General features: G+C 35.2%; 2 pseudogenes; one reads left to right on the forward strand and one right to left on the reverse strand.

Moving 5' to 3' along the window:
• Window positions 1-6,014: 6,014 nt before the first annotated feature.
• On the reverse strand, window positions 6,015-97,885 carry LOC122148124 (annotated as a pseudogene).
• Window positions 97,133-104,029, forward strand: LOC122148125 (annotated as a pseudogene).
• Window positions 104,030-133,102: the final 29,073 nt, after the last annotated feature.

Raw genomic sequence — 133,102 nt, forward strand, 5'->3', positions numbered from 1 at the left:
TTTGAATAAATGCAGTTTCTTTTTAAAAACCTTTTATTCATCAAATATATTAGACAGCAGAACTGTTTCCAACACTCATAAATAAATCAGAATATTAGAATGATTTCTAAATGATCATGTGATAGACTGGATGTTACATGTGACACTGAAGGTGGAGTAATGATGCTGAAAATTCAGCTTTGCATCACAGGAATAACCATTATTTTTTTTAACGTATATTCAATAGAAAACTATTATTTTAAGTTGTAATATTATTTTCACAATATTCTGTTTTTTCTGTATTTTTTGATCAAATCAAAATGCAGGCTTGATGAGCAGAAGAGACTTCTTTCAAAAACATTAAAATAGTAATGTTTCCAAACTTTTGGTCTCAGTACTGTATATATATATCTATATATATATATATATCATAATATATATATATATTATATATATATATAGATAGATAGATAGATAGATAGATAGATAATAATATTTATATTTAAATTGTAGGATTGCAAATAAACAAAAACCTTTAAATGAAAATCAAGGTCAATAATTTACAATAATTTTTAAATGATTTGATAGATAGATAAATAAATAAAAAGATAATAATAAATACATAGACACACACACACACACCCACACATATATATATATATATATATAATATAGAGAGAGAGAGAGAGAGAAAGAGAAAGAGAGAGATTAATATATGCAAAAATTGTAGGAATTCATTTCAAATAGCTGAGACAGAATCAAGTTTAGATGAAAATCAAGGTCAATAATTAAGAATAATTAATAAACAAATTAATTAATACACACACATAAAGAAAGAAACAAATAAATAAACATACATACATTCATACATACATGCACATGCATATACATATGTGCTATGAGACTGACCCTAGTTCACAAACACTTTTCAGTTAAAGTCAAGGTCTCTGTTGGTTAAGCTTAGTTTGGGAATCCCTGATCCAAGTCATGCCACAGTCAGTAAACGAGAGGCAAGGCTTCATAAACCCAACTGATCTTGATATGTTTATTTTCTCTGGAAATGCCCAATGAGGGGTTTGCTGTAAACAGCACTATTATAATCAGAATCTGATCTCTGTCCTCAAGCCTGAACTGAAGAAAATGCTAAAAAGCGGCGTGATTTAGAGTAAAGTGGCACCTTCGAGAGTTCTGGCTAAAGGATTAGAGTTGTTATTGTGCTGCGGAGCCCCGTTATTTGGGGAGTCGAAACACAGCCAGATCCAGCGCACTCCAGCGGGGAAAGTGCATCCCCCCAGAACTTCGACTTATGGGCCGTACTGTACCACTCACCTCGCTGTGAAGTGGGATTTGGGGGTCAGTCATGTGGAAAAAACCCACCGTAAATCAATAGCATCTGAAACAGCCAGGAGGGATCGCAGGCAGCGCTCGGCGCTCTCGAAGCCTGGAAGATGAGACTTTATTCAAAAATAATAAGCCAGTCTGTTTACTGCGCCACGAGATGGATTACAATGGCACTGAAATAAATACTTCCAGATGCGGCTCGACAGAAATTATACTGAAGAAGAGGGGGGAGAAAAAAAACGACTCCAATAATCTAGAGAGAGAAAAACGGCTAAGCGTTTTCTGGCAACCGACAAACGCTCGTGCTTCTAATGGCATAGTTATTTTTCATATCAATGCTTCAACAAACAAAGAAAAGATAGGCTGCCATTGCCAACACTTTGGCGTAAAATAAAAACAAACCCAGCTCTTTGTGCTCAAAATCCAGGAAGTTGCTGTTCTTTCTCCGATAAACTTATTTCAAAGACAAATATTACGCTTTACTTCAAATGGCGCCAGTACTCGGCCTGTATTTCTGCACTGGGAGGTTTCAATATCATTTTGATAAAATATTGCCTCTTTGGAAGACTACCGTATGTCGTTTTCCCGTTCCAGCTGACCCACTTCTGTACGGCGCTGCCAGTCCGACCGTTTGCTTGACATCCAGAAAGCAATTTCATGGAGTAAATAACAAGCTATTTAAACCACAGGGGAAGATGGTCTCTACTTGTAAATGGGTAATTGTTAAGGAAGGTTTCGCAGGAACTGCCGTCCGATTGCCACCCACGAGGGGATGCGACTGGCATTCAGGGATATAAAACTGCTGCAATGGGCGGTTTATAGTGCAGTGTTTATGAGGCATTGAAAAGGACACAGAAACAGAGAGTCCTGTGGATGTCAGCAGCCTGGGCAAGGAGCGTCCTTCCTTAGATACGGAGACGATGGAGCAATAAACGAGAGAGAGGAGACACATCACTCCCTCCCTTTGTTGTCTTTAGCCCAACGTCTTACGTAACGTGAGAGCGGGGGAAACGCAAGTAAGGTACAAAAATATTGCTGTCACAGCAACTTCTAAACATGCGTAAGGGCCAGTGAAATTTAAACAGGTCTAGTAAAGATGAAAAAGTATCTCTAGATCTTTAAGACACACTTTTGTGCTTATCTGAGGTGTTAGTGTAGGCAAGATTGACTATTTATATCGCTAACAGCTTAGTATAGCAACATATTAAACCACTTAGTAACCATCTACCAATCGAAATACCTTAGCAATGTCATAGCAACAGCCTTACAACCAGTCAGTACTCCCTAGAAATCACATAGCAATGCACTAAAAAACTCGGGGTGCGATGATAAATCGATTTGTGGATGCATTCTAAGTTATTAACAATGCTAAAGAGTTTGATTCTCATGCTAAACATGGCCAAAGTAAAAAAAAAAAAAAAAAAAAAAGAGTTGGACGTATGACGGAGTATTTCTGCGCCAAAGACACTCCTTCAGGGTTTGTATTTTTTTGAGTATGGCTCTGTATGACATCATAATGGGCGGAATTCTTTTTTAAGGGCACCCCTCTCGGAAGAGTGTGCACACATCAACAAGAGCGAGAGCAAGAGCAGTCCATCAACGTGCTGCTTCATTTGTGTTACAGACGTCGTCGGGATCTGATTCTGGATCGAATATATAAGTCTGGATCTCAGCCATAGTTCATTTAAGTCAATTAAGTTTTGTCCTGGTTTTATTTATGTCGATGTCACAGCTTGCAGACGATCGCTACACAAAAGCTTCACATGCTCGTGACTCTTTAGCTCCGCCCACAGCATGCCTCCAGGAGCTCAAATGTTTTCGGAGCGAACCAGTACAGCTGTATCTGTCTTTTATAAATCTGATAAAATTAAAGACTCTTCGAAGATATGAAGGATGCAATACTACTCTACAGGTACTCAAGATTAACATGAGATTGGCATAAACTGTGTTGTGTCCCCCTTTAAATCACCATAGCAAATGGCATAGCAACTCTAGCATCATGGCATGAGTTTCACATGGTTTCTCACAGTGCTTACCATCTTACCATCACACTGTATACGTTTCATTTCAAAATCTCAACATCTGTAGTCAGGTGAATTTTAGATGTGCACCAAAAATAAATCAGGATATTACATTTAAACTCAGTGCTGGGAAGGTTACTTTGGAAATGTAATAGTTTACAGATTACAAGTTACCCTATTTAAAATGTAATAAGTAATGTATCTATTTCAATTACTTTATTAAAGTAATGCAGCCGATTACATATGACTACGTTTCTAAATTCTAACAAATGTTAATAATTATTATTTTCATTTCAACCTGACAGTAGTACTCAACACTGATTACTCTCAGACTTTCCAAATCCTTCATCACTTGAAAATTAAGATTCTAATAATTTAATTTTAAAGCACAGCACTGAAACATTCTTTTAAAGCACTGAGAACCAATCAAAAGCATCGAAAAACAGCATCTCTTTACTAAAACCGCCTTTAAATGGTAGGAAGCACCATGCACATCAAAAAACAGGCAAGGCAACAAATTTATATTATTCAACATATCCTAGCTTTTTTTTTTTTTTTTTAAATCTAAAAATCTGTAACAGATTACAATTACATTTATTTTGTAATTAAATTACGTAATTCCGTTACATGTAACCAACACTGTTTAGACTGCATGTATTCACAACACTAGAAAGCACCAGAAAGTTCTCCTCACATTAGCAGGTCAAATTAAGCACCAGAGAAGGATGTTTTCGCCAGGCATCTACAAAACTGGCAGAAACAAACACAAAAAGAAAAACAATTCCATCTGATGAGCCGCTTTTCCACAACAGCAGACTCTGGAATCAAATAAAAGTATACTTCTTCTTGGCCGGTGACTTGCTGTCCTTGCGGACGGGGGAGGTAATTGCGTTGCCCTGTGCGTGAGTGTAATCTAATGGTCTCCGAATGATTGTAGGTCTTGCGTTACCCTCTTAATTCAATTTCAAAGTTAATAATCTCACAATGACTTGATTTTGGTAATTTGAGGCCGATAAAGCCTCCAACAACAGTCACTGGGGCAGACATTTAAATTACATAATGCTATACATCCACAACGGTGAAACTTGAGTGAAAGCGAACCGTTTCCAGATTGGCTATTTCTCTTCGTTTCAATCTGGGGGGTGTTGAGAATCTCACATGCATTTGAAGTTAATATGTCGACTTAACTGCTGGCTCAAATGTACAACGTGACCACGTCATTGAACACAGCAACAGATAACTGTCCACGTTCATGAGAAAATGCCTCGCCGTCTGTCAGCGACTCCACATACGCTAGACCTTCCAAAACAATGGCTTAATTCTACCTTTAGGGTTTTTTTTAAAGACCAGAATGAAAAGTGCTTTATTGGTGCAATTAATCATGGGTTTAAACTGGCTCCAGTCGCAATAAAACCCAGCCAATTACATGATAACTCGGTTCTGACGGCACTCACTCAGTCACTCGCATCCCCCCCCATCTAATTATTCTTGTGCCATTCCCAGTAAGGAGCCGAGATTTACTCATCAAAGGCGAACACAAGTGGCACTAGAGAACATCTGGAAGTCTTCACTCAGCATCATACCCTGGAAAACCATGTAACACCTGTTTTATATATTAAACAATACACCACGTCCCTGCGCAACTCCCAGTTTCCTACATGCTGGGCTCATGTTTATGCTATGGGAAAACCAGTCACATTTGTCCTGGGTTGCTTGGCGACAATGAAATTGTAGGACTTTTAAGTTCATTTAGAGATGTAATAAGAACGTTTTCCATCATGCTTTGGTTTGCAAAGACAAAGCAGTTCGTACTGAACATTTGGAACCAACAACATGCAAAAGATGGGACTGAAATATCTCAGGATGCCGTGCATTTCCAGGGAGATCCTTTTGTAAAAGAAGATAAATCTGGTGTAAAATAAATTCAAACAGTGATTTAGTGCTTTGCTAGCTGATAATTGAATGATGTCACAGTGAAAAGTAAAATAAAATCATAAACAGCCATGCAAAACAATTATTTAACAACCAGTTAGAACACCCTAGCATAGCAACATAATAAAAAACACCAATAGCACCTAAGCAACCACCCTAGCGACCACCCAGAACCCCTTAGGAACTGAATATCGCAATGCCTCTAGAAAACTACATAGAACCTATAGAGGCGGTTGCACCCCGGACGAGAAGTGCAGCGAAGAAGAAGCAACTGCATAAAAAACATGCAAAACACCTTAGCAACCGCACAGCAACACCCTAGCAGCGACACAGTAACGTGCCAAAAAACTACTCAAAACAGCCCTTAGCAACAGCATAGCTCAACACCTCTGCATCATGGCATGAGTTTCACACTGATTTTCTCAATTTCTTAAGAAAATGCTTATGCTTACCCATGTTTTATATTGTTCACCAGACTATATAAGAAGTATTTCTGTGAGTCTAGAAGTGATCTAGTGCCTTGTTAGTTGATAACTGAATTACATCACAATGAAAAGTAAAAAACACATATCAGTATTTTAAAACAAAAACAGCCATGCAAAACCAACATTGCCAGATTTTCTGGCAGCCGTTGGCTTGGGAGCCATCAAGTAGGCCATCATTGGTAAATTGCTCATTACCTGTGAATTGCAGATTGACCACAATAGCAAAAGCCTCAAAACTGGCTGTGAGAAAACCCCCTCCAAAAGCCATTTCTCAAACGCAGGCTAGCACTTAAGACACCCACACTTCTGCGCCTGATGGAAAATTATAACTTGCAGTCGGCGAGCTGCAAGTCGCATACGTAAGCGTGCGAAATAAGCAGCTGTAAACAGAAATTACGGAAAACAAAACAAAATTAAATCTCCTTTGTATTTCCAAAAAGGATCGGAAATTCCGCTTATTTAATTCTCCAGTAGAGTTATGTGACTTTTATGAGGAAAATTACACTAACCACAAATTGCGCTAAACAATTCCAATACTTCAGGGCTTGACCACTTTAAAATGGGGCTGCGCTGCGATTATAAATATAACTCTTTTACGGCTCTGTTATTACGTACTGAGAAGGGGGAGAGCGGGCCGATCTTGTGGCTGTAGCGCCTGATGGCTTCTCTGATGTGGGCTGGTTGGATGGCACTGCTCTGAGCCTCCGCGCCACAGGCCGCCGCGCTCTGCAACAGAGAAGACAGAGAAAATACAGCACACATTATTGCTAATGCAAAAACACGGTGGGAGTCCTGCAGTGTAGCGCACAAACACAGCCCGGCGAGGACACGGTGCACACAAACACACACTTTTGGGAATCAAAATCGGCCGGCGCATCACCTCAGGAGAGATATAAATGCTATGTGTCATCTGATGCTTTATGAACTCGCAGCGCAGGCTGATTCTGATATACAGAGGCCTGACAGTAAACGTTAGTGCTGCGTGTGATTGGCTGTAATTGCAGTGTCTCTGAAGTCATTGGAGGGAAGGGAACAATTTCAACTCGGTATCTCTTAGCAGACAAGGGAAAAACAACTTCCCTATTTGGATGTTTGCAATAAAGATCAGAGACACTGGAGTCGAGTGGGAAAATACTGAGTCTTATTTCTTGCTAATGTTTCCATTGCATATGAAGAAGCTGGAATCTATGATAAAACCTAAGTAGAATAAACAGAATTAGGTTGTTTATTTGGTTCCTGAGTGGCCCATTGGTGTGAGTTTAGGGCGGGATTATCTGTCTGTTTGACCAATGGCAGACGGGAGATATTTGGAGTAATAGATTGAACCGCCTTCAAATATAACATAAGAGTTAAGAATCTAGTGTAGACAAATTGTCACCCACTAGTCATTTGTTCACACTGAACTTGGACTTGTACAATAAAATGTATGATTTCCTTAAAGGTTTTGTAAATTATGTAAAATTATATATTTTAAAAGTATATTTTAGCTGAGAATTATATATAATAATAATAATAATAATAATGATATTATTATTATTATCAAAAAATAATTTCATTATTTGTTAAAACTTATTATTAATAGTACATTGTTTGAGAATGTTATCATCATATACAGTGCATACATTCATGCTTACATCCTATAATAATAATTTTTATTATTATTAATCAACATTTATGCATTCAGCAGATGCTTTTATCCAAAGTGACAAAAGCTATTTGTCAGAGCCAACAATATTTGTAATATACAATGTCCCATAAATATTTATAATATAAATTTAATTTATTTTAGAAATAAATAACATGTATTATTATGATTATTTCTACTAATATTATTATTGTCTTATGATGATTAAATTCTCAAGCAATGTATTATTAATAATACATTTCAATAAAATTAATTAAAAATGACTATTTATTTATTAAAATTATGATTTAATATAATAATAATGAATAATAATACTACTAATAAAATTATTATTCTATATAATATATATTTCTCAGCTAAAAAAAAATACATTAAAAATATATCACTTTATATAATTTACAAAGCCTTTAAGGAAATCATAAATGTGAACAAATGATTAGTAGTGCCAAAACGACACACTTCACCTTATGATATATAACATAAATATTCCTGGTTCACCATTACTTAAAGGTAAAGCATGTTATTTCCTGGAGAAACAGGTAGCTCCGCCCACAACTCACCCCATTGGTTAAGCCTGTTGTTATGTCTGGCCCAGTCGGGTTTTGTCAAATAAACAGACTGCAATTCCATTAAACAAACACTACTGGTGCAGTGATCACACTCATCTGTAATGTACTGGAAGCTAGCTCTCAACATAGTATTGATGATCAGTCAATATTTGTGTACCCTTCTTCCTCTTCCTCTGTTTGATCTTACTGCTGCCATCTTGGTTGGGCCCACCGTTGCCCTGGGCCATGGAGTGCATCTTTCCCTGGTGTCCCGTCAGAGGGCCGCTGGGAGTGGGACGGCGGTGTGTTTTCCGGAGAGTCCGTCTCCTTTTGGTGGTGCTTACAGCCTAACGATACGACAGAAAAATCACACGCGCGAGCACAAATTCATTATTATTTTTCCAAGATTGACGAATGCTACACATACAAAATCACAATGTACCTGCCCTTCTCATACACAACACTCGCTTTAAGGCAACTCATGACGTAAAAAGGTCACAGCTACACAACACGACCCTAAAAAAACACCAGCTGCAGTCTTACGACACGTCTCGGTCCTATCACTCAAACCACAGGGTCATTCTGTCACTCTCGCCACATGGGAACGCGACCGACCCCCCAAGGTTTAGGAGAAAAACAATACTGGAATTCAGGCTAAAAAATACCATGTGCTCTTCCAGACCCGGAGTGGCCTTGGCCGAGTCCGAAAAAAAGGGGAGAGAGAGAGAGACAGAAGAGGTTTTTGTGGTTTCAGTGACACAGAAGTCCATCCATGGAACGGATCCTGCAGCTCAAAACCACCTTGGACAAACTTGGCGGTCTTACTTGGCGAGGGGTCAAACCCGCGGAGCAGGACGCTCTTTTTTGGTTTTCTTGCTCGGAGAAGGCTGCTGACATGACCGTTATCACCAGTAAAGTCATTTGAACTATTCTATAGCATCACCAAACAGCAACTAACATGATGAAATCATATTTTAATAGTGGATTAGAACATAAGAACGCATAATGTAGATGCTTCTCTGTGAAGAATGTGATGGACCTTAACGCAGCTTAAACCAAACAAACAACACATTAGTGGCCAAATAACTTCCTTCTGAGAATTAGAAAACAAGGATTGACTTATAAATAGTTCATCTAAAAAAAAAAAACAATTCACAATTCATATTCATTATATTCTGCTTCTGAGGGAACTATGCATCTGACAAGTTTATATTTTCCAAATAAAAAGTAAACAGTGCTTAGTTAATGAAAATGATTTCTCATAGTTTTTAATAGTCATTTAGTTAACAACAACAACACTGATTAGCAACAAGTAAACTAAAAAGTGTTTTGTTTACCTCAGCCGAGGAGTTGCAGTACTGGATGAAAGTTGCTGATATGGCGTGTTGAAACGGATCGCCTGTTTTGGGAGTCTATCTTGTTTAACCAATAGGGCAAGGTCAACCACCTAAAATATAAAACCATATCAGCTTATGAGTAAGGGCACTTGATATGAAGAAAACAAGATGACAATATTTTTCCCAGGAAACATCATATTGAACGCTCAAAGCACTGGAACGCTTCAGGGGTCTGATTTCAGGGTTTATTGCACTGAGAAAGGGACTGAGCGAGTAAAGTGGCACTTTAGCAAAAGTCAGAGTGATTTCCTGAAATGAGACAGTGTGTCGTTTTAGTTCATCTGAAGCACACTGTGATTTCATGCTCCTCGTTTGGCTGGGTCTGACAGCAGCTCACCTGGGCCACCGTCTCGTAGGCCAGATAGGACAGGATCTCCATGGACATGGCATTGGGTTTCACATCCAGACTGCTGCAGTCCAGCCACTCACGGAATTTTGAGGCCTTCTTAGCTAAAACAGAGCAGACAGTTTGAGTGAGAACATGATGTTATTCTTCCTCCCTTTGCTGATGCACACTATAAAAATGATTGTAATTTTCACGATAAAAGACTCTAAAGGTGTTAAAGGATTCGTTCACTTTCCTGATTAATTTACTCTCAACCCGTGTCATCCAAGATGTTTGTCTTTCTTTCTTCAGTCGAAAATAAATTAAGGTTTTTGAAAGAAAACATTTCAGGATTTTCTCCATATAATGGGACTTCAATGGGGATCAACGGACTTAAGGTCCAAAAATGCAGTTTCAGTGCAGCTTTAAGGGCTCTACACGATCCAGCTAAGGAATAAGGCTCTTATCTAGTGAAACAATGTCATTTTCTAAAAAAGAAATAAAAATGCATTTACTTTTAACCACTAATGCTCGTCTTGCATTGACTCTGCGATGCACATCTAAGACTTCACGCATGACATAATCATGTTGGAAAGATCACACGCGGTCAGCTCTTCGTCTGTGTAATCCGGTTCAGAAAGGTAGGGTAGGGTGAAAAACTCCATCTCATTTTCTCCTCCAACTTCAAAATCGTCCGACATTTACCTTTTATTGTAAAGGGCTTTTGACTTTCTTTTTTTTGTTGTTTTTTTTGAAGATGGGTCGGTGCTTCCTCCTACGTCATGCATGACCTTTTAAACGTGACTACGTAATGCTTGAAGTCCAGCTAGTCCAAGACAAGCATTTGTGGTTAAAAAGTATTTATTTATTTTATTTCTTTTTTTTAAGAAAATGATGGGATGGTTTCGCTAGATTAAGACCCTTATTTCTCGGGGGGATCGTGCAGAGCCCTTTGAAGCTGCACTGAAACTGTAATTTGGACCCTTCAGTCCATTGGTTCCCATTGAAGTCCATTATATGGAGAAAAATACTGGAATGCTTTCCTCAAAAACCTTAATTTCTTTGCAACTGAAGAAAGAAAGACATGAACATCTTGGATGACACGGGGGAGAGTAAATTATCAGGAAATACAGGTCTTCCAAGATGTAGATGTGTTTGTTCCATCATCATAGCAGATTTGGAGAAATATAGCATTCCATCACTTGCTCACCAAAGGATCCTCTTCAGTGAATGGGTGCCGTCAGAATGAGAGTCCAAACAGCTGATAAAAGCATCACAATAATCCAAACCACTCCAGTCCATCAGTTAATGTATTGTGCAGTGAAAAGCTGCATGTTTGTAAGAAACAAATCCATCATTAAGGTGTTTTTAACTTCAAACCGTCACTTCTGGTCAAAATATGAGTCCATAATCCATAATAACGCTTCTTTCAGTGAAAAAGTCCATCCCCTATTTACCTCTCACATCAAAATCCACCCACATATTTGTTTAGAACAGTTTTAGAATTTTTTTTTTTTTTTTTTTTTTTTTTTACTCAGATGAGTATGAGACGACTTTTTCATAGGAGAAAGCAATATTAGAGGATTTAAAGTTTACAATGATTTAAAATGTAAAAACATCTTAATGATGGATTAGTTTCTTACAAACATGCAGCTTTTGGCTTCTCAAGACATTAACTGATGGACTGGAAAGGTGTGGATTACTTGTGGATTATTGTGATGTTTTTATCAGCTGTTTGGACTCTCATTCTGACGGCACCCATTCACTACAGAGGGTCCATGGTGAGTAAGTGATGCAATGCATTTCTCCAAATCTGTTCTGATAAAGAAACAAATGCATCTTGATGGCTTGATGGTTTTTATGTTTTATTTTTATGGTTATAATGTTACTTTAAACATGCATGCAATGTGACAGCAATCTAGCATACTACCTAGACTGTTTGAAATACCCTATTTAACCACAAATGGTTTGTTTCCGCCCCGTGACGTGTTTTCGGTCAGATTTTGTGTTTACTCAGCATAGTGTTGTGTAACAGGGTTATTGAGGCACATTTACTGTGCTGTTGTCCCGACCTGCAGCTCGATGCCAGTAAGACATCACAGTTACTGGAGCGGCACTAAGCCAGTGAACATGTTATTAGTGCTGAAATGTGGCCTTCAAAAGCCAGCAGTGGTGTGTTCACAATCCCTCAGATGCGTTCTTACAAGCCCTCGGGTGCAGAACTGCCAACCGAACAACTCATCAGAGACGATATCTGACGCACTGCAACTGACACGAGGAGTGCCGCGCTCTACACTGATACTACAAACCATACCGGACATGTTCATGTAGCAACAAAACAGTCGCATTTATCAATGCATATGCACTGAATCCTAGAGAAAAGCATTCCTGAACGCTGGCAACACCAAGGCCATGGGTTTGATTCCCAAGGAATGTATAAAGTGATAAAATGCACACCTTTAATGCAATGTAAGTCACTTTGAATAAAAATGGATACATGAAACAAAATGATTCATGCATGAGTGCAAATACTCACAGAAACTCAGCTGCCGACTTTCACAGAAATCACTGTACTGACTAGAATCCATGTTTCTGGTCATCTTCTCAATTCTCTGTATAAAAATGAAAAGCTGAATATTATTATCCTCAATATCATGTGTCAACATCATAAAACACATCTCAAGAAAATATGAGCAATGCAGGTCCACTATTGTTTTTGAAAGGTCTCTTCCGCTCCCCAAGACTGCATTTATATGATCAAAAATACTGTCTTGTGAAATATTATTACAATTTAAAATAATTGTTTTCTATTTGAATATATTTTAAAAAGTCATTTATTTCTGTGATGTAAAGCTGAATTTCCAGCATCATTACTCCAGTCTTCAGTGTCACATGATCCTTCAGAAGTCATTCTAATATGCTGATTTGCTAATCATGAAACAATTCTGATTATTATTAATTTTAAAAACAGTTGTGCTGCTTCATATTTTTATGGTAACCGTGATAATATACATTACTAAATTTGGTAATAGTCATGTCATTTTTTGGACCCATAATACTCTCTTCAATAAATATACTGCTGCATCTTCAGAGCTCCTGTGTGACAAAATGGTTTAAACCACAGTTTTATCAGCTACTCTAAGGATTCATGAAGACAGTCATCATTATTTCCTCGTTTTACTCCATGAAATGAAATGGCATAACATAACATAAGAGAAGGACTGTCTGTGTAAACTTTAAGAGAGCCGTGCGCAGTAATGAACCCTCTTAATAGCAACCCAACAGGTCTGACTTGGATTTACAGCAGAGAGTGTTAAGTTGCAGGTCAGAACCTATAATTAGACGTTTCCTCATCCTGGACCAATTTCATACCTTCACATAACAGTCAATTTGAGCTCTCCACCAGGCCGTGTGTCATAAAACATAAAGGCTCAAGGTTTACGACTGCTTTTTTTCCTCCTCGTGCCGCACAGGGTCTACAGAGAGCCGAGTCTCCGAGAAGCGCCGGGTTCGAGGCTGAGGACAGTCTGACATGACGCTTGGGGCTCTGGGCCCGACGCGAGGCAGCCTGGATCGCTTTCAGGCCACCCAAAACAACCGGAGTCTTTTTATTTAGTTAGCTGGCAGTCATTGGAAATTCCATCTTTGAAAATACATATTAATGATGCCGAGCGCCTGCTCGTTACCAGCGCTGGAACTGCGATTTCTATTAGCGTCGTTAAGAGCTGAACGGAGGTCTCGGTTTTGCACTTGGAGGGGGAATTCACAGCAGTCTCGGTGTCTGGGTCCCGCTCCAAATTGGGCCGCGAGCGATACGAGACTGGAGCGCTGCACTTTTAAATAACTCTTGTCAAGCGGCTGGCCTGAGACAGGAGAAATGTTTTGACTGTGGCTTATTGACTGAAAAGAGCAGCGGGGGGATTCGATGTTTCAATACTATGTTTAGCCGCTGATTAAATCAAAACGTTGACTGCCACCTGCTAATAGCCAAATTATACCCACAACTGACGCGGCCGCTGTATAGGAGGACGTTGGCAAATATTTGATTTGGCCGCTGGTGACTTTCATTTCGTGCCAGTTGTCTGTGGTCTGGATAAAGGGAATCTCAATTTGTACCACTGCTAGCGATGAGATTTCCATAGGCTGAGGCCCAAGATATATTTTGGATATCTAGTGTAGTACTGTATATTTCACTGAGCGTCACTCTGTGATTAACAGCCCGAGGCAGGCTAGAATTAAATTTGTGGGGGATTTCATTCAGACGCACGGCTAAGTGTAGACGATCAAACGCGGATGAATTTAAAGCGCCTCTGTTTTTGCGTGAAAGAGAGTCAGTGTTGTAGATACGAGGCCTTGGAAGAGATGTAAATGAGCCGTAACATCCCTCTCATGTTGAAGAGACTCAATGAGACAGCTGATGACACTCACACCTTGAACTTCAGTTATTATTGAAAGAGCTAACGAGAAAACAAATCCACTTCCTGAACCTATTAAAGGTCATAATCACTATGATAAAACGTGTAGTTCATGTCCTGCAAAGAGTTCTTCTAATGCAAAACACAAACTTTAGTGGAGTTCATTTTGTAATTCATGGCATACTTTTGGCTTAAATGTGAACGCTCTGAACTTGAAGCATTTCAGCTCAGGCATTGTGAACGCAAAATGCTTCACTTTCATTTCACATGCATGTAATTCCCATAATTTTTGACCATTACATGCAACCATGCATAAATGATGATGGTAACATGCAACGATACAAAGTTATTTCTATGGGGGGAAAAACATCATGTATACAAAAAGAAAATCAATGTTTTTTAACCAGACCAAAGTGGAAATATTACAAATGAAATAGGTTAGGAACTATATTACCATTAAGATAATATAGTATAGTATTACAACAGCATTGTATATGGTAAAAATAATATTGTAGAAGAGGTCTTGGATAATAAAATAAATAAGAAAGAAAGAGATCCACTTTCAAATGCATGGACATTGTGAATTCATGCAAAAAAATATAGTTTTATAATAATAAAATATAATAAAATAAATAAATAAATAAATAATAATAATAAAGAAATAATAATAATAATAATAATAATTTGTCATTCAGACTCAAAAACTTCCAGTATATTAAGTTCACATGACTGTTCTTTCAAAGAAAAAATATGAAAGTGAAAAAAAAAAAAAAAAAAAAAAAAAAACAAGAACTACCCAAAGTCATGTGAAAACCCAAGGCAAGTGCAAGAGTTTACATGGCCCGTTTCAGCATTTACGATTTCCTTGGGAATTTGCAAAGTACAGATCACCAGTGTCCCAGAATAGACATCGTCCGCTGTCATCATGGCATTAAGGCAAAACAATGTGGATCCCACACATCATGACAAAAACACTTTTAAACATTGCCATCTGAACGCGGGCCGGGAAAATAACAGATTGTCAAAAGATCTTAAAGGGTCCTTGGGAAGATGGAGATCTGCCGGAGGAAATACAATCCACACACCGCTGACACAAGAGAGGCCATCGCAGGCTGATCAAGTGTAGCAGTGCGCGGGTGAATTATACCCTCATCCGAGGCGATCGCAGCTGCCCTGGACTGGACATCTGACAGATGTTTGACCCGCGAGCTGCGGCTTTGGAAATCCTATGAAATAATGGCCTGAGTATTTACACAAGTGCTGTAGTTTATTCAGAGCAGTGAGAAAATCTGGAGAGTAAATGGGCGATGCAAATGAGGGCTTTGAAAAGGTCTCGGTAATAAAAGTGCTAAGAGTAGTAATACACTCATGTACTGACTAAACCAATGAATCAGAACATATTTGGCTTTTTTGGCAAATGGACTTCTGTAAACATCTCATGGTTTTCAAACACAATTTGATTAGTGACCAAAAAAATGCAGAATCTTAAAAATGTCTTCATCATTTGTAAAATATGTAAATTATAAAATAATAAACAATTTAATAATACATAATTTATATTAATACATATATATTATATGAAGACATACATGTAGAAAATCATTTATATATTACAGAAAATTATATAAATTATGTATTTAAATGTTTATTTTGTGTTTTATATATATATATATATATATATATGATATTATATTCTATTCTAGTTTGTGTTAATATTTGGAATTAGATTTTATTTATTTGGTTTTCATTTTAATTTTAGTTAAAGTTTTAGTAATTGTGTTGTGTTTTTGTCATTTGTATTATTTTATGTCTACATACATTAATTATACAAATAAATAAATAAATACAAATAAAAAATAATACAAATTATATAGAGAGGGAGAGAGAGAGGAAATTATATATATATTCCAAATGTTTATTATTTTGTAATTTTTATTTTATACACACACGTAACAAAATAATTACAAAATAAAACATTTAAATACAAATAATATTTAAAAATTAATTTTACACATATGCAAGATTATAAAGAATATATTATATATTTAATATAATGATAAATGTTAAAGAATATTTTATATAATAAAACTATATAAATGATTATTAAATTATATGTGTTTATATATAATATATACAATACATTTATATAATAATACAAATATAATTTTAGATAATATATAATTATATATAAATCTGAAAAATAAATAGCATTTTATACTGAATAATTATAAACATTTAAAAATGTAAAATTGATAAGCAAAACCAAGAAGAAGAAAAAAGTACAGATGCTTCTGCACTGGCTATTGAAAAACCCATATTAGCAAGCAAGCAAGCAAGCAAGCAAGCAAGCAAGCAAGCAACTAACTAACTAACTAACTAACTAACTAACTAACTAACTAACTAACTAACTAACTAACTAACTAACTTTACTAACTCTGAACTAACTAACTAAATAAACTATCTACTAGCTAGCTAGCTAGCTAGCTAGCTAGCTAGCTAGCTAGATAGATAGATAGATATATAGATAGATTAGCTAGCTAGTAGATAGTCACCAAAAGAGCTGGTTAAGGAAGACAAGGGGGCAGCGGGTGAACGGAGCACTAGATAAAGCAGCACAGTGCCGTGTGGTTAAAGCATAAAGCTCCTCTCTCCAGGACTTCAGGAGTGTGGCAATGTGGGAGGCCCAGAAGATATGGTTCCTTATTCTCAAAAGGTTGTCCTGATAGCTAAAACATACCCATTAAAAACCCTCAGTAGGAACAAAGTTTTGGGGGAAACCGCAGATCCAGAACTGACTGGGGCTCAGTTTTAATTGAGACGGGACGTATAAAGTCTCATGGTAATACCCCCTTGTCCACGGTTCTTGCATTCAAGACCTTTAATTACATCTTTCAGATGTACCATTTATTTCACTTGGCACAGCGAGAACAAAAGGATAGAGTTCGTTCATATCGCAGGGATTCAGTGCGTTTAATCATGTATCAGTGTCCAATTTGGACAGATAAAGTATCGCATCACCACAACTTTCCTAGATTGGACCGAAAACGCTCCTGTTGGCGTTTCACTCATTTGCATGTCTGTCTGTTGTGCACAGAGGAAAATATCACAATGGAAACTCAGATGGAGATGTTAAGACTTTAGTGGAGGACGGATGAAACCCTACTGACAGCAGTCGGAGCCTTGCTTTCTTGTCTTTTATGGAGCACGAGTATCAAAACCACATGTTTCAGTGTCGTCTCAATATCAGGTGCTTCTGTGGTTCGTGACTGTGTGTTGAAAACACCTTGTTTGGGGCAAATTTCTTTTTCCACAATGCTTTACAGGAATAAAGTGCACTTGTTCACGGGTGCATTTAAGGGCACACTGCTGTCTGAGCGTGTTTGAGCACTTGATTCACTAAGAAATTATATTGGAAATCACTGATTGATTATAGTATTTGCACAGATAACTGCAATCTAGACAGAATAATTTGGCAAACAATGTTAAAAAAAAAAAAAAAATCAAAAATGGTTTTACTTAGGCTGCAGTCACTGCTGCCACAAGCACAAAAATTAATAATGACATAATAAGGTGAAGAAAGCTGAAGTACATAATTGGAGGTACAAAAAAAAAAAAAAAAAAAAAAATAAAAAAAAAGTATATATAGATATGGTACATATATAAAAAAAGAAAAAAAAAAAATAAAAGGGTACAAATATGGTATATTACATATATATAATGTAAAAAAAAAAAAAAAAATAATATATAGACTATATATCTATATATATATATATATATATATATATATTTTTTTTTTTTATAATATATAAAAAGTGGCCCCATTGTTTAAAATAAGTAATATATATATAAAAAATAAAATACAAAAAAATGGGCAGTGTGAATGGAAACTGGATAAAATGAACTAAAATGACTAAAAAAGAGACAAGTCTACTTCTAATTCAAATCCAGGGGCATTGTGAATTAATGTAAAACAAACAAACATAAAATCATTTTAAATTACATTTCACTCAATTACAAAAAATATATATATTTTTTCAATACCTTTTATAATTAAATACCTATTATAATTAAATATGTTATGGTATATTGTAAAACTAAAATGTTATGAATATAATTTGGAAAAAATTGCCTTGGTAGATAAATAAATAATAATTCAACAATTAATTAAATTTCACATTGTGATTTCTCACATTCCCCGTTTAATGGACTGCATGTAAAATTAAATATGGATTTGTATAATAAACTGATTTTTGATAGATAATGTATGTTTATCTGCCTGTAAAAACACTTCAAATCTTAATTTAAATGTGCATGACAATAGTGGTTCATGAATAAGACGCAGGTTTTTAGTGAATTTGGCCAATCTTTATCTCCTTCTCTTTTCTGTGACCGCAGGACCATCCCTCCCCCTCCGATTTCTCCCACAATCCTGAGTCTCGCTGCAGATCCACCCTCCTGCATGGCATTACCGGCTGGAAGCACGCCACATTTCTGCTCTTCGTCGCCTCCTACTCACCTCCAGCCGGCTCCTGCTTGACTTCATCCACGTCTCCTCTTTCCTCCACCAGCATCAGGAATATCCAGCCCGTCTGGTCGATGGAGCTCATGAAGTCGCTGTGGCAGCAGACGCTGCTCTTGTTGACAGCTGCTGCTGCTGCTTGCTGCTGCTGTATTCTCTGTGAGAGGACAGAACCGTCAGAGCACATCTTGCAGGCCAAGCTGAGATCCAGCGGCCACTTGACTCCGTCACCTGAGTCATGAAGACCCAGAGCTCAGACACACACACACTTATATCTGTCATAAACATGCCCACAGAACAAAAGTATTCACATTAATAAAAGAGGGACCTATGGGATGCTGTTTAGTCTCTGAAGGTGAAATCATGGATCTGAATAATCTATAAAGTGTTTTATGAGAGATGGAAAATGTTCTTGCAAGAGAACTAAATGGTTTTAATCTTTGCCATAATCACAGTGACAAATGAGCTTAATCTTAAAACTAGTAACAATATTATTCAATACTGACTGATAAATAACCACTATCAAAATATGATGATATATATTGTGCATCCTCAGTTAAATGCCTGAAATTAGTTTTGTATACAAATATAAATTATGCATTTATATAAAAGTATTTTTTTTTTCAAAACTATTTATGGATGCTTTTCCTTCACCTACAAAAAATATTAGATAATATAATAATAATAATATACTAGATAATAATATATAACAGTATATATACATGTATTAATTTTTAATGTGTTAAAAATATATATAATATTAATAATGTTCACTTAACAAATTACTAGACCAAAATTACTAATATTTACCAATAATATTACATGATAACATTACTGGAGTGGAAAAGCCTCATATCAAATAATCATTATTATTAACATATTTAATATACTATATAATATATAATATAATTCATTTATTAGTTTTAATGCATGTTTAAATAGAAAAAGGTAATATGTGTGTGGGGTGTGGTGGGTGGTGTGTGTGTGTATATATATATATATTATATATATATATATATAGATATATATATATAGATATATATAATATAAATATATATATATATATATATCTCGGCCTTAAAAAATATATATTTGCAATGTATTTTCATGTACATGAGATAACCTTACATTAACATCATAAATTAATAATCAATAAATAAATACAATCTTATTGTTAAAGAATAATAATATATTAGTTGAAGTGGAAAAGCATCAAGTATCCATCAAACATTTTCCTTCTTCACTAGTGTTTAAAAACATCCCATGATGCATCCATGAAGTTTGTTTAATTGATTGTCCAGCAAGCTGGAATCCAGACTAAGCGAAGAAGCTCAATTATGAGAGATTTTATATCTGGTCAAGGTTTTGTTCACTATGTACATTAATTCCCACAGCAGGATAAAACCACGCTCTACCACAGGCAACTGATTTTCAATTTTTCCAGCATGTTCATGCATTTGAGCGTCAGCGGGCATTACGGGTCTAAAGCTCCAGGGTGGGAAAATGAAAAAAAAAAATAGAGAAAATGTTAATTAAATGAAAGGAAATACACTGATTAAACACACTTCTGTGAAGTAATGTCTTTGTGTATGACAGAAATAGCCCCAGAAAATGTTTAATCAAGGTTACTGAATTTATGACACCTAAATAACACCTCAATTTATGGGCTTCAGGTTCGTTGGGACTGGCACAGCACAGCCTTGAACAGACTGTATTATGGACTCTCCTCTGTAAACGGTGCAATTACAATCAAACGGTAAAAACGTCAGTTTTGCATGAAAAACTCACTTTTAATGATACAAATACGTTTGATGTACATAATTGTAGTGTATTTCTGGCTTTAAAGATCCTTAATTTGACATCTGATACAATATTTGGATGAATAAAAGGCCTTGGAAAATCCTGGTTTGGATGAAGAGTTAAATAATAACGATTAATATGGGCTTTAAAATATACCTATATACATGCTAGTAAAAAGATCTTTGATCTGATGAATTCATTCTTTAAAATCAAGAGTCAAGTACAAACAATAGCATTTTAAATGTGCCTGTGTAACAGAAGTGCTTTGCAACACAGCAACATTAAAACACATTAATATCACACACATATTTTTTTCTAGACTTACTGTACCTGTCCTTAATTTAAAAACTGAGCGTATGTTTTACAGAAACAATATGTGTCTAAATGTATAAACACGAACAACCAAGAGTGCTTGCCACCAATTTATGTCCGTTACTACCTTGTATTTCCAACGAGAAACATGTGAGATCTTGATTTTATAACATTTAGAATTGACAAACATGGTGAAAATGTGTATGTGTGAAAAACTGGACGAATACTTAATCTTAATAATGAAATGTTTTACATTAAAACCTGACTAAATAAAAACTTAGTAACAACATCTTTGACCTAGTGAATTCATGCTTCAGAATTAAGAACTACAAGTCAATAAAAAAAAAAAAAAAAAAAAAAAAATCTAATTTTAAATGAAGCTAAATGTAACAGGATGTTTAGAAGTGCTTTGAACAGCAAATAAAAACATAAAACTGCATAAAAATACATTAAACACCTTTGATCTAATGAATTCATCCAACAACTACAAGTAAAACATTTTTAATTCGCCATGTAAGGGTACAGAAGTGCGACATTTTTAATTAGATTGTTAAAGGAATTTGAATACAGAATACTTAAATGTTTTTGTGCATAAAAATACATACTAGGACTTACCTACCATAAGTTAAAGAGCCTATTTTAACCAAAAGGACAACAGGAAAGAAGTAACAAATCGCATATATGTTCAACACAATTTACTTCTGTAACTACTTGTATTTCCAAATGAAACAGGATATTCAACATGGAAAAAAAAAAAAAAAAAAAAAAAAAACTGGGGAAATTTTTTTAACACGTGAAAATAAATTGTCTTCATGTCATATAGTCGCATATAATCGAACTGGCATGAAGATATTAAGATACTATTAACATTATGATTTCATGTAAATTTGACATGACTAACGGGATTGATGATTGTTCACACTAAAAGGAACATTCTTTCAGAAGCGAAGTGAGTTTGATGAATCACTCAGAATACGAGCATGTAGGAACACGTAGTAAGAAAATAAACAGCACTTAACAATTACAATCTCCTGCTTAGCTACATCTGACACAAAATCTGCTGAGCAACCTAAAAAAAAGGCAATGGCGGGTTGAACAGAAGTTCCTCATTTGCATTTAGTGTTTGTTTTAGGGGTGCACTGCACGAACACTGCATGGAAAAGAAATCAGAACCCATGTTCTCGCTCTATGTTACCCTCTTTTGCAACCTTTCGAATGCACCCACACCAGAGAAAAAACCACCTCCTAAACATGGGCCGGCTCTCCACCACAAGCCTCCGAGGACAGAAAGAGGCTGTTCTGTCCTCACACTGAAACAATTCCGTCTTAGAGTTTTATATACAATAATCTCCCGGTTTCAGCGCTTCTTTGGGGTCAGGAAACTTTCAGAAGAGCAACACATTAAGCAGACAGCAAGCCATGGAAAAGCTTCTGCGTTCAGACATGGAGACTCCGCATTTCAATGTTCTTTCCATCTCTCAAAGTTACACTCTAGATGAGGAGCAAGAGTCCCTATATGACACTCCGAATGACATTCCGCTGACTTCTGCGGATGGTTGTCCTCGCTCACGCTCATTTCTCAGTGATATTGATGAGGGAGGGCTACTCAAAGCAGATTCATGCCAAAGCTTCTGTCTGCATTTTGGAGAATGGCTCTCACTGATTGACTGTGGCGTACAAAATTAACCCTCGACTCCGCTCATTATGCGCGCTCGTCATTTAAGAAAACAGCTCTCATAAATGGTAAAATGCTGTTGATGGGGAAAATGTTTTGAATATCTTATGAACCAAAATCCATTCATGTGGGGAAAACATGCCAAGCGGCAAATATTTGAAAGTACAAGACATTACTAGGGTTGGGAATAAGAGCAGGCTTCCTCTTAGAGGTTCCATTTTTTAAATGCATTTTCATGAGGTGCCGATCCCATTAACGGTTCTAAAAGATTCAAATTTTTGAATTTGAATTCAAAAAAAATATAGTTTGTTGTCATGGCGATCAACATGCATTCTTATTTTCTGTCAGCAATGCATGTAGTCAAGCAATAAACGAAGCACTTGATTCATGTATTCTCGACTTCTGAAGCAGTGGCAGACCATAAAACGGGATGACTGTGGTGGGAAATATACTACAACATATCGTACCTGAATCCAGCACATATCTTCATCTTCGATGGTTTTGAGGGGAACTCTGGATTTTGTGTCTCTGAACTGCATGTAACCGACTGAGTCGCCGTTAATTTTTTCTGACAGGACAAAATAAACAAGTTTAGCACTTCAAAACTAAAACAATCTCCAGGCATCTATCCATCCCACAAAATTATCTTTTAGTTTCAGACAGTTTAGTGTCTTTCTAGAGCTGGCGGTGTGTTCATAAATACTGAACGAACATTGTAAATAATGAAATATTGCACAACCACAATATTGTCCCTAACTAAACAGGTGCTCGTCCCTCCGGGGGGTCCATCTTTGCATCTCACAAAATTATCTTTTATTTTGAGTCTCTCCACAACATTAAACAAAATGATATCCTTTCTAACAGCTGGCTGATGCATTCAGAATAATTTTGCTGCGGACACTGAATTAAGCCAGCATTATGAATATTGCAAAAATGAATACTGTCTCTTTTTAAACGTTTAAGGAGAAAAAAAATAGACCTTAAAAGGGATAATTCCACCCAGAAATGAAACTCATCCCTCTAGCCATCGTAGGTGTGTATGACGTGTTTCTGTTACGAACACATACAATCACGAGTTACATTAAAAAACGTCCTGGCTCTTCCAAGCTTGTATAATGGCAGTGAATGGGGGTCAAGATTTTGAAACCCAAAAAAGTGCATTCATCCATCATAAAAAGTGCTCCACATGGCTCCGAGGGGTTAATAAAGGCCTTCTGAGGCTAAGCTATGCGTCATCTGCCTATGTCCTATGGCAGATGACTTAGGACATAGGCATTGCAAAAATAATTTCAGTGAACCGATTCAAAACTCTTGGACCAGTCTGTTTGCATCATCACTCAACGTGTCATCTCCAAGAACTAAAATGTTTTTGTAAACAATATGTAGAGAAGATGTGTGGAAGACCTTTATTTTATTCATTGACTATATTCCCAAAGGTTTATTGTGTTTTAGTCCTTGCGTTAATCTACTTACCCATCTTAAAGTAATCACATAAATATCTCATTTAACATCTCCATCCATCTTTGTATCCTACAAAATGATCGTTTAGTTTTGGTTTCTTCAAAACATGCAAAAAAAAATCGCTGGTGATACTGAATTAAGCAGCATTATGAACTGATTGCAAATGCTAATATATTTAGTGCAATATATATATAATATATATATATATTATATATATATATATAGAGATGAGAGGAGAGATGGAGAAAGAGAGAGGAGAGAGAGAGAGAATGAGCGAGGAGAGGTGAGGGCGAGAGAGAGAGAAGAGAGACGAGGAGTGGAGAGGAGGAGTGAGAGAGAGGGCGAGACGGAGTGTTAAACGGTTAGTAAGAATTGATTAACTGGATTCAGGAAAAAAATTCTAGAAAATTGTGTGGAAAACTTTTTTTATTTTGAATGATTAGTTTTTATAGACGTTTATTGTGTTTCAGTTTCTTGCATTAAACTATATTTCATCTACTTTACCCTCTTCATGTGAAAATCACATAAGTATCATTGAAAAAAAAAAAAAAAATCATCAAAAAGAACTAAATAAGGTTTTATTGCATCACCCACCCAGCCCTGATTTCTTGCTTGTAAACCAGTGAGGGTGCGAAAAGCAACCAACAGAACTACAAAACAATTAAAACTACTCAATAACCCAAAGCGATAGTAGCAATAAAATACGAGGGATTAGTCCCTAAATACGAAAAGGCTAAAAGATATGTGCGGTAACTGTCTCATACTGGTGTGCTTTTACCTTGTTCTTTCCTCATTAGAAAGATGATATCCTCTGGTGGTGGAAACTTGAAAGGCTCCCCACCTGGCCCCTCTCAGGAGGGCCACCTCAGCGGCCTGATGGAGCTGCAGGAGCGCCCAGGAAGAAAGGCCAGCAGCTCAGACCAGGAAAGCTTAGTGTAGCTAGGTGACAATGCAGCGCTTGGTAACATCAGAAGCAAAAGGACCGAACAGAAAGAAAAGAAAAGAGAAAAGATGTAAGAAAGGAGGAAAGGCAACCAAAAGAAAGAAAAACGAAAAGACGAAAAGAAAGGCAATCAATCAGAACAGGAAGGAAAGAGGGAGAGGAGTAGGAGGAGTATGGGAGGAAAGGAGTGGAGTAGTATCGTAGTAGGAGTAGAGAGGAGTAAGTAGTAGTAGCGGGAGAGTGTTTAAGGAGTAGTGGAACGTAAGGAGTATTAGAGGAGAGGAGTGGTGAGTAGTCCAGGATAGGAGAGTATGTTGTAAACAATCAGAGCTTGGGTAAACATCAAACCCCCAAAGATGTTTTTAAAATCAGCACTTTGTGAGTGGAGTGTAACTACGCAATTGCATCTACAGCACAGCATGAAGGGACCTCATTGAGGGAGGGAGGAGGGAGGAAAGGGAGGGAAATCCGGCTAAGGGGTTTTATTCTGAGAGCGGAGCGAGGCTTTGAGTCAACTTTGGCGGGGGACTTGTCTTGGGCAAGAAAAAAAAAAGAAAAGAAAAGAAACAAAACACGATCTGCTTTTCTCTTTGGCTCAAACCAGGTCAGGCAAAATCAGGAAAAAATGTCTCCTTTGTCTTGAGTGCACGGCAAAACAGGAGAAGGAGAAATGATTCTATATCAAAACAACAGATAAAGATGAACCTGCTTTGGACGCAAAATGTGACCTGGTGCCTATATGGATACAATGAACTGAACTGAAGCAAACCAGCAACTAATGATATCTGTGACGTATATAATAACAAACACAACCAAAAAGATGAAAGATCTGATGACTTGTCCGAGCTGGTAGTCTCTAGGTGAAAATATTGACCTTTATCAGCCAGTGTTGAGGGTTTTTGCACAGGTGATATGAAAACAGACAAATACAAACTCTGAAAATATTAAACATAAATCGAGAAGCGAAAAACAAAAATAAAAGACAGACATTAGGATATTAAAAATATGTCTCTGGTGGTGTGTGAAGCGTATTTAACAAAGCCTCTATCATTTAAGAGTTTTTGCCATTAAAAGATCAAATAATTGCTTATCTTTAGATGATTTTTAAGCGGTATTAATTTAGCTGATTCACTTTTAACTGGTATATAATAAAAATTTATATCCCATGTAAATCACAAATATAGAATTATGGCAAAACAGTTAACAATAAAAATCCATAAAATGTAAGTAATTGTTTTAATATATTTTACTGATTTTTATTTTCAGTTGACATTACATTTTGTTCAGTTTAATGAAAAATATTTATAGGGGTTTAGTGGTAAGTGAACGCTTAATAACTGTCAAACAAACACGATTTCTTAATAAAACTGCTTTCGAAAAAAACAATGTTTTTGTTATTTTATTTGGTTTTTATTCTTCTTTTACTGAAGCAAACCAAAATAAGTTATAATGGTGCTCTAGTTTGCAAGGTAATTTATGATGACATCAGTCAGATAAAAGAATTTGATTTGGTTTCAGTAATTACTTTTTAAAGGTTTTAGTTTTTGTAGTTAACAATAATAAAGCTGGTAAATAGCCAATAAAAGGCAGATGAATTGAATTTAACTCAAAGGAATATAGTTTATTTCTTTTTTTTGCTATACTTGTATATTTGAAACCGACTTGTTTTTTTGAAAAACATGTTAAAACAAAGATACGATTTAAACAATCTGATTGGAAATAGATTAAGGCAGAGGTTCAACGTGTGCCTTTTGTCTAGTGACGCAGAAATGTTGTCCTGTGAAAAGATATGTTAGGAAATGATGTGGTAAAAACCTATTAAGAGACGTGCTTCATTTGCAAAAAAAAAGATCAAAAAACATCTGATAAATTTGAAAAGATTTATAAGGCTTGTTATAATTTTAGATATATTAGCTTTTAACGAGTAGGTAAAAAGTTTTATTATGGTAAATCACAAATATATATATAAATACATTAAAATAAAAATGTAAAAATGTAAGTAATTGTTGTTTAAGATATTGAATGTAAAATGTAAGTAATTTTTTTAATATATTTTGTTTTTTATTTAAGTTTTTTATGTTCTTTATTTTGATTTATTTATGTGTATAGTTTAAGGTGATATTTTTTTTTTTTTTATTTATGTATTTTTTAATGTTTGAAAAAATAAAGTGAATAATAACATTGAGTCATTTGCCAATAATTTTTTTTTTAAAGAAATAAAAACCAAAATAAGCAGTCATAGAAAGGCACCATTTTAATTTTCACAAAATATAGTTTATTTCTTTTTTTTCTTCTTTTTTTTTTAATTTGATTTTTTTTTTTTTGTTTGTATTTAAATGAATCGATGACAAAACTCTGATTGAATCGCATAATTTAAGCAGAGGTTTCAACGTTGTGCCCATGTTTCAAAGTAAACTAAATGTTTTTGTAAAAAAATATTTAGGAAATGGATGTTTAAACCTATCTGTCTTACTTCATAAGAAAAATGAGGCAAAAATCTGTTAAAAAAAAAAAAAATATACTTATATAATGAGTAATATATATATATATATATATAGAAATAGCATTGGGGTATTGATACTTGTGCTTAATTGTCCATTACAATAAATTAAGAATGAAAAAAAAATTTAATGTCCTAAAAATAAGGTGGAATTTTGTGATGAGGGGCGTATGGACCTAACTTTTAATTTTTTTTTTTAATGGTTTACATTTTTCATTTGGCACTGGAAAAACAAAGAGACAACCTTTCAGCAATGGTTAGATCCTCGATTTTTTATTAAAAGATAGCTCTTGTTGGTAAAACCACTGAGGGGCCCTTTTCTCTCCCTTCGACTCTGAAAAAATGTGAAAATATCCTGACTTGGAGTGAGTGCGTGCCTGCGAAACTCGTCCAAAAAAGCAAAGATATTATTTCATGAAGAGGCACCAAACCCAAGTCCACCTTGAGTCGCTGGGAAATATACCACAAGCAGTTCTCAGCGTCTGTAAACATAGTGCTGATCATAAATATATTTGCTCAGGGAGGGACGTACATGGGAAGTTAATGCGAAGGCCGGACGGACCTCCCACATGCACACAAGCGCGGAAGATCGGAACAGCGAATAGGCATGTACCACAAAGCCAACAGACTTTAATATAGATCTCTCTGGCCTGGCATCACACCAGGTCGCACACATACCGACCTTCGCCATGGTTGCAATCACCGTTTCACCGCGGAATGGCTTTTAATAGACACAAATGGCTGGTATAGTAATGCCCCATTTCATCACCCGATCTCCACACGCACGTCTACCAAAAGACCCGTACTATTGCAGGTATCTCTACGCCAGGTGGCTGAGCCACCTCTACTATTTATAACCGCTATATTCTGATGTACCCTTGCTACATTAGAATGTTATGACCCATTTCAACTGGGCCTTGAACGGAGACGTAGAACGCAAAGCGTAAAATAAAGGACTATGGGTTAATTTATTTATTTCCCCACTCTTGATTCTAAAAATTCTGTCGCTTGTTTAATCATCATGCGTTGTCTTGGATTCTCGCCCCGGTTGTTAATTTCTTGTATTTTAATTTTAGAACCGCTCTGTATTTCTTGCTTGGACACAAAATAAAAAATATTTTACCATTAAATAAAAATAAACTATTAAAGGCTGCATGTAAAATACGAGCAGCCAGTAAAATCAGAGAGCAGTACCCTCGCCTCGGAATAAAATAAAATTAAAACCGACGACTTACCCTAAAAATAAAATTAAATCACCTCCCCTTAACCATAATGTCCCCCTAAAAAACCCCTCAAAAGTCCACTCCCCTGACAGCCGTACCAGACCCATAAAAACTCCCAGACACTCACTACAATCAGTGGATAGGTCTCAGCGAACTAATATCAACCACTAACCTCACCCACGACCCTATATCAAATAATATGTGTAATGGGTCCCCCCTGAACCCGATTACCCGAATGCCATTCACAAAATGAGAGGACCACAAGATTAATTTTGGGCACGCTAACCCAAGGCTCGTTCTACGTCCTCTTCCTTGCCCTGTTTCCCCACCACATATATACTATAATTTACCCCCCCTGCGACCGAGAAAACAGGCCCAGAAATTTTGGACAGTGTGTTTTAAAATCTAAGATAAAACCTGGGCTAGTAGATCCAACTACGTCAATGCGGAGCGTGTATCAACAGAGCATGATTTGTATCCCGCAAATTTTTACAAGCATAATGTCAGGGATTAAGTTGGAACCCTAAGAATGTATACTCGATGTGAGTAACATAACCCATTATAATATCTTTTTGAACTATATTTATATTATTATATTAAAAATTAACACATTTTAACAAATTCTCAAAAACAAAAAAACACCAAAAAAAAAAAAAAGAGGAACCCCTACACTTACCAAACCAAGAAGGATAGTAAATCAAACTTAGAAAGCGAGAAACAAAGATCCACAAAGCAAAAAAAAAAAGAGGAAAATAGAATTTGCAGAGGAAGAAGGCAAGGAGGCCTAGGAATAAAAGGACGAAAAAAAAAAAAAAAAAAGGGAGGGAAGAATACTATAGGAAAAAAAGAAAAATGATTATATTATGATTATAAAACGATTAACAGAAAAAAAAATTTTTGAAAAACCAAATAGAAAAAACAAAAACATAGAAAAGAAAAAAGGAAACGGAAAGAAGAGAAAAACCAAAGAAGAGCTCATAAACTACTTATAAATTACTTTTTTAATGAAACAATATCTTTTTTTTTCTCCAAGTTGCAATAGCATGTTTTCCTCTGTGGTGAGGTAGTCCGTAGGGTGGTAAGTGTAAGTTTTGTGGCAAATTGCGGAAACAGTACCTAGCATTTTCCGGGAAAAGAAGAAAAAAAAAATTAAAATCCTCTCACAACATCAGGGGGTTTAAAATGCATAAAACCCCAATTTTTTGTTTTTGTTAAAGGAAACTTTGATTGAATTTGGCTCCAAAAGGGGGGAAAAAACATGACCCTGTAAAAGTCTCACAGTAACGGGCTCTTTCCAGACTTGACGGAAGGTTTTGTCCGTACCATGCATATAAGCCCTGGCTCGCAAAACTGTCTCTGCAAATATATCAGATTAATTGTCCCTTGTAATGGCTCTAATTCTAACAGGTTGATCCCAGCGTAAATGATAAGTCGGGCCGGTAATTTTCATTCACGTCATGGAACACTGGGTCACTCTGTGGTCTTTCGTTTCCCCCGCGAGGCTGTGGACAGTTTATTCTGAGAGGCGAGGCACGGTTTTATCCTTTCTGCGAGTACATTCCTGATCCGACTCGGTCTATGTTGACTACAGTGTGTATTCATAAGATTTGAGGGTGTTTTTACCCATCCTACATATTTATCGGTTGTTTGGTTTTGACCTGAAGAAAAAAAAAAAAAAAAAAAAAAAAAAAAAAAAGAAAGAACAAAATTCAAAAAGAAAGAAAACAGGAGATCTAATATCGCGGAAAAGTAAACACAGACGTGGAGGTAGGGGCGTGATGAATGGTTTGAGTGACAGCTGGTCCTCTAGGAAGAAAAACTGGCCCTTCCTTGTTTTATTTTAAAAGAACCACTGAACACGACTAAGAAAAATCAAATCCTTGTTAGCAAAATCGTCTGTTCTGGCATTATTACGTCACCCTCTGTCTGTACGACCGTAAGCTAAAATATAATGCTTGTTATTGTATTGACAGTAATGGAAAATAAACCACTGGACTAGCATCAAAAGTTGCAAAAAAACAAAAAAAAACAAACCAAAAAAAAAAGCATCCAAAATAGGATTGCAGTAATGAGAATCCCTGAGGGGATAACGTGCTGTAAAAGTCAGGAAAATGTCACAAATGCAACTATCAAATAATCATTTAACTTCCACTATTATATAGAAGTTTATAATAAAGTTAGGCTCACTTACATAAAAATCAGTACTTAGTCATGATGTTATGTTCTTGTCCTCATATTTTGATATACTATTCTAGTTTTTGTTAAATTTGGAATTAGATTTTATTTGGATATTGTCTGAGTTCCTGTTAATTCCAGACTTAAGTTTTAGCAAAACTGTATTGTTTTAGTTCAACTGTTAATAGTTTTATGTCTACATAAATTTATTATAAAGAAACAAATAAATAAAAAACACTATACATACTATATATAGATATACATTATATATATATAACAGATTTATATATATATATATATTATATATAATATAATATATAATTAGTATGGTATATTATATTAGTAAACTAATTACATGGTCTAAAAAAACATGTAATTTTAGTTTAAACTGTTGATTTTTCCAAATTGGGGTTTGCAATGTGAATCTGGATAGTTTTTCCGTGTATTTATACAATTATCAAACAAACCCTTCAATGTGGGTCTAACAAATAAATAAAATAACTAGTTTTGATATGAGTTTTAGTTTATTAAAAATATTATTTCAACTTAAAGTAAACTACATTTTGAAAATCAGAATATTTAGCCCACAACTCGCTAAACTTTTATAAAATGTTAACATTTATTTTGTTTTCAAGTAATGAAAATATATATTTTTATGGTTTAGCTTTAGTTAACACTAGTGAACAAACAACTCCAAGTAACATGTTGCTTGTCAGGGACATTTGAGATCTTAAATTTTATCATGAGCACAATAGACGTTTCAGCTGGTTCTGATAAACATCTTTTTGCAATTTGACACGGCTTTGAGAGTTGAGCAAATAGAAGACCCGTTCCGACATATGACTGCATCACGACGATGCGTGTAACAAAAAGTCATGTTTGCATATGAGAGACTGAAATGATGGTCAACACGACTGTCAGTAACACAGATTCCATGGCCTCATGAATGGATGGAGGGGGGAAAGCACCAACAGGTTCTTTTTATCCCTTAATTAGCCAAATCCAGTTTTGAGAAACAAAAAAAAGATTACAACAGCAGATTTCAAAGCGACACTGGGGCCTCTGCTTTCACTGTCACCGTTTACAGTGCTTCTTGGAGCGTTCTCCAGCAACAGCAACGGCATGAAAAGTCAATATAAAAAGGCGCCTTGCTGAAGTCATTGTAATTTTCCTCTCCTCTGCTACGGCAAGTGTGCGCATCTGAAAACCAAATCCATTATTTGGATTACACTAGAAAACGGTAACAGGAAAGAGATCGGTGGAGAATCACTCACAGTCTGTCCTTGTAAAGATCAATTTACACCATTTCCTCTGAAAGACGACCAAAATAAAAACATGCGGCGTATTTTTCAGGTAGAACTCACCAGAACTAGCCATAACAGACAGATTGTCACGTTCCTTAAGCAGAGATCACATTCACCTGAAAGAATCTAATGTGGAGGCTGGAAATAATCTGCATTAGAGCGTTTCAAACACAACGCTTGAGGGCCACATGGTTACGGTGCAGAGCTTGGAAGGAGTTTGGCAATGTTTGAAAAAGTAAGGGACGTGGATAAATCGCACAAAACCTGTCAAGAACACTCCTGGATCCAAAACTGAAAAGGGTTAAATAAGTGAAATATTCTGCATGAGACGAAAGGGTAAGAAATAAGCACATTGACTATATTCATTAAAAAATTTATTTTTTTTTTGTGGGTGTGTCAAGGCCGAATAAATGTGAAGAAGAATAATTAATTTACATGCGTGACCTAAATTCATTTAAAACATGTTAATTCAAGGCAGAAATAAATGATAAAAGATAGATCATCTGATAGATAGATGTAGATAGATAGATAGATAGATATTTAATGCATATAGACATTATTTAATGCTGATTTAGATAGATAGATAGATGTAGAGAGATAGGTGTTAGATAGATAGATAGATAGATAGATAGATAGATAGGAATGATGTGCTATCACATAGATTGGTTCATGTCAATGCTGATTTTAATATTGATGGAATAAAAATAAGAAGTGGTATTGTATACGTTGTGTGTTATCACATTTGTCAATGTCAATGCAAACAAAATTATTGCATTATATGTAGAAAATAGCAATGTTATATTAGTAATCATAGATGTGTGTTTACTTTTAAATTAATATATTCTCTTTAATATTTTTCCTGTTTTTCAGATCATTTTAAGTTTTAGTATATTTTGTTTGTGTTAGGGATTTTTATTAGTTATTTTCCTGCAGTTTACATGATATTATTAATTTTTATCCATATTAGTTTTAGGCTTATTTAGTTGTAATTATTTTTAGTAATTGTATTTAAACTCAATCAAAAATTGCCTTGTCAAGCAGAAGAGAATAAAATGAGTCTTTTTATATTTGATTTTTTGTAGTTCACGTTTTAATAACAATTGTGTTTTTTGTTTCAATGTAATGAAGACTATTTTTAAATGGCTTTAGTGTTTAGCTTTAGTTATCAACCGCTGGTAAATGGCCCGCAAATTGAAATCCTAAAAGGTCGTAAGGTATTTACTCAACAATATAAGTGTCACCTGGTACATGGGTTTTGGTGTGATTTATCAAATCATGAGAAACAACCCTATGTACACTGGTCTCCAAAGATCGCCGTCGTCTGAGACTGCTTTTGGTGCTCGAACACCGAGAAATCAGAGGGAAACACATTAGTCCAACAACAATTTAGTGATAACCACTAACTCGCCAGAGCACAAACTCGTACACGGCTCGCACATGACAGAAATGTTTGTTGCTTGTGTTTATGCGGTTGTTTAATGGTGATGTTGGGGAAGGGAACGTTTATGAATGTTATGCCGAATCTCCCGAGTCCTGTGAGTCCCACGGGCAGTTGCGGATATGAGGGCTTTCCCCATTTACATCAAAAACAGTTTGCTGTGGTCTTTAGCATACCGGCTCGGGTCCTTCAGTGTAGGTTATGTGGGAATTTTACCTGAACCCAAAAAGCTATTTTTGAAGACAATGTTAGTTAGCCACACAGTTTTCCTGTATGCCATTGACTTCTACTATCGTATGGGAAAAAATACTATGGAAGTCACAAGGGCTACCGGCAACTGGTTGGTTTAACATTCTTTGAAATAGCTTCTTTTGTGTCCATCATAAAAGTTTGGAACACTTTAGAGGTGGAGTTAATAAGGATGACAAAAAGGTTTCATTTAAAGGGTGAACTACTACCCCCTTTAATTAAGAATCATGGTTTGCGGCGCATGGTCCCGATGACATTAAGCAAGCTTCATCATGCAGAAGCTGAACCCTTATGGATTATAAAAACGACATCACGCCCGGACTGAAACTCAATAAATATACCACATTCCACACTCCTGCGCCAGCCGGGAGTCTCAGCTTGTGCTGGTTTGGCGATGGTCTGTGAATAATTAAACGTGTTGTCAAACGACGATGCTCAAACGCCTTATTTGCTAAGACCGATGAGACCACACCTGCCTAACAAGCCTCGCTCCCCATGGACAAACTGCCCCCAGTGCCGATTTGTTTAACAAAACACTTTGCCCCAATTTGGTCCTCATGCTCCACCCCAGAGAAGCTAATTGATACGCGACAACACCGACGCCTTTCTGATCATATGGTCAGCGTGAGCACCTGGACTGTAAGGGTCGAGCCGTACTTCCCACATCCCAACCCCTTTCACCCCAAACATCCGGCCGGGGCGTTCCCTCAAAACCGAGCTGGCTGCAGCGTCTGAGGCTCCGCGACGGGTTGAGTCTGGCTCTCTGGCCGACGTCTTTTAACCAGTCGGTGTGCCGATGAAAATCTGACGTCTCTTGACATTAAAACACAGCTCCGAGCGCTGGACTACTGATTTGGCTTTCGGGTGAATGGATAAATATAAATAGCTATATCTGAACTCATGTATTGAATAGTATACCACCTATCACAGAGGCAGCATGCACAGTCCCGCAAAGCAAAACAGGTTTCAAACAAAAATGCAATAAACATGGTTAAACATGGATTGGGACAAGGCGCGTCACCCGAAGTAGGAAAAGCTATACTAAATAAGGTTTGTCCTGGGTAGTCTTTATCTCACTCAGGGTTTTCCTTGCAGACACAGAAAAACACGGATGCGTAGGTAAGGATCCGTCTTGTCCTGGACCGTCTCATGGTTGCCCGCTTCTGTACCATGAAAAAAAAACACAGTTTTCACGACATGCTAGATGCTGATGGCTGTAGACAGCATTGCTATTGATGAAAGAAAATTCATTTTTACTTGTTAAGAGAGCATGGACTGTTAGGCTTTCAGTCTTTATTTAAATCCTCCTAACAACGGGAGAAATCTCACCTGCCAATTTTCACCCAAAAATCCAACAAAGATACTTAATATTTTTGCCTAATATTCAGAACAAACATTGATTACCCCCCCCCATTCATGCTACAATTTCTCAATTAATATTGACTACAATAATATAAAAAAACAACTGTAGTATACTCAATATTTAGATTAATTCATATAAACGAGTAGTTTTATTTTATGGTTATTTATTTTTTTTATTTTTTGTGATATTTTATTATATATTTATTTATTTTAGTTATTTTTTTATTTTATTTTATTTTTATTTTATTTTTTTTTTTTTTTTTATTGGATTTTTATATGTTTTTTATATAATTTTTGTTTTATTTTATTTTATTTGTTTATTATTTTTTTTTTTTTTTTTGTATATATTTGTTAATTTATATATATTTTGTTTGATTTGTTTATTGTTATTTTATTATTTATATTGTTATTTATTTTTAATCATTTTTTTTTGTATTATTATATTACATTTGTTTTATATTTTTATTTGTTCTTATTAATTTTATTTGTTGAGTTAATTTTTTTATTTATTAATATTAATTATTTGTATTTTTTTTTTATGCAAAATATTATTTTGTTTTATTTTTATTATTTATGTTATTTTTTTATTTTTTTTATATTTTTATTAGGTTTATTATTTTTTTTATGTATATTTTATTTTATAATTTTTTTTGGTATTTTATTATTATTTTTTTATTTATTTACATTATTTTATTAATTTTTTTAATTATGTCGAGAGATTTTTTTATTATTTTTATTTAATATTTTTCTTTTTAGTTATTTTTTTTTATTTTTATATTTTATTGATTTTTTTATTTTATTTTGTTTTTTTTTTTTGTAATTTTTTTATTTTTTTTTTTTATTATTTACAACGGTGTTTGTTATTTATTTTTTATTGTTATATTTTTTTACTTATTTCGTGTGCGTATAATTATAATATTTTTAATTTTTTTAGTTATATTTTATTTATTTTTTTTTATTAGTTTTTTTTGTTTTTTTTATGTTTTATTTTTTTTTTTTTATTTTTTATTGTTGATTTTTTTTTATTATTTTTTATTTTTTTATATATTATTGTTTATTTATTTTTTTATATGTAATTTTAATTTTATTTTTTTAATTATTCTTAATTTTTTTTATCAAATTATTGTAGGATCTTTTATTTTATTTTTTTTTATATTCTATTTTTTTTTTAAATGTATTTTTTTCTATATCCTCATTATGCTTAATATTGGTTATTTTATTTATTTATTCGTTTTATTTGTGTTTGTTTTTTTTTGTTTTTTTGTATGCATTGTAGTCATATTTTTATCATTTTTATTTATTTCTATTATAATTATTTTTATATTATTTATTTTATTTTTATTTTATATTTTTTATTTTGATATGTTTTTTGTTTGTTTTATTTTATTTTTATTTTATTTTTTAAAGTATATTTTTACATTTTGTGTGGTTATTTTTACTTTTTTTTTTTTTTTTTTTTTAAGAATATTTTTTTTTTTTTTAATTATTTAATATAATATTTATGTATTTTATTTATTATTTTGTTTTTGTTAATTTTTAATATTATTTTTGATATTTATATTTTTATCTCATTTTTTAAATTATTTTTATTTGTAACTATCGCTTTAAATTTTGTTACATTTTATTATTATTTTTTTATTTTTTTTTTATATAATTTAATTTTTTATTCCATAGGTTTTTTTTTTTTTTTTAGTTATACAGCATGGATGGCGAGCACCTAGAGGCTCACTGTAGGATCTATAAACTTCTGCGTGTATTGCACACCCAATGGAGCGATGCTACTGTTCTTAATTCCTTCAGGTCCGTGTCATTGATTTCACTCAAAGAGAGACCCTGAAACGATCTGCTTTCACTTAACTACTGCATACTACGTCTGAATCTGAATGAGATCTTTCTGGCTTTCTCTTCACACTATATGCGAGACTGTGACTACAACAACAAGCCCAATGGTTTGCTGAGTCACACGACACTCAGACCAAGTCCGTGCTCCAACTCAAGCTGCTGGCGGGGAGATCTTGGTTTGATCAAGCATCTGGTTTTTGCTCCCCTCAACACACAGGTTTTTAGATTAGACCAAAATGTTAAGAAATACTAAAAACTGTTTTTTTTTATGCAAAAAGGGCATTTTGATGGTTTTAAGTTCTCAACAGCCAAGATTGATTGCAAAAGAAAAGCAAACTGTGTTTTGAGAGGTTTGTTTGATCACGACATATTTACATCATCAGAAGATATAATTATATAGTTTCCTCTTTGCTTTATAAACGTAGATTACATTTTGTTTGAACTGTCATTTGATCTTTTAATTTAGAATTGCTTGTTTCATACTACCAGGATCTTCGGCAAAAACAAAAGATATTTTTAGGAGTTTCCAAACAACACTGGGCACCGCCTGAAATTTTAAGTGGAACTAGAGAAAAGTTAAGTTACAGTTTGAAATTAGACAGTTTTCTTCTCCTTTTTCTAAAGCCCATATATATATATCTACAGCTATATTGTTTTTTATAGTTGAAGACTAGACTATTTTTATTTAGCATTTGCGTTATTCATTTTCCACCCAGGGAACAAACTAACAGCAAACCAGTTGAACCCACAGATTTAGAGGATAATGCAATTGCCGAAGGTGATTTTTTTTTATGGGTGATTTTTATGCAATTTTATTTGTAACTTAATAAAAAATTAATAAAAAAATTCTGGTCATCATTTTCCTCACCCACCTCATGTCATTCCAAACCGTGTATGTTTTTTTTTTTGCATTTATATTTGCAGATGCATGAGAAGTTAAATTTGGATTAAATGTGTGGGTTCCCAAACAAAAACATTGGACTCCGTTTTTTCATTATACACACAAAAAACAAAGCAATTTTTCAAAAGAGTTCTTTCAGAATTTTGTCATGCCGAAAGAATTCATATTGTTTTGGAATCAAATGAGTAAATTGATGAACATAACTAATAACTTTTAACTATCCTTCATTAGTTGTATGTTAATTGTCAGCAATAATTTTCAATTGATATTTTAATCGACACCAGATGACCTCGACATCATCAGCAAAAAGACTAGAGAAGGTGTTTATACCTCCCGCTCATAAAAGCAGACATTTATATACTTGTAGAACAGTACTTTTAATGTCTTATATAAAATGACAGTTTACACATGATTACAGTTAATTGGCATTTGATTGTTGTTCAATTAGCAGTGCTGTTTTTTTGATGACCAGAAACAAACAAAACCAACACAACCAGGTGGAAGAACCAAAGATTTCAGAATATTAATTTTTTCTTTTTCCGCCCCTAGAATGCAATGCCAAGATAATGTATTTATGCCTGGATTTCATGCCATAAAATACTTTAAATGCAAAAATCACTATTTGAATTTTTATATTACTAAATTGTTATGTTTTTACCTAATGACTAATGTGTCAGATACTTTTGCTCCATAGCAATATGCATAGGCAGTCCACAGTTATACACACACCAACACACCAACACACAACTACAACACCCACACAGATACCACATTTTATATACACGCAAAAACAATGCCAGCATTCACGACTACCAAACCATTCAGTTTCTAACCGTAATTTACAGGCAGGCAAGGGAGGCTGAACATAGACACCCTAAAGTCAATGAGGCAGTACGTGACAGACACCCAAGAGAGTATGTGAGGTGTTAAAAATGTAACTTCATCCTAGTCTTCTGTTTCTCTGTCCACACCACACCTACACACACTGAAAGCACGGCAGGAAACAAGTGTGAAATTATGTTGCAGGCCAATCTGGGGAAGTATTTATGTTGCAATTTGGGTAGTATTACCGAGCTGTGGTCCTTCGGCGAACTAAGTAGCTCGCTCACAAGTAACAGTCCGAGCGAGCCGCTACCCCCTGGCTTCTCGAACAATAACCCATCCACGACGTAGGGATGAAAACCCAAAATTAAATGGAAAGGTTTCGCCATCAAGCCCTGTATTAGTGTCGGTCACTGGCTGAGACGAGCATATAGTTATTTGATAGCCCTGCGAAAATAACACGAAATATACCGTAATGCCAGACAGAACGGTGTCATTCTGGAATCAACCAAAATGACGAAAAACACAAGGAGATCGGCCACAAAATGAAAGTCGAGGAATTTACAAGGTGCTTAAAGACAGGTAAAAGTGGCATTGGCGACGTCGGCTATACAAGGAAGCTCACCAGGGCTGGCCATCTGAAATCTCATGCCATGCCTTATTTTGAGTTTATTATACAGTTTAAATGTTGCTGTATATTACATGTTGTTATATATGCGAGAATACATTATTTTAACCAGAGTTTTTATAGTGATCTGATTGGGCAGCGACTCTTAACTAGTAATCTCCCTTACGCCAGGATTCGAGAAACACATTAAAGAGTATTTTAGAAATCAATATTTTACCTTCTTTTTTTCAGAAGTACTAGAGACACCATGCGGTTTGTACAACCTACCCTGTCAATATTTGGAGTGTTGGGATATGAATTTCAGTTTAAATAGGCAGATGTCTAAAAGTTTAATAGCATTTGCCAGCCTTATAGTATAGCAAGAATTGATACGAAATCAAATACTGATTAGATTAACGAACCATTATGTTGATTGGCAGCCGGTCTTGAATTCCATAAGAAATTAGTAAATCACGTCTTAATAAACTTTTGTTTTTACCATCTGATAATACTCATTATATACTAGTTGAAGCATTACTTTATTTATTTAAATTATATAAAAATAGAAAGGTGAGGCCAATTGTAGATAATGGAACCATATTTTTTCCGCCATATTTTGCATTAATTATTATTTGGATTTATTTTTTCATGATATAATTTTAATCATTGTGAAAGTTTTTTATTATTTTAGTGATCATATATCGCATAGACATGACAAGACCAAATAAACATGAGCTTACATATAGAGAATATTGACCATCTTTGTATTCATCTATTTACATGCATTAATTTTTATTAATTATGTATTTTATTTTATAATATATATAAATTATTTTTATTTTATACAGATAGAATTAGGGCCAAATTTCTATAACGTTTACGTCTTTTTATTATTTTTTTTTGCCTATATTTTATTATGTTTTTATTTATATAATTATATATTTATAGCATATCAAATTTATTTATTTTTTTAGACAGAGACAATACAGACAGGACAGGTAAACAGATAGAGTATTATTATTGTATTATTATTTTATTTATGTTTATAGCTCTGGTCCTTCTCAAAAAAGTATCATATGTATAAAAGTTTCATATTTTTACATAATGTCATGATAAAAATTAACTTTATGATTTTATTACATATACTGAAATATTTCAGGTCTTTTATTGTTTTTTAATACTGATGATTTTGGCATACAGCTCCATGAACCGCAAAATTCCTATCTCAAAAAATTTGCAAGTTCATCCGACCAATAAAAGAAAATGTTTTTAATACAAAAAAACGTCAACCTTCAAATAATTATGTTGCAGTTATGCACCTCAATACTTGGGCGGGAATCCTTTTTGCAAAATTACTGCTTCATGCGGCGGTGGCATGGGGCAATCAGCCTGTGGCACTGCTGAGGTGTTATGGAGCCAGTGATGCTTCGATGGCGGCCTTAAAGCTCATCCAGAGTGTTGGGTCTTGCGATCTCTCAAGTTTCTCTTTCACAAATATCCCACAGATTTTCCTATGGGGTTCAGGTCAGGAGGAGTGGCAGGGCCCAATTGAGCACAGTAATACCATGGTCAGGAAAACCATTTACCAGTGTTTTGGCACGGTGATCAGGTGCCCAGGTCGTGCTGAAAACGAACTCTTGTCATCTCAAAACGTTTCAAGCAGATGGAAGCATGGAATCTCCAAATCTCCCTGATAGCTATGCTGCATTGACCCTGCCCTTGATAAAACACAGTGGACGCACACCACGCTGACATGGCACACCCCAACCATCACTGACCTGTGGTACTTGCACTGACTTCAGGCGATTTTGGAATTTCCTTCCTCCCCAGGGTCTTCCTCCAGACTCTGGCCATTGATTTCCGATGACATGCAAAATTTGCTTTCATCCGAAAAAAGTACTTTGAACCACTGAGGCAACAGTCCAGTGCTCTGCTTCTCTGTATCCCAGTCGGCGCTTCTGCCCGCGTTTCTGGTTCAAATAGCCACGCCTAGTGCACGTTGGCTCTTGATGTGTCTACTCCAGAAACTCAGTCCACTGCTTCCGCAAGTCCCCCAAGGTCTGAATTCGTCCTTGCTCCAACAAAACAATCTTCCTCAGGTCGGGCGGTCACCTCTTCTCGTTGGTGGCATGACTTTTTGACACTTTTTCCTTCCCAAGACTTCCCCTGAGGTGGCCTTGATACGCACTCTGGCACAGCCTATTCGTTCAGAAAATTTCTTTTTGTGTCTTAACCCCTCGCTTGAGGGTGTCAATGCTGGCCTTCTGGACCAGCAGCAGCGTCGGCCAGTCTTACTGATTGCGGTTTTGAGTAAGTGAACCAGGCTGGGACATTTTTAAAGCTCAGGACATATCTCTTTGCAGGTGTTTAGAGTAATTAGTTTGATTTTAGATGATTATTTCTAGCTCGTTAGAGACTTTTTCATGAATGCTAATTTTTGAATAGGAATTTTGGGTTTTCATGAGCTGTATGGCCAAAATCATCATTATTAAAACATAACAACCTGACTTATTTCAGTTGGTGTGCACTGAAAAAAATCTTAAAATATGATGAAAGTTAAATTTTTATCATTACATGTGCTGGAAAATATGCAACTTTTTCACAATATGCTAATTTATTTAAGAAGGACCTGTATATATGAAAATGTGATGTATATATTTTTTTTACATTACTACAATATGAAAAAATTTTATTAGTGTGCGAGATCAAATTGTTTTTATCAGCTCCAAAATAAAAGTTTGTTTTTCCCGCAAATATTTATAATTACTGCTATATATTTATCTATGTAGTATATAAACACACACACATAAATGTATATATTTAAGAACTATATTTTATAGTTTATATATATTGTGAGGTGTGGTAAAGTTAGAATTAAAGGTGTGCAAATGACACTGGGACGGAAAAAAGGAGGCAACATAAATGCATAAATCGTGGGAGGCCTGATATCTTAAGTGGTGTGTGGGGCTGGACGCTTCCTCTGATGCGCAGCTGGCACCGCCTCCATGCGGGTCTGAGAACAGATGAGGGGTATCACAGGCTTTAAAACAGGACTTCATTGATCTTCTCAATAAAGAAAGCGTGTGCTCTGCACAAACTACAAGACCCCAGAGCCACGTCAAAGAAAAGCGAGGAGTTTTGACATCCTGTAAGGAATAATAGGGTGTACTTAAATCTGTTGCTTCCCTTAAGAGTACAGCCAGCGGGCGTGCCACAAATGTAGGAGTTTAGTTAGGCTTGTGTTAGCATGTATATTCTGCTTCCTATATGGACAGATTCATCCACACGTGAGGGAGTTTGGCTCCCTTTTGGTGGGGGATAAGGTGAGAAACAAAAAATACACCAACCTGAATCTGAGTGTGTAAAACTAAAGGACAGGCTGTTGAAACAAGCCTGATAGAAAGACGCTTCAAGTATTCGACAGGCCTAAACGGTTACAACACAATGGTAAATGTTAAGAGCTCGGTTACATCCTTTTTTGCAGCGATGGGTTGTTTGGTTATTTTTGCAGCTGACGTGTTGGAGTTTTATATGTGACGTGTGGTGTATGATTTTTCTCAGGTGGCCTCTGAGAGATAATTCTCCCAGCCAGCTTCCAAACTCCAGGCGCCCTCTGAGTGCCAGTAAACTCGGCAGCCGCTTCCAGTTGATAGTTTGCTGGGGCTCCGTTTCAAGGGTATTCTGCTCCGGGTACACTCCAGTGTTTTTGCTATGTAGTAACAGCATGACAAGGTGTAAGCCAGGGAAGGACTCTGTTTATCCCAGCAGTACAAAGCAACTGGCCATCGTAAGCGCAGTTATTTACTTAACTCGGTGCAATTCTCATATCACATTTACCGAAGGCGGTCATCCGTTTTCAGAAAGGCTGGAAAGAAGCCAGAAGCATTTGATAGAGTAGGTAGTTCCCATTTGGGCCGCCTCTGATGATGCTATTTATACTTAATTACAGATTGCTGTAAAACCCTTTTCCAGATGCAAATGTCTCGAGCTGAACATGTGCACCAGGGTGTCATGATAGATACCCTAAACTCTTATCAGCGCATACACTTGAACCCAAATGACCTTTGATCATTATTATTGCCATTAATACATGCAGTAATTGGCTGTTATAGCGCTATTATTAAAATTTATATAGAAATTAAGAATGTGAAAATTAAATACAATCACTTTTTTATTGTCACTTCAGAAATTAAGAATGTGATTGTGCCACTTATAGTTTTTTCCTTTAAAAGAACATAAAATATTATACTAGATATATATATATTTTTTTTTAGTGGTTTTATTGTGATATTATTTTTTTGATGATATTATAATGGATATTCTTTTTTTAATAATTTTATTATTTTACAGTAATTATTTTGGTTAAATTTTAATGGTCTTGTTGTGTACATTTTTTCCACTTTAAAATAAATAACATACACTACATTCAAAAATATAACATAAATTAATTTAAATTATAAAAATTAATTTTTATAAATTTGTAAAATTTTTTAAAAATATATAAAATATATAAATTAATCAAAATTTTTCCCTTCCTCTTAAACAACTTTTTTGCTGACTCAACCAAGGCCATGCAGCAGGAAAAAGTAATAATATAGACAGCAATATTAAAAGTCACTTAATGGTCTTTAACTTTTTCACTATCATATTTTTAATTTAATTTGAATTTAACTTTAATTTTAATTTAATTTACTATTTACTTTTACATTTAATTATTTCATTTGTTTTTTATAGAAATAGAATAAGTAAAAATAAAAAATAACATAAAATAAATAAAATTCAAACAAATAATCCAACTAAATAAATAGAATACTTAAACTAAAATAAAATAAAATAACATACACAAATATAACAATAAGAATAAAAATTTCAACATAAAATAAAAAAAAATACAAAAAAATAGCAGGGAATCATCTCTTTCGCCGGCGACATTGCTCATAGCGTGCAGGTATTTTCTATGCGACCTCACGAGGTTGATGGGGGGGAGCTGGGTGTGCACATATGTCCTCCCATCACCAGGGCGGCGTCCCTCGGTGCAGCGGGTCCTGGCGAGCGTCAACCAAGACCGCAAACCTGTCAAGAACAAATACACACAGGCTTTTAAAAAGCACTAAGCAGTAGGTCTTTAAGCTCCTTGAACCAACATGTTTCCACGATCCACCATGTTGAATCCCACAACCCATATTTCAGTTGATATAAATAATCTAAAATGGATTCTCATATTAATGCTTGCCATCAACTGTGAGTCAAATGTTCATAAATTGTTGCAATTACACACACAGTAAAGCCCCCTCCGGTTGGGTAATATAAAAGGCATTTCGCCATTCATAGCAATAGCTGAACATTCATTTATATGATGGCTTGAGTATCCACCAAGAGCTACTTTACAAAATCTGAAGGCTTTTATCTTCTCTAGTTTTTGTCCCACACTACAGCTGCCAAAGCTTCCCACATCGCAGTGTGCTTAATATCGACAGCCAAAGCTTCCCATCGCAATAGCGAGCACAAACTCCCGGACGGCCACAGACTCTCTAGCTTTAAAACATGAGAAGATGGAACTTCCTGAGAGGAGCCTCCACTGCTTTTGGACGGGGGATAGAGGGCTTCATCAAGCCACATGTCTGGCTAAATACTACTGCGAGTGTTCACACAAGAACCCAATGCAACAAATGATTTTACACTTAGTTCAATATAGTGTCGAAAAAGAAGCGCACTTTCTGTCTTCATAGAAAGCTGAACATAATCCTGGGCGAACACTCACACAAGTTATGTCTAACAGAGTTTGCATTTTTGAGAAGAGTTTTTTAATCAATAAGAGATATTTATATGTTGGGGCCTTGCTTGTGAGCCCTGCCCCTCTTCCAAACTACCACAAAGCTAATTACTATCTCGGATATGAGATATAGTTCAAACCGCCTTCACTCCCAACCACACCCCCCCCTCACAAAAAAAAGAAAAGGAAAATCCTAAAACTAGTGATCCTAATTGCACGTATCGTAGCGGTTTACTTCATAATGGTTTCAAACGACATCATAAAGCCGCTTATGATAATCACCTAGGTCTCAATCACGCCTGCTCCGGTGCATCATGCGTTACTGGAACGTCGTTCAACTGTGTGCACTATCATCATTTATACCTTCATCAATTAACTTTTATTGTGTTCCTGTTTTTTTCTACTTCTTTCACTTAAATCCATTTGAATCCAAACACGTCCCAGAGGAAAAACCATAATTTACTCCAGTGTTGTAACTTATTCCACTTGTTTAGTTACAAAGCATTCAGCTCAGATAAAGAATAAATAAAATTAAATAAAAATAAATAATAAAAAATTAAATAAAATTAAATAGTTTCTTATATGCCACTTGTTTGCCATTTCAGCTCATACCAGGAGTAGCAAGATAACACAGAGCCTTAAAAAAAATAAATAAATAAATAAATAAATAAATAAATAAATAAATAAATAAAATAAATAAAAAATAATAAAAATTTGTTTTTTTTGTATGTTTGGTCAGGGAAGGTAGTTTGTATGAAAAGAGATTTAATAATAATAATAAAATAATAAATAATAAAAAAAAAAAAATAAAAAAAAAAATAACAAAACAAAACAAAGCGTAGATGCTTTGGACTGAACTGCAATCAGTAGAGGACCATTTCTGCCATCCCGATGTCTTCTTGCAATGACATTAGTGGACATGCAAATGGATTTTGACATCACATAAAGTATATTTATCATGCATCTCTCTGGAATATTCGATTCTGATCATTATTCTGATTTATTACAATTTTTATTTTTTAAATATTCCTGTTCAGATTGATACGAGACTCATGTTGGGTTCCTGTGCATCCTGTCGGTTTACTTCACAATAATGAACCTGTACATTACTTATTAAACAATTTGGCTTATAATCTGTCTTCAACAGTATGATATATTTTATAGAAATGCTAACATCACTCAATAGCTCCAAAATAAGGTCCACAATCATGCTGCTGGATTTGAATGAATCCTCCCTCTTCAAACGACTTTGACCAGCTAAAGCGAGCTCAGCGTCATGATTAGAATTGCATATTTTCTCTTTCTAGCATCTAAGCGGGCAGCGGGCAGACAGCATCATCCGTTTGCAAAAATCAGCTGAATGTTTGTATAGAGATGTTGGGTTGTGAGCACTCCTGCGGTGTGCTGTCGGCCTCCTCCGCCTCTTTCCATCTCGCCAGCTGCCCATATTTGCTTAGAAACAGAGAGATCAATGTGACTGATGTAAACACATTGATTTGACAGTCCTGATTCCAGAAAACAATCAGTGTTTAACTACAGTGCAGAGATCAGAGATGCTTACAGTAAACATCTCATCCACAGGGACCCGGGGCCAGACGACCAGCACCATACAGTACAGCTTCAGAGACTGAGAGACTAGCTAGAAGGAGTTTAAAGAAAAAATAATATTTAAAATGAACATGAACCAGTTTACATTTTCATTACACAATCCTGGTCTTAATTTAAACGATTCTTCATACGCACGATATTCTACAGAAAAAAAAAAATAAAGTCTTCATAATCTTTCATCAAAGTGCATTAAGTTGCTGCTCCTCTGAAACGACGTTGCTTGCAGCTTGAGGTAAACTAGGACACAACCTACTGATTAAAGGTTTTTTTCTTTTTTTTTCTTTTTTTTTAAGAGATTCCTTTAGACTATATTTAAATATATTAATTTAGTAAAATTAATGCTGCAAGTAATGGTTAACTAGATTTTCTATATTTTTTTTATTTTTTTTTATTTCAGCAAATAAAATAAAAATGAAACAATAAAATAACAATAAAAAATATAAAATTATCAATAATATTTATATAACAAATATATTATTATAAATAAAAGTTATATATATATTTTTTTTTAAAATAAAAGTTATATATATATATATATTATATTAAGTTATATATATATATATATATATATATATATATATAGATATATATATATATATATATATATATATATATATATATTATAAATAAAAGTTTATATATATTACATAAATGTATTATTTATGCACACACAAAAAAAATATTATTATAATACATTTATGTAATATTATATTATTATTATTTTCTTCAGTGGTCTGGACCTATACATATCACTAAATCTTGTACAAAAAATATAAATAAATGACAGTGATGCTTGGTATTTGGTTTTACTCACTTCATGGTGGCATCAGGTTTACATGTAATGATTCTAAATTTTAAACATCACAAAATCCACAAAGTTATTGTTACATGGTTAACCGACGCAATTATGATTGTGAATTAATTCAGCAGACGGCTGGTGAAATCTAATTAGGGTTGTAACCAAAGTACAATGTGTTTTATATGAAAACATTTTGTGCTTTCTTTGTTGCATGTACTCAGCCCTCGGGCCGCACACACTGCCTTCACTAATGTGGGCAGGGTTTAAGGATAATATTTTCATTTCACAATGCTAGCGTATGTCTTGCTTAGGTAGATAAAGAGAGCCGCTTTATCCCCGTTCAATCAGCAACTACTGCTATCCGAACCAAAGCACTGAATCAAGTCAATGAGGCAGTTTTAAGCCCAAGATAAACTGCAGAACAGCAAATGCTGTTTATATTTCAGACGCTCTCGTGGGCCGAAGAGTCAAGCGTAAGATCCACACAGAGAGAGGAAGGGAGAAACTGAGGATGGAGGAAGTTTCTAGACTGTAACGTGCCGTCCTTAAACACCGTCATGCAGTCTGACCGACCTCACCTGGGATCTGACATCACAACACTGAGAGAAAACATCCGCGTATCCTGGAAACAACTACAGAACTAAAAATAATACACCTTTATAGATGTCCAGACCATTGACTCAAGCTAACCAAAGTCTTATGCCTCAGAACACTTCAAAAAATAACTTAATAAATCAAATAATACCACTTAATAAATAAATAAATATGCAATTATTCAAATATAATTATAAAATAATAAAATAACTATTATACAATTAAAAACATTAAAATAACCAAATTCTTACTCTTAAGAACACTTAAAAAATGTACACATTTAACAAATAGTTAATAAATAATCTAATAATCAAATAAATAAAATAACACGTATTAATATATAATTACAAATAAAATAATAATGGTACAATTAAAAATTTAATGATGATAAGAATAATAATATCATTATTATATAATTAAAAAGAAAAAAACAATAATAATAATAATTATTATTATTATTTTAATTAGTCATCAGGAGTAAACTAATTACTTTAACTTATTTAAATAATATATTATTGTTGCATTACTGTAATAAGAATTTGCCAAAAAAGACGAATTAATTCAGTATTCGTGTAACACAAAATATAATTTCATGGGTTTTTTGAATTAATAAGAACCTTTTTTATACTGAAAATGTCACATTGCAAAAAATCTGCTTAAAAATAATCTCTCGGGGGTGTTTTTGTTTGTTTTTGTTTTTTTTCTCCCAAGGGTAACAAGTGACCTAGACATGTACTGAGACTCACTCATAAGAAATCTGTTTAAATTCATCTAGATTTTGACTACCAACCAATAAAAGCCCTGACAGTCTGAGCAGGATCTGTGATTTTCATCAATGACTTCAGCACTGGGTGGCTTTCGCCTGAGATCACAGCACAAGGAAAGCATCTAAATATTGTGGGTCACTTTAAAGACACAGAATGAGAAAAAAGCCAGTGTTTAGCTACAGTATAAACCGGAAAATCTGAATATTTCCTGTGTATCTAATTTCGGCCTTAGAAACCTTTTAGTCCTTCTCCGGACCGTTCCTTAACACTTTATCCAGGATTTTTCCACATTGAGCTGTATTTAGAGCGTGCGTGTGCGTGTGTGTGTGTGTGTGTGTGTGTAGTTTTCCAGGCTCAGAGGCGTTTATAGTGATAGGGTGGGGTTGAGCTGGACCTGGGCTATTTTCAGACAGCGGGGAGATGGAGAAACAGACGTGAAGTTTGATACGAGGGACAGACATTAGTGAATATTCAGAGCTCTGAAGTACTTCAATGAGAAAGTCCAGATTATAAAACACACGCCAAATCTGTAAGAAATGTAAAGGGTCACACTTTAAAATCAACAGGAAGACAAAATCAATGATCCTGATCTTACTGTAAACGATCCATCAGTGCACGCTATTCTATTTTTCAATTCTACTGGATTCAATTTCAGTCTTGCCCTCCTTTTTTCCATAATGAACATTCAGAAAACCATCCAATTACAGAAATAAAATGAGCTAAAATATTCATTTACTCAAAACATGCAAAGTCATTTTGGATATGTAAGCAAGTATGTGCAACAGGATATGATGTCATGCTCTTAGGCTTCTGTTTTTGTTTAAATAAACAACAAATAACTAAAATATGACACAAAACATCTGCTGTATGCATATGCTTAGATCTGCATGCATGAATGAAGCACAAAGACTAGTGTAACCAATAGATGTGAACTTTCCTGTCTTGTCTTAAGTGAACATTAAACCTCAATGACTGCTTCTTTATGAGCACGCGCACACACACACACACACACACACACACACACACACACACACACACACACACACACACACACACACACACACACAGTGCTCTGTTTCCACCCGTCAAACGACACAAAAGCTCTGAATGTGTGTTTAAAAATCTGTAAAGTTACTGGCAGACACTGTCTGCTAAAATAAACAGTTGTGGCAGCTCCAGCTGTAAGTGAAAGCTCAGTTTGTTATTTTGTTCAATGCATTGGCAAGCGTTATCGAGACCTTCAACACTTATTACCCACCGCTTATTTGACTTCGTCCAACCAAACACAGCCATTTCACGTACGATTGAGGAGCACGTTTCTGAAATATTCACAGTGGACATGTTTCAACACAGCTCAAACAGACAAGAATAGGATTAAATATTCTCTCAAGACGCTAATTTAGATTATTTATGAGCTATCAAACAAGCTTAATAACAGAGAAAACAGAATACACAGGAGGTCAAAAGTTCATTAAGATGCTTTTGAAGAATCAATCAGATTTTTTAGTGTTTTTGAATGAAGACTCTTCTGTTCACCAAGGCTGTATTTTTTTGATCAGGGAAAACGGTAATATTGAGAAATATAATTGTGATTTAAAATAACTGCTTTCCATTTGACTATATTTTAAAATGTAATATATAAGCTAAATTTTCAACTGTTTTCAGCACTGCTTATTTATAATTAATTACAGATTCAAATGATCTATTACTCTTAGGAGTACAATAAAAAAAGTTATTTTCGCTCTAACCAGGAATCAGTCGCCAACAATTAATTAATTTTACAATATATTACAATATATTCATGCAGAAAACAGTTATTTTAAATTTTAATAATATTTCACAATATTGTATTTTTGATCAAATAAATACAGCCTTTGTGAGCAGAAAAGACTTTTAAAAAACTTTAAAAAAAAAACTCAAATATTTATTATTCCGAAATAGATGTTTTGTTAGAAAAACAGAATGAAAGCATCACAAAGTTTGAGCACGAAAATAAATCTGTTTCTTTTAAATCATTTTTAATAATGTAGAAGCTGATGGATAATACATTTGGTCAGACACTACAAAAAAATTAAATGCCCTTTTGTACACTGGATATTGATATCATTTAGTATATTTTGTATTGTTAAATTCAATTCTGCAGACTCAATTTGATTCAACATGCTCTAGAAAACACAAAACAGCAGAAATGGCAGTCTGTGACTCCTGCACTGAGGTCTGATTGAACAAGAACACAGATCATTCATTCTAATAAACCCAAGGCCAAAGAAACTGGCAGGACACTTTCATTTGAGGTAAAAGTTGCTGAAAAGCACCTGGGTCTGAGTGCGGGACAACATGTGAACCCCGCTGCACCCGGCCCAAAGCCCCGGAGACTTCCCAAATCACAAACACATGCCACCCGCAAATCACAGCTTCTGCTGCCAGCGCCTAATGAAGAGAAGTGAGTGATTACTGACGTGCTCCTCATCACATCCAAACCTCACATGTCTGTGGAGAGATAAGGGAGCAGCAGTCTGAGCAGCTGAAACGGGTTTGTGCTAAAACTGAGAGAGTGTCCCATAGACTCGGTTACTCTAGAGAGATGCTCAGTGTAACGGCTTCATTTCTGAATAACTAAAAACTATTTACTAAATAAATTCATTTAAAAAAATTAATGAATTAATAATTAAATAAATAAACACATTAAAAATTAATGAATGAATAAAAAGTAAAAAAAGAATGAAAAAATACATATACTAAAAAATTAATGAATGATTGAATGAACAAACGGATAAATAAATAATAAGTGAATAAATAGAAAAATGACTGAATGAATGAATTAAATCAATAAAAAAGAAAAAAGTGAATAAATTAAGAAATAATAACATGAATGAATGAACAGATAAATAAATAAACAAATAAAAAATAACTGAATAAATATATTATTTAAATGAATAAAAGGAAACAAAAAACAATGAATGAATTAATGAAATAAAAACTGAATGATTTAATAAATCAATACATTAAAAATGAATGATTAGATGAATAAATACATGTATAAAAATACATAATAAGCGAATAAATTAATATACTAAAAATTAATTAATGATTGAATGAACGATAAATAACTAATAAATAAACGAATAAAAATGAAAAAAATGAATGAATGAATGAATGAATGAACAAACATATTAACATAATGAATGAATGAAAAGAAAAATAAATTAATAAATAAACTCAAGCATTTATCAAACATTGAATTCAATCAAAAACATACAAAGTGAGAGTGATCAGCATGTCAACTTTTTTTATTCTCCTATAAGAACCACGGTATGTCACTGCAACGCCAAGGTCATGGGTTCAGTTTCAGTGAATGCATAAACTGATGAAATGTATACAAGCGTATGCCATACACATAAATGTAAGCTTGATTTGATTACATAATTTGCAGTGCATCATGGGATGAGTAGTTTATTCCCTTTTAAAACACTTTCAGTACACAATCTTTTACTTTTGTTCCCCCCCCCCTTAATTTTCAAAGTTTAACACGTTTATTTTACAGATAGCAAACCTGACATATGATCATGAGTTTCCATTGGCTGGGAGTATTTGTGGCTCCTAAAACGTGATGTGTTTGTTTTCCGACATGTCAAAAAGCTAACCTTCATTGTATGCAATGCCAATTAAACAAACAGGATCATATCTAGCATTGGAGCATGTCAGAGAGCTGGATCTGATGTGTTTGCTTACATTCTGGTGCAGTGATGTCAACACGGCACTGTAAACCAATATTTGCAATATAATTCAGATGCACTGCTGACTGAACTACTGTAAATAGCGAGCGGAGACACTGACACATCACTCACATTAACTCAGTGACAGGAGTGTCTGGAGATCAGACCAATAACTCAACAGCAGACAGACAGACAGACAGACAGAAGAGATCATGACGAAGGCCCACATGCAGAAGACAAGAGAACAAGAGAGTTTAACAAGCAACAACAAGAGAATAACAATACAGCCCTAAAATCAGCTGAGGAGAGTACAAAGTTCTAAACAATTGCCTTAATATGAGTTACTCTGGCTCAAAATGTAATGAAAATAATTTATAAATTAAAGGTGAAGTACCTGTGACACCAGAAATGAAAAAGTAATGACCTTTTTAAACTGGTTTCCCAAACACTGCCATTGGTCAGCCAAACAGAAAGACCCACCCAAAACGCACACCATGGTTCAGTCAGTATCAAATTACAGAACACCTGAGATCCCTTTTTTTCTATGTTCTTTTGTTCTTTAATTTGTTACCTTTGGCTTGATTTATTTATTTATTTATTTTTTTTATTTTTTTATTTTTTGCTATTAACATTGTTGCTGCTTAGTTCTTATTCCTTTGCTTTGTATATTATGTTAAAAACCTGAAATATATTTTCAAAAAACACACCAAAAATTTGGACACAATCACTGAATGTTTCATAAAAAAAAAAAAAATAATCCTTCTGATATGCTTGTGTTTAAATGCTATATAATATAAAACATATATAATATATACAATATATACAGTACACACACACACATATATCATTGATTTTAGATATTTTTTTTATTATATATCTAAAATCAAAAGCATAACATAAAAAATGTGTATATTTACTCAATACGTTTGAAATGTAACACACACACACACACACACACACACACACACACACACACACACACACACACACACACACATATATATATATATATATATATATATATATATATATATATATATATATATATATATATATATATATATATATATATATATATATATATATATTCACACACACACAGTTAAAAAAAAAAAAAGTGCCACAAATTTAAAAATAGTAATAAAATGTGTTGTTTTTTGGCCATATAGTGGGAATGTCCAAAGTGAGCAGAGCTGAAATCTAGAAAGTCAATCAATCTGTGAATCAAACGAAGGCCCTGGACAGAGTCAACAAGCCAGTCTTCAGCTGCATTCTATTTTGCTCTTGGCACGCACGACGTCTTGGCTCTTTCCGGATGGTCAGACTGCTGGTTGTGAATCAACATTTACATTAGAGCATCTGGGCATAGCTGTCTCAGATGTGATGTGCATTTTGTGTGCGGAAAAGGGCCAGGAACTGCACGACGTGCCTGCAGGGTGCTGGGCTATTAAAAAAAGAAAAAACACATCGAATCCAAACCGTTATTTATGCAAAATTACACCAACAAAAGACCGCAGCAAATGGTAAAATTAGGGTTCGGGCCACACCCACTCAACCGCAATGTCAAAAATACAATCCCACTAATAGGGTGACACAGTGGTGTGTTGTGTTCGAACGCGTCCAGTCATGCTTTGAGAATGACCAGAGGAAATCTGTGTGTTACTCATATCAGTCACAATGTAATAAAGATACCAGTGCTTCAATAACAGGATATGGTTAGTATTGGTAATTTAGAAATACAGAAAAACAACACTTAAAAATCCACCACAGCTTCTGTTTTCGAGGGCTCGTTTCAAACCGCCCACCTCGTGGGGAATTCGCTGCTTGTTTAACTATATTTTCCTGTTATGAAGCTTGGGTTGCTTAAAATTTAACTTGTAAATCTCAAGAATGTGCTTAGGTAAATGAATGGATCTAGTAAATGCGCAAAAAGGCCATATAAAACAATTTCACATGAAAATGTCCCCAGCTACAGCGACACTGCAAGTGCGTCTGCGTTCACCACGGTCATTAGAGCTTTAACAAGTGAATTAAAAACACGGTAACACAACCACACCCTGGCAAAGCCAAACATACTGCAAACATCTGTTGGACACAGCAATCTGTGTGAAATCTAGGAGAAAACTAAAAGAATAATCATTTGGTGAGAGAATTGGTAAGTGAATACCAATGCCAATTCATTTCCAGCCCTAAAAAACTGACATACAACACCAGTTTACCCATTTAAACACACATCAGTTGAATTTGATAAGAAACTGAGCAGTTTCAACACCAATGTGTCAATGTTGAACTAAGCTTATACACTGAAATTGAAAATTTGTATAGGATTTATTCAACAATTTTCACACAGAATTTGCTATTAAATTTCACTAATAATTACAAAGAAACAGCAAGTAACTCAATGAATTAAACAACATTTTGAAGTAGCATAACATTTATTTTATAAAAAAAATAAAATAATAATAATAATAAGGATAGCCTAATAGCCCAAAAGACTTTTTAAAGGGTTAGTTCACCGAAAAATTAAAATTATGTCATTAATAACTCACCCTCATGTCGTTCCAAACCCGTAAGACCTCCGTTCATCTTCGGAAAAAGATATTTTTTATTTTGTGTGAGAGATTTTTGTGTCTCTATTTTGAATGTGTGTGTGGTGTATTGTGTACGTGTAGAGAGGTGATAAAAACATCATCAAAGTAGTCCATGTGACATCAGAGGGTCCGTTAGAATTTATTGAAGCATCGAAAATACATTTTGCTCCAAAAATAACAAAAATTACGACTTTATTCAGCATTGTCTTCTCTTCCGGGTTTGTTGTGAGCGTGTTCACGACTCTGAAGATAACACGTCAGCAGCGTCGTACGTCAACCGTCACAGCAGTCGCACTCACAACAGACCCGGAAGAGAAGACAATGCTGAATAAAAGTAGTCATTTTTGTTATTTTCATGTCATTAATGACATAATTTTCATTTTTCGGTGAACTAACCCTTTAAGCCTTGCTAATTAAAAAATTCAGGTGATTTTAAAGCATTCAAGCAGGACGCGTAAGCACACTGTTTACAGCACACTCGCAGAGAGACGTGTCTTTGACAACGCGCGAGCCCCGAGTTGAGTTTTTTCTGCATCTTTTTGAGATTTAACGGACAAGTACATGCAAAAGTATGTCAGAATACCCATCTAAGCGCCACCTGCTGGTGAGAGTGAATTTGCATCTCATTCAGCCGTCTGCTGTTTCTGTTTCGTGCAGCTATTTTCTATGTAGCATTTCTCAAAGCTCACAACCATTCTGTTTTTGCTTCAGATTTTGAAATTATACAATCTAATTCTAAAAATCTAAAAACAGCATAATACATGTGTGCTCTTTTATTTATTTATTTTTATATTTTGGATCAATTCGTGATTGCCTCTAATTTCATATGGCTAAAGATTGTTTGGCTTGTAATTGAGCTAATAAATATTATCAGGCAATCGGAATTGGTAATGAAAAATCAAGATTGTTGCATCACTGAGTGAAGTATATGCAATAATATTTTACATGTGTATCTATGTTATATGTTTAATTATGCTATTGCTTGTAATTTGTTCATTTGTTCTTATTTACTGACTGTTCACTTGTCTTTAATAATGATTGAACCTTATATTTGTTAACCTTTGTATTTTTTGTTAAACTGTCAAATTTAAATCTAAAATTTAATTTTGGTACCTAAATGGTATTTTCAAAATTTAATTTATTATTATTATTATTATTATTATTTCAGTAATGAGAAAGAGCTTCTTTACAAAAGCTAATGACAATGCAGTTTAAAATACTTAAATGTAATAAAAATAAATGGTCACAAACCAAAACATTTTAACACTGGCTAGAATTAGGGTTCTTTTTTTTTCAATACATTTTTATATTCATTTAATATTAAGAAGCATTGTGCTTCACAGTGAGTCTAAGCCCCTTAATTATAGAAAAATCACTATAATGTATCGCCTGACCGGGATCTTGTCAATTTATTTTCCATTACTTGGAAACAAAGGTTTATGATTGTCCAGTATTCCATCAAACCAGTGAGATCAATTATGATACGCAGTCTAATAATAAGAATATAAGAACATATGAATGTGAATCACTGTGACAATGACATGGGAAAAAACTTACAACAATGTACATGAGACAAAGTGACTTACAGAGCTATTGATGAGAGGAACTGTCCAAAGTCAAACAGCAACAACACAATACGAGCTTCCTGTGCCATAGGCCACCTGTCTCTCTTGTTTAGAACAATCGCTTCGGCAAAAGCCACATCCTAAGCCACAGATACCCAAAGCACCTGCTGCTGCGTCCGCTCACAGACCATTAGGTCGCATGCCATTTCATTTGAGTACTGGATTTTCACTAACAAACATGGGGTCAGATAGGAAAACAAACAGCACGCGATAGTCCCAATACAACCAGAGCTTGCGCTTTCAAAACGCAGGACTCCACCTCAGTAAGCATCTTAAATATTTGTGTGCTATATTCCAGATATTCCAGATTTTTGAATGAATCAACTCACAAAGTTCACAAACGATTCATTCATTGATTCAGCTCACTGATTCAATCATCTGGAATGGTTAACTGACCAGCAGATTAACAATGATAGCGAGTACAATTTCAATCTGTTCCTCACTCAAAGGTATCATATGACTTGGATATAGAACAGTTGCATAGACTATTTTTATGATTTATGGTGCTTTTGTGTGTTTTTTGAGGCTTGAAAATACTATTCACTGTAATTACAAAGAGCAACCATGACATTATTCAAACTCAAACTCCTTTTGTGCTTCATGTAAGAAAGTCATATGGGTTTATAAAGACACGAGTGCCACTAAATGATGACAGTATGTTTACTTTCAGGTCAAATATCACAAAATAAGTATCAACATTTTTTTTTATAATTTATATACAATTAAACTATATATATATTATTATTATAGCACTGTAAATAAAAGAATACACTTAAGTTTTTAAGTGTTTTCAATTTGGAAACACGCTTCTAAAATTAATTTTGTTTTGCATGTTTATTTCTTCAGCAGAAATAAAATCTGACACAAATGAGTCAATTGTTGAGCTATAAAATCGGAATAGCAGCTCAGATCATTAAGTTTTTTCTCTGAAAGTCATTCTTTGCCTTTGTCTTTAATCTTTATGGTTTCTATGAGAAATACCTGAAAAGTGAAAAAAGCAATCTTATTCAGGTAAATCTATGAGAATTACTTTTAAATAATACCATTTTATATACACATTGCGTATGCGTATTTGCTTAATGCTGACGTCAAACGAGAAAGTATTATAATGTTTGCCTTTCTATTACTAATAATATAAAAGCAATCGTTATAATACTTTTTGTATACATTAAATCCTTTGTTTAGCAGTTCTATCAGATTATTAGACAGACTTCTATCCATATTAGACAGAACTGTTAACAACGACAGTAAACAAGAGGGAGAATGTGAGCACTGTGTGCTCAGGTGCTGCCGCTCTCAGCGACATCAAAATAAAAGTCCCACCTCGAAAGTATAGGTTGAGCAGATAGGCTTATCGGAAGATGTTGTTGTTTAAAAAATGCCAAATATCGGCCGATATATCGGTTTTTGCGATATATCGGTCGACTACTACATTTTTTATTTTTATAGCACACTTTATATCCCTCTGTCTGTGGAACATGACCACAGCAGAAAGCCGAAACCATCTCTATCTACGATCTCTAATACATTCTTAGTTCTGTTCATAGAAGCTTCTGTCTAAGACTGCTGGTCTTGAGTGTTTGAGTCCTCAGAGTGTTTCCATATGTGTGATGCCCACATGATTTACTCCAATCACATTCCCACCAAAGTGGCTTCTGTTCCCCCGCTCTAACGACTCAAACATATTACATGTCTTGTACATTACACAGCGCTCACAGTCAACTCCAAACTGCTACGGACAGGCGTCTCTTCTGGCCGGGACACACATTAATTCCCAGTTTAGAGGATGAGGCAGGAGAGAATCTTTAAAGGAGTAGTTCACCCAAAACTGAAAATGTATTTACCCGCAGGTCATCCAAGATATAGATGAGTTTGTTTCTTCATCAGATTTGGAGAAATGTATCATTCCATCACTTGCTTACCAATGGAGTCCAAACAGCTGATAAAAACATCAAAATAATGTGTGTATTACTTGTGATGTTTTAGCTGTTTGGACGGCATTCTGACGCCACCCATTCACTGCAGAAGATCCATTGGTGAGCAAGTGATGGAATGATACATTTCACCAAATCTGATGAAGACACAAACTCATCTATATCTTGGATGACCTGAGGATGAGTACATTTCCAGCAAATATTCCTTTAAGCGGAAGTTTTCTGTTGAGCCGAGTGTGTCATTCATGCTCTGTTTGATCATTGCATTTTTTAGCATGAGGCATCTGGTATATAATTTCATTATTTGCCCTTATAGAGTCTTTCAGATTAGCTCCAAAAAGAAACCTGTAATTATGTCGAAACAGGAACTTCAGGGTACTGTGTGAAAATGCAGAGCCCGACATCTTCACAAAACCTCCAAAAAAGTCCCTCAGTGCCTAAAAGCATATCTAAAAATACTAGGGCACAGCTGGTTGAAATTTATTTTCTGGGCCATAGCAACAATGTTTGGTTGTTTCCAATTTCTAAAAACCGCAGATAGTAAAACGCACGGCGAATAAGGCAGATGTAAATAGCACATGCATGCTTCAGCACTTTTAAGGGCCGTGTGGGGGCAGAAAGCGAAATGTTTGTCAAAGGTAAATTCACGAGCCGTCTCACAATCATAATATAGTAAAACAGCCAGGGAAGTTTCCAATCATGAGGAATGGAGAACCCTAGGAACTGTAAGGGGAATCAATCTGATGAGTCAAAACCAGCTACTGATATTCTGCACTTCTGTTGGTCATGAAATGTAAACTGCTATTATAATGAAAGAAATCTGGACTAATTTGTGGGAGTGAAAGTTTTATACTTCAGGTTATGGCTTTGTTTAAATCACTAACTCTATGAGCAATAGTAATAGTAATGCTTGACTTGGCAAACAGCACTAAAATATGTCTGTCTCAGGTGACTGTTTTATACCAGCATTCATTTCACCAACACATCATAGTTAATCTCAACGTAAGAATGTTTGGGGACAGAAGCTGACATAGTGACTACTAGTTAAGATTTCGAAGCAGCTTTAACATACAGTTCTCAGTCACAATGAATTGAGTCTGCTAATATTTAAACAAACGATAAGGCCAGAAAGATTGCTAAAGGCTTAATCAGTGTAAAAGTATTCGGTTGCACAAAACAAATATGAGAACTTTTAATTTACATCACATTCTAATAAAGCGGCAACATGATTTAATTTAAGATTTTTGGGGTTGGTAAGGTTTTTAATGTTTGTAGAAGTCTCTTCTGCTCACCAAGGCAGGTTTTTACAATTTAAAACATTTTTTTCCTATGCGAATCTATTGAAAAATGTAATTTATTTCTGTGATGTGCAGCTGAATTTTCAGCATCATTACTCCAGTCTTCAGTGTCGCATGATCCTTCAGAAATCATTCTAATATGCTGATTTACTGTTCAAGAATCATTTCTGATTATACAGATACTGAAAACAGTTGTGCCACTTCATGTTTTTTATGGAAAAATTATACATTTTTATACTTTTTTTTTCTTCATTTGTTGTATAAAATTAATTTAATGGACTGTTTGCATGTCTTTACTCACATACAGAAAACACAACCCAAATCCAGCAACTAAACGCTGATTAAATCTTAGGTTGTTGGATATTAACAAGGTTTCATCTGGTGGATCTTACCAATAAATCCAGGAGCTTAACTTCATTATTTGGTAAATCCAGTCCATTGAACATTGTCTGGCATGAATCCACTATGGATTTTCAATGCCCATTCCCTAAATAATTAGTAATTCATATGAAATTATTCCTGGTGAGCCATGCTTCTGTTACGGTCGCTGCACATGTGTTTCAGCATGTGTTTCAGGCTGGGCTGCAGAGAAGCACAGCTCAAGTCCACCGCTGATGAAAAGAACCAATCGAGTCCTCGTGCCCCTAAAGACATTGGCTAATTGCACTTATACTGCAGAAGCAGAGCTTTAGGAAATGAAGATGCCGTCTTGCTGCTGAAAGCCGGCACGCTTCTCTGGCCAGTTCTGTGGGCTTGTGGTTTTCTCTGATCTTCTTGAGTAAATCTCCCCCCCGTTAACCCCACAACGGTCACAGAACTGTCGGATTATCTCCTGAAGCACGCTTCTGCCATCAGGTTCTGTGGTTTTTGCCTCTCTGGAGCTGCAAATGATTATAAAGGTTGATATTAAATGAAATTAATCTCTCTGATGTCCAATTTTTTTTTTTTCAGAACCATGTTTCCTGGTAGAAAACACTTAAAAACGACAGCACATTTTCTAATTTAAACACAACCAACTGTTTATAAGCTACTTACCTGCAGCCTGCTTGTTTGTCTTTTTAAAGACAACATTAAATCAAAACTGACCTTATTTAATGTATCAATAAAAAAAGTAAATATATAGTAAATAAAAAGCATATATATATATATAAACATTACACTTTATTTGGGGTGTAATCTTTGGGTAGACAGCAAACTGATTTGATTAACAGGTAACAGATCATAGGCTTGTAATTTGATTCAGTAGTGGTTTTGTAAAAATTCAGAACATTAGGATGTTTAATGTTTAAAGACTAGCATGACATTGCAAAATATATATATTAAAAATATATATATATATATATATATATATATATATATTTTTTTTTTTTTTTTTTTTTTTTTAATCAATTTACAGAAAACATTACATTTAAAATTAAATAACCTTGAATATTTTTAATATATATATTATATATATATTATATTTGATAATATATTAATATTAGGGATGCACGATAAATATCATGATTAATGCGCATCTCAGTAAAGCCGGTTCTGTAATCAGTGGTAAATCTCTACACTTGCGTGCTTTCACGTGGAGCAGCATTTACTACACAGAGCCGTTGTTCACTGACAAGCTGCGCCAAACCACGATTATATTTTTCGCAGCTTGTCAGTGAACAACAGCTCTGTGTAGTAAATGCTGCTCCATGTGAAAGCACGCAAGTGTAGAGATTTACCACTGATTACAGAACCGGCTTTACTAACAAGATGCGCATTAAATGCCGATATTTATCGTGCATCCCTAATTAATATAGTAATATATTACTTGATGTTCCTTCCTTATTGTGCATGATTAAGTTAAATAATTAAATTATTAAATAATAACACACATATCAAATTCACACACACACACACACAAATAAAAATATATAAAAAATTATTTATATAATTTATAAAAAAAAATACATTAAAGTAATAATAATAATTATAATAAAAATAACACAAAAAAAAGTTTGATGATCCTGATGATCCATTTGTGCTTTTTGTACAATAAAAAAAAAATCCCCAAAACATTGATGAAGTTTATAAGTGAGTTTATAAGTGAGTGCGGATCCAGCTTTTTTTTTTTTTTTTCCATTTGAAATACAAATAACACAGAAATAACTAGAAAACCCTAGCAATCGCATTCCAACGCCCTGAAAACCACTCAGAACACTCTAGAATCACAGGTAACTTTTGCATGGTCAAACACCAGTCACACTTTCCTCAAAAACAAAAAATATATAGTTCATATTGACAGTTCATCAGAATAATGTGCAAATGTCTTCATTACATCAACAGAACTCAGTGCTCCATATTAGATATTGCAGCTCACACTCCACTGAGACACGGATAACAACTCCATCGCTCACACACCCAAAGAACCCCAAGTGCGCGTCTGATTAATCTGATAAAACTGGATATTACTGGACACAAACTGTCTTTTTGAGCAGGCAAGAGGGCCGTGTTCTTGTACAGCAGCCAAACAGGACTGAATATACTCATAAAAACAGTGATTAGAGATCTAACGCTCAGGAAAACAGGAACACCTCGCTGGACACACAGAGGTGATATCAAAACTAAATAGCAAATGTTTCCATAAAACATCAGAGAGCATTAAGTCACTGAACTCAAACAAGAGATCAGTCCAGATATAACACTGATGTAAAAAACATCGAGCCATCAGATACGCAGCAGAAGGAGTCCCATCGCATGCACCGTGTTTTTAGTGCTTCACACGCTCGAGTACGAAATTATCTCTCTTCAATCAGACACATTCTCTAACGTCCGTCCTTTCCGGAACATGAGTGATCCTGGAAAACATATGCATGATGGCGAGGGCTTTCATCTGATTCATTTTACACTGCTGGAAATCAGCAAAGAGACCAAAATCCATTAGCGTCTGCCAGCAGCTCCCAAACATTCAGCACTGGCCCTCTCTCATTATTCCAAATCAGATACAGTCCCCGTTTTGTCTTTTGACATTTGATACATGTTTAAGTAACTGTACAGTCATATTTATTATGGTTACTGAGAGCTTTAATCGTAACATCAATATGTTTCATAAGTATGTTTGGAAACATCAAAGACAATAACCTTCATTGTGCATTTAGTTCAAACCCAATCAATTCAGTTGTGAAGATCATTTATCTTGTCACTGTTCAGTCTTAACAGCAGCGTTGTGTTTCAGCCCATTTGAATGCTGGTCTGAATACAATTCATACTGAATTTTGGCCCGAGCGATGACCAGTTGCACCACTGATTTGAATTCTGTTAACCACTCGCAATATGCAAATATGACTAGCGAGGAAACTCATGAACTTACACACCCTGCCTGCCCAGATTTTGACCAAAGTCACACCGGGCAGTTTGGCCTTTGCATCTGTAAGTACGGATACACTGATGTGGAAGTTTTGTCCGATACAATATGGTCAATAACCGATATTATAGCTGATAGTGTAAATCTATATTGCATGTTTTTTGTTGTTGATTTGAATTCATATTCAAAGTTTGAAACTAGAATCTTATCTATTAAAAGAAAAATCTGACAGAAATAAGATGAAAATATTTATGATTTTTAAATTAACATTAAATTAAAATGTTATTAATAATTTAAAAAAATGGGAAAACACAAAACTTGATATTATCTGCTTGCCGACATCGACCTAACCAAAAGATAAGATCTATTTCAAATAGAAATCCTTTGCAACAATATACACTACAGTTCAAAAGTATATTTTTTGGGAAGACATTAATACATTTATTCAGCAAGGATGAGCTAAATTTATAAAAAATGATAGTGAAGACTTAAATTGCTTGAAAAGACTTATATTTTGAAAAAATGCTTTCTTTTCAACTTTTTATTTATCAAAGAATCCTAAAAAAAAGTATCACAGGTTACAAAAAATATTAAGCAGTGCAAACTTTTTCCACCACTGATACTAAATCAAACTGATAATAAAGCATATCAGAATGATTTCTAGATGAGTTCTGAAAGATCAAATGACACTAAAAACTGGAGTAATGATGCTGAAAATTCAGCTTTGCGTCAAAGGAATAAATTATATTTTAAAGTACATTAAAAAAAGAAAACACTTACTTTAAATTGTAATAATATTTCACAATATTACTGTTTTTTCTGTATTTTTGATCAAATGAAGAAGAGACTTATTTCAAAAACATCAAAATGTGTTTGTATATGTGTATATATATATATATTCCAAGTCATAAGTAAATAAAAATATATAAGGGGAAAAACAGGCATTTTATTATTATTTGCTTTAAAAAAAAAAAAAAAAAAGAATAAAAAAATATATAAAAAGCTTTTAGGTCACTGAACGATTCCTAATTTATAGAAATATAATCATAATTTTTTGAATTGCTGTAAAAAGCAGGACATAAGCAAGGCTAAAGTGGAAATATAAAAATGTATTTTTAACTTCCAATACAAAAGTAAACCTAACCTTAATACAAAACCTCCAAAAAGAGCCCACAGTGACTCCATATGAGTGGCAGTACCTGACTGTCCAGTGTTTAGCCACTATCTGCAAAGGCCACTATCCACTCTCATTTAGAAATGAATGTTTTTGGCATCACACACATGAGGAAGAGCTGCCAGAAACACGGTCTCTGAAAATGATGAGAGACCAGCCAGAAACCTTGAAGTGCTCCCAGACCCTGCTGTAAGAGGAAGGGAGAGCTGAATTACACTGAAGTGTGGTCCCTCTGAACGCTACCACATGTTAACACAAGCCTCTGTATCATGTATTAGCTCAAACCGCTGCTACAGAGACACAGCAAATAGAGCAGATCTACTGTACTCCAGAGCGCAGCGGCACATGGGCTCGCTAAATAATCATCTTACTGGATTCGCCTAAAGCAGTGGCATGAACTCTTTGGCATGAGTTTAAGACAAAAAAAAAAGATCATTATAAGGACAGAATTTTATTGCAATTCATTATAAAGAAGAAAGTACATCTAGGTCTATATACAGTTCTATGTCTACAGTCCTGATGGCAATATCTGTTTAAATTTTGCATGAAACCAAAATTAACCACATTTAGTTTATTATACATAATTTTGCTCTTACTGTGGATGACTCAGTGCATGTTATAGTTCAATAAACTAAAAGAAAAGAAAAAGCAAAAAATGTACATTTTTTATTTCACAATACATAATCTTACTGTACTGTGTAAACCTCATATTGTGAATGATTAATCAGTGTTAATAAAATACAAATAATAACATCCTGACTTTAAAAGAACATTTCAAATGAAAAAGTTTGACCTCTTTTTCTTTTTCTTTTTCCCATTGAATATCACATTTACTTTTTTCATTTACCCTGGAGCACAAAAACAGTCTTAAGTGCAAATTTTTCCGAAATTGAGATTTATACATCATCTGAAAGCTGAATAAATAAGCTTTCCATTGATGTATGGTTTATTAGGATCAGACAATATTTGTCTGAGATACAACTATTTGAAAATCTGGAATCTGAGGATGCAGAAAAAATCAAAATACTGAGAAAATCGCCTTTAAAGTTGTTCAAATGAAGTTCTTAGCAATGCATATTACTAATCAAAAAATAAGTTTTGATATATTTACAGTAGGAAATTTACAAAATATCTTCATGGAACATGATCTTTACTTAATATCCTAATGATTTTTGGCATAAAAGAAAATTTGATAATTTTGACCCATACAATGTATTTTTGGTAATTGCTACACATATACCCCAGCGACTTAAGACTGCTTTTGTGCTCCAGGGTCACATATGTAATAAAACCCTGACTTTAAAAGATCTTTAAAAGACTTTCCAAATGAAAAAGTTTGATATTTTTCTTCACTGAATGTCCTGTTACTTTTGGTAATAGCCACATCACAAAAGTAAAATGGGTTACAAACAGCGCTTCGTGTGACCTCAAACTTCCAGTCACTTCGTAGCATGAAAGTACAATCTGAACGTCAAACTGAAGTACAGTCTAACTAGTAGACAGAAACAGAATGTCGTGCACTACAGTCTAATCCAGTGAGCTTCTCTCTGTCAAGTCTGATTTGCAAAAACGCTTTGAGTTGAAACATTTCTCTCAGAGGAATAAACTCTTCTACCATGACCAGTCTTTATTTGCGGTTGCGTTTCATGACCTTACAGGAGCGCACGGGGGAAAACACTGCAATAATGTCATCACACTTCACAAAGACACAACACACCAGCCGGCACCAGCTTCAAGAACGCAAACAGCAGCAGAGGTGTCAAAATAACACTAAACCTAAAAATAACCCAGACTCCCAGACTGATATTAGACTACACAAACGGTTTCATAAGGAAATCAAAATGATGAAGAAACAAAAGCAAACCTGAAAGACTTCTTCTTTATGTGAGAAAATCAACCATTCAATTCGTTCAACTATTCAGGAAATCTTCATGCAATTAAAATGATTCACAAGCTCAGGATATTGCACAACAAAGCAATGCTTGACGGAAGTTGTGAAGAAATTGTTTATCAAACTAAAATCAGCGCTAAAACAGACACACGGCACCAGACAGCAACAGCAAACCCAGGGATCGAATTCAGATATAAACAGCCTGAAGACTGTAATGCTTTCTTAAATATTTTTGGAGGCTGATGTGATTGGCACCATTTCCTTACATCCTTTTTAAGCTCATTACCACAACTGAGCACAGGAAACATTTGGAAGCTCATTAGACATCAAAAACACTGTTTTATTTGTGTTAAACATGCATTTGTCTCAAAGATCATTTCTAAATGCGCAATGAAGGAAAAAGTGGTTTTATACTTAAGAGAGACATTAATGATAAGTACTTTAAGATTTTCAAAAGGTTCAGAATTAAACTAATGCATGCTTGATACAAATGACAATAAACTGAGCTTGTGAAGCTGCAAAAAGCAAACAATAGACAAACAAATGAATAAAAACAATGCATGCCTAAGCTCTAAGATGTAATCTTTGACTAACTTCTTTTCACATTTTCTAGAATTTTTTCATCTCTGTATTTTAAAATCCAATTTATCAAAATGCATCTGCAGCTTTTTGAGTATTTTATGGGTTTTCCTGTCTGAAAACAGACAATAGCAGCACAAAACCACATTAATAAAGTTTTGTCTATGAGCCACGTGTGTCTATACACAGAAAATTTTGTTAATGTATAGCAAAAGCTCAAAACTAAATGTAAAAATAAAGCCCACATATGCTCCTGTCTCAATGTTAAATATTGCATATATTTATATATATAATATATAAATAATATTGTATATATAAAATATATTTATCTAACAGCAGCAAAAATAAATAAATAAATAAAAAGATAGATTTCTGTTATTTGTGGTGGATTGTGTGTCTAAATTGTGTGAATAAAATGACTAGTTGTCAAATGAAGGCTGAAATGACAGTGTGACGTGTTCTGCCACATGTGACGTCATGTTAGACAGCGTGCATGTGTGACAGTGATGAGTCACGGCCTCTTCAAACGTCACTCAGCGCTCAAAGTGCCAATTCACCAGGCAAGCAGACTTGTGATAATTGTTAGAAATAACAGGTTCTTCTCCTTTAATTGCCATTCTCACGTTGTGCCCATGCCGCAAGAGAAAGCCACTGGGGTTGGTCAGACCTGCCAAGCGTGATCTTGTCGTGTCCCAGAGTCCTGCGATGTGCTGAATGCGTAAGCAGCAGTTCAGATCACACTGCGGTAACTCATCCTGACCTTTGGCAACATGAATCCACAGTGTTTCACATCACCAGATCAATTCAGCCGTCAACACTCACAAAAACATCCTAGGAACCGTAAATTATGGAATTATATTTTGTGAGAATGCAAAAGATGTCTGTGCACTAAAAAAAACAAACTGCTTGGGTTGCAAAAAAGATTAAAAATCAAAGACATCATGCATCATGAGCACTATTTACCATTTGATTGAATACTCCTCATCTTATTCTGCAAAATTAATAATAAAAAAAAAAAATATAGACAACTGAGATTTGCATAAAGCAACGAATAAATGAATGAAAGAAAGAATAAATAAATAAGAAATTAAATACTATTAAATCATTACAGTTATTTTCAAGCCAATTTGGGGTCAATTGCGATTTTTTTGCTTTATAATAAATACATTAAATAAATGAATTAATTAAATAAATAAAACAAAAATATTTCTCTCCCTGAAATGACTTTTCTGCTGATGTAACCAAGACAAAACAGGAAAGGAAAAAAAGCAACCGATAATATCATAAAAATAGATTATATCATAACCTCACAATCGAATTGCAATGGATCCAATGAAGTCATTTTTCCATATCTGATTACAAACTGTCAAAAAATACAATTTGCATTCATAAAATAAATTACTACTATTTAAATGCTTAAATAAAAATATATACTTTAATGGCAAATAAAACACAGAAATAAAATAAAGCTTCTTAAAAATCTATTTTAAATTTAAGTTTGACATCTAGATTCTGTTTTAACCTGTTTGGCTTAAAAAAAAAATTAAAAAAAATTATATATTAAACATTTTGGAGATTCAATTCCTTGTGACAGAAAATAACAAGATGAAAAGTTTGGGGGGAAAAGAGGTTATTGCAAAAAACACATTGTATTGTACAATGTGTTCACTTGTGATGAGAAAACCTGTAGGACAGTGTCCGATTGACAATTTTAAACCCAACTGACGCCACTGATTGAATTTAAACTAACAAATGTAACCTCTAACATCATTTAATTCTGTCTATAGAGCATGGCTTTCAACGGTAAACTCATAACCGCTCTAATTTATGAATGTGTGAAATGGTGCAGGGGTGTAACGTCTCCTGGAAGCATTAGTGCGCACTTCCTCCGGCAGCCAGGAATAATGTTCTAGCATCTAATGCCCTGTTTATGCCTGTGTGGTCCGAAATGAAGCGGGCCAAGCTAAAGCCGGGCCTAAGAAGGGCACACACACACACACACAAGGACCACAGTGAAGCCATGCTTGCAGAAGACCACCAGCGCTCGGCCGACAAAGAGCAGATATTCGCAGCGACGCTGACGTGTTCAGAGACAGCAGCAACTCAGCGGCATGAATGAAAATACAGTCTGTCTCGTGAGTGGTTATAATTAGCAGAATGTGCAGTCAGGAGTTTCTCGTTTGACCTTCCAGTGTGAAAAATCTAACTAAACTAAATTCTGAGGTGGAAAATGAGAAATGGCAATACATTGATGATTGCATTTATTTGCACATGCTGTCTGTGTTGTTTCAGCATCTGAATTACTAAAGGAACTACACAGATCACGTTAACTTTCTTAATTCAATTCATCAGTGCATGGTAGTAAAGTAACTTTCTTAATAAATCCTGCCTTTAAAACAAGTTGTGCAAATTAAATTTTTTTGACATTTTTCGCTTCACCGAATACCCTCTGTACTTTCTTATCACATAAAATAAACTAAAATAAAAGTTTGAAATTTTTTTCTTACTGAATATCCCGTTTCTTTTGGTAATAGCATATTACAGAGATAAAACGTGTTACAAATCATGCACTTATTAATGTGAACAATTAATTGGTGCATGGTACTTCAATAAAATATAAATATAATCAGCCTATAAAACAAAAAATAATCAAATTAAATTAACTGAAAATCCTATTCATCCTATCCTTGTTTAAAAAACATTTTTGCTCATACTGCAAAAGATTAATCAATGTATGGTTTTCATATAAAATTAAATTAAAATAAAACAAAAAATTAAATTAAATTAATAAAACAAAATTAAAATAATAAATTAAACATCTTTTCAAATGAAAATCCAATGGAGTCACAAGTAACATTTTTCTGTGTCTAATTACAAACGGCCAAAAAAAGAAAATTTGCATGAATAAAATATATTACTATCAAATCAATCATTAAGAGTTGTGAATGTCATTATCATTAAGAAAAATACACACACTACATTAAAAAACCCCAGATTTATGTGGGTGGTAATAGCACAATGTAAATGGTTAATGGACTCATTAATGCACAAAAGAATGACAATGAATCAATTAAAATTTAAATATGAATGACGCAATGCTATACCAGCACAGGCTCACCCTTATGTTATTCCAAACCTGTACGAGTTTCTTTCTTCTGTTTGACGGTAGCCATTGACTTCTATAGTATTTTTTTTCCTTACTATGGACGTTACCAACATTCCTCAAAGTATCTCCTTTCATGATTAACAGAAGAAAGAAACTACAGTTTGAGGCTGAGTAAATGATGACAGAATTTCATCTCTTTAAATAATGCAGTACGTCTGTTGATATGAAAATTGTATGGCTACATGTTTCTGGGTTAACTTACTAAGTGCAATAAAGCGCATGTCTGATCAGACGTTCTCAGACGTTTAGGGAATGAACGGTCTGCTCTGCTGTGGGCAAAACATTTCCTGTCAAGACCACAACACATCCTCTGAGCTGAGATTTTCATTATTTTCATACGCACCACCATCCCATAATATAAGCAGTCTAGGAGAAACATCAGGAGATCTTTACAGTTTCTGAAGAACAGACAAGTGCAAACTTCCCACCATGATACTAAGCTTTTATAAATGGATGCTAGGGTATTGTTGGTGGTTGCTAGGCTGTTCTAAGCAGTTGTTAGGGTTTTCTAAGTGGTTCATAGGCTGATCTTAATGTTTTTTAGAATGTGGTTCCTAAACTGATGGTCGATATGCTGTTCTGAGTGGATTCAATTGAGTTGTGGGTGGCTGATAGGTTGTTCTGAGTGGTTGCTAGGGTGTTCTAAGTGGTTTTTCGCTGATCTGAATGGTTGCTAGGTTGTTTTGAGTCATTGTTAGGGTGTGATAAATGGTTGCTAGGCTGTTCTAAATGGTTGCCATGGTGTTCTAAGTGGTTGTAGGGCTTTTTGGTTTTTTTTTAGTTGGTTTTTTGGTTTTCTGGATTGGTTTATTTTGTTTTTTTGGTTGTTCTAAGTGGTTGTTGGGCTTTCTGGAGTGGAAGTGGGTGTAGGGCTGGTTGTGGAGTTGCCATGGTGTTCTAAGTGGTTGTTGGTTTTTTTTGAGTGGCTATTATGATTTTCTGAATAGTTGCTATGTTGGTCTAAATGGTTGTTGGACTTTGTCATGGTGTGTCCTGAGTGGTTGATAAGCTGTTTTAAGGTTGCTAAGCTGTTCTAATGTTGCCAGGCTGACTGTTCTGAGAAGGTTTTAGGCTGTTGTAAGTTGCGTTCTAATGTTGCCAGCCTGTTTGTTCTGAGTGGTTGCTAGGCTGTTGTAAGTTTTTCGTTCTAATGTTGCCGGGGTGTCTGTTTTGAGTGGTTGCTAGGCTGTTCTAAGTTGCAGTTCTAAAGTTGCTAGGCTGTTCTAAGGTTGCCAGGCTGACTGTTCTGCGTGGTTGCTAGGCTGTTGTAAGTTTTTCGTTCTAATGTTGCCAGGGTGTCTGTTTTGAGTGGTTGCTAGGCTGTTCTAAGTTGCAGTTCTGAGCTGTTCTAATGTGCCTACTTACTGGTCCAAATCAAAAGCGATCACTCTCAAGTGATATTCTGGTCTGTGGCTTAGCCCCTCCTTTAACTTAAGTGTTGGTCTAAATACTAGGAAGTGTAATTTTGATTTTAAAGTCACATGAACACACACAAAATTCAGAGTAGCACCTAACATGACACTGAAACAGGAGAGAGAGAGAGAGAGAGAGAGAGAGAGAGAGAGAGAGAGAGAGAGAGAGAGAGAGAGAGCTGCAGAAGCACATGTTTTTCTGCGCTTACAAAAACACCTGAAGTGACCACGTGCCAAAATCCAAACCTGTGAGCCGCGCAAAACACACGGATGAATCACAGCCGCTAATGCGCTTGTTAACGTGCCATGGTGCGTCACAAGAGCCAGATGTGATCCAAGAGCCAACGCAGCGACTGTCATTTCTCAAAGAGCAGATTATGCAACTTACGCTGAGACACACCTGGAGTCTAAACAGCACCCGCGTGGGACGAAACGCACCGCAGAGAGTTAACAAACACAGGAATGAGACCGGGGATGTGGAGAGGTTGAGACAGACAGAAACGGAGTTGCCTGAAAATCCCAGCCCCTTCCTTTCGGACTGACAGGAGCTGAGGTTGCATCCCGCTGGATGTGAGTAGGAAACGCAGGACCACTGACAAGAGGGCTGAACCCTCTCCACTGCTCTGATGTCACCAAACACATGACCCAGCCTCTCCAGTAACAGCCCATCAGGAGGGGAAAAAAAGTGTGTTTTAAAGCTTACACGTTTTTGGATTGCGAGAATGTCTCATTCCCCTCACAAACAACCACAGAACCACAAGTGCGGTGCACAAGATTTCCCCAGGACGACAGGAGGGAGCCACTGGGGCGTAAATGGTTAATCAGAGTGGGTCAACCCCAGTCACAGAGACCCAACAAGTCAGTAAGTACGCTCTAACCACACTCGTATATGCCGTTGAAATCTGTGCCTGAACGTTTTGGGAAACACGCAGCCGTGCGCCTGCTGCTTTTGTTTGTTTGCCGCCGCTTGCATTCTGATGCCTTGATATGATTTGTGCTCCCAGTTTAGGACTTCAAGGGTCACCACGACCTCCAGAGGAGGAGAGAGCCGAGGAGATCTACGTGTGGCTATGGCGTCTAACAGTCTTTTCAGCTCGGTGACTCCGTGTCAGCAGAACTTTTTCTGGGGTGAGTGCTGTGAAAAATTATTTTCATTTCACTGCGGTTCAGCGGCGGGTCACACAGAAGTCGAGCGTGTTGATAACCGATGGCGCACGCGCACAGGAACGTTGAAAGTCGGCGTGTTTGGGATCGCGTGCATGCGATATGCTGACTTGTTTGTGTAAAAACACATATGTGGGACGACGAGGCAAAGACAGAGAAAAACCCTTCTGGATGTATAAACATTCACTCTGCTTCACACTCTAATTCATAGAGCTACATTGGAACAAGATGTGGAAATCTTGCAATAATGCAGGGTTTGCAGTGGTTAATTCTAATTGATAAATGGTGAACTTGGGATCTTATATTTATTTTTATGAATGAAAAGCACTTTAACAAACATACAATGCTTTTTATTTGTGTTCAGCTTAGTTGAGTCTTTTTCAAACATGCAAAAGGAAATAAAATGGAGCTTTTTAACAAAGTCTGACATTGAGCAAAACTGGGAGTGTAAATTGAGTCCAGCATTATACAGCACACAAAAAAACCACATGTAAAACACAATGTATGCAAAACCTATTTGAATACCTCAGCTATTCAAAATATACTAACATGTAAAAGCCAAACAAATCTTGATCTTATCACACGGCACGTATGGAAATAAAAATACAAAACGCTGTTGACAGAGCGATCAGAGATTGTACTTACAGTATTTTCCTCATCAAGTTTCTCATGTCGACGTAATCGGAGGCCCTTCTAGACAAACATATGGAGGCAGGATATTGAGTCGGAGCCAGACAGCATGCGCTACATGGTTTTGTCATCACTGTCGATGCACATCAAGGCGTTCGAGGTGGTATCTCTAAAACAAGAGGCTGCAGGGGCGCATTATACCTCACACACCCCAAAAGCATTAGAATATACTGCTTGGTATTATTGCATACTAACTTATTCAGGAAAACACACACAGTGTGCTTACATAGCTTCAAAATCAGGAAGCATCCATTTCAAATGTCTTGCTTTGATTTAAAGCACAAACTGGCACTAGACATCAAAATGGAAAAAAAAGAAAAAAAAAACATTTAATTTCTTGATTCCCTATAAGGTAAAAGGAACTTAAACCAACATGCAAACCCTTTAATTTTCCTTTTTATTTGTGTTCAGCTTAGTCTAGGCTTTTCAAACATGCAAAAGGAAATAAAATGCCAATTCGATGGAGATTTTATTTTCAAAATGCACTGCAGAAGGGGACTATTAAAGTTGTTGAGTTCCTGTTGTTCCAGCAATAAAAACAAAAAATCCATTTATTGATTCCCAATCAATTAAAAAGCAGTTCAACATGCAAACACTTTAAATGTCTTTGTTATTTGTGTTCAGCTTAGTTTCGGCTTTTTGAAAGATGCAAAAAAAAAAAAAAAAAAAAATTAAACAGAGATTTTTAACAAAATGAGGGGCTCAAAAGTTTTTGACATCCAATATAACATACTGTTGTTTTATCATCAAATCTGAAAAACCATTTAATTTCTTTATTCATATAAGTTAAAAAGCAATTAAAAAACATGCATAATTGAAAGATAGTTTTACTATTTATTTGTTTTCATCATTCAAGGCTTTTTCAACCATGCAAAAGGAAATAAAATGCAATATTAAGTTAATTCAATTCAATTAATTCAATAGAGAGTTTTACCAAAATACCCTGCATAAGGGGTCTATAAAGGGTTTTGAGGTCTGACATAACATACTTATGTTTTAGTATCAAAATAGAAAAATCACGTTATTAATTCTCTATAAGCTAAAAAGCATTTAAATATGCAAACCTTTTGATTTTCCTCTCTATTTGCGTTCATCCTAGTTTAGTTTTTTTTCAAACACGCAAAAAGAAATAAAATTGCAATTGACTGGAGCTTTTTTTTTACTGCAGAAATGGGTTTCTAAAAGTTTTTGAGGTCCAACATAACCTATTGTTGTTCAAGAATCAAAATGAAAAAAAAAAAAGTTAAAGAAATATCTCGAAATGCGAAAGCAATCTTATTTCTACAGATTTTAAATGTCATGTCATGGGAATGGGATACGTAGCCAGCAATATTCAAATTAAAGACTAGATTTTAATTATAGTTTACATTCATAATTGCATATTACATTCGGTTTAGGACAGGGTTAATAGTTAAACAGGATTAACTGTTTAGAATGAGAATAAACCCTTAAAATTAAAGCAGGATACACGAATAATGATGCTTGCACTAAGTGGTGGTCTAGATACTAAAATGCTGAAATACGTCCTACAGTTTATATTTAGATTCACATTACAAGTCAAAATTCAACACAGCACCAAACATGAAATATGAGAGCGTACTGCAGCAGCACAAACATCTTGTCACACTCCCGTTTACACAAACTCAAACATTATTAATGATGCTCAGACTTCTTCAGGTGACGAACGGCCGTCACATGCAACACTAACAGATGTTAAACAAGCTCTTGGCAAATTTCGTAGAGCGTCACTAATCAATTAGCAGCATGTTGCTGGGCTCAGAGGTGACATGTGCTTCTCATTTAGAGCCAGTGCTGATATCCTGGCCTGGATTGAGCGGCTTCATTCAGCTAATTGATAATCACATCTCTCGTTTACGCTAGAAAAACAACATTAATGGACGAAACGCGACCTGGGCAACCAAACCTCACAGTGAGCAGTCAGAGCCGTCCAGCTTATTTAAAAGAAAGTTAAATGATAATGAAACACAATATCTATAGCCAGGTGGAGTGCTTGTTTTTTTTTTTTAAATGGGAAATTTAAATCCTCTATTTTATAGTCAAAATAGTCTAAAATTGAAAGTAATCAGTCGATCTAATAATATGCATTGAGAGACAAATGAAATGAGAGATTTATGCTCTTTGCTTTCTTATCTGGATTGTTTTATATAATCAAAACGTAATTTGTGAGGAAAAAAAGTTAGCATTTATCTTGGCTTCAATATCAAGGAAATCTAGGCATTTTTATAGCGCTGTATTGGCTGCAGAGGGCTTGAAATCATTTACGCCATGTGTGACACGTTAGAACCAAATCACTGCATCTCTCAGACCATGTGCATTTCCTTAACGCGAGTTTGTCACTAACGTAATGCGTGCGATAATCTGTCTCAAAATCTATAATTACCCGTTCACGACCGGACGGCTTCAAGAGACCAACATCAATGATAACGGACAGTGTGTCAGAAAAAAAAAAAAAAAGACATGAACAAGAAAAGGAAACATAATTAGACAGAATACAGACTGAACGGTAAAGAAAAATGAGCTTTGATTCCTCAGAGGACGAGGCTGTAATGTGATATGAGACACACGGATGCAGAAGTTCATTTCTGCTGGAGCTGCTCAAAGCAAACAGAGAAACCAGAGGAGAACAAATCATAGCGGTGTTCGCTTTTCCTCAAAAAGTCTCAGACCACATCTTGAGATTTTGAACATTTCAAAACGTAATAATGTACAATGAAAAATCTGCACTATTTCTAGGTGACAAATTTGACTAAATCGGATTATGTGATTCTACTGAAGCTTAGGGTGCACTTTAAAACATCTGAATTCAAGCTGGAGAACATGATCACCAGGTTGTGTACATTCAAATCTAAATTGTGCATTTTTACGAGTTAATTAAAATAGATATATATACACATACACACAGTACAGGTCAAAAGTTTGGAAACATTACTATTTTTAATGTTTTTGAAAGAAGTTTCTTCTGCTCATCAAGCCTGCATTTATTTGATCAAAAATACAGAAAAAAATGTAGTATTGTGATATATTATTACAATTTAAAATAATTGTTTTTAAATTTATTATACTTTAAATTATCATTTATTTCTGTGATGCAAAGCTGAATTTTTAGGATCATTATCACATGATCCTTTAGAAATCATTCTAATATGATGATTCATTATCAAAGTTGTAAACAGTTCTGCTGCTTAATATTTTTTCAGAACATGTGATACTTTTTTAGGATACTTTTGATGAATAAAAAAAATAAAAAAAAATAAAAAAAAAGAAGTTATGTTTTTAAAATATAAATATTTTGTAATAACAATATACACTACTGGTCAGTAATTTGGGGTCAGTATTTTTTTTTTTTCTTTCTTTTTTTTAAATAAAATCAATAATTTTATTCAGCAAGGATGTGTTAAATTGATAAAAAGTGATAGTAAAGAAAATATATTATTAGAATATATATTATTAGATTTTTTTTTTTTTTTTTTTTGAATAAATGCAGTTCTTTTTAACCTTTTATTCATCAAATATATTAGACAGCAGAACTGTTTCCAACACTCATAATAAATCAGAATATTAGAATGATTTCTAAATGATCATGTGATAGACTGGATGTTACATGTGACACTGAAGGCTGGAGTAATGATGCTGAAAATTCAGCTTTGCATCACAGGAATAAATTATTTTTTTAAAGTATATTCAAATAGTAAACTATTATTTTAAGTTGTAATAATATTTCACAATATTACTGTTTTTTCTGTATTTTGATCAAATAAATGCAGGCTTGATGAGCAGAAGAGACTTCTTTCAAAAACATTAAAAATAGTAATGTTTCCAAACTTTTGGTCTGTACTGTATATGTACATTTAATTGTATTCATTTTTTGATTTTTTTGGTTTATATGTATTGCATTTCTATTAAGTATAATGATTTTTTTGTACTTTAAATTAACTAATTAAATTTGACATCGAATGCCATCAAAATGCCATAATCTGCTAGACAGGACACCAAGGATGACATTTACATTCTAACAAAAAGAGCCACTTCGCTCATGGAGATCCTGCGCCACACACCGTATCCAATGTGCTTCAAAGAGGGGCATTAATGTCTCATACAAACTTGGAGGGAGCTTCTTAAGAAAATAATCAAACACTTAACCATGGAGTCTCACACAGCCAAACAAAACATTCAAAGTGGGAAACAATAAATAGTCCCATAACACGAAGAGACCCGACTTCTGTAACGTGGAAACCCAGTCAACAAACCATCAGAGTGGCCACAAACCATCTTTGAAATCATAGCCAGCCAACCCAGCGCCTCTGATATATCACCGTTTGAAGCAGCCACTGATGGAAATGTACATGAAAATACTGAATTCATAGGCAGTGGATTGGGTACGAGGGACGGAGCCAATGGTTGATGTAAGTGTATTTAAAGAGGAGGATTACAGAGCTGGAGTCCAGACAAACAGCTCTGATAATGAATGGCCCCCTCATACCACGAGCTTGAGACATCTTTCAGAACATCTCAGCAATGAAAAGGAGGAACAATATTGAGATTTCTGATTTAGAGAACAGTACTTTACAAATACATATTTAAAGTTATAATAAGAAAGAAATAACACTTGTTAAATGCTTCCGTTTTGCATCTTTTCTGATTTAACAATACTTTCTTTACTAACAGAGTTTCTTTAGGTTTTAAGTAATTAAGTAAACTGAAATTCATTTAATACATCAATATGGTCTCTAATGTAAATGTTTTGTATTAGCAATGCTTCAAAGTTTAACAGAGTGATTAAAACAAGAACATGTATCAGAAAAATCTACTTAATTCAAAGGGAAAACAAGTCTTCATTCTCCATTGACAGATTTTTGTTCTTGTTTTAAGCATAAACTCACTTAATTTTATTCAATTTCTCACAAAACAAGACATAATTTCTTCAATTTGTATCTCAAGTAAATGTATCTTGATTTAAGGATGTTTAGATATTTGTATTGGAAAACAAAACAAAAATACTGAGGAAGAGGTTCCTTTTTTAAGTAGCTGCACTTACATGACTTTATGAATATAAGTTTTTCTGCTCTGATTTAAGACCTTTTTAGGGCCTTTATTTGGGGAAGGATGAAATAAGACTTATTAGGAAAGCAACGCTGTAATTTTTATTTTATTTTTGCATGACAATTTACAAGGAAAGATGAGCTGGAATGTACAGAACCAGCATGATTTGAGACCTTTTGCGTAAAAAAAAAAAAACTAATTTACTTACATTTGATGAATCACCTAGAAAGAGCACTGAATCTTAAATACTTCTTATTTAAACTTTGCTTGAAAATTTCCATTTCTTAAAAAAAAAAAAAAAAAGATAGTGGTTTCAGTCCACTATATATATTTATATTTAGGCTACATTTGCTGAATTAGCTTCTTGGCTTCCTTTGGCACAAATTTGGTGCTACGTTCATTCATTCATTCATTCATTCATTCATTCATTCATTCATGTGAAATTCAAGTTTAGCAGGACTAAACATAAGGTAAATTCTGATGCATCACAAAATATCAATTAATAACACCAAAGTGACATTCAACTACAACGTTTGCATCAGAAACACTCATTCACTTGCAGACACTGGGACATTTTGATAAGTTTCCTATTTTCTTCTTTGAGCAATTGGCAAATAGAGAAATAGTACTGCTACAGAAAAAGTACACTGTACAACAGACCACTGACAATCCAAAGCAGCCTTTTCTTTCAAAAAGAAATCATGCTCTAATATTGCTAAATTTACCAGGCGATTCATGCGACCCGCTTTCTGCAGTCGAAGCCTGAGGGGGTTTCAAGGGTAAAATATGAAATGTTCAGAGTTTTTATTGTGCCGTAATGAAGTGATTCCAGCAACTGCATTTAACAAGGCTCTACCTGTTCGCCACAGCCGTATTGATTTAACCTCGACAGGAATGCAGAACTTTCTCAAGCCAGAACATTACTTAAAAATATTTAGAATATGATATGCACAAGAGCTATAAGGGAAAACAGAATGTAAAAATGCCCGGAATGAGACTCAGGAAAACTGGACGCGCTGCATTGGCGTTCCTCCTCAGCCTTGGCTTCCTTTTCCAACTGTGGCTCCGCTGCTCACCGCAGGGGAAATGGAGTGTTTTCAAATAGGCCCTTGTAATGCTTTATTTCCCCCAAAAATGTACATTTTTGATATGTAAACAATAAGTGAAGAGCTGGGAGACGAACTGTCTGGCTCCGAAAATGCTGGAAAAACACATACGTGTTCAAAATGTGATTTGTGATTGCGGATTTAAACATTCAAATTCGAGTTAACTGATCTAAACAAGTCCACAAAAGCGCAGAGAGATGTTCAAACAACAATTATACCACAGGAGAGCGTGATGGCGAAAAACCGGGATGAAATGACGTCATGCACCTGCCAATCAACACACCCGTGCTCTCGTGAAAGGGAACGTGTCAGGGGTAATTACGGAAGCCGGCGCATGAGTGTGAGCAGCGTGCTGAACGTGCAAGCCGCAACGCATGCCGCAACGCACGCCGCAACGCACGCCGCAACGCACGCTGAAATCTAAACATTAGCCTTAAAGGACAAAATAGCCATCTCTAACTGGCACGGTAATCTGACCACAGCAATCACTCGCTACAGAAACCTATGACACACCTGCACATATCAGATATCCGTTCGGGGAGCCACACAGCGGCTCTTTACATGAAGGATTTGATTCTATAGTATCCAGTTCTCGTCTTCGGTTACAAGTGTTTTGAAACCACAAAAGAAACACTTTGTCATCTCACAGATTTTAAAGGTCTTTAGGCCATGTCCACTGCACTTACAGATATTACTCAGGGTTCCTGCAGGGTTTATGAAGGTAAACTTAAGACTTTAAGACCTTTCTGAAACCAAATAAACTGAAAGAAACACTAAATGTTCTCTTAATGTTAATGTCTTTATTACTCCAACCAAATACCTTCTGAACACATTGCAAAAAAAAAAGTGATGTTCCTCCTCAGTATTTTTGTCTTGTTTTCCAATGAAAATGTTTAAAGATTCTTAAAATCAAGATACATTTACTTGAGAAGCAAAATGACTTAAGATCAGAAGTCTTGTTTTCTGTGATACTGATCAAAATGAAGTGAGTTTATCATTAAAACAAGAACAAATATCTACCAGAGGGCATAGAAAAATCAACTGAATTCCAAAGGAAAACTATTTTTCGTACCCCACTGAGATCTTGTTTGAAGCATAAGCTCACTCGTGTTCAATTTTTCAAGAATTCAGATTTGCATCTCAAGTAAATGTGTTTTGATTTAACAATGCTTACATTGTTGCATTGGAAAGCAAAAACACTGAAAATAGATCCAATTTTTGCAGTGCATGCAACATTTAATGCCACAACTTTGTGAATTTAAGACTTTCTGCTCTGATTTAAGATTTTTTTAAATAGTGGAAGGGTGAATTAAGACTTTTTAAGACCTGCAGAAACCGGCTGCTGTGTGGAACATCTTGAGCTGTTTGGAATTACAGAATTGGGAATTCAACCTATTTAGAACACTTCTAAAGCACAGAATTCCTGTGAATCCATATGAATCTTGCATTTTGAAATAAACATGCAATATTGGAATCTGGACCCTCCAAATATAAAGAGTTTACTTATTTTCTCATGTAATTGTATTACTTATAATCTGAAGAACATAAGAACACACTGATCAGAACGGAATCACCATGTGCCATTAGGACTAAATCAATAATGTGGGTCAACTGGTTTTGCTTCAGCACCCAGATTTTACATTGGACATCAAGTCGTGATCACAAATGTTTATCATGCAAAAGTAACAAAAATCTCAAAAGTTATAAATATTAAAATTGACTGCATATGCCTTTAATATGAAGGGATTTACATGCTTGAAATATAAACCAAACACTGGAATAATGTTGTATTAGTATACAATCAAATTTGCACCAAAAAATGTAGAGCAGCATCAAAATAAGCCTATTTATTTTTCTATCCTAATTATGCATAATTTTATGGTTAGTTGCATTGGATTATTTGCATTCAGCAATCCATACGAACAGACCTGAGATCCACCAAGTTAAATGGATGCATTTCAAGTAGCTTTATGCTGAAATCAATTAGCGATTATCAACGTGCCGAGAACGATTTTTGGAGAAACTGAGACTCCAAATAAGAGGTACGTTAAAGCTCACAGGAGAAAAACAGTCATTAAGAATTAACCCCACATTCGAGTGCGTTGTCAACAACACTGTTTTTCTGATTGGATAGGCTGTTGACTCATCCTCTGACGGCATTCGGCAGGCTGCTATAGTTACTCAACTAGACATCACGGCTCCTGTTTCATTGTCTCGTGTGTTCACTGCGAGCATAAAACTACTTGTAAAGGTGTTTCGGTATATCACTGAATCCTTTGGGGAAATAACAGCCACTCAGTGGAGTATAAAGGCCAGGCCTTATGTAAAATTAATCAGAAGGACTCCCTCACTGAGGTTGACACTGTCTATTAAAATCTTCCTCCTCACTGTTAAATATGCATTAGACGTCCAAAGGCAAAACTCCATTGTAGTTGTTTTCCATTGAAAAAAGAGGTTTGAAAGCAACTGAGCTTTCCGTGGACTTCAGAGTGCATTTCGCTGACAAAGACAACAATAGACATTCTGACGACGTCTAAATATTAACAAGGCTTCTTATTAATAAACATGATCGCAATGAGGGTAAATGGCGCTGCGATTAATGTGAGAGGAAACGTCTAAATGCACGAACAATTCTCGGCTAAGGTAATTTGAAGATGCTTAAATATTGATGGGCGTCGAGTGAAGAGTTTCTCCGTTTATATCAAAACAAGGTTGGAGTCTCGTCCTAGTTTGAATGCATCGTAAATCAATTCAAAAGTTCTTTCTATAGAAAGCATGCAGATCCTCAATGTATGCTTTTAATAAGAAGGTTGCAAAACATTCTACTTGGATTTTTGTTTTGCGCACATCAAGCCATCGATCATTACCGCTCGAGCAGTCTGGCATTCATAAAACCTCAAGCAAGAAGAACACAGAGAATCTATAGCACCTACTTATTCTGTTTCGACTTTTTCATGTTTCATGTGTGCAGGAATCTCTCTATTGTTCTGAGCCTTTTCCCAGAAGTATTGCGAGATGCAATGGGCGAGACTGCAGTTGGCTTACTGGCATTGTTTTGTAGGGAGTTCATTATGAAGTAAATGAAAGGCTTCCAGAGCATATTGTTCTTTAATTTACTGCTGTCAGCTGCTACAAAAGATGTTAAAAATATGCCCCATCAGACCTAGAAGTCAAATATCAAATACAAAGTCTTGTTTGTTGATATTACCGTCATGTTACACTATTTGAACTGAAGAATCAGAACAAATTCACCGGCTCTGTTCCAAAACAAAGTGAGTTGCCTACACAGGCAGCATTTTAAGACATCCTAGAAAGGAAGCATAGTTATTAGAATGTCTGTAGTGTTATTCTTGTTCTCTGTGAAAGAAAAATGCAATGTTGCCTTAATTTGGCTGAAAAAAAAAAAGTTATGTTAATTAATCAGATTTAAAAAAATAGAATAATATATATTTAAAATAAAATGTAACAAAAAAAAAATAATATATATATATATATATATATATATATATATAATTATATATATATATATATACACACACACACACAATAAAACTTTTAATGTTTTTTAAAGAAGTCTCTTATGCTCACCAAGACTTTATTTGATTAAAAAAAATACAGTAATATTGTGAAGTATTACTGCAATTTAAAATAATAAAATTAATAAAATGTATTTCTGTGATGTTTGATTAAAAGTTTAAAAAAAATATATATATAAAACCCTTTGTAACTTTATAAACATTTACGATCGATTAAATGCATCCTTGGTAATTAAAAAATAATCATTTATTTTAAAAAAAATCTTACTAACCTCAGACTATTTAGAAAGAATACTTGGAATTCATTCAGAACCAAAAAGGGTTGATAAACTGTCCAACTGAATGAAAAAAAATATATAAATTTTGCACACTATTTGAGTGTGCCACGTTTTTAACCCTTAAAGTATCATTCGTTTAGCAACATTTAATGCCAAACTTGAGTCTCTAGGGTGCTCTGTACAAAGAGTTGCTCCCTACAGTATGGAGAATGTTCTAAATCGATCACTTAAAATATTCCGTTTCGGTTAGAATGCTGCCTTTAAATGTAGGCTATGCAGACAAGAGGGCTCACTATATTTTAGAATTAGAGTTTACTTTTTTTTTGAAAAGAGTGTCTGATAGGAAATCTATATATGACTATATGGTCATTCCACGTCCAGTACAATCAGATCAGAACAGCAACAGTTAAAGCATTTTCAGAAAGAGGCTCTGTGCAGAAACACTAGAGTTAAACTGTGGTAAACAAATACTCAATAGTGATGAGAGGTTCTTTTCAGTCCCCAAATTACAGTCTGGTTAACCAGAGAGTATGTGTGCCAGCTCATTACTGATGTTTGCTTCCAATGCGACTCGTCTCCATCCAAGTTTACGAAAACATTCGAGGGGCCTTGAAAGCAAAGAGGGTTTTATACAGGCTGTAGCCCAGGAGACAGAAGCCCGAATTAGACAAATGCCTACAGGTTGCTAGTCAACGGCTCTTGGTTTCACCCAGGTCCTGTAGTGGATCTCTGTAAATGCGGTTAGACGGCTGAAAGCAATGCTGCAAGAGGACAGTGGGCCGTCCCGCCTGGGAATGCCACTCGACGCTTCCCGACAACTCTGAATCTTAATGCCGTATTTAATTACAGTAAGTGGCTGACGTTCACCTAACTGTTGGGAGTAAATTAAAGTGCTACATTCACTCAGTCTCATTACGTTCCCACAAAGACACATAAATGGCTTTTCCATCAGCAACTTTTTCCTGAATATAAAATATGATTGTGTTTTGCTCCCAGATATTATATGACCCTTTCAATGAAGATTTATTTCACAATGGTCGTTACATAAATGAAAGAACATTGTGGGAAAAAATCCTGCTGCAAACTCAAAAATAAAAAGAGAGAATGTCAGCCGTGTTAGTATCAGCTCATGTCATGGTACAAATGGTAATACCATGGTGCTTTATAAGTATTTCAGAGTATAAAGTATTCAATATACTCCAAAAACTTCCAAGAATACCATAGTGCTAGCATTGCCTATGTCCAAAAAATATGGAAAAACAGTCTTTGATACACACTACCATTCAAATGTTTGGGGTCAGTAAATTTTTTAATTCTCTTACATTTTTATTATTATTTGATTTTTTATTTTTATAAGATATAAAATGCTCACAAAGGCTGCATTTATTTGATCAAAAATACAGTATAATCAATAATATTGTGAAATATTATTAACATTTTTATATAGCAATATTTCTTCAAATTAAATTTATTCATGTGATGCCAAACTGAATTTTCAGCATCATTACGCCAGTCTTCAGTGTCATGTGACAATAAAGAAATCATTCTAATATGCAGATTTTATGCTCAAAAAAATCTGTAATTATTATCAATGCTGAAAACAGTTTTATACATTTTTCCATATTTTTGTGGAAACCATGCATTGTTTTTTTTTAGGATTCTTTTATGAATATGAAGTTCAAAAAACAGCATTTATTTGAATTAGAATCTTTTGTAACATTTTAAATGTCTTTACTGTCACTTTCGAACAATTGAATGCATCCTCACTAAATAAATGTATTAATTTCAAACTTTGTTTTGCTGTTGTCAAGAGTACTGACTTCTGAAACACAATATTAACTTGCTAACCATCAAGTAAACAAGAAAAACATGTCAGAAATAACAACAGTTACAGCAACAGCTTGTGCATGTATGTGAGTTTGTACAATAGCACAAAAGCAATTACACAGTGTGTCATAATAAAGGGACTGACATTACAAACAGCTCACGGCTGTACGGTTCTCTGCTCATGGCCACTAATTACAGATAGTAAGGCAAAAACACAAAATACGTCACACTTAATTAACAATACGTCTCTCAAAAACAGCGTATAGACATGCAACGGGTTTCAGAGGCATTATAAGTCTCACTTACGCATTTACATCATTAATTCTATATTGTAAAAAAATTATTTTCAAATTAGTGGTTGTAAAACAGCAGTCAGGAAATTTCCCTCAATGCAGCCCAAGCAATATAAAAGCCACCGTTCGCCATTTCCATATTTCAGCAATGCATTTCAAATCTGGAGCTTTTCTAGCTCATACTGCAGCGTTCTTGAAACTGCAGTATGAAAGAAAAAACAGGCAGGACTTGCAAGCCACAAAAATGCTGGTGTGGGGTGTCTGAGTAAAGTAGTACTAACACCGTGCCACAAATAATTGTGGCAAAATAAAATAGGTGCTAAAATTCATAATGCAAAATGGACTGAAACTGAATGATGACTTCAGGTATTTTTAAACCCTCTTGCCAACATGGTAATATGGACTGAAACTGAATGATGCCGCAAAAATGTGATTTCAAATCACTTCAATAGAAATATGTAATGCAGTTGGCAGTGATGAACCCTGGAGTTCACAGAGGACTGGCTTAAAAACCCACTTTGATCAGGTTACAACCACAGGCCATGATACACTTGAAGTCAGCAGCAGTTAAAGGGAAGCAGTCGGAGAGCATCGCCTTGCACCGTGATAAACCCACAGTGAATATGAGCTCAGACTGAAGCATCGCAGTGGAGATAGACAAATCTGTCCCGAATGGATCCCACCAGTAGCATATGATTTGTGTTTGGCTTGTTTGTTTAATTTCCCATTCATGTTTATTTGTTTGATTGAAGCTGACAGTGAATTAGAATTTGATGGCGATGGACTGCATTGCACAAAGTAAACGTGCAATAAATAAAGCTATTTTTCTAAATATTCAGTGGGAAATAATGAAGGGTGGGACATTATCCACTGGAATTCGATTGTTTAATATTATTTTCCCCCACCCACACTTAATAATAAACGTAATAATGACGTTTTAGTCTACTTTTCAGATTCTAGACGGGTGAAGCTCAGCTCTGGTGTTCGGTGTCTGATCCTTTCTCGTTTTCTGGCTATAAAATCATCCATCATTAGAGACACTGCTTACCTTAGTGCAGTACAATAAATGTGTTTTAATTGGCCGGGGCTTTCAGAGAGGAGGATGAAGGCTGGACAAATCCACAGAGAGGCGAATAGCAGGACGTTGGCCATATTAAACCGTCTGTATTATCTTTAGCACCTTATTCATGTATCATGGAAACCAAAGCAAGTACTCTTTCTAACACGACTGAACGATTGGAAGCATATTAAAAAATGAATTTCATCAAATAATGCTTCAGACTGCATGCAGAAGTCATTTATGCCCTCTTTTGCTGTCAAACAGCAAATTAGCAACATGTCAGAGCACTAAAAACACCTCTGCGGTCACCACTGTTTTTGTAACGAGATGCTTTCACAAAAACAATCCCAGCGAAGGTGTAATTTAGCGTGCACTGCTGTAGACATCACCTTTACCTGACCACACTATAATCATGGTCATGTTGTCACTTCAAAAAGATCTGCTCATAGAATGACAGAGGATGACAAAACAACAGTTAAATGTGTTCATAACAGACAGTCAAGGAAAGTATAGGCAAAGTCATTTAAATGATAATATTAACTTGGCCAATACTTTCAGCCGATTAAGTGATTTGACAAGGAATTTCCAAGTGAAAATTGTTTTTACACCAAACTGTTTTCAGTACAGTGACAGACTGTCAAGAAATTTATTGGAAAGTCTAATTATCTTATGAAAAAAGAAAAAATCGTTCGGCCAAGTGGTTATGGATTAAGTGATATTTAATCAAATGCTTAGCAAACTGATGATGGAGTTTTTTTCTCCTTTTATATGTTCCTTTAAATTTGCAATTAATTTACAAAATGTGCAACCCCACATTGCTCTGAATTACAGTAATGAGAAGGCAATTTCTCTGCATTATAGTGATAAGAAAATTCAGAATGAAAGTGTGCTTAATTGTCATAAAATGACAGACTGTCAAGACATGTAAGGCTAATTAATCTACAATATTATCTTATGAGTTAATACAAATATTAATTACCCAAGTGGGCATAGCCACCTGGCCAATTAAGTGATATTTTGCTATTTTAACACTTACAAAATAGAAATCAAATTAATTAATTTAAATTGATTTCTTTTCCATTATGTTTGTGAACTTTTTATTGTTTTGATTTTATTAAGAATGTTTTTTGTAAGTTTTAAATGTGGATTTGTTAATTTAGAGAAATGCATTTAGCTTATTAAGAAATCTAAATGGTAACCTTATTTAATTTTAAGAGGCGAAGCAACATTTCTCATTTTCATTTAGTTAAACTCGAGAGTACTAAAATAACTACAATTAAAAAATAAAACAATAATTAAAATTGACAAAAATACAAAAAAAAACACTACAGCAAAATAAAATGAAAATGAAAACTAAATATAAAAATATAAACCAATTCAAAACATTAATAAAAACTAGTAATGATACTAAAAGAGAAAACAGTTTTCTGCATTGTAGTAATAAGAAAATTCAGGATGAAAATGTGCTTAATTGTCATAACAGACTGTCGAGGAATGTATAATCTACAATATTATCTTATTAGCCAATAAAAATATTAAACGGCCAAATGGGCATAACAGCTTAGCCAACTAAATGATATTTTGCCATTTTAACACTTCCAACGCACGAATATGCACTTTTTTTTCAAGTTTTTATTTACATTTGCAATTCTGTGTGCTTCATTAAAATGCTTTATGTAACTTTCAGTACAATAATGCCACCCAGCCTGCTCTTTAGACATCAGGATCTGCCACTGAAAACCCCATATTGGTCTGCCACTATTAAAACTACTCTATTAAGATGAAAAAGCAGAAAAATGCCTCAGGAGAGACGCATTTAGCTGATTAAGAAAGTTAAACGGTAGCGTCGTTTTAATTTTAAGAGGCACACACTACGCTTCTAATGCTCCTCTCATTGAACCACAAAACTTCCTACCATTTATAAGTACAAGTGATCTCAATTAGAGACCTCCGTGAAGGCACGGGGCGGCAGACAGTCACGGCAAGAGGCGGCAGAGGAAACTGTCTTTACATTTTCCTCCCTCACTTTTCCAGACAGCCGGCGTGCCCAGAGCAGACAGAGTCAAAAACAGAGTCTGTTTTATAGTACGCATTCACAGATGCCCGACTGACTTTATTCAAACTTTTTTTTTTTCTTCTTCGTAAGAGGCGTCTGCGATTTTTACACCTCAATTTCAGCTGCAAATCACTAAAGCACGTCGTTGACAACAAGCGTGCAGTTTGACACAGATGAATGCAACAGATTGTTAGACGCTGGAATATAATATCTCCATATCATCACTCAGCGCGGCGCCTGCCAAAGAAGGAAGAAAATCTTTGCAATTGGAGGCCATTTAGTCTCCATCAAAAATGCCTTTGACTGCAAGCTATAATTAAATGTCTTTCGAAAATATAAGACTGCAACCCGGAGCCCTTTTTGGAGTTGCAGGGTCTCATGATCATCTTTTTCGACCAAAAGAACACGAGTGTGTGCAATTAAAGATATGAGATTCAACAGGCACGGAGCATTTCGTATTTATGATTCAAAACAACAACAACAACAAAAAAATTAATCAGCCCATGGCAGATATAAGAGAGATGCGCCATCATTTTAGGCTGCTGTACAGGCCAAATAAGCTGTTAAAAACAAGAGATATTCCTTACAGTAATATTTGTAAAGCAGCAAAACATACATTCATAAAAACCTCTACTGACCAGCTGGTTTTGAGTAGAGGAGTGACTTTTATGCGTCCATTTCAGGCTAAACAAAAAGAGGAGCCTTTTATTTTTCTACAAAAGCTGGCGTGTATTTCAGTATCATCACAACACACGAGGTAAACACACAGGTAAACAGTGTTGTAGTGATTTGCATGAGTTTGAAGGTCTCCTCAGGTGGGATTCAAAGCAGAACGACATGATGAATTTCACTGTGGCTTTCCTAAAGAATATCTCTCACTAGGTCAAACCGCAAACGCTCAGTTGGAGGGAAGTCAATGGATCGGCATGTAAATGTACTTTATGACTCCTTTGTGCTTTCGGTGAAGCAGTTTTGTAGACCTGGATGCTCGCTTTATAGATTGAGCTCAATATTATTCATTCCAAGATCAACTACACTTAACGGTTTTGACGGAAAAACAGGGTTTCTGACAAAAATACGGTCGTGTGCCGAAGTACATCAACAGAACCGCAATCACTGACGCGCTTTCCATTGAGCAAACCCTCCTTATTTCTGAAAGATGAAATAATAAGTGATACTTTAGCAAATTATAAAGTGGTCTCCAGCTGATGATGGCAAATCCAGACCTGCATCGCCGGCGCTTTAGAAAATGATTAATGCTACATGAAGGTTTGTAGCGATAACTTGAGTAGGGCTGTATGTTTTAATGGTTCAAATAAATTTTAGTGCTCAAATAGCATGTCTTATTAAACGAGATCATAAAAAATAATCAACTAAACAAATATTTATTAAAATTGGAACAAAAAAAGACATTTTTGGGCCCTATTAAGTGTTTTTTGCTCCTTTTTTTATTCTTTAACTTTCCATTTTCCATTCATTAAATTCCATTTTTCACATTGATATTTTTTCTGTCCAGTTTCTGGACTATATTTGTTAATTATTTATTTGTTAAATTTTAATAATCAAAAAAGAAGTCTTATTAAATAAAATCATGAAACTTACACAAATTAACAACATTTTATTAAAGTTAAAAAAAATATTAGGGCTCTATGAAATATGTTTAATTTATTCTGAAATTCCATTTTACTTTTTTAATTCTCTGTCTTCTGTTTTCGTTTTCCGGATTCCATTTTAATGTTTTAAATAAATTTAAATAATCAAAAACCATGTCTAATCAATTGAAACTTTAAAACTTTAACAACTTAATTTATTAATTGTTTTACAATAATAGGACCCTTTGAAATTGTTTTTTGTTTTCCAGAAATTTTGTGTTGCATATTTTACCTTTTTCTGAATTGATGATTTAATAGAAATGAATAATCAAAAACAGTAATAATTTGCATATTTTACTTTTTATGAATTGATGATTTGATATAAATGAGGTTTACAGTTAAAATTAAAACATGTAGGAAAAATTGTGTGATATCCTTAAAGTTTTATTAATAATTATTATTATGACTTCGGGAAGTACATTCTACTGTACAGCTGTAATGTATTTCTGTGACAATTTCTTCACGTTAAACCGAACTCTTATTTTGTTGGGTTGTCGTGAAGTTTCTGTGGGGATCATATGATGATATTTTTTATCAACAGAAATTTGCAGAGATCATATTTTACAATTGCCTTTTTGCGGTTTAATATTCAGACACTAGACAATATCACAATTTGATTAAGTGTACAGTCCTACTTTTGATTTTTTCACCAACATTCCGTGACATTACACGTTTTATACAGTAAATTCCATTTTTATGACTGAATTTCGCGATTTCGTCTGCTTTCTCCTCACTGTGGAAATCATACTTGAGACATGAGTGTTTAAATGTGTTAACAGATGGAAAGTCAATTGTTTTAGACCAATTCTTCTCTGAATTACCTTAGAGCAATATGTAAATGACATATGAACATGTTAATCAGTTATTACCAACAGTACTTGCTGTTAGTGCTGGAACACATCAGAGTTTTCTGAATGACTTTAGACACTTACATCATGCTCTGGAGCTCAGGGATGAAGCTGGTGGTCTTTCCGGATGTGCGTCCGGCCGCGGTGCTGCTGCTGCTGGCTGCCATTGGGCTCGCAGCACTGTTGCTCATCTGTAACACACACACAACACACACTCAAAGCCTAAGCAATTAGAAAGCCACTTCACACGCAAAACGCTTCCTGATGCGTCCAGCGACAGGACGGGAAACACGCCACATGTTCAGAGCCGGACACGTTCAACCGGAATCAATGACAAACGCCGCTCAGAGAGAGAGAGGTTTAGCTTTTTTAACATGCGAGACTGAATTATTTTTAATGACCAAAGCAAGGCTGGATAACTACTGTAAGCAATGCCTGATAAATGATTTTTTAGTTCAAAGGGAACAGCAGACGAGTTTAAAGTCTGTGTTTGTCTAGTATTTACCAAATGTTTGATCTTACCAGCACTACATGGCATGATAAAACAGTACATATATTAACGTTTAGCACTGATTCTGAAAAAAAATAAAAATAAAATAAAAGTTTAGCACTGATTCTGAACTCAAAATGCACCAATAACTTATTAAAATGCATTTATATACATTTACATATAAGGGTCAATATATAAAATTACCCACTAAAAGCATTACAGTAATAGTCGACCAATATGTATTTCAAAGGGATACTCCACCCCAAAAAGGAAATTTTGTCATTAATCACTTACCCCATGTTGTTCCAAACCCGAAAAAGCTTTGTTCGTATTCTAAACACAATTTAAGATATTTTGGATGAAAACCGGGAGGCCTGTGACTATCCCATAAACTGCCAAATAAATAACAGTGTCAAGGTCACGGACACAGAAGAGCGTAAGCTGCCTGCATTCAGCTCATATTCTCCAAAATTTAGCTTCGGTGATGCGGAGAGACACAGAGGAGACAAACTGTTGAATAAAGTTGTTATTTTTGTTTTCTTTGCATACAAAAAGTATTCTCGTCACTTTAAAACATTACGGTCGAACCACTGATGGCAAATGGACTATTCTGATGATGCTTCTCATACTTTTCTGGACCTTGACACTGTTATTTATTTGGCAGTCTATGGGACAGTCACAAGCCTCCCGGTTTTCATCCAAATATCTTAAATTGTGTTCCGAAGACGAACATAGCTTTTACAGATTTGTAACGACATGGGGGTAAGTGATTAATGACAAAATTTCCTTTTTGGGGTGGAGTATTCCTTTAAAATGCTGAAGCCATTTTAGTTGAAAACTGATTAGCTACAAATATTTATAATATGTCCAAAATTCATAGTTTTTTTAAATCTTAAAACTTTATCCTACCATTTTTAAGTTTAAACGTAACTTTGAATCCCATATTTCCAATGTGGACTCAAACTTATATATTAAAAATAAATAAAATAAAAATAATTTAATAATAATAATATTAAATGTGTATACATTTTGTGAATTTTCAGTATAAATAAATTATATAATTTATACTCATAATTTACAAAATATAATAATATATTTTTTTATAAAATAATAATTATATATTTATATCCACATATTACACAAAAATAAATAATAATAATAATAATAATAATAATAATAAAATACCCAATAATTATTCTTTGTGTTCATTTTCTGTAAAAAAAAATGAGTATACAGCTTACTCACAAAAAATATATATATTATAATAATAAATAAATAACAGTAATAATAATATTTGAAAACCAAAATCTGATCTATCCATTGATCAGACTGTTTGTAGAAACTTGGAGATCGGGTTGATTAATCAGCTAATATATTGCCATTATGAGACTCAGCATATATATTTCATATATTACCCTATTATTTGCTCATCATCTGACTTTATCTGAACTATCTGAGCATGTTGCCGAGCAGTTAACACATTCATCACACAGCTATCTGCACAGTTTGCAGTTAGACTTAGGCCTACTCCAACACAAAGAAAACAAATTAACAGGATGCTGACACAAACAGAAATGGAGCTTGTCAAATTCAAATGTGTGCAGAGATTTCCATTTGGAATCACGGGCAGGTGAGTCGTCACGGACCACCAGCTTTATTTGAACAAACCCTTGGTCTGTTTGAACCTGAAGCTGGCGTGAGAGACTCAGAAACCACAGCCTTCCGACGGCATCAGACTATCAAATCTCACAGGAGGACGGTCCTTTTCTCACGTAGATGAGACGTAATCCCTATCAAGCCCTACTTCTGAGCACTGATCATTAAAGAGAGAGTTCATCATCGTTTGCTCAACCTCACTACAAACCAGAATGAAATTTAAGCTGTTACTCACAGATGAACCTCTGCTGCAGCTCTCAAATCTCATTCACGCTCATATTCAATTAAATAAAATCGATGTTAAACCAAAGTGACACCAGTTTGAATACGCAGAATTAAAAATCTAAGATAACACACAAAAGATTTTAGGCTTGTCATACAGCTTTAGAAGACTCAAAATACAGTACAAATCATATTAACATTTTTAATATCAAATGTGTATACGTTTTGTGCATTATTAGTATAAATTGCATGTACAATGGCCACTCATTATAAAAAAAAATAATAATAATATTAAATATTCATACTGAATTTTTAGAATTACATAAAATTTACACTCATAATTCACAAAAGAAATAACATGAAAAAGTAATACTTTCTGTAAAACTCTCATATTATTTAATTCAGTTTAAACATTATACACACAATGTCTAAAAGTACAGATATATTATATTATTATTTAAAATAATATAATATCAAATATTTAAACTTTTTATGTACTTTATGTTTTTTGTATAAATTGCATGTAAAATTTACACTCATAATTCAAATCAATAACAATACAGATAATACCAAATATTTGTACTTTCAAAAAAATGACATTATTTAAAATAATAATAATAATAATTAGTATTACTATTATACTTTTTAGTATAATTTAATAAACAATCAATTTATACTCAATTCACAATAATAATAATATTAAATAAATTGTAGTATATAATTTATTACCAGTTCATAAAAATGAATACAGCTCTCGAATCTCAATAATGCTCATGTTGTAATGTTGAATATGGAGAATGAGATTTCAAAGCTACAGCAATGCAGATTTTAGTCTTGTCATACGGCTTCAGAAGACTCGAAATACAGAACAAATCATACGGACCACCTTTCATCATTTTGGAGTTTGACATCATACGTCCCAAATGGCTTCAAAGAGCACCCAGGAAATTTTTCAAAATTTATTTTTTCACGTCCCACAAGAATAACAACAGCATTTGGGTTTGGAACGACATGAAGGTTAATAAACGAAGGCCGAACTGTCATTTTTCAGCGAAGCTCTCCTTTAATCAGAGCCAATATAAATCTTAATTCTGTCCCGGAGCGACATGAGACTAAATGTTCCAAAGTGTCACCAAAGCAAAAGCAGGGCCCTTTTCTTCAATAAACACATCCCGGCGTAAAATTTCCTTCTGTTTTCGCCCACTCTGTTGGATGAAAGATAAAGCTTTTGCTTTGACTCGTGAAGGCAGATGGTCGCCATACAGGGCAAAACGAATTCAGATGTGGCAAATGAATCAAGATTACTTCAACATGCAAAAGGCTTTGAAAGAACAGAAAAGGGAGCCTTTCTATTTATTGCATTTTCCTCTGTGTAATTAAATAGTCAGGACTTTTATGTAGCTTCCACGTCTTTTTTTTGCTGTTTCTACAGACGCCTAGTTAATTTACTCATTTAGTCGCGGGCACGAGATTTGTGTCTTGTGCGATTCTGCCAAGAGCAGTAGTCCTACAGCGTGTAAATACGGATGAATCTCAGTGACATAAAATTATTTGAGGAAGGAGTCTTTTACTACAGCCCACAAATATCAGCATTCAAAGACCTCCAACATATTTATTTCTTCTTTATCCAAGACATCCAACTCCGACCTTCCGCCACATGCTGTTTCAATATATATTCAGCTATATTTTTCATTAATTACAATTACCCCAACTCAGCTGTCTCATAAATTTACAGACCATCATCATAACCGGGGGAAAATCAGAAACATATTTGGCGCTCGCAGTCACCGAAGAAGGAAATGTAACTTAATAGTGCGTCTTTCTCGAGGCCCTAATGAAGTGGCAAATGCGATTCAGAGCCATTGGATGTTTTATTTCCCTCCTACATCCTCGCCACACACGGCAGCGCCTGCCTGCGTCTGCACAAGACCTGCACTCATGCGAAATCCATTTCTCTCACACCGAAACGTGCAGATTAAAGGCTCTTGGACGTGTCCTTGGACAGGAAGGAGGAGAAATGGCTCACACGTTCAAATCTCCATCATCTGTGTGTGTGTGTGTGTGTGTGTGTGTGTGTGTGTGTGTGTGTGTGTGTGTGTAAGTTTCCACAGACTCAGACTTCATGTCCAGTGCTGACATCACTCTTCCTACAGTCTTTCAAACAGCCAAGGTTTTACAAACAATACACATGAGGGAAAGTCAGGCTAGACACAAGAGTTGGAGAGGAGATGTGATTTTTCCTTTTTTTGCCCCAGAATAAAACACAGAATTGTCTGTGGAGGAAGAAAAGAGCATGAAACCTCAGCTAATGCAGGCACACGGGACTTAAGAATAAGAAATCTGCGATTTTTCCATCTAATTGTGATTTTGAACAAACAATTTAATGAGCTAACAGCTAGCTAATTTGGCTTAGCGTGCTGTTATAACGTTACATTACAGTCTAATACGCTGTCAAAAACTATTTACTATAACTAACAACTTCATTTCAAAGATTCCAAACAGTTCAAATTATTTCAAAAAAGATGTTTCAACATTATAAAGGCATAATGGTGTTGTTTATAACACACTTTATGAAATGTAAACAACAGTGACCTGGAATGAACAAACAGAAGCTTTCAAATCTCGCTTTCGGTTGACGTTCAGACTGAATAAACAAATGGCCAGAACTGAATTTTAACCTCAAACGTTCAAGTACGTTAACTGAACATTTTTACCTTATGTTATGAATTATTCAATCCATCCACATTTGCTCTTTCAAACTGCGAGGCACTTGTCTCTGATGTAAACACACCGGCCAGCGCGTGTCTATTTGGCGTCACGCGGGTCTGCCAAGGATTGTGGGTAATGGAGTTTTTAACGGTTATATAACGCTATAGCCTGCGGTGGCAAGCGAGCACTGCTGTAGTTCTGCGTTTGCCCGCGTCGCATAATAAAAGACGCATTTAAACGTTAAAGAGCGCCACCAAAAGAGCTTTTGAGATTCATACGGTAAAAACAAAACGTAAAAATATTTATAATAATATAAAACATTACTACACTCTAAAAATATTAACATAACTTAATTGGGTATTAGCTACATTTTCAAAAAAAAAACTAGAAAATATGAGTATGACTTAAATTATGATTTTGTACTTTATTAGTTGTATTAATATTATTATCGTTTTTCATCGTGCTATTGCCTGACTTTCTATAGAGGATCATAATTTAGAAGGGTCAATAAAGGGTCATAATTTAGTTCTATGTACTTGAATGCTGTTGTCGTGACTTCTGTGCTGTTGTTGTTGTCTGATCTTGTATAATATTAACTTGAGCTCGGACTCTTTATCTGTCTTTAGAAATAGGAAATGAGTCACTTCTCTTCTCTTCGCTTGTTTGCTTTCTGTCTGGTTTGAATGAGTTGTGTTTATGTCTCTTTAGGAGCCTTTATGTCTCTCAGTATTATATTAAGGGTGAAGTGAAAGTAGGCTTGGCTTTGTTGTGTTGATATAGTATATTGTTTTGTTTTTTGTTTGGTTTATTTTTTGAGTTGGTCTTTTATATCCTCATTGAACTTGGAACGTATTTGCTTGATCTCGACATTTTAAGATAGCCTATTCAGTCACAAATGTGCATAGTGTCTCTGTGTATATTTGCTGCATTGCTTTGGTAAGAGAAGAAAATATCAAAAAACCACTGAACTGCTCATTTATTTTGATGCCATGAAATGGTGCTTGGAGACATGACGTGCTCAAGACTCATCAGCATAATAATCCTCCTGCTTCTGCATTTATATATAAACCACAAAAAACCTGAGCTCACCCAAGTCCCTGCCTCCTAAGGCAAACCACACAACGAGACAAAACACTGCGGCTTTCCAGCGCCTTCATCTTTCTAACCACAACCTTTGGAATCACCTTTTTAACCCTTCACAAAGACTCTGTATGGAGAAAGAAAGGTCTTAAGGACTTTTGCAAACTTCTTAACTTTCTTTTTTTTTTCACTTCTTATATGGTGGCATGTTTTAAGGAGCACGCTGAAGTGAACTCTCCGAGCGAGTGCCATGCGTAATGCGAAGTGACTAGCTTTTATTCCGGATTTTGACGTTTGTTACTGCAAAGGAGAAGCAAGATCGCCTCGTAAATCATGTCGGTGGTTCTTCAGAGCATAACCAGGAGCTCCCGCGCGTTTATTTTCACGAGATTCACCTGTAGAGCTCGCGCGTAAAGCCTTATCCTTATCCAACCTTCTGGAAAGCGCCTAACGGACTTTCTATACTAGACCCCATCTGTTTGTTTTTAATCGAAAACTCTGACTTTGGTGCTGGTTTGAAGTGCCCTTACCTTTGCTGACATTGTTGTGATGCGCATTCCGGTAGATCCGAGCACCAGCGCGCAGGTTCAGTCCGCCGTCCAGCAGCCTTCAGCCGGTGGCGGGGAAGATGAGCGATGCGCAGCAGGAGCCGAACGCGGCGCTGCCGAGACTCCGACAGCACGACAAAACCGGACGATGGTGGAGATCATCGCGGACCACCCCGCCGAGCTCGTGCGGACGGACAGCCCCAACTTTCTGTGCTCAGTGCTGCCGTCTCACTGGAGGTGCAACAAAACTCTCCCGGTGGCGTTCAAGGTTAGAAAGACGGTTTAATAAGATGTGATTATTATTATTATTATTATTATTTTTTTTTTTTTTTTTACAAACATCATATGATTTTTAACAGACCAGCATTTGCATATGGTTAAACTTTATATGAGGGAGTTCTGGCTATTTGCATGCACAATAACTAGTGATCTATTCATTTCTTGACATGTAGATCATACACCTTTTTCGTTCATATACGAATTAATTTTTTATTATTAATTTTAAACCAGGGAATTATTGGTCCCAATCAGATTTGAATCTCTTTTACGAGACCTTGACAAGATCCAGACAGCATTAAAAATGCACTACATTACATAAAACACACTTTAATATGAGTAGGAAAGAAAACACAATCATCAGTTTGTAAGTATAGCCTATATATATATATATATATATATATATATATATATATATATATATATATAAAAGGTTTATTTAGATCTCATATGTAATCAAACTTTTATCACGTTCAACTACTTTTAACACTTTTAACAAAAAAAAATAAATAAATAAAAAAATAAAAAAATATATAATAATTAATAATGATAATAAGTTTTTTGGTTTTTTATTTTGTTATGATTTTTTATTTTTTATGTTTTTTTTTGTTTTCTTTTTGGTTTTTTGGTTTTATTTTTTATCATTATTATTATATGTTCAGATCAGATGTTAATTTATGGGAGTTACAGATGTTTGAAATGAGGAATCCTGCAGTGCTGGAGAGAGAGAAGTGAAATCTGAGAGATTTGAAGCTATTCATAGATACAAACACATGCATGTTTAATCACACCGCCTCAATTACACACAACTATTAATACTTTCACTAAAGATAGAGTGTTTCATACGAACAGACAGCAGATAGTATCTGTAGCAGGAATCATTTCGCTCGGGCTTATTCTGTTAACATTTTTGTTCGTTTATTTGAGCTTGTAAATCTGAGCCCTCCTGCTCACACTGAGCATCAAAACATTCCCCTGAATTAAACCTCATTTTTGCAAGTTGGTGTTTTTCTCAAAAAAGATTTAGCTGCTTGTATAATTTTCACTTTATAGCAAAATCCCAGTTTTGAAAAAGAAAAAAAAAGTGGCACATTAACCTTTGTGCATTTTAGAAAGAAAACAAAAGTAGGCCTATAATGTTAACAGAATTAAAGTATTGGTGTGTTTTAGTTATGCTGACTTCACCAGATGTTTCTGACCAATTAAAGTGGAATTTCTTACATACACAATTTTAAAGGTCACATTAAAATCTGTGTAGTGATATATTTTCAGGTTTTAATAGATTTATGGTGTTATTAACCCTCTGAGGCCAGCAGTCTCACTTCATAATGTCCCTTCTAATCAGGATCACAGGCCTGTTTTCATCAGAATATGAATAAACAGTCAGACTGCAGTGAAATGCAGGGTAAATTACAGAGAGACAGTCACAGTGTGTCCGTTTCTGTTCAGGTTGTCGCTCTGGGAGATGTTTCTGACGGGACGGTGGTGACAGTTATGGCAGGAAATGACGAGAACTACTCGGCAGAGCTGCGAAACGCCTCAGCTGTCATGAAGAATCAGGTGGCGCGTTTCAACGACCTGAGATTTGTTGGCAGGAGTGGAAGAGGTTGGTACTTCCACTTTAATTTTATTTATTCTTCACTGGCTGCTTCGTTTGCTTTGGCTGAATCATAAAAAAGTGTAAAATCACGCAAGACATTTCATTTAAAATAAATGACATGTTGGAAATAACATTTCGGCATGCGGTGCACAGTCCAAATGGACTGAAAGTCAAGTTTTACTGCAAACAGTCCGATAAAATGGATTGATGCAGTGCATAGATTGCTTCTGTGTAGCCTTTAAAAAAATTATGCAAATTATGCACTGCATGTTTTACATGAACACAATAGGACACTTTCCAAGATTCCTCACTTAAAGAAATATTAAAAAGAGCTGCAGAATTGGAATGGAACCACAAAAAGGCATTATTATTTTCCACCAGCATCCAACAGTTTGAGTACTTCCATGTTGAGAATAAGGATGCTTTCCAAAAAAGACTGTCCTTTAAGTATTCCCAAAGCCTAATGCACAAAAAAAGAGTAGTAGGCTGTAACCGTTGCAAAATAAAAACTGTAAAGTGCTTCCAATTCATTCACTGGCATTTCCTATCTAATACTTTTGTGTTACATCCACCCTACGCACCCGAAAAAAAAAAAAATCTTTAAGACGGGAACGCAGGCTCAAAGTGCTCACAGACTGCTTATGTGTGGATGAATGCTGCTTTTGATATGCTTGCAATTATTGTCAAAGACAAAATCCCACTCTTGTGATCCTGTCGGAAGAAGGCATTGAGAGCGCAGGCCTTTGAAGTGTCCCGGGACAGGCAGTGAGATCAGAGGAGCGGTCTGTCTGCCGCTGGAGGCTGCGTATACTCGGGCGTGCGGTCTAGACTTGCCCTACTAATCCACACGGGCACTTAATGTGAGGCACGGACGTGTGCAGCAGGGAATCCCTCGCACAGCACCCACAAACGAACACTCGAAAACAGCTCCAGGTGTTTGGGGAAGTGCGGTCGACCTATGGGCTGTTCTATGTGTGTTATAGTGTGTGTATTTTTGTTAAAATTAATTTTTTTTTGTTTTTGGTTATTTTCAGGTTTATCAGTATATACAGAAGTGGTCATTCTGCCAGTGTTAATTCCAAAATCTGAAAAGATATAAATATATAATAATAATGCATTCTGAGTAAATAAAGTGTAAAACAGTGTTAATTTTAATTCAACATTTTTTTATGCATTGTATTTTCTATCATTATTATATACATTTATTAAACTGCATTGGACAATTCAATTTGTAATATTAGATAGATAGATAGATAGATAGATAGATAGATAGATAGATAGATAGATAGATAGATAGATAGATAGATAGATAGATAGATAGATAGATAGATAGATAGATAGATAGATAGATAGATAGATAGATAAAACTATCAAAATATTGTAATAATGAATTAAGTAAATATTGTGTAATGTAAAAGTGTTAGCTTTAATTAATTACAATTATTAATGAGACACATGCAATATTTATATATATATATATATATATATATATATATATATATATATATATATATGATATGTTAAATAATACATTCTAGATATTAATTTAGAATTTTATACATGTTTATTTATTTATATAGATTTATATTACATTGGTCATCAGCCATCAAGATATTGTTATATTGCTATGAGCTTTGGACAATAAAAAGAAACAAAAATCAGTTAACCACTACTTCACACAACATTTACACTAAATGCATGAAATATATTTGATAAAAAGAGATTTTTTACTGCTGATAGATTTTGGAACAAATATGGGGAAAAAAAAACTGTTAAATCGGCCTTGTGGACATGAATTTGCCAATAATTTGGTCCATAAATCATGTAGATTGCAACTCTGTGGTTTCATTTGCTGATGTATCTGTTATGAGTCCGAGTGGACATTGGCCGTGTATGCGGTGGTTTCTTGGTCTCAGCGCATTCCTGCACCAATGCATGTCCTCACACACCCTCAACACGCTATCAGTGTGCGTGTGTGTGCATCCGTGTTATCTCCTCACAGCTGTCACAGTCAACAGGGCCTTGGCCCGCATGGAGACCCACACCTTCACAGGCTTAGGTTTCTTCTATCTGGAAGAGGAAGTCAGGGAGGAGATAGCACAGCATAAGGAAATTAGATATGGAAAACGATACGAGGCGCAATGTGGAAGATTAGAATAAGATCGACCACAATCAAACAAATGACAGCAGAAAGAATAACCCGCCTCAAATTACTAAAAACAACTGCATTTTCTGAGACAAAACCCTTGATTTATGCGGAAACACTTTTGTGTTTTCAGAAGTACTGCGGCATTATTTATGAATGGATTTGGATTCTATAACTGGTTCGGTTAGGACAGGACGGGATGTTTGTTGTTGATCAGGACTTTATGCATTTCAGATGCAGTCTGTCTCGTTCTGTTTAGGAAATCATTTCGAAAAGAAAACCCCTTCTGAATGAGCCAGCATTTAGGTTATTTTTAGTTGCTGGACACCAACCGTTGGATGGATGGCAGATGCCAGGGTTGGTTAGAAGCTGGGCAGGACCACGCAGCCGCGTGTGTTTGGTATCAGCTCGCTGGGACGGGCTCGGGTGGGTCTGTGAACGTGCTTTTGAGGGCTTATGGACGGATTCCTGTGGGAGAAAAGAAAACTAATTACTTCAGCAAAAACTTATTGCATAGCATATACAAAGAATATCAGGAAATCAAAAATGTGGGAGTGTTATACTATAAAATGGTATTTAATTAATTCTATGTGTCAATTTATGTTAGAAAAGAGCTTTAGAAAGATTTTATTGCATAATGTTAACAAGAATGTGGTAAATCAAAAATGGTGCAGTTCTAGAAAACACATATGCACATGAGAAATGCAATAGCTAATGAAGCCAAAAACTCAAGGAGTTAGAGTTAGTCAATTATCCCCAGTTCAGCCTGATGGATAATCTACAGTAAGAAGCCTAAGCCAAGTGTAGCTGCCTGTCGTATTGTGTCAGTCCTTTCCACCCACTTCTTCCTGTCTTATAGCAGATCGCGCTCTGGAATGTGTCATGCCTGGGACTTCACAGCATGCTTTGCCACATTACTGCTGAGTTTGCCTAATTAGAAGTATCTTTAGTATTTCCTGTGTGCTACTGACAGAAAGCGTCACCTCTTTAGTGTAACAATATCTCGTGTTGAAGTTAATTGGAAGTTTTAAAAAACACTACGAGGTGCGCAAACATTTATGAACTTTTCATCTGAAAAATGTTAGTCAGTAAAAAAGGTCACATAAGATGAAAAAAAACAATCACTGTGACCGCAGGACCCCACCTTCACACCCAACCCTCTAATGTTCACACATAAAAGAATAACGACTTATAACAGCACAGCTGCGGGGACTGTATATTCTGGGCTGCATTTAAAAAAAGGAAACCAAAAATGCCAGTTGCATGAAAAGTACTGTTGCTTTATAATATTATTTATATATGTAATGTTAATGTATAATCTATTACAGTTAGTTTGTTAGTAGTTAGTGCTCCAAAAGTAAACTTTTAATTTAAAAAATCCTGAAGAGAGATCCACCAATAATAGTGTATGCATTACTTTTTTAGCAGTATAAAATCTCTTAAATATCAATAGATGATACATATGAATAAAAATATTAAATTTATAAAAAAAATATATTATATATATATAGTGTATGCATTAAAAAAATTCTTCAATGAAAATACATTTAAATATATTTACAAAACATTAAAAAAATATTTTCATGATTCCACATATGCTTTAATATTTACATAATAATATTATTTATAACTAATGTTATAAAGTCACTGTTGTATGGTTTATTCCACTTGGATGAATGCTTTATGAATTCTAACATGGTCTGTTTTATGCATTTTTGATTTGTCATGTCCAACAACTGATAATTACAAATTCAATGCTCAGCAAGGGTCACTTTCCAAACTAATTCCATTATTCTGTTGCGCCCAGGCCTTTTCAATCGGCCAAGTTCCTCGCAGTTAAAATCCCACCGTCACCAGCAGAGAAATGCAAATGACGGGTGTGGCCTGAATGCCACACATTGGTCCGGTGGATTAATCGGGTTTGAACCTTTTTGTGTTTTGCAGGAAAGAGCTTTTCACGCTGACAATCACAGTATTCACCGAAAAACCCACCGCAAGTGGACTACTTACCACCGAGCCATAAAGGTCACAGTGGACGGACCCGCGGGGAGCCGCGAAGTGAGAGTACCACCCCAAATATCACACATCATGTGACTAGCACACGCAAAACGAGATGAATGATGTTGTGCAGCGTTGTGGCACAGCGCCCTGTCCGTGCAGCCTGATACATGAATTGATGCATAGATTGTGTTACATTACTGTTTTAAAAATGTATTCTGCACGCCTCAATGCACAAAGACGGCCTTTGACCGGAGCCAGCAGGCAGGCGTGTTCAGCGGGAGAGGCAAAATACAAAACAGCGTGCTGTTGAGGCCACTCGACTTGTGAAAATGTTTACTGTATTGGCCTCTTGTGTCTGTGGTCAACGTGCCTCTTTAAGAGCGAGCGCCTGTACAAAACCCCTCGACACTCTGAGCCTGCACTCTGGCTGTTGTTGTCAATAGAATATGCTAGCGTACTGCATACTGTGCTGTGGACATTAACCCGCTTCAATTTGATGAAGAAAACATGAATAATGTTTAGCGACTATTAGCGTAATAGCTCGTAACATTTTGTGGGGGGTAGACTATACCCATTTTTACTGTGTGCTTTGATCACACACACCAACAAAAATGTAAATTAGAAAAAAAAATTGCACTCAGGAATTGCTTGTTAAATTTCCACAACACAAAGTACAAAAGAAACAGCAAGTAACACATTGAATTAAACGTAAGTATTTTGTTTTGGAGTAGATGAAATTAGTTTGTTTATTTATTTATTGGAATTGGAAAATTTTTAACCCAACATTCTGAATGAAAACAAGTTGAAATACACTAGTTTAAAATTATTATGGCAAGATGCATACTATCTTCTTACTTTTTTTTAAATAGTTTAAATAGTATAGTGCATTATTTCATGAGACACATTTTAAACTGTATTTTACGTCACATGACCTGATTATGTTAATATTCATTCAGAATGTGCCGCCTGTTGTAAGTAAAACAAAGATTATTGGAATATGTTTTACAAGAAAATACTTCTTCAATTTTTTCTACTTCTAAATTTCATGTTCAGTTCAATGCATTACTTGCTGTTTATTTGTAATTATTTGTGGAATTAACTTAATAGTGTCTGTGCAGTCAAGTCAGCTATGTTGCCAGAAATGGTGTCCCCAACTAAGCAAGCCAAAGGTGACAGCAGCAAGGAACCAAAACTCTGATGGGTGACAGAACAATGGAGGGAAAAAAATCTTGGGGAGGGCTCAGTTGGGGGCCAGTTCTCCTCTGACCAGATAGATGTGAAACACCAGCATGGGTTTGCTTTTTAATTCAACAGGCTGCAACACAGGTCGCAGATTGTGCAGAGGACTTGTCTGGTTCCCATGGTTTTTGCTGCTGTGTCGTGTGAGGGTGGCTGGAGGTTCTGGCAGGGGGGATCTGTCTCTGGGACGCCATCTAGGTTGGAACATGGTCTCTGCTGACATTCGGGGCTGTTGTCAGAGGTCTCTCTTACGTACTGATCCACCATCCTGGGAACTGGACTTTCTGGTGGCTCACAGTGGACCATCTATATGGGTCACAGGACTGGCTCTGGTGGCTCCAGTGAACTACGAAATTTAAAGAATGGGAACACAAAAGGTGGGGGGACTACTATTAGCGTAGACTGTCCATTCTTTTAACGGATTTTTGTGTTAGCCAAGTACATTGTTGGTGTGATGGGAAGGGTTTCCCGGTTTAGAGACCTCTAATGAATTGGGTGCGCCTAACAATCCTTTTAGGGCGCAATGACTGTGGCCTAACCGCCGTTTAAGGTGAAGGGAAGGAAATTGGGGACTTGTAACCAGAAGGTCGGCAGGTTTCCAGTCTCGTCTGCTGGCGGCCTAGGGAGTTGATAGGTGGGAGGGAGGGAAGTGAATGAAACCACGCGCTCCGCTACACCTTAATCCCCATGGGCTGGAAGTGTCGCACCTTGAGCAAAGGCACTGAACCCCCCAGTTTGCACGCACTGGGCGCTGGGATTATTTTAGCTGCCCACACTGGCTCTGGGTGTGTGTTCACTACTCCATGCTGTGGGGTGTGCACTTGGATGGGTTAAATTGCCAGAAGCACCCAATTCCGAGTATGGGTTACCATACTTTGACAAACCCCCCCCTCGGTCACGGGGGAATCTTTCCACTTCCCCCCCCCCCCCCACTTTTCACTTTAACAGATTTTGAACATATTTGAAAAAAAAAATGTGTGTAGTTAGGTGTTAAATGTGTAAGCCAGGGTTAAAGTTTGGTTGGATTTGGGGTTGACATAAATTTAAAGAAAAAGGATTCTGCTGCCACGTCAGTTTGATTTTGATATTTAGGTATTTCAAAAATTGTTCACAGGAGTTTTGAGGGAGATCGCAGTGGACGTGAAGGACAATAAGTCGGCTATTATTGAGCTCGACTCAAGTATTGAGGAGCTAAACACTATTTCAGGGGTCTTTTATAAGTAATTTAGAAAGATTGTTACAGAAAGTATTCGTGTTCAATAGCAGAGTCATCAGTGTAGTGCACCAGTGGGAACAGGAACCGGGGTGCCTAACTATGCTCATACACTTCCTGGTTCTAGTTTGGATTCAGCTGGAGTTGTTTTATTAAGCATGCCAAGAACAACCACCCAAGAAAAGCTTACCAATACTCTACACCCCGAGGTTCATGAACGCATGAATGAAAAATTCTCTGGCATTTGACATTAGGGACCTATTTTTAGGATAGCTTTCTCTAATATGGGACAATGTGTGGTTTTGACAAATGCTAGAAACACAGTGTTTTCAACGGGGAAAGATTGCTATCAAATACAGCAACCCCTAGGGGTTCCTAACTGATGGGGACAAAGCCAATTGACACATTCTGCAGCCATGCAAGGTGTTACCGTGTTCTAGTATTTCCAACAGTATCTCCATGATATTCCATGCCCATACAGGAAAACTTCAACATACTGTGACACATTAAGGGGGGATATGTATGCTAGTATTATATTTTTGATGTACAGCCACACGTCTCTTTGGTGCTTTGTACATTACGCCCCGTTGAAGGGGAATAAATTTTTCCCAAATCCTATGGTTGGATTACAAAGGAATTCAGGGATATATTTCCAGATCAAAAATCCATTTTGTAACACGACAGTTATTGGGACCAAATTATGGTGATCAGCTCGGATTTTTATAAAAAACACACACTGACTTCCAGATATTTCTTCAGAACAAAAAAAGAAAAGCTTTAAAAGTTTTTTTACCGATAACATTGAACAGAGGACCTTGTCACGGGAAAAAAAGAGAACAACAGGCCCAGTGTTTTCTCTCTTCAGAGGGAACATGATCTGGCAAAAAAAGATCTCCAGTTATCACTTCAATTATGGAAAAAAAGTGCGTTCATTTTGAGTTGGATGTCTGGACTTGTAAGTCCTGCGCACCATTTGCTTCAACTTCTCAGTTGCTCTTCACTACCTGAAAAAAACAAAAAGGACTGTTAGACGACGCTGCCAATTTCAGTGTCACGGCGCCCCAGGACCAGTCACTACACCCAAGCTGTCAGAATTACGTTCCATGTGGCACGAGAATCGAAAACCAGGCGCACGCCGTGCTTGACTCGTCTTTAGTACGGTTTATCATCAAGTCTGTTGCAGTCTGACCTTAGGACCAAGTTCTTCTAAAAAGACAACCTTTTGTGGCTGGGAGAATCTAAAAAGTACATCACATTCGTCAGCTGTTTCTGGTGACTGACAGATGTTTCTTTACATAGGTTTTATGCAAACCGTTTTGCTTTCGGTGGTGAAATTACTCAAAGCTTTCGTGATATGACAGCAGGCTTTAAATATGCTGTTAGTGTACGTTTCTAAATGATTGCGCACAGAAAAAAAAAAAAAAATCAGATTAACTTTCAAGGAGGGACCAGAATATCACAAAAACTGACTTGTGCTGGTAAGCACAACTCACATGTTAACGCGTGCCCACTTTTCACGTGGCATTGGTTTCAGAAGTTTTTTTTTTTTTTTATTCATTTTTCTATTGTGGATTATTTTAAAAAGCCATTAACCAAACCATCCAGCTACAAGGAGAATCACATTACAAACTTTGATTTGATTCAAAATAATATTTGACAAAAAGACAGTACAAGACTCTGCAATTTGAACAGCTTTAATGAGGGAAAGAACTACAATCCCATGAAAGCATTTGAGATGACATAAAAAGTATGATGGAATTTAAAAGCTGAGCTCACCGCAGCTCTCTCTGATTGGAGGAATTTAAAAGCAGAGCTCGCTGCTATTCTTGTGATTGGTGGAATTTTCTTCACAGAATCAATGGTAATAGTAGTTTTACCCACAAATTCCACAGTCCAACATGATTATTCTTTAAAAAATAAGTTGAAATAATAGCTTCGAAAATAGCAAATATGAACCAATTAACAATCTCTGACATTACCAGTGTTTTTGTCTTCTAAGCACTTTGGCAAATCCTTTAACAAATCTTTTGACTCATTCTTTTTGTCAACTTGTTTTCTTTGAGTTAGCACAATTTTGTAGTTTTGAAACAGATTGGTCGTAGGCCTCACTGAACTGAGCTTACGCACCTCAGTTTTTTATGATAGAAGAAAATATTTGTGGATAATTTTGACAATGTTCACCAAAACCTGAGATGTTTTAAACTACATAATACAAAACCTGTAATGTTAACGCCAAAGAAAACAAGTTGATGAAAATATTAAATCCAGGTTTTGCATTATGTGAAATTTATAAGCAATATTTTGACCGGAACACCACGAAGTTGGAAAAATACCCCGAAAAGAACTAAAATTATAAGTTTTTTGGGGAAGTTTGTTTATACCCTACTGCTCAGTGCTCACTAGCATTTTTTGACTGCAATGAACCCAATGTGAGAGTTAAAGGGTTATCACTAAAAATCTATTTCAAAAAGGAGAACTTGAATGGATTTTTATTTTTTTATTTTTATGGAACCTGACTGTAACACTGTATCCCTCAGGACACCTTAGCAACCGCATAGCAACACCCTGGTTACCACCCAGACCACTGCAGCATCAGTATTCTGTGTGATTACTTACCTCTCACATCGTCTCACACTGTCATACGCAGAGACATTGAGTCTGATGAGTGCTGCTGTAGATCCAGCTCTGGCGTGTTTGTAATGGTTACCACTCATGCCTACCTATTATATTATATTTATATATATTGATGAGTGCTGCTGTAGATCCAGCTCTGGCGTGTTTGTAAGATAATCTTCTTGTTTTCTTCCCCTCTCTCCTCCTCGTCTTAATTAACACATCTGGTTTTGGAGGCACTTGTGATCTTCATTCATTACGGATTAATAAGACCCTCAGGCATCTCTGATGTGACGGCCTTTCATCTCACACAGCTCATTCATCTTCAGTTTTTCTGTCTGACTTTGTGTGTATGCATTTATCAAGGAAAATAACAGTCATGACTACCAAACATTGCTTCTGTTGCTGTAAACACAAACGTTTTAGCATATTGTCTGGTTCATTTCTTTCAGAGGTTGTGGAATTATAGAATTAAATAGTTGGTGTAAGTACTTTTTATTTCAATAATTAGTATCATTTAAGAAGTATATAATATTGGGGTTATTATGTAAACTAACACTAAATAATTTTTTATTATGTGAAATAAACATTAACTGAAATAAAATATAACTTATTTCTGCTAGTTGCCAAGGCAACATTTCACATTTTTGTTTATGAATTTAAGTAGCTAAAATAACTACAACAAAAAAATTAAAAGTTAATAGAAACTATACAGACATTTAAAAAAAGGAACTAATAAAAAATTACAACATAAAATCAAAATTACTAAACTTCAACTAAAAAAAAAAAAAAAAAAATCTAAAAAATCTAATTCAAACTATTAGCAAAAATATAGAATTGTACACTGTAAAAAATAAATAAATAAAATCCCATAAAATCCCATGTAATTTTTTTTTTTACATTATTGTATATTAACGATACTAAAATAACACTGGTAGCAAACATATAAATTCAACTAAAATTTACTCAAAAATATATTCGGCCAATCCATATCTTCGCTCACCTTTTTTTTTTTTTTATTTTTTATGTGTTTCTCAAAAGAAAATATTATTGTTTTTCCCATATAATGGAAGTATATGGGGTCTAAAAAAAGGCCAACCTGTATGAGAGAAATAAGAGTGACATCATCTGAAAAGGAAAATCATTTCAGAGACAGAGCAAGATTACAAACTATTTTCCCTTTGAATAACATGCAACAATGAATCTCAATGAGACCAGGAAAATTCAAATGAACAAGATACATTTTAATAGTTTTCCAAAGGGGGTTTCCTCTAAAAGAATTTTGGTAAACATTTCATAAAAAAGATCCTATTTTTAATAACCTTTTGTGCAATGGAAAGATTTTAAAACCTTGTGCAATGGAAAGATTTTAAAACCTTGTAATGGAAAGATTCTATGGATGTTAAAGATTCTCTCATGCGATTCTTCTTCATTAATGCCAATAAAGTACCTTTTACTTAACAACAGAGAATAAGAACATAAATAGCCTCAGCCTGAGGTTTGCTGAGGTCTTCATGTAATTTGTAATAGCTTTGATTTTTGAGCAGAAAGATGTTTTCAGGTCGATTCTGCTCTCCCTTCTCGATCCCCACACTATCTATCATCCCAAAGTCTATTTCTCATGAACATGCTGCTGTTTCTAAGCCGGAAGCCATTGTGCTGGCCAGGCAGGAAATGACACATTCAGAGGCATTTCTCGAAGTTGTGCAACGTCCTGTGAGTGTGCTCGTGTAGCTGCCTCTTCTGCCTCTGCCTGTTTACACATTCCTCCCGCGCTTAAGAGAGAAAAAACAGAGAGACGCACACAAAAAAACTCGCGATTCAGAGAGAGACACAGACAGACATTCAGACCTTTTAATTAAGTAGCTTCAAAGGCCATCTACACTTCTTTCATTTGCTCAGAGGTTGCTCTTTCATTGCCTCATGTGGGAGATTTAATCAAGGGTTCTCTGTTTATGTATCAAATTGTCAAGCTTCTCCTGAAATTCCAACTCAAGTGAGATAATTGTTGACATACAGGGTAGTAAGAGCACAGAGCAGCAGTATGGGGTAATGAATCTGGAGAAAAATGTCAGAGGAGACATGTGAGATTTCTGGGGTCATTTCTTTCTATATAGGAGAAACATATGAGATGCAGGAGATTGGATTTGCTCTGCTGGAAAAATCCAGCAGTTAGTAGTTGCTTTGCTGGTAGACATCTTAAACCACACTAACAAAAAAAACCAGACCAGCTTAGACCAGCTAGCCAACAGATACCATGTTCCAAAAACACAGCAGCAGCTTAAAAGTGGATTTTACATCAGGGAGGAGTAGAACTATTCAGACTAAAAGGCTTTAATCAGGGAGGAGAAACTATTCAGATCAGTGTTACTTTAGTAATTTTTATATTTTCCATTTTTATTTTAATTTTAGTTATAGTCATTTTGTTGTGTTTTTGTTATCTTTATTATTTTGTCTATTTTTTTTTTAATTTATGTTAGTATCATTGAGAATATTTATAATCGTTATTAATAGTTTAAATTAGTTTTGATTTCTATAATTTGCATTTAATTTTCGTAATTAAAAAAAAATGTTACTTGTTTTTAAACATATCTTTTATATTTTTTTATTGATTTTATTTCAGTATCCTGAGATGTTGTAATTTAATTAATGTATTAATACCTTGAATTTCGCTTTTTTGCTTTTGTTTGTTTGGGCTTTTGCATTCTAATTTTAGTTTTGTAGCCATGTCTTTAATGTCCGACCTATGTTTTGATTAAAAAAATATGTATTTCAGAGGGTTTTTAGCTATTTTAGTACATTACATTTTTTAATATTGTTATTTCAAGATAAGTGTTTTTGTTTAGTATAGTATTATAACATATTAATAATTTTAATTAATAATGTAAAATTAGTTTTTTAAATTTTCCATTTTTATATTTAAACATTTTAGCAATTTTGTTTGTGTTGGTGTTGTATTTGTCATTATCATTTTTATTTATTGATTTATTTATTTATTGTCTATTTTGTGTTCTATGAGAAATATTTTCTCAGCAACTAGCTGAAACAAAGTAAGTTTTCATATTTTATTTTTATTTCAGATAACATTTACTTTAATTCAAGTAACAATGTTTTTTTATGGTTTTAGTTGGGACTATAATAACCCTGACTGAGATCCTCAACCCCACCAGGAGAAAAACAGCATCTCACATCTACATAGCCGAAAGTGTCACTTATCGGCTAAGACTGCTTGATTAACCTGCATAGCCAAGTGTGTATGCTTTCATTATTTACTAAGATTGGTCCACACACTGTTTTAAAGCTATTGAGAAAGTGCAGATATATTTTGTCTTAGCATGAGAATTCCCCAAAAACTACCTACTCGGTATTTTGTAAAGAAAATATCACTTCTTATGAGATCCAACTGGAGACTGATCCAATTATATTCCAGCCAATGGTTTTCAAGACACACAACAAGACAAGCATCACTATTAAAGCTTGTTGCGCTGTTCTGTACTGCGATCTGTGATCAGACTGAGGGTTGGATGGTGTTGGTGGTAGGTCTGGTCGCACAGGGCTGTGAGTGTGAAGCGCACGCCTGCTGTAATCATTTTGGCGGCTCTCGTGTAACTGTGGTTATTAAGAGTAATTTGGACTAATAGACTGGGAGGAGCGGCTCAGGCGGTTTCAGAGAAGGGCCTGTGTTACTCTTACCACCATGACTGCCAGTGTTCCTCGCAAACCATCATAATAGCGCCACTTCTTAAGTCGATATCTGATCCTTTAGCGCTGGTTTGTTGGTGGGCTTGACAAGTGAAAGACAGCCTCTATAAGCCTAGAAGAGGGAAAAGAGACAAAATCAATATACAGTCACGCCAATTGATTCTTATTAATGTCATGTAAAAACCATTTATTAGAGAAGGTGGCACTTTAAAAAAGACAGATACAGCAGCACACAAAATGCATTTGGAGTCTGTTTATGGAAAGTTTGCTTCACTTTAAAGAATCATAGAATAAAAGAGGGTAGCATCATTTTTTTAATATTTGCACTTAATAGCCTAAATATAAAAATTTTGAATGCAAGTAATCTTGCAGGGTTTGTGCTATGCAGTGTTATTTTAGTATTCATTGAGATACTAATATAGTTTTTATAAATATTTTTTATTTGTTTGTATTTTCCATATTCATTTTAATTTTAAAGTTTTTTTTAAATGTGTTTTTGTAATTGTATTAGTTTTTTTCCCTTTTTGTTGATTTTTTAAAATTTATTATTATTATTATTATTATTATTTTTTTTTTTTACAGTTTCAGTTACAAGTTATTTTAGTACAATTAAGTTAAACCAAATGAAAATGAGAAATGTTTTTTTGGTAACAGTCTTATTTTAGGCACACAGTCTATGAGTTAGTTTCACATGCAATTCCTCAAAGTGGCGGCTCTCGGTAACTCTAGTTGCTGTTATAATTTGACTAATAGGACTGGGAGGAAGGGCGCTTGCAGAGAATGTGTTACTTTTACCACCATGACTGCCAGTGTTCTCTCAAGACACCATCATTAGCCATTTTATACATTCATACAGCCTGGTTTGTTGCGGGCTTGAGTGAAAAACTGAGTGCTCAGAAGAGGAAAAAGTATACAGTCACGCTTCAATTAGATTTCCTTATAATGTCATGTAAAACCATTTAGTTGCGGCACTTTAAAAAAGACAGATACAGCAGCACAATGAGTGCATTTGAAGTATGGAAAGTTTGTTTAATTAAAAACATAGATAGGTATATTGCACTTAATAGCCTAAATTAAAATGCGTTGAATGCAAGTAATCTTGCAGTTTTTGACTGCCATGCAATTTTTAGTACTGAGATACTAATATGTTTTTTATAAATATTTTTAATTTCTTCCAGTCATTTTAATTTTGTTTAAATGTGCTTTGTAATTGTATTAGTTTTTTTCCCGTTTTATGCGGCTATTATTATTATTATTATTTAACAATTTCATACAATTTTAACCATTAAGTTAAACCTGGCTAAGTCTTATTTAGTTTCATCACTAAATGTTAATTTTATATTAATATGAAAGTAAAACTACTAGTATATATATTTTATTAATTTATGTCAAAATTACTTTATTTTAATTTCACAGAATGTGCATGTTTTTTAATTTTTAGTTTCGCTTTAGTTAACTATAACCAACCTGCTTGGCAACTAGCTGATGTAATAAGTTGGGGCCACTTAAAAACTTAAGGTATTTTGCTAAAGATTATTCAGGTGATGTTGCTGTGTTTTAACTCGCCATGAAGACGGTTGGAAGCAGAGCTTATTGTGTCATGCAGACCTCCTCGTGGCCAAACACGTTTGAGCGAGGAGAAGACAACATAAACTGACGCAAGTAAAAAATATACATATATATATATATATATATATTACTTTATGTCAGGTTTATATTTATTTCAATTCAAAAAGTAATGCAATTTTTTAAGGTCTTAGGGTTTTTTTGTGTGCATGTGTGTGTGTCTTGTTCTACAGAAAAAGTGTTAAGTGTGCCGCTTCTTTCTTTGCTCTAGTGATAAGATGCACCATTTTCTCACCTGATGGACCATAAATAACAAACTGATCCAATTTTAAAATAGGTTTTCTTCCAATTATACAGAACCGCATTCTTAACTGGACTGTACTGTAGATCTTCTGCTCCATTGCTGTGATATGTGGCATCACTGAAAATAAAACAAGCATTTTAAGCACAAGTTTTGTGCACAATCTAGACTAATTAAGGTAAACCCATGTGAAGAGTGCACACTGGAGTCTCTTTTTTTGCTTTCTTGTCTCAGCAGTGCCACTCTGGTTAAACATCGCCACATCTACATAGGTGAGATGGAAAAACATGGCTTGTTTTTAAAAGTATTTTGCCAAGATTATCCTGCGGATGCTGTGTTTTTGACCGCCATGAAGACGGCTGGAAAAGGTTTTATTGTCTCATGCAGTCCTCAGCCAAACACATTTCATAGAGAGATCAATACGTAAATGGTGTAAAAGCTTTTTCCACCATTATCAAATCTCATACATATTAACTTCTTTTTGATTTTATCTCTTACGTTCATTCTTGTTTACATTTCATTAGGTTTGAGACAGTAGGGTAATACGCCGGCTAAAGGAACCAAGTAAAAGGCACTGATTGTATTTTTTTTACCACAAAACACAAAAATAACAACAAACACTGCATTAATATCATGATCATTTGCTTTTTGTGCTATTAAATTTTTAGACCAAATTATGTTACTCAATCAATGCTAAATAAAAACAACATATTTTCATAAATGTTATTTTAAATATTTTAAAAATAAATAAATCACATACATTACTATTATATTTTTAATAACCAGATTTCTACACAAATAAATAAAATAAAATAAATTAAAAAGCAATAAAACAACAAATAAACCAGACAAATATATTATAAAACATATAAAATTCTAAATTTAAATGCACTTTTAGGTTGAATCAAAGCACAATTATTTTACCATTTCTTTTTTACACAAATAATGTTACTCAATTAATACTAAATAAAGAAAATAAAAATATATATTTTCCACCAGAAAAATGTTAGTTTGCCCATATATATATAAAAATAAATTTTTACAAGATTATTATTATTATTACATTATTTACAAAAATATCATTTGTAAATAAATAAATAAAACTATAACAAAAACTCTTACATTAATACACTGCAATCACCTGTTTATGCACTTCTGAATTTCTACTGCATTTTTCTAATAATAAATTATATGTTACTTAATCATCATGCAAAAACTGCTTCCTACAGAAAACATTATTTCACTTACATATAAAAATATATAACATATAATTAACATAACTATATATATATATCTTACTATATATATATATAGAAATATATATGTATAAATTAAGTTTTTTAAATAAATAACACCAAATAACAAAAATAAATAAATATCAAAAACACCATATCAATATTGCAAAATACTGTAAAATTAATAATGCAATTTCTGCCATTCGTTTCTTCCTTATAATATATATTGTACAGCTCCCATCCCTTAAATGCCATATAATTTAGGGAATATTTTTCCTATATATATATATATATATATATATATATATATATATATATATATATATATGTATATATATAAATACATTTTCTATTAGTGAATTTTGTTTTATTAAATAAAATATATTTCTATTTTCAGATACAGTTCTGTTGTCCTCTACCAAAAAATCTTTAATGCTTGTCAGAGCTAAAGGAATTAAGGAATCTTTCTTCTGCAGCTCTGCCAGCGCCACTGCATGTTTTGTGAGTATTGTTTGCATAACAGCTTCCTTGACAATCAATATGTTGTACATAAGATGCTTCTAATGAGAGTTCGATTGTTTACGCTGCGGTTTGTGCTGATTTATCTGGTTCAAAGCTGAAATGCGCATTGTTTTCGTGCAAAGCGTGTGGATGCTCTTCTCTCTTCAGGCGAACGGCTCTTCTGTGTCCAGACAGGTAGAACTATCTCCGTTTCTGCGCACCAGATAAGGCCTTCAGACAAAAAGTCGAAATGCAGGCCACTGAAAATAAAGCTAATGTAGGATGGCTCACATAAGAAAGATCTTCTTCGTGACTTTCCCCATGCGGAGATAGCGGAATGTAAGAAAAGAAAGTATGCAACTTTTGGCAGAGAAACCTGATGGCACTGGAGAACAGTCAACAAACACACTGGTTACATATTTACTCAAAAATGCATACCCACAGTATAACGCCCAGGTGAAGTGGTTTATATTTAACTGTTTCACAGAAACACCGCATGCTTATATATTATTTCTAACCACAATACTAATGGTTTATATTACATGGCTGGCCTTAAAAAAAAAGCTGCAAATCTGCTCATTATGCTACATTATCACCCATACTGGAATTCAGTCTTGTTTTATTTCAATTAGCACAGGTTTTGATTATCTTACCCAGGACCGACTGGTCAGCTGATCTCAGTTCATGCACCCTCTGTTTATGATTGAAAATAGAAGCATTATTTGTGGATCATTTTGGCAATATTAGCTCGAAAACTGAGGTGCATAAGCTACAAAATACAAAAGCTGTGCTAACTGAAAGAAAATAAGTTGATAAAAGTATTTAATCTGATATTTGGTAATAATATGGCATAACAAGAAATTTATAAGCCACATTGTAGGCCAGCCATTTTTGACTGGGATCACCACAAGTGTAAAAAATTCTAAAAAAGTACAAAAAATGACCAAACAAATTTTGAGGTAAGTTGTTTTATCCTGTGTGAGCAAAGTCAGTAAGCTTTAGTCCAGCCGTTCTCAACCAAGTCCTCGCCGACCACCTGCTCTGCACATTTGTTATGTGTCTCTATTGTTAACACACCTGATTCAGATAATCAGCTCATTAGAGCTTTTGAAAGTTCAAAAGAATGGCACTTATTTTAAATGGAAATATTCTGTAATTTTTGTAGAATGTGCCTTTTTATCAAAAAGAAAAAAAAAAAAAAACATAACTGAGCTCAAACTCAACAGAAGTGCACTGTACTTCGTTATTTGTGCATTAACCCCAATTGTGTCATTACTACAAAACATGAAGCACATATGACTCTCCTCTAAAATATGTGATTTTTTTAGGACCATTGCAACTATTCCAACTAGGATCGATATACATAGATCATCTTCGCTTTTCAGGATTCTGGCCTTTCTGGCCTGTAGGAGACACATATAGCCCTGCTGTGCATGTGTTATATTTACGCACTTCGCATGGGGAAAATAGCCGGATTTTTTGTCAGTTTGCCGTGAATTACCCCACGGCACAGAGTCGAATCTGGCCCCAGATCACCCCCCTCAAACAAATACACGCTGGCCCTGAAACAAGAGTTTGCTTGTTGAGTCATACGCTTGCATGGTGTCTGGATTTATAAAGCTCTAGTAGCATGTGTGCCTCCTTTCTGGCGTAGTTGACTTCTGAAGCTCTGGAACACACGGACCACACAGGCGACTGGCGAACCCCAGCGCTGCTTGGCTGCCGTCAGCTTTCTTTCCATTTCTCCCCTCTCCGGGTCTACTTTGATCCTCAGACTGAGCGGGCGTTCACCCCGTCCGCGTCCTAAAGCTTTCTTCACTACACTAATTACTGCGGAGCTGCCATGTGAAATAATCCATTGTTTGACTCTTCAGAGAGCTCGGCCCTCCACCGCACTGCTAATTAAAGAAATGAAATCTAGACAGATGGCGTTTCCCTTTCTATTCTTCCATGCATTTTATTCCCTCGTCGCTATGGCGCGATTGATGCGCGCCTCTGACGGCTCTGTTTTATATTTGATGCTGTCAGCGCGGCTGGTGTTTAACGGTGTTAACAGGGTGTTATTATTGCGGTAAAGCCACTATCCATATGGCAATTCCCTAACATGCACCACTTGAGGTTTCGCATCCTTGCAACAACACGGCCACACAGTGTGCTTACATATGCCATTATTTTTTCATCATTAGGGCATTTTGCACCTGAAAAGCTTCCTTTTGAAAAATATAAACAAACCTCTAACTGTAGGCATTAAAATATTGTTATAAGAAATTAATACTTTTATGTACTAAGGATGCATTAAATTGATCAACTGCAGTAAAGACATTTATATATGCCGTGCAAAAGTTTTAGATTTCTCGAATAAATGCTGTTCTTTGAACTGTCTATATTTATCAAAGAATTCCTAAAAATAAAAAAATAAAAAGCAACACTTTAACTCGTTTTCAACTGTTGGTAATAGTAAGAATGTTTCCATATGAGTATAAATCAGCATATTAGAATGATTTCTTTCTGACACTGAATACTGGAGTAATGATGCTGAAATTCAGCTTTGCATCAAAGAAAAATATTACAGTTTATCAGTATATTCAAAAAGAAAATCAGTTTTTTAAATTTGTTAAAATTTCCAATTTGACTTGTTTTTGGTCAAATAAATTGCACTTTGGTGAGCAGAGGGTCTACACCATTATTTAAGAACAATCCACATAACAACACCCGGAGCAAAACCCCCATCCATCATACATTCCAGAATTGGTGCCAGCAACTTTTTGTAAAGACTACTTTCTTTCCCCCCACCCAAAGCAAAGTTTTGTTCTTCAGCCTTAAACTATAATCCAAAATTTTTTTGCCTTTAACCAGTGACATCTTTTTTTTACTTGTCTTGCGGTTAGACGTTGTCCATTGTGCTTATTTGAGTTCTGCACACTGGAGAGATGTTTTTTCTTGGTGTCAACTGCGGATTTTAAACGTTTCTCCCCAAGAGCACTTCTTCCATGTCTCATAGGATGAAGCCATTAGCGGATTTTCCGTTCGTACGTGCCGGAATCATAGCCATTGCTTTTTTTTCCATTCTGGAGAAAAGGAATTACTTGTCTTTCCAATCCAAAGTCATTTTGCGTCTATCATCTCCAGCACGTGACTCCGAACGTGTTCATAAGACACACATTACAGTGTTAACGTGTGATATCAAAGCTCGCTCAGGCTAAAATCACTCTGCTAAATGCAATAACTGTATGTAAATAATAGGGCTAACCAAACATTTCTGTACATGTTTCCTGTCCGGAGTTTCAAACAAAACTCAGAAAAAAAAAGAAAGATCTCTCTTAAAAAAGACCCATACTCTCCAGCGGTGCTCAAAACATGTTCTTAAGACATACAATACATGACAGTGATAAACATGATATGCACTTGTGTAAGTCACTCGCTGAGACAATATGCATCTGCTAAATGCATATAAATGTAAGATATTAGCGGTTACGAAATATTTCATATGTGTTTCCTCTTCAGTGAGATTCAGAAACACCAAAATCCACAGTCAAAAGCAGAAATATCATCAAATTTAAAAAGTCCTATACCTTTTCCTGTTTGGCCAAACGTGTTATGTTCTCCCAATTTCATCTGCTTTCCCAAGGAAACCATCTGCTGCTACGGTTAATGATCTCCTGTATGTGCTCTGAACGCAATTAAAGAGCAAATACACTCTGAGTCCACAGAACTCGCACTGACCTTCACATTATGTAATTCACGTATTCACCATCAGTCGGTTTGGCTTATGTAACCCATGCACTGATAGTGTACAGCTGCAGCAGGAAATTAAAAACACACTTAAAAGTCACAATTTTTTTTGTATTACTTTATTATATATTATATTATTATATTATATTATTATTATTATATTACTTTTTTAGTATTGACTTACTTCAAGAGTTCGCAACTAACATAGAAATCGGGTAGAGCCAATTAGTAGCATATTTGCGCAGTGCTGTCCGGAGGAAGCGCTCCGAGCTCAGGATAGAGACCGAACCCAGAGAACCCCCCCCCCCCCCCAATCCCAAGAATGGTTATGAAATTCTGACTTTAAGATTGAGGTGTTTTGGCGTAGGAAGGCGGGATGCTGGGGAAAACTGTCGTGGAAGGAGCTACAGTTTGGCCTGTATATTATATACCTATATTGTATGCTTGTTAGGAGCTCAGCTGACGAGCTCCAGCTGGGCCCGACATTATTAGATTATATGATCTGTAAGCTCTCCTCCCCGAACCTTGGTTAATAAAACAACATATGCCGGAAAAAAATAAAAAACCTAAATTGCAAAATGTACATTTATTCAGAGGCAAAAGGGTCAGAAGTACCTGCAGATAAACACAAAAGTTCATTTCTTGCTTTTGGTTTTTATCTTCTAAAAAGTCTATGATACTGCAGTTTAAATCGTGCTCATTCTGACACTTTTTCCTCAGAATTTTTCAAGAAATAATCTGAATTAGTGAGATATACACTTCAAAGTGCAGCCGAGGAAAAAAAGTTAGAAAGTTAGAGTTTTTTATACCATGTTGGAAACAACCCTCCATTATATTATTCTCTTTCATTAAAAGTACATGTGATGAAAGTTGGCTATTGACAGATTCTGTTTCACCAGTCACTTGTAACGTGGCCCCAGATCATTTGATGCAGCCCGGCTCACGCTCCATGCACCCACACAAAACACACACACACAACACACACACACACACACACACACACACACACACACACACACACACAACACACACACACAGACCAGAGGGGACCATGTTCCTCTTAAACTAAAATTTAAACCAGTTCCCTTTTTCAGCAGCCATGTACAGTAATGATTGTGTAGTTCTTCAATAGGATTATAGGTGAGATGGTATCACTTTCAGCGGCAATTACTCACCGGCTCTCAATGCCAAAGTGCCTCGACATTGTCCTCGTGAAATGGCCCAGCAGCCCTTATGGTTTTGCCTCAAGCTGAACTCCAAGCAGCACAATCAGGTTTTGCGGAGAATTGGAGGGTAGCTCTGGCATCTGAAGCGCTTGCGAGAGCGAGGCATAGCTATTTGCAGGAGTTTTTTCCTCTTTTCTTCTTTGTGATATTTACTCTATCCAGCTATTTCAAGAGCAAGCCCGACCGGGGCCGAGACAGACAAGCCCGGAAAAAAGACCTCACAAGCTACCTACGTTTAACACATATTCTTCTTGTATTGACGAAACAGTGACTTGCCATTTAAATCGGAGTCTAGTGCGAGATGTTCGCCGAATACGTATGGACTGGAAAAGGTGTTTCACGTGATGCGGGATAGGGGGTGCGACTGTGCGGAGGCATGGGAGTGACTCAGTACTCTTTATTGCAGGATAGAGGATTGAGTCTGTCCCTCTTTTTATGGGAAATGAATGAATAAAACATTGGCAGGTCATGTTTTTGTTGGTGACTCACAGACATAGTTCAAGCATGATAGGTATAATAGGGAAATAAAGGCAGTTGTGTAATTTGACTGCGAATTCTTTTGGATTCATGCCACGGTGTAAAACATAAACGGCAGTACGGGCAGGTAGAAAGTCGATTTTTACTTCCCCTTCTTTTGTGCGCCCAGTTGCTATTGTGAAAACTGAGATCTCTAATCGCTGATGCATCTCACCCCACACACCGATCCGCTCATTTGTTTTGCCGTGTTGTTTGGTAAATAATGAGGTTTAATGTTTGGTGGTTGTCCATTAAAGGGACAGTGTGCCCAAATAAGAAACTTTGGTTTCTGTGGATGTACCATAATATTTTTGATAATGGCTTCATAAAAGTATTTTATACAACATGTGTGCTATATTTCATGTCATACAATAGCTTTTTGGGTTGAACAGGAGGCTTTAATTTTTAATCTTGCCTTCGGCTGTAGATCTCAAATCTCACTTACACTTCAATAAATAATGACTATTTTAATTAACTGTGGTCTGTTTCTCTCACAAAACTATCATGTTGCAACCAACCTTGAAGGTGTGTAGATGATGCCTGAATGTTCATTATTTGCTGAACTGTCCCTTTAAGAGTGTAGTTCACCCCCCCCCCCCCCCCCCCCCCATCATAAGTTCACTCTGATGTCATTTTAGGATATTTTGGGGAATCTACAAACTGATATGTTCCATACAATGAAAGTAAAACAGTGAGGCAACATAACAAAAACACACCATTAAAGTACTATGAACATAGTCTATATGACTTGTCATGAAGCCATGCAATGCTTTGTTTTCAAAATTTTAAGTTATTTGAGCTCTGAAAGTTCACTGGCTCATTTGCATCTCTTCATCACACAAAGCTGTCATATGACTTCAAAAGACTTGAAACATAGAGTGTGTAAATATGCAAATGGAGCTTGGCATCGTTCATTCACTTCATGTGAACTGAAAAGAGCAGCATGAAAATTTCGAGTTAATATCTCTTTTTTGTGTTACCTGAAAAAAAAGATCTTTTTGTGTTACCTGGAAACAAGGAGAGTAAATTCACCCCAAAATGACACTTCTGTCATAATATTTATGATAGTTTTACAGTGCTTTTTATGCTACTTTCCCATTCACTTTCACTGTATACAAAGAGCAGCTTGTACATTTTGCATTACCCATCTGCCTTTTAAGTTTCTCGGAAGAATGAAAAAAAACAGACAGGTTTTTTGAGGATGTGTAAAATGATACTACATGAGGATGTGTAAATGATGCTAAAATGTTCATTATTTGGTGAACTTTCCCTTTAAAAGAGTGAAATTTGCCCAAAATGACACTTCTGTAGTCATTTATTCACTCTAATGTAATTTTAAGAAATTTTGGGAATCTACAAACTGACGAAAGTAAACACTGACCAAAAATGACAAAAACACTATAAATGTGTCATGAAAAATAATTTTCTGCTTTATTTGCAATGATTATGAGACTATATACAACCTAGATTTGTCTCATTTGCATCTATTCATCACACAAAACAATAAGTAGATTTAAAAAAAAAACAAGACAATGGGTCATTTTGAAGAGCTTTAATGATACTTTCCCTTCACATCTTCATGTGGATAGAAAAGAGCAACTTGGAACATTTCGGTTAATATCTGTGATACTTTTGAGTTCTCGGCAAGAAAAACAGAGTTTGCAACACCACAAGGGGTGCTGCAAATGAGCCTAATTTGCCTCTTATTTGCACACTATCCCGTTTAAAAGAATTAAAGTTGCCTAAATAATGACATTCTGTATATTTATTTCACTCTAATGGGACTTGTAAGAAATGATGACCATATGACTTTTGCTGCTGTATTGCAAACGTTCTAAGACCATACAATAGATGTTGTTGTATATTCTTTGATATAATGTTTGCCCACACAAACACAATCATTTGACTTCAAACGACTTGGAAGACTTGACACCCTTTACAGTGCCCATTCTTATGCTACTTTCCCATTCACTTTCATCGATAATAGAAAGAAGCAGCTCTGTGTGAACAGTTTTGCCCCCATGATGGCTCTTTTGAGTATTCCTCGCAGAAGAACGAGTAAAACATCAGGGCCTTGGCCAACTAACAGCAGCGGGTGGGCAAAATGAATGCAGCAAGCAATGTTCATTTTGTGAAACGGTTCTCGTGACCCTATATCACCTTTTAAAGATTTGGTCAGAGATCAAGGATCTGTCGCGTGTATTAACTGCCAATTTCTTCTAAATGATTGCTTCGGTACTAGGACACAGACAGAAGAAATGCGAAGGGACCCCTAAACCCGCGCTGTGTTCTCCCGAAGGCGGCTGAGCCGAGTTAGAGCGCGGTGTGCCGCCAAGACCAACCATGAGACGTGTTGACGTGCAAACCCAGAGTCACCCCGGGCGATATCTCAAACGCCACACGACCGATACTCCTTACAATCCGCAGCGCGGCAAACTCATGCAGTATCAGGATAAAACCGGCCCCTTCAACGCAACTGTTTCAGACCTACGTACCTGGGCGCATCAGCCATGACTTTAATGAAAGAATCGCTGATGGTTTAAGGTACTGTACAAAACCATTCAGTGGTTTGTGAGAAACAGGATAGGTTTATTTAAAGAAGGGACTGATTTGCTAGAAGCAAAAATCGGCGACAGGATAAAAGTAGACACGTTGCGGTGAGAATGATTGCAAGAAATAGACAATGGTGAATTCGACAGCCGTCCATCAGCAGTTTAAACAGGATATAAGAGATGGAACGTTTGCCACAATGTGGCAGGATCGGGCTTGTTACTAGGCGAATGGTACGCGACTTATCCTCTTGTTGATTTGGCTTTTGGGCTGCTTAAATCACCTTTAAAGGCGATAGTTATCCCGGAAAAGGAAAACTACATTGTTTTCTCCACCCTCCTTTCAATCCAAACTGGAGTTCTTTTATTTCATCAATGAGAGGGACGCACAGATGTTCTGAACTGAATACTTTGCTGCTTCTCTTAATCTTCAAACCACGTCTGTAAAGCAAAAACCCCCCAACAAAACGACAAGAAAGCCACACAATAAAAGAATTACCTTTAGAAGACTCAGAAACACTATGCTCGGTTTTAAGTGAGGCACAGACACAGATATAGTGCAGTAGCTCTCACATCTCATTCAGAATGCGAGCCAGACCAGGTTCTGATGAAGACTGATGCAAGGATTACCCCTTTTTTTGTTTCCACGAAAAAAAAAAAAAGAAAAAGAAAAAACAGACTACGAGGTTTCGGAACGACATGAGATGTGAGTAACATCGTAAATACAATGACGCAGATTTTTATTTCTGGCCGCTGAGACTAACTGCCTTTAATTCACGATCACAATTGATTCAAAGATTTTCATTAGCTTCGGTTTTCAATCTTTTGGACGATTTTGTGAGAGGTACTGCGGCAAATTTTTATTTTCTATATATTTCTTTTTGTTGTCTCATATGAGATCAGGCTTAAAGTTTCTGCTTGGAGCGTCTATGTCCAAGTCCTTGGCACTCGTGCAGCTCAGTGTGGAACGGCTGTGCCATTTAATAGAATACTGTAGAGACAGAAAACAGGCAACGCGTTCGTGGGCATCATTAGAACCTGAGTGATTAAGCCTATTTACCTATCCACAGCCTGTCGTAGCTGGTACTAGGTAGGGCATCGTCGCTTCCGTCTCCATATTATAAAAGAGAAGAGGTACACCCACTTTGGTGCTACAACAATGAGTCTTGTAGATCGGAGCTCACTAGATAGGACTTGACCTTGAGGGTGAATCTCCAAAAAAGACATGTACCGACGTACCCAAAAAATAAATAAAAATGAATTAAAATAAAGAAAAGAAGGTAGCACTAACATATTCTGTGTGCATAGAAGACTAGACTAATGATTTTTTTTTATTTTTTTTTTTTATTTATTTACAGGAACGCTTAATGATTTGTGGCAAGGTCCATTATATATTTGATAGACAATTAAACACCCCCGAAAGTCACCCGCTCCCTGAAATCATTTTTTGTTAAATTTAGATATAAATTTCTCTTATTTTAATTCAAGTTTGTTTAATAAATGATGATCGTCATTAATGTATTATTTGATGCTTTCGGGGTACTATATATTTTATGATAGTTCCATTTATTTAATCAGGCAAAATGACATAATAGCCCACATAGTAAAGGCGACAATCTAAACATATTTATTTATTCATATTAGTACATTTATTTAAATGGTTGTGTCAACTTGTGTCATTTTAGTCTCACGAGATTTCTCGTATTTAGTATAGAGTAATTACTATAGTTGTATAATTGATACAAATTCAGTTATGGTTTGTAATTCAGTGGTGTTAAATGACGGATTGCTCATTAATTATTATTATTTTGTGCCTTTCTTTACAATATTATTTATACATTATTTAATCAGCAAAAGATGCAATTTAGAACATTAAAGGCAATTTAAACATGTATTTATTTATTTTATAAATTTACTTTTATATTAAATTGTTTTCAATTGTGTCATTTTATTCTATTTATTATTATTACTTTAGTTTACCTTTATTTAAAACCTGCAAAAAATCCAATAGCACATTAAAGGCAATATAAATATTTACTATGAATACTTATATATAGCCATGTTCTTGACAGCTTTCACAAGATTGCCTCTTTTTGTAGGTAGGGTGGTGTGTGATTAGCGTTTCATTTTTGAGGTCACTGTTGTAAACGTCACTAAGCTATAAAAACACTGCTGTGGTCCTGAAAGAAGAGGAATACAATCACACCCAAACATATCTTTGAGGATTCTGTTGTGCAAGCTGTGGAACTGGAGTCGTCTCATTTATCATGATCACAGATCTACGGCAGGCGCCAGTCCTCATCCCCCCTGGTCCAGACGAGCAGCCCTACACTCCTTGTTACCTGAGCCAAATGAGGAATCATCCATCCATCTCCGCCCGACTCCACCACCCCGCGTGTCCTCCAACCCCCGCCACGGGCCTTGCCCTACAAATCAGCCGAAGTGCCAAGACGACCTCTCAGGTAAACTAACATGCCTTATAGAAAAGAAACAGATCACTAAATAAGAGGCCCTCTGTTATCTCGTATGTTTCTTCAGACAGCAACGAGACGTAGGGACAATGTTACAAACTACGTGCTCAGATTGTGCCAAAAAAGTCTGTACCAAATCAAACCTTAGTAAGAAAACTACGTCAAAGACAGTTACATCCCTAGATCATATATCTACATTGATTTTATGCACTACTGGTCCAAAATTTGGAATAAATGTGATTTTTTAAAAAGGTTTTTAAAAAAGGTTTCTTCTCACCAAGACTGCATTTATTTAATTAAAATAAAAACAGTGTAGATATTGTTGAAATATTGTGAAATTTTAAAACGATAATCTATTAGTAATCTATTTTAACATTTAAGATTTTTTCTGCGATCAAAGCAGGTTTTTCAGCCATCATCGACTCCAGAAACTTCAGTGTCACCTGATCTTCATGAAATCATTCTAATATGCTAGCATTTACGCTCAATTACAATCGTTAGCCACTGAGTTTAATTATAATGTTCTTATAATTAGTAATGCTGCGAAACAGCGATTTAAATTTTGTTTTGGATCATTTGATGACTAGACAATTCACAATAAGCAGCATTTACTTTAAATTTTATCTTTGATTTATATAATATATATATATATATATATATATATCTATATATTAATATATATATACTATTTTTTTCAGGCATTTTTTCTGTGTTTAAGCAACCAGTCTTTCATATAGAGACTCATTTTTATTATCCAATCAATTTAGATGGATAAATAATCAGCCCCGCCTTACGTCTAGCATTGATATCCGGTTTCACTCAGACAGATATCAGATTATACAGAAGTAAAGTGCAGTTTTTTTTTTTACATTGTTGACTCCCACATGAATCACAACTCGCGTTATAAAAGGGCACTACCTCTGAGCAATTAAATTCTCCTCTGGCCCATATCTATTTTCTCTGCCAAGCACTCATTCAGAAATGTGAGAAATGGAGTGTCTCAACACTCATCCTGTCATTTACTTTCTTAGCTGATCGTGATTTAGCCGAGTGAACATTTGTCCAAACACTTCGCCGTATTTTCCGCCGATGAAAGTCAAATCAAAGCATTTTTGCCAGCGTTTAACTTTCTGCTTTGTAAGCGTTTGTTTACACCGCCACCCAGTGGGCAAATGTCTTCCAAGCAATAGCACCTTTAAAAATAGAGAGCAATTGAAAGAATACCTCCCCTAACCCCCGTCCTCTCCAATGGAGTCTTTGAATTCAACTCTCTTTTGAAAGGCATTTGAAAAGGAACAATAAACAGACTAGAGTTTCTGGACTCACCCAAACCTCTGCGGTACACAGGTAGTTGATGCATAACATGTTCATGGATTTTTATGATTTATGAATTTATTTGAATGCATGGAAAGTGTACGTCATAACTTCTGTAACTGCACTCACCATTTCTTTTTTTTCTTTTATGTTATTTTATTACAATATATATGATACAATTATACTACATTTAAGTCATATATATATATATATCTATATATAGATATATATATATATATATCTACACACAAACACTAGTGTAATATATATATAATATATATATATACACATCATATATATATATATATTATATATATATACACACATATAATATATAATATATATATAATTTATTTACATTTTGGGTGCACTGTTAATTTTATCATGTATTTTTTATGTGTAGTTTTATTATGTGTGACCAATGCCATTTTTAGAACAAACAAATAATTCCACATAGCACTTAAATTCACATGAGGTTGCATGACCAATAATTACAAAAGAATGTTGTTTAAAATAGTTTTAAAGATGGGGTTTACAAAAATAGCTTTGGATGGGCTTTCCCAAAGCAATCTCTCATCAAATTCCTAAAGCTCTCGGGTCTCAGACCTTCGAGAAGAGTTTGCTGTGCCTTTATTAATGAAATAGGCACCAGATTGTGGCACCAACCGCACTTTGGGATTTATTTTGAAACCAAAACACTAACAGTGTGGACATTTTTCTTTAATGCACCTGTTTGACTACTCCGCCAGGTTGCCCCGGTTTGTGAACTTTTTTTTTTCTTTCTCCCTGGCTCCCCACCCTAATGTTTTCTTTGAGCCTGGAGCGAATGTGAATAGTTTAAATGAATTCCGTGGTGTGCTGCTGCTTTTTGAACCTCCCCCCCCCCCCCCCCGGCCAGCTCTGCCCTGCGTTGGGTTTGATTAGTTTAGATTTCACCGGCTTTCATCGCTTGGAGATGTCAGCCTTTGCTTCTTATCCTCAAGAGAACACAACGCACCTCTTGCGGTCCTAAACGCCCCCTATTCTTCCTCGGAGCACCGCTGAATGGCTCGGCCTTGAGAAGACGCGTCCCGAATGCATCGCACCCTCTGCAGCTGCTTGCCCCGTGGCTATTCTTCTCCACCGTGGGATTGTGTTACACCTTTCAGCCAGAGACCTGGTGACTGACTGATAAGGACGCAGATGAAGGCATGCATAATATATACACAGAGAGTGGGATCACCAGGACACTGGAGGACTGTAAAGAAATTTGATTTTCCCGTTAGTGAAGTCTGTTTCAGGAGGATGGTTGTTTAAAGGCATGTTTGGTGGTACAATTCCTCAGTACTTTGATACAGTATATGCAAAACACAGAATGCATGTACAGATCAAATGAATACCTTGATTAAAAGTGGCTTTGGATTAAGACATCTGCCCAAATGAGTAAATGTAAATTCTTTCAGAGAATACCATGGTACATGTCCACAAAACATGGTACCTTGATATATAACTGTACCATGGTACCGAATGATTAGCCTTGCAAAACAGTAGCCTACTTTAGCATGAAGTCTCTTCTGCTCATCAAGACTTCCTTATATTTGATCACAAATTTAGTAAAATACAGTAAAAATTGTGAAATATTATTACAAATTCAAATAACTGTTTTCTATTTGAATAACTATTAAAATGTAATTTTATTCCTGTGATCAAAGCTGAATTTTCAGCATCATTACTCCCAGTCTTCAGTCTGCTCAAGAAACATTTCTGATTATCATCAATGTTGAAAACAGTTGCGCTGCTTCATATTTTGGTGAAACTGTGATATTTGATGAACAAAGTTTCTTAAAAAAAAATCCTACTAACCCCCAAAAATTTAAACAGTAGTATACATGCAGCCAAAACATACCAAACCCAAAAACACCATGATATGTCTTTGTTAGTGGCTTCCGTACCTCTTAATGTGCTCTTAAAGTAAGCAGGCAGTCTTGTAACCCCAACCTGAGGTCAGAGGTCGCAAGATCACACTGATGATAGGTCACAGCTTGAGCCATCATGATCCTCTTGGTTTCGAGCCTAGAGCTTCGGCTACTCGACCACACCATCCCTGTATTACAAAGTGATTGATGTTGCATTAAGTTCAGCCAAAAAGGGTCTCTGGCAAGCACTGATAGCAGGATGGGGTTCATGTCCTTCTCGTGAATGTCTGCAGCAGGGAGCGATGTTTAATGGTGATTGCAAGGTTGTATATTGTGAATTTCTGTGCATTGTTTTGGAAATGTGACTTGAGTCTCCTCTCTGTCTTCAAGGGTCTCCCTGAAGTGTCTTTTTTGTTTTGGTTTGAAATGTCAAGAGTTGATAATGTGGAGAGACAATCTGCTAACATAATTGGCCCCACATGGTTCTGTAAAGTGTGCTGAACTCTCACTCATAAAGCAGCACTCATGGATGACACGCGACCGCTCCTAAACCAGCAGACAAGCTGACGGGATTTATCATCATAAAACAGTACTTTACCTCAGCAACGGGGAGAGAGGACAGACGAGATGAGGTTAGCTCGGAGAGTTTGTTTGAAGTGAAGGAAAGGAGAAATGGACATGAAAAAGGGGAAACAGAATTTAAAAAGAAAAGATTTTTGGTTTGTTTGAAGTTAAGGGGAAAAAAATGGAGAATGGAAATGGGAGGAAACAGTAAGGTAAGCAACAGGAAAACAGAAGGAAATGGGGGTTTGGGTTTGTTTGAAGAAAAGGGGAAGAAAAGGGGAAACTGATGTGGGGAAAGGTCAGGAAAGGGGAAATGGAAAGAAAGGGACAGTAACTGGTTTGAAGTTAAAGAAAAAATGGAAATAGAAATGGGAAAGGGAAAAAGGAAAAGGAAATTATTCTGGTTTGCTCCAAGTAAAGAAAAGTGAAAAGGGGAAACAAAAAGATTTTGGTTCATCTGGGGTAATATAATAAATAAAAGAGGACATGAGAAAGCACAAGTGAACTAGAAATAATAAGAAAATGTGAAGGAAAAGAAACCTTAGTTTGTTTAAATTAAAGGGAAGAAAGGGGTCAAATAACCTGGGAATGGTCAGGAAAGGGGAAATAAAAAGGAAAGAAAAGGGGAAAAGGTCAGGAAATAGAATTTTGGTTTGTTTGGAGGAAAGAAAACGGGAAAAGGGAAACGGTACAGAAAGGATCAGGGAAATGGAAAGGAGAGCAGTTTTGGTTTAAAGTAAATGAAAAGGAAATATGGAAAATGGACACAAAAGGGGAAACAGAAAGGAAAAGACTTGATTAAATCAAGGAAAGAAAAGGGGAAATAGTAAGGTAAAGAACAGATAAATGTCCCCAAAAGTAGATTCTGGTTTGGGAAAATGGGAAACCTCAAGAAAGGGGAAGAAGAAAGGAAAATCATTTGGGTTTGTATGAAAGAGGAAATGGAAAATGAAAGGTAAGAAAATGGGAAATGATTTTACTTTCTTTGAAGTAAAGGAAAGAGAAGGGGAAACTGAAATAGGAAAGGTCAGGAAAGGGGAAATAGAAAGGAAAAGAAAAGGGTTCGGGTTTGTTTGTTCGAAAGGAAAGGAAAAGAAAGAATGGAATGGAAAGGAAAAGAGGAGAAGAGATGGGATTGTTTGTTTATAGCCTTTAATTTAGCAGGCGGCTCCATTTGAAAAGCAGATCATGATGAATAGACAGATGTGGAGATGATAAGACGTTCCTCTGGGATTCTCTCTCCTGGGGTTCTGGGAGTCACAGCCCATTAGTGGTTTATAATTTAAAAACATCTTGTGGTTCTAAGAGAGAAGGATCGGCCCTTCTCTTTGGCTAATCGCAGACATGCCACCACATCTGAGACTGCTCATTATGCATCCTGTGGAAACTGTGTTTTTCCTCTAAGCGTTTCCATGTGCGCTCTCAGTTTATTCCGACATTCTCTTTGATATTCATATAAATGTGAGGATGCGTGTTTGTGCAGTGAGTGTGAACGCACAGATGCATTCGCATACAAACCCCCGGACAACCTTCAACAAACGCCGCTGAAGAAGCAAACAGCCAGAAGCCAAACTCACAATCTTTCAGCAGCACGTCAGCGCCGTTTGACAGTTAGTTTGCATATTGATCTTTAAGGCCCAGTGACATTTTTGCAGCGTTAGTCTTCATCTTGACCTCGAATCAACCCAAGTATTGCATAATTCAGGTTGCAAATAAATATTTAAATTAAACGCTGACATGCAAGATGAGCCAGTTTCTCTTGTCGGTTGGTTAAAATTTATTGCATTTTCCCTGATTAAAAATCCTAAGACTGGGCTTGTAAAGAGAATCTGTTCATGTGGAGTCACAACAGGAACTTATGGATCAATGCGCAACAATATGAACTTTTTTCTTGCACTTTGAAATGTCATTCTGACGCTTTCATGGCTTGGGATATTTCAAACACTGACTCTGACAATAACAAAGACAAGATAGTTTTCACTTTAATCAAATTGTTTGGGAGAGCCTCTTCATATTTACCTCCATTATTTTTCACATTCATTATTTGAAAGAGAAATGCAGATAAAGTTGCATGCTCTACATCCTTCTTTTCGGTTTATAAAGGTGGGTTTTGTGTTAGTTTGAGCTGTATGCAAATTAAGTTTGACAGCGCCCTCTTCTGTCTGATTTAACAATGTCCCTTTATTCATTTCAGTCTCATTTGGTGTGGATGAAGCTACTTTGAAACTCAAGACTACTCATAATGTAAAGTATTACAATCAAGAGTCATTATTTATTTTCATAATCAAAAGCATTTATCTAATACAAAAACAATGATGACCTCAAAATCAAAAAAAAAAAAAAAAAAAAAAAAAAAAGGGTCTCACAGACACAGGCGAGCTAATAAATAAAATAAGTTAAAAAAAAAAAAAGAGTTAAAGTGACCCAACAGCATTTTAGTGCAACTAAATATTTAATTACAAAACACATGAAAATATAAAATTATGCACAGAGACTGAAATACATTTATTTTCATGAACTGCTAATATGAATAGAAATGACATTTGAATTTTAAATGCAATGGGGCCCAAAAGTCTTGACAATACATTAATAAATATATTATGTATTTTTTTACGATTCAAAAATAAATACAATAAGAAAATTTAGAATTTAAAATGAAAATATGTTAGATTCTGCAC

Source organism: Cyprinus carpio, chromosome A17, assembly GCF_018340385.1.
Source record: "Cyprinus carpio isolate SPL01 chromosome A17, ASM1834038v1, whole genome shotgun sequence".
Taxonomy (NCBI): domain Eukaryota; kingdom Metazoa; phylum Chordata; class Actinopteri; order Cypriniformes; family Cyprinidae; genus Cyprinus; species Cyprinus carpio.